Below are 144,179 nucleotides of genomic sequence, written 5' to 3'. Positions count from 1 at the left end.
AATTCCTAATTAAGATTTTATAAATATGTGTAAGAATGTCAAGAAAAATGTGTTTGTTCATTTTATATAAAATTTCTTAGCTTATCTCTAAAATTAGAATATAAATTATTAACAATTTATCTAAGGAACATTAAATTTCTATCTTTCTAATTTATTAGGTGTGTTGTTATAACCTTTCATACGTTGATATATGAGCAGAAAGTAGCATAAGGTTCAACGTAATGTAATGACAAATCTAGTTCAAGTCACTGTAAAACTGCCAATATTTCAAAACAAACTATTGTCATTTGAGTATTTTGTTAACTATTCCTTAACCTATAATATAATTACATTTTTAGTATCATGATAAACCAGCATCAACTCAAACAACAGATTCACTGACTATTCACAACCTGAATTTGATATTTTATTTCTTCCTAAAGTATAAGTACATAAAATACAGGTAGGAAAACTTCCTTAAATAGCATTCATCCAAAATATGACATATAATTCAAGGTAATTCAAAATGTTAAATATAATATGGTATCAATATCGTTAAGCCAAGTTTACTTATTAAACCATTTGTTTATTCAGTAAACACTTGTTTTGTAATTATTTTGGGCCATGAACTTATCAGATATAGCTCTTGCATTTGTGGAGACCATACCTCAGCAGAGAAAAAGGATATTGTACTAGTAATAACAAATATGATAAACGTTAACAAAGGGGATTCCTGTTCATTAATTATACATATAAATGGGCATAGTTTACCTTTTCTATTATGTTAAACATATGTTGAAGGCATTCATGGATTTCCAAAGCATTCTCAAATTCATGTTCTCAAATTTTATTAGAAATAGAATAAGAACAAAATCAGATTTCTAAAGAAAGAGTGCAAAATCAGATTTTCAAATAAAGAGTACAAGACTTAGAATAGAAGTCTTTCCAAAAAGTGACAGTAGTCAAATATAATTTATTTCCACATGAAGTTGTCAAATCCTTTTCATATATCTTTGAAAATAAGATAGGAGTTTCATCTGCTCAGGATGCTTTAATTGTCTCTACATTATGCCATAACATCTGCTAGTTCCAGTCAATAGTGAAAACTCCATATTGTCAATTCAAAGAATAAAATCAGCTCAATCATTTTCTGGCATCATGTGGCTCAAACAAACCTGTTGATTGACATTTGTATTTTTTTCTTTATTATTTATTTTTCATTTAATGGAAATCCCAAAGTCTTGTAGTTCTATCTAAAGGGGCTGTATTAATGAAGTAAACTTGCTAAATGCCTCTTCAGCAGTATTTGGATAAAACTGTTTTATTCATGATGTATGCATACAAAATATAAAATATATATAAACTTCATATACTTTGAATGAAGCATATTTTAAGTACACTTGAAAATATTAAAAATAAGAAAAGGACAATGTCCATATTTAAATTAAAATGCAATTTGCGCCAGGTGTGGTGGCTCATGCCTGTAATCCCAGCACTTTGGGAGGCCGAGGTGGGCAGATCACCTGAGGTCAGGAGTTCAGGATCAGCCTGGCCAACATGGTGAAACCCCATTTCTACAAAAATACAAAAATTAGCCGGGCGTGGTGGCACATGCCTGTAGTCCCAGCTACTTGGGAGGCTGAGGCAGGAGAATTGCTTGGACCTGGGAGGCAGAGGTTGCAGTGAGCCGAGATCGCACCATTGCACTCCAGCCTGGGCGACAGAGCGAGACTCGTCTCAAAAAAGAAAAGAAAAAAAAATGCAATTTGCTAGAACTCAAGAAGTTGTAGTAAATATTCAAAGGTGAGTATAGTTTTATATGTTTCATTTGTATGTTCATTATAAATAGTGATGTAGAAAAAATCTTTGGAAAAAATAACAGTTACACTAGAGGTAAGAGTCATGAGAAGGAAATTACTTTTTAAAAATTTCTGGTGAAAATAAAAGCTTGCTTGATGCTCAATGAATAGCTGTTGGATAGATTAATTGGTTGGATGCTTTATATATTGAGACACTGAGCTGAAGTGTGAATGGTAAGCAGTGGTACAGTTAATCTGTTATTTCAATGAGCTTAAAACAATACTTGACTACGGGATTTTCCAATGAGAATAGTAAATTGAACAATAATGGTGCATGAGGAAGAAAATAGTCACGTGTTGCATGCTCTACTTGAGTTTTTGTCTATTTTTGTTTATAAAGTGATGATTTCTAGTGAGCCAAATAAATTGGCTCCTTTTTTGTGTACCTTTATATGTGTATAAATAACCAATATTTATTTTTTGCACAATATTTATAATTTTAATAATAATAGACATTAATGAAAAGTTTTCTTGTTTCTATAACATTAGTCTAAGTGCTTTAAATTTCTTTCTTAGTAGTTACATCAGTCACATGAGGCAGGTACCCATTTTACGGATGTGGTAGTTAATGTAAGAAACGGTCAGTGGTTCTAAAACTAACTGTTTAAAAACAACTGATTCCATGATCACTAATGGTACTTATTCTTATAAAATAATAGGGTGCACAATTTTGATTATAACTGATCACTCAGTGTTACTTTGAAACATATAAATAAAGGTATCACTAGTAGCTGTAAAAAGTAAGCTTCAAAACTTAACCTTATAAAAGATCATTTGTCATTCACATAAAGTAAAAAATAGGTGTTCCAAACTTGCAAGTGGTTCTGCTTTAAGTAATATTTAAGGACCCACACTTTTTCTAGTTTATAGCACTGCCGTTTTCAAAAATGTCCCCCAAGTCAGTGTTCTTTTGCTTTTAGTCAGAGGGGGAAAATGGTGCCTGAAGGATGAGTGGAGTTTCTTACAGGCCAGAACTGGAAGTGGCACAGTTCATTTCCACTCATATTTCATTGTTAAGAACTCAGACACACCTAATTGCAAAGGAAGTTTTGAAATGTGTTATTCTAGCTGTGGGCTCAGGAAGAAAAACTGAGTTTCGTGGGTGGCTATTCAGACTGTGACAGCCCACTCTTTTGGTCATCAAATATCTTATACAGAGAATATGCCCAAAAGTGAAAACCCAAAACCTCAACCAGCCATTGTATCTAAATCAAAATCAAGCATTTCCAGGAGATGTGCAGTAATTATTGTCCAGTCTGCCTGTAGCTTCTCTTTATCTGGAGATATATGAACTAAGAAGACAAGTTGATCACTGAAGAAGGCAGACTAATACCCTGCCCCCACCCCTCCTCCAGAGATATCCATGTCCTCAGCCCCAGAACCGGTGAGTATGTTAGGTCCCATGGCAAAAATAATTAAGGTTTCAGATAGAACTAAGCTTTCTAATCAGCTGACTTTAAGGTAAGAAACTGATCGTGGATTGTCTGAGGGGCCCAAGGTAGTTATGAGAGCTCTTAAAAGTGGAAGAGAGGGCCAGAATAGTTGTCTGAGTCAGAGAAGGAGCTGTAATGATGAAAGGAGGTCAAGGGATGTAATGTGAAGATTCGACCAGCCATCAGGTGGCTTTGAAAATGGAGGAAGGGGCCATGAGTGAAGCATGTGGACAGCCTCTAGAAGCTGGAAAAGGGCAAGAAAATAGATTCTCACCAGAATCTCCAGAAAGAAGTGCCACCCTGCTAGAATTTGATTTGATCTGAGTGTTACCCAAATTGAATTTCTGCCCTCCTAAATGGTTAGATAATACATTTATGTATTGCAATTTGTTACAGCAGCAATAGGAAAGGAATACAATTCCTTCCCTCCCTAAATGTGCAGTATACAATGATAGTGCTGGAACAGGAGAACTACAAAAACATCCCCATTTAGAAAAAGAAAAAATGAGAAAGAACCAGAAGTACTGGCGCACAGTAATGACATAAGCTCAAGAGGAAGGCATTGCGAGCTGTCCCCTCACCCCCTGGTAATTAGGACAGTTCCTTGATTACAGCTGATTTTGGTTTGGGGGAGCAAATGTCTTATTTTTTAGTAGGTGACGCTCCCAGCTCTGACTTCTGCAAGGTTCCTTCTCTTTCATTATTCTTTACCCAAAATGGACTTTGGGAATTACGCTTTCTTTAGGTACTGCATAGTTGTTATAACCTGCCTCTTGCTCGTGCAAATCAAGAACCATGGTATTTTTGGTTAATTACCAGAAAAAGAAAACGCTAGCAGTTTTATTTTCTAGATTCCAGTTCTAGTGTTTTTAACCACATCAAAGCTGTTCTAATGTCTTTAACCACATAGAATTTTTTTTTTTTTGAGACAGAGCCTTGCTCTGTCGCCCAGGCCAGAGTGCAGTGGCGCCATCTGCCTCAGCCTCCTGAGTAGCTGGGACTACAGGTGGGCACCACCACACCCAGCTAATTGTTTTTGGGTTTTTAGTAGAGACAGGGTTTCGCCGTGTTGTGTTGGCCAGGGTGGTCTCCAACTCCTGGCCTCAAGCAATCTGCCCGCCTGCGCCTCCCAAAGCGTATGGATTGCAGGCATGAGCCACCGCACCCGGCAGGAGTTGTTTGCAAGACAGCTAAAATATGACGTATTCTTGGTTTCACACCTGTGGTGTGCCTTAATCAGCCAGTACTGGCTTTCAAGAACTGATTATTAAATTTTTGGAATTTTGGGAGCCAGTTGACATCACACTGGTAGCTTGAAATTGGAAGAATATTTGCAAATATTATAAATACTTTATTATTTATGTACTTTTTGAGATCCAGCACAGCAGTGTCTATGTCTTTATTTCTCAACTTAATGTAGGTTAACTTGACTCCTTCTGATAAAATAAGTGAGAATGCTGGATAACATATCTTGACTGCCAAACTGAATTATGTTGCTCAGTTGAGAAGTCTTATTGGGCTTTTCATTCAATGCCTTTTAAATTCATACCTCTTAGTCCTTGATGCTTAGAATAAGTTGGCTTTTCTAGCCCTTAAGGTCCTGAATTTCTGAACTTTCTCTACTTGCTAAACATTTCTGCTTACACACCAACCAATTATTTCCTGATCTTATCTTCTAATAATATCTTATAAAAAGCAGAACATAAATGTCAACCCATCATTATCATTGCCATTCAAGTTATTGCAGGTGACATTTTCACCAAATGTTTTCTTACTTCACCAGATGGATCTCACTGCAATATTGATTTAACTGCCCAACCACTGTCCAACAACTAAGCCACTTCTTTTATTGCAACATTTTGTTAAAATAGCACCCTGCTTCAAATGATCAATTTCTGTATTAATTAGTTCAGGTGGCATTATCCACTATAATTGATGAATCCCCAAATCTTATTGTCATAATATACTAGAGATTTATCTCACACATATATCCAAAACTAATGTCTGTGATTTGCTGGTGGCTCTTTTTCAAGTGTTGATTCAGGGATTCAGGCTCCTTCTCTCTTAAGGCTCCTCTACATTCAAGATATTGTTTCCTCAGTCACTGTACTCTTCTGCTACCAGCTGGCTGAAAGCAAAAGAGCTTGTAGAATTATGCATGGGGTGTTTCTATGGGCCTGTCCTAGAATTAGCATACTCAATTTCTGCTTACACATCTTTAGCTAGAAATCATTTACATGGACACACTTTACTGCAAAGGGGGCAGTACATGTAGTCTAGTTGTTGATAGAAGAAGAAAATAATGAATTTGATAAAAAGCCAGCTAGTGTCTTGCATAAGTACTTTTGATTATTCCACTAAGTATTCTACATTAATGGCTAATATGCCCCCATAATTTAATTATCTTATTTTACAGAACTTTACAATTTTGAATAAAACTGCAGCAACACCATCATGCACTGTTCACCCTGACTAATGACATTTTCACTTCTGAAAATCACTATCTCCAAAGAAAGTCATAAAATAGAAAGAATATAAGGTGCAATACCCTGTAACAAGTTTACAAAATAGCTTCAGAGTAAGTTTTCCTTTCTTTGAAAACAATGTTCTATAGGCATATATTTGAATCAGAGATTGTTAAGTTGTAATCATTAGGCATGTAAGCCATAGGATCAACTTCTTGTGTTTAATTACTGGTGCAGTGTGAAACATTTTTCTAGTTACTACATCTGTTTGAGTTACAATGGGTTCATCTGGAAAATAGAGATCAAAAGCATTAGTTATATAAAATTATTTTGTGCGATAAACAAGAAAATATGTGTAGCGGTTTCCCCCTCTCATTGGGGGATATGTTCCAAGACCCTCAGCAGATGCTGAACCCCATATTGTACAGATACACCCTGTACAGCATGGACCCACAAAATAAAGGTACGATACACACCCTGGGTGGAATGGAGTAGGACTGTAGGAGATTTCATTATGCTACTCAGAGTGGTGTACAATTTAAAACTTATAAATTGTTTATTTCTAGAATTTTCCATTTAATATTTTCAGACCATGGTTGACCTCAGGTAACAGAAACTATGGAAAGCAAAATCATAAATAAGTGGGGACTGCTTAGCTCAGAGCCTGATAAATAGTGAACACTAAAACATTTTAGCTATTAGTTACTGAGTGCTCTTTTCTTTTGAATTGCCAACATTGCAAATTGTCCTCACTGAGGATTCACTAAGCTCTATTATAGTCTGGATGTTGAGGCTGCTGTACCCACTTTGATCACACTCACCTAGCACTTTTAACTCTGCAGGTAAAATGAAGAACCTAATTCACGTTTTACTTCACTATCAAACATTGGTATTTTACAGATTCATTTTTAGAAAATTCATTATATTTTTATTTTCACAATTGAAGTAATTGCTTTATATTTTCCAAACGTAGGTTTCTGATTTGCAAACAAGCATCCAAAAAACAACTTGAAACCTACCCAAAACAGAAAAAGTGGCCACAACTTGGAAGAAGAGACAAAATAACATGTATACATCCATGAAGATTATTGGGCCACTGGGATTCACGTGATATAAAGATGAAATGCTAGCAATGCCTGTTTGAAGCCTATCAAGACAATAACATTTTCAGAGCACCTAATATATGCCAGGTATGTAAGGAGCATGTGAAATGTTGATGTACTGTATATTAACTCAGTGCATATTCACAAATATGCTGATAATTAGGTACTGTTATCATCCTCATTTTACAAATGAGCAAAGTGTGATATGATAAATATAGCTGGTAGTGCAAGATGTAAAAGGGCTAAAATAAATATGATCGAGGATGTTAGAGGATCTCCAGTTTTCCCTTTGCCTTCTACCTTTGTTACCTTTTCTTTCTTTTTCTACTATTTGTGAAATTTGACTGGCTGATAAGCCACAAGACTTGCAAAAACTGTTCTTGAAAAATACTGTTTTTAATGTTTATTAGAGCCTCAAAAGAAGGATGAAAATAGAAATGATCCTGAACCATAGAGTTCCCTTAAAGTATAAAACTGCTGCCTAAACCAAAACCTCAAGTATATGCACTCAATTTCTCCCTATTTTATAAAATCTTGACCTTGCTTCATTTGAGGAGTTACCTGGTCTGTAGACACTCCCTCATGTGCATCAGTTAAATAAACAGACCTTTAAACTCTATTTAAGTCACTTAAATCATTTTCTTTTGACAAAAATAGCAATGTGTGTAAGTAGCAGTGATACAGACAGGAGACAGGGAGACACTGGGTAGAAGAGGGCAGCTCCCCAGCAAAGGCCCCACCCTCAAGCTTGGAGACCAGGGTCCCTAAATGGGGACAGGCATTTCTGTTTTCATGCCCAAAAGGTTGCCTTTTGGCCTGCCAAGCCCCCTATCCTGTACCCATATAAACCCCAAACCCCAGGCTCCAGAAGCAAATGAGCAGGCAAGGAGACAAGGAGACAAGCAGACGGACAGTGTAACAATGCGGCAGAGAATGATAGAAGAGGAGGAACGTCTGAATGCCAAGAGGAGTTCGGCTGGGGGTGGTCAGAGAGGAGTTTGGCTGCTGGACAGCCAGGCTCCAGAGGAAGATCATCTTCCAACTCCATCCGCCCTTCTGGCTCCCATCCATCCCACTGAGAGCCACCTCCACCATTCAAAACTCCCGCATTCATTCTTCGAGTCCATGTGTGACCCGATTCTTCCCGGACACTGGACAAAAGCTCGGGACACAGAAAGCTGTCACACTGCCCCTCTGTTCTTGCAGAAAGGCAGAGCATCCACTGAGCTGGTTAACACTCAAGCTGTCCACAGACAGCAGGGCTAAAAGGGCACACTGTAACACACGCCCACCTGGGTTCCTACATCTGTCCATCTGCATGTTCTCCCTCCCCTCAGGGGTTGGAGCAGTGGCGGCTACTGAACAGGCAAGCCACAGCCCTGTCGCATGTCCTGCGAGGGGGATCCGGGAACTCTCCTGTTTCAGTAGGGCCAGGATTTGCAAGAACCCAGTCAGCCTGGCTCAAGCATTGATATTCTCAGGCACTACTGCTTTTTTCTTTGTAAATATTTTTATGTAAATTATCATGCATACAAAAAAGTAGAAACAATCCTGTTACAGATGAAATTCCATGAATGCCCATCACTCACTGTCAACACTTATCAAGCTGATCATTGTTTCATGTATTCTTCATCCCATACACATTTGTTTGTATTGCTGAAGTATTTTAAAGAAAATCTCAGGCATATGTAATTTCAATGAACTAAAAGTTTTTTTTTTTTTTTTTTTTTTTTTTTTTTGAGAGGGAGTCTCACTGTGTTGCCCAGGCTGGAGTGCAGTGGCGTGACCTGGGCTCACTGCAAGCTCCGCCTCCCGGGTTCATGCCATTCTCCTGCCTCAGCCTCCCAAGTAGCTGGGACTACAGGCACCCGCCACCACGCTTGGCTAATTTTTTTGTACTTTTTTAGTAGAGACGGGGTTTCACCGCGTTAGCCAGAGTGGTCTCGATCTCCTGACCTCGTGATTCGCCCGCCTCGGCCTCCCAAAGTGCTGTGATTACAGGCGTGAGCCACCACACCCAACCAATGAATTAAAACTTTATTACGCATTGATAAATAAGAGCCTTTTAACTCTACCAAAATGCTGTTGGCACACTTACTAATATTAACAATAATTACTTAATATCATGTACTATTCAATCCATGTTGCACCCATGGTCTCCAATTTCATCAAAGCTTTCAAAGTTGTCTTTTCTTTTTTTTCAAATCAATATCCAAAATGTCCATATGCTTCATTTGGTGATTTTGTTTCTTAAGTTTAATTCACATGGTAAGTCTCCCCTCCTTTTTTATGCTGTTTTTTTGATAGGAGGAACCACGATCACTTGTTTTGTGGCATGTCCCACATTCTGGATTTGGCAGGTTGCTTTTTCAAGTTGTCGTTTACCTTATTTCTGAGACAGAGCAGGGCCCGTCTTAAGGGCCTGCAGGCCCCTATCTCTAAGCACGGAAACAAAGGAAAATCTTGAGTTCCTTCAAAAGAAATTCCAGGCGCCTAGCTACCCTGAGAAGTAAATGAGCAACTTCATAAGCAGGAAGGTAACAGTAGCTTAAAACAATAGACAAAGAAGTTAGAAACACAGGATGTTTGGTTTCCTACAGAAACTAAAGATAACAACATATGTTCCTGAGTTGTTCCTCAGGAATTCAGACATTCACCAAAGTGATCTTCCCACACAATAGACGTCAGATAAGGAGGAACCTGGGACTGAATTCTGATCAGTGTTCTTTGTTCTAAAGTTCTTCCTTGAGGAACCTAGAGGAAGTCATACACATGAAACAGAGCCAACATTCATTTCTGTGGCCTACAAATTTTTTATTAAAACTTCTCCTCCTTAACCCATTGCAAATCAGAAAATCTTTGAATCTATCTATGGGTTGTAAGACCTTGCTTTGAGATATCCTGCCTCTTTAGGTCAAACCAATGAATAACCTCCATGTATTGATTTATGACTTTGCGTGTAACCTCTTCCTCCCCACCTTAAAAAAGTTTTACCTTTAAGCCATCAGGGAGTTCGAGTCTTAATCACTAGCTGCCTGATCCTCCTTGCTTAGCACCCTGCAATAAATCCCTCGCTTTCTCTCACTGCAATCCCTATGTCAGTGTTTGGCTTTGCTGCACCACACAGGTGGACCCAAGTTTGGTTTGGTAACATTTCTTTTTCTGCTATATTTTCAGTAAACTTGTAGTTAGATATAGAGGCTTGATTTTATTCAGTTTTCACTTTTAGGCAAAAGTAAATCATCATTCAAGTGCTATTTACTTCCTATTGCATCATATCATGTGACACATAAAATCTCCTTGTAAAGTTTTAGTGTATCTATTGTTGACCAGTGAGTTCATATGATATCAGCCTGACACCGCCATTATAAATTTTCCCATCAAGCTTTTACCTAAACATCTTACCACCCATCAACGATAGTTATTTGGCTCTATTATCTCACCAAAGATTGCAAAATAGTGATATTCCAATCCCATATTCTCTTGCGCTTTCATTAGCTGGATTAATTTTTTTGTCATGAGAATGTATCCCACTAAGAATGTCTGTCAAAATATTGTGTTTTAAAATCACTTAATTAATTTCTTCCTTTTTGTGTCTATCCAACCAACCATATACAATTAGTACATCTCTTTCAGTTTCCTTTTATATTTTAAGATTCTTTTCTGTTCTGATTCAACATTTGTAACTAAGGAAAATATTTTTTGCATATGATTCCATAGCCAAAATCGTATTCAAGTTATTTTCACAGAAATTTCACTATTTCACTTTCATTTTTATCCTCTCTCCTTGTTGCAGAAAGAGGGAGAGAGAGAGAGAGAGAGAGAAATAGATGGGGGGAGGAGAGAGAATTTTCCACATCTTCTATTTGTGTTTTTCTGCACTATTCTGAATCTTGCTTTCATCACTTAAATATATATTTTATTACCACTGTGTTTCAATGTAGAGAGATCATTCTTATTCCTTTTCACAGCTGCATGGTACAATCAGAGAACCTTTTAATATGCTTAAAGACATTTTTCATCGGGGAGAATATGTCTTTTTATATATTCCCATATTTCTATTGAGCTGTTGGGCTTTTTTGTCACAATTTTTTAGTAGATCTTCATATAGTAGCAGCATCGCACCTTACCTGTATTTGAATTTCTTTCCAAATTTTAGAATCAGCTCACCAATTATAACAATATCTCCCTAGGATTTTGATTGAGACTGCATTGAATTTATAGATCAATTTGAAGAGAATTCACATTGTTACAATATTGGAAATAGCAATCTATGAATTTGATATTCCTCCTTTCTTCACCATTTATTTGTTTTTTTACATTTCTGTGTATATTTCATTAGATTAATTCCAAGATGTTTTATTTTGATGTTATTATTACTATTTTAAACTGTATTGTTATGTTTGTTATTGATCTATAGTTACACAATTGTTTTTATGTATAATGGCTTGTTTCCAAAACAAGCTTTCAAAGTTTGATAATTCCAGCTTTTGCCTTCTTCATCCCCAGCCTAAGTTGCTATTTCTTCATCATCTCAGTGTTCCTTTTTCTACCTTTTGTCCCCTGTTAAACTGATTATCTTTGTAAGATTATCTATATTAATAGAGACTAACATTGAAAACAACACTGGCTTAAGAATTAAGTAAGAAGGAAAGCAAATCTAGAGAAGAACTAAATGTGATAAAATCCTTCAGTAAAATTTATTGTTCCTTAATAAAAATAGCTAGGGCAAAGAAAAAGAAAAAGAGAATATATTTATTATGATCCAGACGTAAACTCAAGGCTATGTCAATGTGAGGGGATAGGGATTAGACATATGGAGAGGTCAAATGCTAAATTATTTGCCTTTTTAAGGGGAAAATGATACTACTAAGTTTAAGAACTCAGTAGTGGTAAGCGTACATGATTATGCAGCTTAGGTTAAGAATAACCACCATAAGAACAAAAGTAGAATTAAACCTTGAAATCAGAAGAAAACTTAGTCTATTTAATGGAAAGCAAAATAGGGGAAAAGAAAATAAATAAATGTAAAACATCAATTGTGATGGCATAAATAGACTCTAAAACAACATGAATTAAAATTAATATAAACAACTTTAACTTCCCATTTTAAAACTGAATATCTGTGATTGGAAAATTGAAATAATATATGTCTTATAAGATACACATGTGAGATAAAACAGAAAGTATAGAATGGTTGGAAAAAATAATTTAAATGTATATGTTATGTTATTGTGAATAAGAAGAAACTTTAATAGCAGCATATGGCAAAATGGTATTTATAAAAACACTTTTCTTCAGGAATAAGCAGAGTATATCATAAAAGGAACAATAAAACGATAGGATAAAACCATCATAAACAAATAAGTAACACACAGTATGGCCTCAAATAGTATGTTAGCAACTTTTGATAAAAGTGCCTGGATAAAGAGTTCAATCAACAATTGCATTTTGATGTCTAACATATCAATTTCAGAAACTGATAGACCGATGAAAAAGAAAATGGTAGGGAAGACAAAACTGAGAGTCAGTATTTTGAAACGCATGTTAAGGTAGCCCTCTAGGAAGACTGATAACACAAAAAAGAAACAAATAAATAAATTATGGAAAAAAGAGGGAAAATAACTATGGAAATATGACATAACAATAAAAATGAAAAGATAACATTATCAACTACACACTTATATATCTGTTAGGCTAGATTATTTCTAGAAAAAGTATATGGGATGCCAAAACTGTCATAATAAATAGACTAATACTAAATATGCTTAAACTTTTGTTTGAAATATATAGTGCAAGATATAGAAGGATACAAACCTTAAGTGGACAACTCAGTGAATTTGCACAAAAAAACACCACCCAGATCAAAAAAAGCAGAACATTACCAGCACCCTTGATGCCTTCACCATGCTTCTCCCAGTCAACACCACCCATCTTCAAATGTAACCTTAAATCACTGACAGTAATATAGGTTACTGTATACTCACATGATTGGCTTTTCCTATTGAATATTATGTTTCTGACATTCATTCCAGTTAGAGCATTACTAATTAAATCATGTTCATTGCTGTAAAGTATCCCGTTGTATAACTGTACAGAAATTTATCCATTCTATTCCTCATGGAAATTTGTTTTGTTTACAGTTTGGGGTTATAAAAAATAGTGCTGCTTTAAAAAATTGTATATCACTTCATGATTTTCTCCTTTTAAAACTTACTTTGTAATTCTAGAATTAATTATCTGTGATTGTGATGGATTGTTTGGATAGTAAGTTTAATTGGTATGCTTTCATTTACTATTTTAATATTCTTTTTTATTAAAATTAAGAGTCAATATTTGAATTATGTTAACTTCTTATAACATACTGGAAAACTTATGTTTATTTGTTGTATATCACAGAGCACTGAAATGAACCTTATCTTTAAAGGATCACAAACTCTGTAAAGCATATGTGCCTAATTGTTTTTTTTTAGAGTGACTGAGACTGCCTTAATGATCCCCTCATCTTGATTTAGCCAGATTTCTTCCTGGCTATAGGCCCTTGATCAACCTGTTCTTAGAGCATTTACTTTAGGAAATTTGCAATTGTAAATTATTTCTCCCCCCACTTCAGATATGTATCCTCTTCCAGCCTCTTGCCTGTTTTTCCAGTGAGTACTGTCTTTCGTAAGGACCCTGGAGTTATCCATTTGAAATGTACTAATCAAGAAAGACAGCACCCTTACCTCTCAAACTCTGTGGGAGGGTAGGAGTTTAATTGGATGAGAGTCAATTAGCTAATACAAATGGACTAATCATAATGACCAAACTCCCTCTAACTTCCTCTACTACTTTACCACAAGCTCACCCCAAAGCTTAAAATTCTTCTGCTTTTTGTTTCAGGGGAGTTGAATTTAATTTCTCTTCCCTATTGTGATAGTCTTGACCCAATTTCAGTAATATTGAATAAAGTCACTCTTACCTGCTTAACTTGTCAGGACAATTTTTCTTTGACAAAGGAGGTCATTATTTGGTTAATTTTTAATCTTTTGTGGTTATTCCTTGGCTCATTATTTCCTGTGCCTTTTGGATCAGTTTTGATCACTTTGCCAGAGCAAAAAAATTACATCTTTCTCAAAAGGTCCTCAGTTCACCTGAGTAGTCTACTTCTCTTCTGTCATTTCCAAGGTTTGTTTCTTTACCTTCTAGTAGGAGAACTGGTTACTCCAACTCCTGACTTTCACGTACTAACTCTGATGTGTCCTATTGTCATAGCAAACCATGTATCTAATTTATTCCTTTACTTGGAATTTTAGTAGTTTCCATTTTCTGCTGTTGTTGCTGATGTTAATTCTTGCCCACAGCGTCCTGGAATTGGCTTCAAAGTGCACATGTCCAGTCAATCTCTTCATCATCATTAGTCAAACATGATGTGTCTGAAGACAAAAAGCAACCCCAATCTCCCCGGTTAGATCTGGCCATGCACATGGATGGAGAAGCATGACCTGGCAGCATGTCAGGCTTCTTTTTCATGCTCTACTACACTGACTTCCAGCACAAGGGCAGTCTTTTTCCTTCCCTTGCGGTTTCTCCCTATGTTTTCCCGTACAATAGATTTACCCTTTTGTCCAAGCTGCCCATTTATTATCCCCACGCCAGACCCAGGTCTGTTTAATCGTGTACATTTCCCTAACCTTACTAAAGAAAGGGGGAAGGGAGAGAAGTTCTAAGATTTTGTGCCTCCTTTGTTCAAAAGCCATTTCCTCAAGCTAAGACTTTAAAATACCTCAAGGGAAAGAAGAAAACAATTTCATGATCCTAGCCTTGATGAAGTCAAGCACGTTGCCAACTATAACCCTCCTCCTATATCTATTGGCTCTGACTCAACAGGCCATCTTCTTTACACAAAAGCTATGTCTGAAATAGAGAAATCAGCTATTTGACACTTCCAGTGATTTATTTTGAGACTATTTTAAACTAATTATTTTGGTAATTATGTATTATCTTGCAAATGAATAAAAGTAGCTCCACCCCGGGGTCTTAGAACATGGTTTGTGCATATTTACTTCATCGTTTTAAAAGAGAATTCAAAGAAAAAGTTTTAAATCTACTTTCCCAATGTTACATCATGTAGAAAATAATATTTCAACTTTCTACTTTTGAGACACCTGATCCCAGAAGAAATTTATGTCCTCTAAATGCCATTTATTTGTTCTTAAAGCTAATGAATTGGCACCAATTCAGAGCTCCACAATCAAAGCTCTATTGGAGATTGGAAGGTGGAAAAAGAAAAGGAAATCTACATATCAAAATAAAATTGCTCACACTTAAGGTAATAATTAAACTTTTTTATTTTTATTTTTTTGCTTTCAGGAAGTTTTCTGCCTCACTAGTTTTGTTGCTGTTGTTATTTTTTTTTCCCCAGAGAAACCAGAGTCAGCGAGAATGAAAGCATTCCCAACTATAAGTTTTTCTTCTCCATGCCTGAAACTTCAACACTTACCTATTTAGAAAGTGATCGAGTATCAGGCTAGCATTATCTAACCTAGTGTAATGATAAGATGCAGCCATTACATTATAGCTGAGCTGCAGTTTGAATCATGAGGGTTCCAAATCCCTCTGGAGGATCCTACATTAAATGGTTTCAAAGTGTTGTTTCAGTACAAGCAACAGTTGCTAACATCAGCTCGATGTTGTTTAGCATCAGCAACACTTGGGAATGGATTAGAAACGCAAACTCTTGGTCCTCTGCATTCTAATCAACCATCCAGGTGAGTCTATGCATGCTAAAATTCTGGAACCATTGTCCCATACACAATAGCTTTAGGAATGACAATAAAGGAATCCAGGAACTGATGCTTAGACTCTGTCAACTTTGACTCATTTGTCTATATTTGTCCACAAGGCCTGACAGTCACATGTAAGAGAAGAGTGGGCAAATCTTACTGAGACAACTTCCTTACCAAATAAACCTCCTTTTATAACTTAAAGATCTTGAATCCAGAGCTATACTTTCTCCCTCAGTCACATAAAATTCTCTGCTTCCTTTTTCAGCTCTAGTCAACCCTTCTAAAGTCTAAACATATCACTGAAGAATATTGACAACAAGTACATCTCTTTAACTGCAGAATTTCAGATGGTTTGTTGAGTGGCAGAAAGAGAGAGTAGACCCATTGTAAGTTGAGTATCTATTCAGCCAGGAAAGATAAATTCAATAGAAGTGAGGTGACTAGATAGAGCAGGATTAGATAAAGAGTATCTTGGGTTGAATTTCCCTGGCCCCTTCTTTGCTAATTATGTATGCATCTGCCAATGACACTTTCCATACTGTGTTTTTTTCCTATTAAATATAATGATTAGATAATTTCTATACCACTGCTCTTTCATACTAGAGGTTTATATCACTGTATCAGAAGAATATACCTTAGTAACCCATGTATATCTGTTTAAATGAATGCATATAGATCTTTTTTGTTTCTTGAATAAAACTCAGTGCCAACAAGGACACTCCCTCAGCAGGGGAAAGAAGCAAGACTGGTCTTTGCCCACATGTCTCTGCGTAATAATTCTGCTGCCAGATTTTCAAGGTGCAAGAGTATTTCCACTTCAATGTCATTTATCCATTTTTTAAAATGTGAATTTGTAGTTTGCAAATTTGCAAATCATACATCTGATAAGGGCTTACAATCTAAATTGTATAAGAAACTCACATAACTCAATAACAAAAAAAAAACACCAAATAATCAAATAATCCAATTAAAACATGGACAAAGAATTTGAATAATTATTTCTTCAAAGAAGACATAAAAATTACTAACAAGTGTATGGAAAGGGGGTCTATATCAATAATCATCAAGGAAATGCAAGTTCAAACCACAATGAGATATCACCTCACTCCTCTTAGGATGGCTATTATAAAAAAAAAAAGATAAAACAAGTGTTGACAAGGGTGTGAAATGTAAATTGGTACACTGTTGGCAGCCATTATGGAAAACAACATGGAGGTTCCTCAAAAATTAAAAATAGAACTACTGAAGCAGGATATTTCCCTGACCCCTATGCGGGCCTCATGACGGGTTACTCAGCCCGCAGCTATCAACCCCTCACAGGAGGGGGAGCATGCAGGTGCGCAGGTACCGGAGCCGGGACATGCCCTTTTGGGCACCGGCAGGAATGAACTTCATACTGGCCCAGCAGCACTGTCTGGTGGGGGCGGTGTTCCTGTGACTCCGGAAGCCCCAGAGAGAGTGTTACAGTCAGTGCTTTTTTAGCTTTGTTGCCTGTGGATGGCTTAAATGTTAACAGATCAGTGGAGTGTGACAGCCTTTTACACCTATACTCATGACTCCAAGCTCTTGTCCAGTGTCCAGGAAAAATGAGTTTGCATGAATGAATTGAAGATGGTAAAGGTGGGGGATTTTATTGCCGATGAAAGTGGCTCTCAGTGGGAAGAGGAGCTGAAAAGAGGACGGAGCAGGAAGGTAATCTTCCCCTGAAGTCCAGCCTTCCCTTACCAGACTTGTCTCTGAAGCTATGCTGTCAAGCTGTTCCTCTGAAGTCAAGCCACTTCTCCCTAATGTCCAACTGTAGTCTCTGACATTCAGCTGCTTCTCCTCTCTCTGCCATATGAGCCTTGGATTTTTATAGGCACAGGATTGGGAGTGGGGCAGGCCATGGGTTGTTTTAGAAAAGGCAACATTCGAATGGGAAAACAAGGATGTAAGTTCTCACTTTGGGCCATAGTTCCAGGCTTGAGGATGGGGCCCTAGCCAGGGACCTACACTCTTCTGCCCAGAATTTCGCTTCTTCCTGTCGCTATCACTGCTAAATGACCCAGCAATGCCTCTGGGTATATACACAAAGGAAATGAAATCAGAACATCAAAGAGATATCTGCACTCCCATGTTAATTGTAGCACTATTCACAATAGCCAGAATATGGAAACAAGCTTCTGTCAATTGATGAATGGATAAATTATAGTATACACACAATGGAATATTATTCAGCCTTAAAGAAGAAAGAGATCCTACCATTTATAACAACATGGATGAACCAGGAGGACATTATGCTAAGTGAAATAAGCCAGACAGAGAAAGAAAAATAGTGCATGATCTCACTTACATGTGGAATCTAAAAATAAAATGAAATACAAAGAGAATATAATCATGGTTACGAGGGGTAGGCGAGTCATAGGAAATGAGGAGATGTAAGACAAAGGGTACAAAGTTGTAGTTGTATAGAATAAACAAGTCTAGAGCTCTAAGGTACAGTGTAAGGACTACGTTTACACTATTATACACTGGAAATTTGCTAAGAGAGTAGATTTTTGGTGCTCTCAGCACACAAACAAAAGGATAACTAGGCAAGAAGATAGATATGTTCATTTGCTTGACTATTACTTATTATTTCACTATGTATATAAAAACATCATGTTGTACACCTTAAATATATATAGTAAATTATGGATATATTATGGATATATATGGATATATAAATAACTCTCTTGCCAGATTTTTAGGGTCCAATAGTGTTGCCTCTGTACGATAATTTATCCATTTTTTAAAAATAAGGCATTTTCTTGTTTTTTGGCATTTCCTGTTTGTACAAGCTTTACATGTATTAAGGATTGTAATTATTTGCCTACGATATATGTTGCATACATTTTCACAGCTCACTGTTTGTCTTTTATATATTTTTTCATATATAAACCAATTTTTTCTTATCTAAACAAATTTATTAATTTTCCCTTTATGTTTCTATATCTGTTCTATTATTTTAAAATGTACTCTCAATCCAAATAAGAGTTAATAGTCACTTACATTAAATTTTATCGTTTTCAGGTTACTTTTCATCTTTAAATTTTTAAATAAACTGTAATGTACTTTGTTGTAAGGGGGGTGCTATTATAAATTTATTTTTTTCTCAAATATATGTTTACTTCTCTGCAAATCATTTTGAAATACTTTATCCTTTCCAACACTCTTGAAAGTCCATCTTTGTAATAGTCTATATTTGTATTTATTCATACATATATCTAGACTTTCTGCTTTGTTGTATTCAGGAACTGAACTGTTGTGTTCAGTTCCTTATTGTTTGATGTTTTGATCTAGGAGAGGGCAAGTCACCACTGATTCTCTTTTGACACATATGCTTTAGTATTTCTTCTTCTTCTTCTTTCAATAGAAATTTAGTCTCTCATTGAGACATTCATTTCCATACCTCCAAATCACAAAATGAATTAACTTTAATTAATTTCAGGATAATGGAAATTATATAAAAATATCTATATTTCAAAAACAGAGTTCATGTATTGTACCATGACCCTCATTATACAGTTTTGTATTTTTCTTAATGCAGATCCTTTTAATATATTTAAAGCATGTTGAGAGTTGTATTATGTATAAGTCAGTGGCTGTATAAATGGAAAAAAGTCATTACTTTAATTAATACTATTAAATTCAAATCACACATAAAATGTGTGCATATATTAGTATATTCTCATTTAAAACAATCAATTTAAAGACAAGCCTAAAGTCTTCCTTGAACATTACTTACCATGCTCTTTCCCTTTCTCAGGTTGATATGCCAGACATGTATCATGGATTTATAGCTTTATTTGTGTTTAGCATAAATTGGATGAAGTGTTAAAACATAAATGAATGCATCATTCTGCACTTATTTTTTATTCCTCAACAAGTTATCTTGATTATATTTACAAATCGATACACATATATCAACCACAAACTTATTAATTACTGCAGAGTATTAATGGTACACTGTGATATACCCTATTGATGGACATTTAGCTTTTATCCTATTGTCATTACTAGAAATATCAGTGCAAAAATAAATAAACCAAGTCATTAAACTTTTGGACCAGGCACGGTGGCTCACGCCTGTAATCCCAGCATTTTGGGAGGCCGAGGCGGGTGGATCACGAGGTCAGGAGATCCAGGTGTGGCCTGTAGTCCCAGCTCCTCGGGAGGCTGAGACAGGAGAATTGCTTGAACCCAGAAGGCGGAGGTTGCAGTGAGCCAAGACACTGCACTCCAGCCTGGCAACGGAGCAAGAATCCATCTCAAAAAAAAAAAGAAAGAAACTTATCCTTCAATCAGACAAGTATGAAATAATTTCTTCTTCATACATCAGTCTCTGCTCAATATTAAAATTGTAAAAATGTTTGTTTCTACTTTTTTCCTTGCAATGGAAGACAATATTTTATCATAGTGGAGGTTAGAAAGTAATGTTACACCAATTCACAGTTTCAGATGACCCACTTCTCAGTTTTATTATTCATAGGATATTATCAGCTAGAAGGTGTTTCATGTACCAGCAATGTGAAATACATAGTTCATTCTGTAGCTAAAATACCATTGCCTAGTACATTCATTGTTGGTTGACACAGGAGCGGTTAATAGGTTCTCAGTAATATTCCTCAAATATGAAGTTTGTTTTAGTAGCTTGTCTGATTTAAGTAAGTGTCAAAACAAGACAAAAATTTAAGACTTCTGAAACTTCACAGCAATTCTCCTTTTAGCCAAACGAAACTGACCTCACATCGTGGGCACTACCACCATAAGCCGATGAGGAGTGCTGCCAGGCTACCACTGATATTCCTTTAAGGTCCAAGGTATCTTCAGTCAGCTTGCAGTGAGTGTTGCCCAGCCTGGGACTCATCGTTCAGGGCAGTGAATCCCTTCTGGCCCAGGGCAAGTCCAGAAATGCTGTTCAACATCTAAGGCCTAGAATCAGAGACCCCAAGAGCCTGCTTGGTGCTCTACACCCCTGTGGCCGAGGTGGTACCTAAGGTGCCATACAAAGTTCCCTTTACTTTCCCCTCCAGTTTTCTCAAGCAGATGGAGTCTCTTTCTGTAGCCATCACAGCTGAGTATGTGCTGAGTCTGACCTAAAGCCAGCAAGTCTTAGTCTCACCCAAGTCCCATGCCATACTTCCTAGGTATTGCTGCTGGTTATTCAGGGCCCCAGTGTTGTATCCTGGAACTGAGTTATTCCCTTCAAGGCAGCAGGTTCACTTCTGGCCCAGGGTGTTTCTAGAAGTGTCATCCAGAAGCTAGGGCTTAGAAAGGGGGCCTTGCATCTCTGCATGGTGCCTTATCCTGTTGTAGCTGAGATGGTCTCCAAGATGCAAGACAAAATCCTCTTTACTCTTCCCTCTCCTCTTCATAAGCAGAAGAAAAAGTCTCTTGGAGCCATGACCTGTGCATTCTGGGGTTGGGGAAGGGGTGGCATAAGCAGTCCTTTAGCTGTACCAGCTAGTGTCTCAGTAGGTTTTATATCCCCCAAGTCCAGTGGCTCTGAATGTAGCTCAGCACTAGAACTTGCCTAAGAGTTGCAGACCTTGTGACCTTGACTGCCTTTCAAGTTTATTTATTATTGGGACATCTGAAATACAATAAGAACGTTACAATTTCAAAAAATACATTTTACACTTTTTGTTATAATATATAATATTCCTGTTTTCATTTGGAAACTATTATGCTGTTGGGAGTTGTAGAATCAAAAGCAAGTGCCAATTACAAAATCAGATGCCTCTGAGAATCTAACATGCACCGATCAATGCTGATGAAATTTGGTCATCCTTAATAGTTTCATGATAGGAGACAGAATTGATGTTTATGCTTCAGACATAACCAACCCATCAAACCCAGAATATTCAAGACACTGATAAAACCATCTGGCAACTTTACGTACTTATTAGCAAAGTGCAGATTTTGCCCTTTTATTTTAAATACAATAATTTAGACATTTGTTTTAGGGAGAATGTAGAAGAACAGAAGGTGCTGTTCACACTCCAGATTTAGAAAGTAACCTAAACTAAAAGTAGAACTATGTCAAACAAAATGTATTCCACAGAAACCACAACTGGCTGACAGTGACAAGGAAGCAGACACTTGGACTGGGAGGAAGATGATTAGGTATAAAGCCAAAATACATGGTGCATACTGTGAACAAATATATTTGATTAATAGACTTCAGGTTGCAAAACCCCAAAGAGACAGACAATGAAAATGTAAACACTAATTATAATTTGTTCTTGGTTCCCTTCTATATAAAGATTAATGAAATTATATGAATCAGAACACAGGAATAACTTTCATAAAATGTTTAAGGAAAGAGATCAAGATTATTCTTTCCTTTTTTTAAATTATACTTTAAATTCTGGGATACATGTGCATCACGTGCAGGTTTGTTACATAGGTATACACATGCCATGGTGGTTTGCTGCACCCATCAACCTGTCATCTACATTAGGTATTTCTCCTAATGCTATCCCTTTCCTACCCACCCCCCACCTCCCGACAGGCCCCGGTGTGTGATGTTCCCCTCCCTGTGTCCATGTGTCCATGTGTGTCATGTATTCATTATTGAATACATGAAAGTGTTCAAGATGGAAAAATATCTTTTTACATCATCCTTAAATATGATCTGTTAGACTAGTAGTTACATGTTTGGATACAGGCTTCAGTGGTGTATGACAAAAAAGTAAAACATTATAATAAAAATGATTTTACTTTTAACAATAGGGACAAAGAAAAGCAATAATAAAAACTATTAAATAATCACTTAAAAAGACACACAAGACTGAGCAACAACAATGACAAAAATCTGGTGATGTTTTTCTTTAATACCTATCCAAGTGAAACAGAAACACAAGAACGTCTTCTGGCTTTTAGCATAACAATACTTTAAATTAATCTGTCTTATCTTTGAAGATGTTAAGGAAAATAACAAAAAGACAGGAATGATCATTTTTTAAAATGTGGACAGTTCATTTCCCTACCTGGAAGAGAGAAGATCTTGGAAATTTAGAAGCAAATTTTATATATTTATATATAGATATAAATCTAAATATATGTAAATATGTATTTACATACTTATATATAGATATATACCTAAATCCATGCCTATGTAAAAGCCATATGGAATTTGGAATAGTTTGCCTATAAGCCAAATGTAAATAAGAAAAGAAAAAATCCTTGGCATTTTCTGAAGGCTTTAGGCAAAGGTGAAAGAAAGAGTAGAATCACACGTTCTTTAACCTTTAATTACTTTTGCTTCCAATCAGAATTCTAACCTGAAGAAGAAAGTTCCATGGGGAAGTATTTATAATTGTCATCAGTGTTTTCTACAGTATTAGAGAGAGAAGGGAATAAGAGACAAGAAAGAATTATCCAATCATCAACCAAAGTGGCAGCTCCAGTGTTCCCATTGTAGATGTACAAGAAACTATTATTCATTGTCTTGACATAACAGACTGAAGAGAAAGTAGTGAGAGAGTGTAATAATGATGCTTAGTAGCAAAGGAATACCTGTCAATTCCAATTATTCAGTATAGTCATCAGAGAAAGGAAGAATTTCCATGGGAATTAATTTTGCCAATTATTTTTGTCTTTATGCAATGGACTCAAAGGCACCTAGCTATTCTCACAAAAATCTGTGACAAAATTTTTTATATCATACAATACATAACGTCTGGCCCCACAGAGTTGCTATGATGATTAAATTAGCAAAATGTCTAGAAGTGACTGGCAGAGAGTAAGTACTCATATCAGTATGCATATTGAATATATATTTTTAAAAGTCAGTAACCAATAGATGCATTTGTAACAAAATCAAACAGCCAGCTACTACTTCATTAAAGTCCCATGAATGTTTTGTATTCATATAAACCAGTATATTCAAAACTACACCAATGGTACAAACTTTTATCTTAAGAGGAAAACAGTTGGGTTTTTCTCCTTAATTTTATTAGTTATTTATCTATTTTAATGGGTTTCACACATTGAACATTGTTTTTAGTGATAGAAACAACTTTCCATTTTGAGTATTTTTTAAAAAAATGCAAACAAATTTAAAAATAAGGAAATGATGGTATGGATGGTATGTAGGTAAGACAAATGCAGGTATGACAAAAACAGTACATATAAAGCTAACATTTTGAAACATACTGATATGAACGAAATAAATAACTACATTTTTCTTTCTTTAAACCATTGTTTCAGTTTTGTATATCAACTTTTAAATCAACTAATTGTCTGGCATGAATTATGAAACCATATGGCATTCAGTAATAACTTATTTGACAAATGATATATGAGACCTTTATGGAAAAATTACAAAATGATAAATGATATGAAAGGACATAAAATTATCTAAGTGAATGTAGTGTGATGCCACGATTATTAATGAAAAACTTAATATTGTGAAGATGATGATTCTCCCCAAATCATCTATTAATTCAATGGAATTACAATGAACAAAAACTCCCATCACCTTTTACATGGAAGTAGATAAATACATCTAAACATCACAGCAAAAACAAGTAGAGGGTACTTTTTCTATCAACATTCATAGTAATTTTAACACATTTGAGCCTGAACCTTTGCCCCTCACCTCATGGGCTCCGGTGTGGAAACTATATTATCCCAGAAAAAATAGATCCCTGAAGCTCAACAAAAATTATAAACCTAGTGCTTTAGCTTCATGCAACAGGATAAAGGAGCACAATTACAAAGAAATCAAGAGAAACAAGGAGCTCAATGACTTGCCCAGAGAATCTGACAGACACAAGCATGAGTATTATCACACAATTCTAGTTTCAATTAAATCAAATGAGCAGGATAGCCTGAGAACTGAGTGGGATGAGTACAATGATTACAAGCTTTCGAAAAAATTGTACGAAAATCCAAGGATGCCATGAAAAGTTTATCATCAAGACTGAAGGAAAATGAACTAAGTAATGCTCCTTTATTGGAAAACCAACCTATGAAACATTGTTAAAAGACACAACTCAAAATGAAACAACAGTAGCAAACATTAATTAAGTGATATATTAAAGTATGTACCAGATCTAGGAGATTCAACTCTCAAAAGAATAACTAATGCTTATTAGGTTTAACCAAAAAAACTAAGTTCTTTGTCTGTTCTGTCTATTTGATGGAAAGCAGAAAAAACCCAAAACATATTTCTTTGCATAGTTTGTTTCTTTAAGATCTGTTCCATTCAATTGTGATTATATATGTGTGTGTGTGTATATATGTGTGTGTGTGTACACACATTCATATTCAAACCAAATATGGCTCAAAACATTAACAATCACTAGTAGATATGTACCATGAGAAACCTACTTTAAAAGGCAACTTGTCTCATGTTATACAAACATTTTTTAATATATTACATCTTTTCCTTCTTTTGCTTATAGAATTGTTGACTATACATACAGAAATTGAATCTAATAAATTTTTAAAATACTTTAATAAATTAACTTTGACATTGATGCAGAAAACATATATGCATATTGATATTTATAGATATACAGAAAACAATATATATGATTCAGAATGATTCAGAGAGCCATCACATAGGCGCACGATCAGATGTGCATGTACATTTTTACCTCTTCTAAAATATATATAAAATAAAATTTTCTAGTTTGACTATGTTTATATGGACAATTCAGTGGCATTAACTACATTCACATTGTTATCCAAGTACTAAGTTTTTCATAGAGGTAACCATATAAATCATTGGAAAAAGGATGGTTTACTAATGGTGCCAGGACCACTGATTTTCTAAATGAGAACAAAATAATTTCTTTCTTATATAATAAAGAAAACTAAATCCTGTGACTTAAAGATCCAAATGCAAAAAGCAAATTTTTCACATTGTTAATGAGAAGAAAATACAGAATATCTTTATGACTTCAAATTATGAAAGGATGTATTAAACAAAATACAAAAAATGCAAACTTTAAATAAAAATACACATGAATTTGGCTACCATATAAAAAAGAAAATTGTCTGTGTCAAAGATACCATCAACTAAAGAACAAACAAAATCACAGTCTAAGGAACTGTTTTAACAATATTAATAGTTGAAAAAGATTAAGTTATACTATATATCAATAACTGACAATCAAAATAAAAATGAGAAAAACCTATTTTTTAAAATGGGCAGAATAAGAAATCACCATTTTGGCTGGCTGGCATATGGGTGTTTATTTTAATATAACATTCGTGATCATTTCTGTCTTTTTTAGATGCTTTCATAAAAAAATTCACTCAAGAGATAATCATAATGACGGAATGTTGGATAATGGGCAAGAAAATAAGAGCAGTGAACAAATTGCATCCAACTAACAGGATTTTTAGAAAAAGAATATATAACTTGGTTAAAAAAGTTATTTAAAAAAGTGAATGAACAAATGAATGAATGAAATGGGGAGGAAAAAAGGAAGTAAGGAAAGAAGGAAGGAAGGAAGGAAGCAAGGAAGGAAGGTAGGTCGCTCCCAGACTGGAAGAATATGATCTCTTGATTGAAAAGGCCCAATGGCCATCTGAAAATAAATTTTAAAGCCCCATCCAAGCAACATCAATATAAGATTTTATGTAAAGTATATGAAATCTCAGAAGTTGTTTAAAAATGAAGAGTTTATGTAAAAAAAGATGAAGAGGTGGAATGGCATTAGTCTTCTCAACATCATTAATACAAACTTGAAGACAATAGAACAATGTCTTTAAAATAATAAATCTGTCTTAATTTGTGAATTCTTTACTCAAGATTAACTATAATTTAACATTTCTAGAGCTGAGTGATGGTATAAGTAATTACATTGTTATATTTTCTTTTGCTTTTTAAATGTTCAATATTTTTCTTTATGGACCAGGCTATTTTAAAAGAAAAATTAAAATGAATTGTAATTACATAACATTTGAATAAAATATTATTGAACTATTACTGACTATGAATATAGAAGACATTAAGAGTTCCAGGTACATGCTGGAGAAATATTCAGTAGCTAATAAAATACAAATATAAATTGCTGCATTATTTCCTGTTTAAGATAAGTAAACTTGAATTTGAGTATAGACTTAGTTTTCTTAGGGATTGGAATTGATTTTATATATGAAAAACACTTACTATAAAATGCTTCTTTGTAGGAGGCCATAACATATCGAATGAACAATTAGTTATAACAAATGTAAAGTGATTTTGCTGTGACAGTTTTTACCATGACCTGGAAGAAGAAAATATTTACCAATAAAATACACTCAGCATATTTTAAACAATGCACTGGGGGATGACTGGTTTAAGAAAAGTGGGCATGTGTAAATACAAGGAACTAAAAGTAGAAAGAACATATATAGAAAAATGAAGGGACTGGTTGACCTTGCTGTTTGGATTTGGAGGAACCTCCCCAACTTCTCTTAATAGCTCCTATTGCTATTAGGATGTTAAATAATCTTAATACCAGTAGGTCTCAAACTAAATTCTCCTTAACTGGTTTATGGATTTTTTTTTTTTTGCAGGGGGTAGGGTATTCAACAGGTATTTTGGAATAATGAAATATAACTTATGCTACTAATATCACACATGAAACTAGGCATTTTTCTTAGGAGAATGAGATATATTAAGTAATTGATGAACTGAAAATCAGATAAGTGCTATAGACATATAATAAGAGATTTACGAAGGAGGCATCTAAAAGAGCTTCCTAGAACCTGAAACATCAGATTTTATCTCCTTCACCTCTATTGCCTGTCACTGGGTGATAGAATTTACAGGCTACTAAGAATAAATAAAACCTAGGCTCTACTGGGGCTCAAACCAAGAAGACAAGAAAGCTGATCTAGTTTTTTACCTTCATTCCAGATCCTTTGGTTTGGATGTACATCTGGAGAACCAGGGACAAGGGTACATGATCATACATTTATATAGAAGAATAAATGTTGCAGAATAAACATGAAAACAAGGGTAAAGAACAATCATGAGGAAAAACTTGTCATTACAGATATTAGGACTTGTTGGGAACAGGCCCCCCAAAATCTGGCCATAAACTGGCCCCAAAACTGGCCATAAACAAAATCTCTGCAGCACTGTAACATGTTCATGATGGCCATAACGCCCACACTGGAAGGTTGTGGGTTTGCTGGAATGAGGGCAAGGAACACCTGGCCCACCCAGGGTGGAAAACCGCTTAAAGGCGTCCTTAAACCACAAACAATAGCATTAGCAATCTGGGCCTTAAGGACATGTTCCTGCTGCAGATAACTAGCCAAACCCATCCCTTTATTTTGGCCCATCCCTTCGTTTCCCATAAGGGATATCTTTAGTTAATCTAATATCTATAGAAACAGTGCTAATGACTGGCTTGCTGTTAATAAATATGTGGGTAAATCTCTGTTCAGGGCTCTCAGCTCTGAAGGCTGTAAGACCCCTGATTTCCCACTCCACACCTCTATATTTCTGTGTGTGTGTGTTTAATTCCTCTAGCACTGCTGGGTTAGGGTCTCCCCAACCAAGCTGATCTCAGCAAGGGCATTATATAAAGTCAATTATTTCAAGCCAGTTTGGCATCGCTTTATAGAGTCAAATATCCAAAAATACCCAGCCAGCTGAGTCTCTCTTTTTTAATCTCAGAAAAAATAGGATTTTTCCATAAGTGCCATATAGAAGACCTCTATTTAGGCTATTTGACCAGACCCAGGTTACATAGCCACCACTACACCACTGCCCAACAAATATCACTATTGTCAATTTGCATAACCTTCTACTGTATTTGGAGCAAACTTTTCTTCTTGAGCTTCAGGTCCTTCTCTGATTGTAACAGTTGAGTATCTCTTAACAGGAATGGGGTAGGTATTAAGCACTTATAAGATTATGTTTTTCACAATGTAGAAAAAGACAGCAGGAAAAGGAAATAGAGAATATAGAAATGTAGTGTTATTTAAGAACACGATATATAACAAAACTAGTAGTTCAATTCAGTGGTAAAATTGATAAGAATAGTGGGGACATAATCTAAAATATATCTGAAAGAAAATAAAAGCAGGCTTCCTTTGCAAATCATAAATTAACATTGATTCCAGATGGGTGATAAATTTAAATGTAAAAATAAAACAAGAAAAATCTTCAAACCATCTTGAAATCCTCTTACGAAAGCAATGGCAGAGAAGACTTTAATTAACTTTAATCATGACTGAAAGACAAAACTCTATAAAAGAAAAGATAAAAGTATTTTTAAAAAATCAAGTATGACAAAAGATATCATCAACCAAGCTAATTCACAAGTATTAGAACAAAAACACAATGTAACACAATTAACAACTAGTTAATTTCTATAAAATATTAAATGCTCTAACAAACGGACAAGAAAAGAAAAACGTGATCCACTAGAAAATAATGTAGATAGACATTTCACAGAGATGCAATTCCAAAAAGTCAACAGACATATGAAACAATCCTCAAATTTCCCGGTAGTTAGGAAAATGCCAATTAGAGTAACAATAAAATACCATTCTACCTATTAGAATGGCTAAAATTAAAAAGGGCTAAAATTTCTACTGTTGATGGTGACTGAGGAAAGAGGTACTTTCATAATTAGTAAAACTGTGATGCATTAAAGCCTTTTTGAAAGCCAACGTATATTAAAACTGAAAATATGTGTGCCCCCTCCTAGAAATCCATCCCATAGAAATAAAAGCACATAAGGACAAATGCATGGAATTATTTACTGCTGCAATTCTTTTGGCAAAAAAAAAAAACTAGAAAAAAGTAAATCTGTTGTCATTAGGAAAATATTAAGATTAATCATGGCACATCCATATCATCAGTCATTATATTGCTACTTAAAATAATGAATTAGAACTTAATGGGGTTGGATGCTTTCCGTGAGTTATTATTGAGTGAGAAAAGCAAGTTATTGACACATGTGTACAGTGTGATATCATTGTTATAAAATCAGCAGTACCAAAAATGAATCATTCTTATATACATAGCTATGTATATCTGTTTATACAAGACATACTTATATTCCTCTATATATTAATCATATTGAAGGCAAAGAAGGGGTTATATACTGATTTAAGGGGAGAGAGAAGTAAAAAGGAAAAGGAGGGCCAAACAAAAGAGGAAATGTAAAAAAAAAGCTGCACTAAAAATAAAGCATCTATAATTTTAAAAAATATTTATTTAAAATTTTGTATCTACCTCCACATAATATATATATAATAAAATAAAAATACAAAAGTCCAGGGGTATTTGAATATCAGTAACAACAAGCTAATAAGTTTTCAACTTATTCTAGTTTGTTATTAGATACATAATAACCTTCAAAGTATCAACTTGTGTATTTTAATGTTGTATTCCCTTTTTGGTTGCTTAAAACCACTCATTGAGAAAATGAACTAGTTGTTCAGCTATGTGAGACACTTTTGTACCTGGCTTAGGTTGGCATTTTATAATGTTCTCTTTTATCATTCATATCCTCAGTGTTCCTTTTTTGTGCTTCTTGAGCTTTCTATTGGGTACATAATAAATTGCATCTTCTTTTCTGTGATGGTTTCATTTACTCTACTGATACTTTTCTCAGTTCTGCTATCTTCACTATTTCATACTGTCATCAGGTCACCTCTTCCCTGAGTTCTTGTATTTCTGCCTTGGGTCTTCTGTCAGAAAGCAGAATTTTCTTAAACATTCACTACAAAATATTCGATCACACTTAATTTCTGCTCTATGGCAACACATGTCTAGTGAGTTCTTTTATAAGTTAATGAATGTTGATACTCCTGATTCTATTGTTTGTTTGTTTATTTATTTATTTTGAGACACAGTCTTGCTCTGTCACCCAGGCTGGAGTGCAGTGGCGCTATCTCAGCTCACTGCAATCTCTGCCTCCCAGCTTCAAGCGATTCTCATGCCTCAGCCTCCTGAGTAGGTGGGATTACAGGCATCCACAACCACCCCCAGCTAATTTTTTATATTTTTAGTAGAGACGAGGTTTCCCCATGTTGCCCAGGCTGGTCTCGAACTCCTGAGCTCAGGCAATCCCCCTGCCTCGGCCTCGCAAAGTGCTGGGATTACAGGCGTGAGCCACTGTGCCCAGCCTTGATTTTATAGTTTAATTGTGTCTTTATACATCTGTTGTATTTGTTTTCTTTTAATGGTAACTTTTTGAAAAATGCGATTTTCATGAACTGGGTATTTGCAAGAGGTTTCTGTATTTTGGAATGCCAAGGTAGAGAGGTTCCTTAGTAACTGTTTTACAACAGAAAGGCCTTCTTCTTTCTAGTTTCTATCAAGACTTCTCTGAACACTCCTCATAGACTCCATTGCATCTGTTGCTCTAAAGCAGACTGGATTGACTATGTGTGTGTTGGAAGGGAGGTGCGGTAATAGGTGTGTGTGTGTTGTTGAGGGTGAGCATGCACACACATGTGCATTATTATGCTGCCACCCAGCTCATACACAGACAACACATGTACATACTGCCTTCCCCTTGCCCTCAAACACGTATTTCCACACACTGTTTTTCAAATAGATAATATTGATTTTGCCCCCCAGGGAATGTTCCATGCCTTCAGGGAGTATACTTAAGGATGTATGAGTTTGTTGGCACCTTCTGAGATGTGTTGCAGCTGGGGTTTTAATACTTAGATCTATCCTTGACTTCTCTCCTTTTCTTCTCCCCTGATTTCCAGTTTTAGCATCTCACAAAAATATCTTGAAGTTTGCTTCCGAGTTTTGTAGAAAATAGAATTTATGTTTTCTGTTTTGCTTTTCTCCTGCTGGATGGTTTCCCAAAGGAGAATGGGAGTGCTGTCTTAATCAAACATATTCATACCAAAAATCAATGTTTATTTTTAACGTATGTGTTATTCACTATATTATTCTTTATATATTCTTGCATATTTTAGTTATGTAATAATAGCATTTTTAAAAGGGAGCCTGATATGGTTTAGCTCCGAGTTCCCATTCAAATCTCATGTTGAATTGTAATCCTCAATGTTGGAAGAGGGACCTGGTGGGGGTTGATTTGCTCATGGGTGTAGGCTTCCTTTTTGCTGTTTTCATGATAGTGAGTGAGTTCTCATGAGATCTGGTTGTTTAAAAGCATGTATCGCTTCTCCCTTCACTCTCTTCCTCCCGCTCCACCATGTGAAGAAGGTGCTTGCTTCCCCTTTGCCCTTTTGCCATGATTGTAAGTTTCCTGAGACCTCCTCAACTATGCTTTCTGTACAACCGGTGGAACTGTGAGTTGATTAAACCTCGTTTTTCCACAAATTACCCAGTCTCACATAGTTTGTTATAACAGTATGAGAATGAACTAATACAGAAAATTGGTACAAGAGAAATGGGGCATTGCTATAAAAGATACCTGAAAATGTGGAAGTAGCTTTGGAACTGGGTACCAGGCAGAGGTTGGAATAGTCTGGAGGGCTCAGAAGAAGACAAGAAGATGTGGGCAACTTTGGATCTTTCTAGAGACCTATTGAATGGTTGTGACCAAAAGACAGATAGTGATATGGACAATGAAGTCTAGGCTTAGGTGCTCTCAGATGGAAATGAGGAATTTATTGGGAACTGGAGCAAAAGGTCACTCTTACTATGCTTTATCAAAGAGACTGGTGGCATTGTGCCCCTGCTCTAGAGATCTGTGAAACTTTGAACTTGAAAGAAATGAGTTAGGGTAGCTGGCAGAAGAAATTTCAAAGAGTAAAGCCCTGAAGAGGTAACCTGGCTGCTTCTAAAAAGCCTATACTAATTTGCATAAACAAAAAATGACCTGAAACTAGAACTTATATTTAAAAGGGAAGCAGAGCATAAAAGTTTGGAAAATTTGCTGCCAGACCATGCAGTAGAAAAGAAAAATCTATTTTCTGAGGAAGAATTCAAGGCTGCAGAAATTTGCATAAGTAAAGAGAAGCCAAATGTTAATAGCCAAGACAATGGGGAAAATGCCTCTGGGGCTTTTCAGAGACATTTGCAGCAGCCCCTCCTGTCACAGGCCTGGAGGCCTAAGGGAGAAAAATGTTTTTGTGGACCAGCACCAGGGTCCTGCTGCTCTGTGCAGTCTCAGGACATGGCACCTGCATCCCAGCCACTCAAGCCCCAGCTGTAGCTAAAGGGGGCCAAGGTACAGCTTGGGCTGTTGCTTCAGAGGTGCAAGCCCCAAGCCTTAGCAACTCCTATATGGTGTTGGGCCTGCAGATTCACAGAAGACAAGACTTGAGGCTTGGGAGCCTCTGGCTAGATTTCGGAGGATGTATGGAAATTCCTGGATATCCACTCAGAAGTCTGCTGCAGAAGCAGAGCTCTCATGGAGAACCTCCCCTAGGGCAATGTGGAGGGAAAATGTGTGGTTGGAGCCCCCATACAGAGTCCCCATTGGGGTACTGCCTAGTGGAGCTGTGAGAAGAGGGCTACCATCCTCCAAAACCCAGAATGGTAGATCCACTGACAGCTTGCACTGCGCACCTGGAAAAGCTGCAGGCTCTCTATCCCGGCCCTTGAAAGCAGCTGTGGGGGCTATACCCTGCAAAGCCACAGAAGTGGAGCTGCCCAAGGCCTTGGGAGCCCACCCCTTGCATCAGCGTGCCCTGGATATGAGACATGGAGTCAAAAGAGATCACTTAGGAGCTTTATGATTTAATGACTGCCCTGCTGGGTTTTGGCCTTGCGTGGGGCCTGTAGCTCCTTGGTTTTGGCCAATTTCTCCCTTTTGGAATGGGAGCTTTTACCAACAAAAAACTTGTTTTTTATTTTATAGGCTCATAGGCAGAAGGTACTTGCCTTCTCTGAGATGACACTTTGGACTTGGACTTTTGTGTTAATGCTGGAATGAGTTAAGACTTTGGGGGACTGTTGGAAAGGCATGGTTGGTTTTTGAATTGTGAGAAGGACATGAGATTTAAGAGGGGCCGGGGTGGAATGATACGGTTAGACTATGTGTCTCCACTCAAATCTCATTTTGAATTGTAATCCCCAATATTGTGGGAGGGACCTGGTGGGAGGTAATTGGATCATAGGGGTGGATTTCCCCCTTGTTGTTCCCATGATAGTGAGTTTTCATGAGATCTGGTTGTTTAAAAGTATGTAGCACTTCCCCCTTCACTCTCTTCCTCCTGCTCCACCATTTGAAGGTGATTGCTTCCTCTTTGCCCTTCTGCCATGATTGTAAGTTTCCTGAGGCTTTCCCAACCATGTTTCCTGTACAGCCGGTGGAACTGTGAGTCGATTAAACCTCTTTTCTTCATAAATTACTCAGTCTCAGGTAGTTCTTTATAGTAATGCAAGAATGAACTAATACAGTGCCTATGTTAAAGGAATACTTATAACCTAATTAAAATATTAGGTTTAAATGTCCTCATCCAAGAAAAGAGGAAATGAAGGGAAATAATATTTGAATATTGTCCACTGTATTAGTCAGGATATGATAAGCCATCCTACAATATTTTAAAAAACTCAAGACCTTATCGTATCAGAATTAAAAATGTTTACTTTTGCACACATTTTATGACCAAAACTGCTCCAAAAAGTGTCTGAAAGAACCAGGCTGATGAAGGGTCTGCTAACTTGCAGCTGCACTAAAGGTAATGCTGGCCATTCATTGTTACCATGGGAGGGGAAAATGAACTGGGTATTTGCATGTGGTGTTTGAACAGGCTTGGAAGTGGCAAATATGACTTTTACACTTCTGCCTGCATTCCTCTGTCCATAACACAGTATTGTGGAATGCTGAGAGATGTAGTTCTCCTGTGTACTCAGGAAAAGAAAATGAACACGGATTGGATGAACATATGGCATGATCTCAGCCATAGCCATCATGATAGTAGTATCTTTGCTACATTATTGCATTCAGTCATCATAAAAGCAGTATGATAGTAATTATGATCCATGGATGAGGAAACCGAGACTCAGAGACGTAGCTTAATTTACTTGAAGTTAAACAGCAAGTAGATGGCAATATAGAGTTCGTTATTTAATAAACACACTAACACATACACACACAAATACACAGACCTGTGATTTAGACAGAGAGTTTTGAAACACTGACTTGATGTGAGTGATTTGAAATCATAGACCCTCCATTGAGTATATTAACTGTTAACTCAAAACAGTTATTCTGAAAAAAAATCCTAAAATGAATATAACCTGAAATTAAAACTCCAGCATCAATTTTTAGAATTATGACAAATGGAAATCTCTGATTAGCATTGTTACCCTAGATATCAGCAATAATATGAAGAGTCATAGTTTTTAGTTATTCTTATCTGTTCTTTCCACTTTGGTAGTCAAAAAAATCTTGGAATTTTGACAGCTTTCATCACAAAGCAATATACATGCCTATTTCTTGCACCTTTTGAACTTTAATGTCTTAACTTATTATTTAGTGTTTTAGATGTCACAGAGGTCCATTTAACTGCCTGAACAATTTAGAGAATAATTAGTAATTAAACACTATTTCTTATGACAATAATAACTCTTGCAAAGCAGTAAAACAAAATGAGGTATCTGATGAAATTTATGACTTAACAAATATACTTTAAAATAGTAACATAAAATAATATTCATCAGCAAAAATCTCTGGGAATTTCAGGACTACATAAACCAAAACAAAAAGTGGAATTTATGTACATAGCCATCACATTTGCTCCACATTGAAAGATTATTCAACATCAATTTTTTAACCCAACCACTGACCTCACAGTCCAGAAGTATAATTTCTAAATGCTTGTCCTGAGTTTTTTGACTGGATTGTTGCCATTACCTGAAACTCCTTATTTTAGATAATACAACAAGGCAAGGAGGGGATTTAAAGTGTGTCTTCTTGTTAGTACCTTTATGGTCCCTCTTCACTTCTCACATTCTATGGACCTTTATTGTTCTTAAAGGTTAAAGGTATTCATTTGTTCTACATAGTAGTATTTTTTTCTATTATCTGGCTTGGAAGGATAATGCAGTGAGCTGATTAAGTTAATATTCTGTTTGAAGAATTGATAGAAAGTTCATGCAAAAATAACCAGTTTCCAAGAGCATGTGATTCAACACAAAATAGCAACTATAATTCAACATATAATGCTGTTAATCTGTTGATTTGCCTATCTTATACATTCACTGAGTATTGATAATATGCCTTATGCTGTCCTGCACACTGGGAATAGAGATATTTTCAAAAGATAATGTATGTTATTTAATCTTATTTGATTGTTCAAATTAAGTATCACTATATTAAAGTATATTAGGAGCATTGTTAATTACTGTGCAAGATAATTTAATGGAATTCTAATTTGTGGTATTTTTGTTATTTTCACAATATCCTAGCAAAGACTACAAAATAGAAGACATTGATTCATTATTTTCTTTATTACCTCAGCCATTTAATGATTTTTACTTCCAGCTAAATAATCAGATAAAAAATTTAACTCAATGACAGGTAAGTACAATTATTTTCTTCTACATAAATACATTTTGGATTATACGTGTGGGATGATCTGACTTAAATTATATATATATACATTATATTCAGCACAATACTTTCATTTTATAAAGAACAGTGTGCTATATCATTTTAAAGATTTTTGTTAAGAAATTTACTTACCCTTAGTTTTCTGCAATTAATTACAGAAAGTTCTCCCAGCTATATAGAATTATGCTATGTAAAATGAAATTCAAAAGACAAGTAACTCTTATTTGCAAAATGAATAACTCCCCATCTGCAAAGGCTAAAAACAAATTAGTAATTTGAGGGTTGGAAGAATTTTAATCAGTATGGTCACATGAATGGAAGTCAAAAGAAGAAATTTTAGCTTCTGTTTTATGCATTGGTCCAAAGAAATTGTTTCTCTAAAATAAATTTTATACACCACTGGACCACATCATGAACTAGTCACATTTGATTCAAAAATAATCTTACTATAATGGGAACTACCCCTACAATTCTCATATGCCAAACTCTTAAATTTCCAAACATTGCTTTAAGAATAGTATCATATACATGGATAGCAGGTGGCTTAGATCCATGCAGTATTTCAGCTTTGTGGCCTAAATTTCAGTTTTCACAAGCAGCTTTTCATGCAATGAAAGTAATTTTACATGTTAATTCTAATGGGACTCCCATTACTACTCACAATATGCACTCTTTGTAAGAATGGGCATTATTATTTTGCTATCTAGTGTACACACAGAAGGCTAAATGCCATCATAAATTATATATTACTATTTCTGAAATCAATATTTTAAAAGATTTTATTTTTTTAAATAATTACATAGAAGTGGTATTCTAGACAAATTACTTGATTTATGTAAATTGGCTCTGGTCTCCTGGTAGGTATATCATAGATTTCCAAGGAAAACTAAGAAGTTCACCATTCCATAAGCTATGTGATTATGGATGCAAATTAAAATATGAATGCCATTACTAATTTTGTGTGACATTTTGCAAACCACATAGCACTATATTTATTGGGTCGAATTTTAAAATGACTTATTAATCCAAGACTAGTAACACTGATGGAAAAATAACTCGAAGAAAATAATGTATGATTGTATGAAAAAATGTATTTAAATGCTCTATTATTTAAATATTATTGTAGAAGGGAATGCACATTTCTTAAACAACTTTTATCTTTTAAAGTGTGAATTCAATGAGACCAGAAAGAATCCTGAAAAAACTAAAAATCAATCATAAAAGCCTTCACTTTTGTTTACAATCCTATTATGTACATAGTGATATTCAGCCACTTTTTGTTTCTTGAGCCAGCAATACACAAGCCTTTTGCCATTGCCATTTCAAACATGTGGTGAAAAATAAAATATACATTGTGAAACACTTCACAATCATAAAAGTTAAGGCTGTTTCTCGTCAAAAATAGGGGATTGAAGTGAAGTCAGTGAAAATGGTGGAGTAGAGAACTCCAAAAGTCTATTCCTAAACAACACTTCTAATACATTGGCAGAAATCATCAGAATCAGTTTTATTAGAACTCTGGAAATTAATCACAGGTTTACAACAATGAGGGAGAATGGTTAATCAAGAAAAGGTGGCACAATCTTGGTAGAAGACGTTTGTGGAATTTTAACTATCGCTGGCTTTTATAGTCGGTGGTGGCCTTGAGGGTGGGAGTCTGCATTCCACATCTGGATTCCTTATGCCAGAGAGAGCAAAACAGATGTTGTTCTCAGGAAATTGTAGTTGTTTTTGCCTGTCTGCTGACTCCCTGAAGGATGGGCTCAAAGGACTCTTTATTTTTCCTAAATCACAGCTCTTCTAGGGTGGGAACAGTTCTGGAGCAGGTGTCAAAAATCACTTAAAGGCAAATATATTAGTCACTGCCACCCTAGGCAAGGGATAACAGTTGGGGCAAAGAATAGGCAAACAAAAAGCATGGGAAGAAAAGAGTGATTTGCTTTTTGGAATAAAGGCTTTGAAAAACTACCACATACTTCTGGGAATCTAAAAGGCCATATGCATGCCTAGGGCCGAGAACTGCTCAAAAAATTACCCAAGAGCCCCTAATCTCTCACCTCAGGTTCACCTCTATGCTCTGTACAAGCAGGACGGAAAGTATAGGCAAAGTTGTAAATTGCCAGACTGAGTGTAGAAGGCATGCTCCAACTCACACACACACAAATACACACACACACACACACACACACGCACAGAGAGAGAGAGAGAGAGATCATCACTTTGGGATTAGTTATCAACATAAGAATTTGGGGAGGACACAAACATTCAGTCCATGGCAGGCACCAAACCATAGATCCTGAAAGCTTAGAGAACACCAAACAAAATAAATTAAAAAAAAGAAAGAAAGAAGAACAACTGGGCATATCATATTCAAATTGCAGAAAATCAAAGATGAAGAAAAAATCTTAAAAGAGAAAAAAAATCACCATACCTATAGAGGAGCAAAGATGTGAGTTACATTTGACATTTCCTCAGAAACCATACAAAATATATGAGTGGTGTGAAATATTTAGTGTTGAGAGAAAAAAAATCCATCAACCTAGAATCTTACTGATATGGTTTGGCTCTGTGTTACCACCCAAATCTCACCTTGAATTGTAATCCCTGCAATCCCCACATGTCAAGGGTGGGACCAGGTGGAGGTAATTGGATCATGGGGGTAGTTTTCCCCATGTTGTTTTCATGATAATGAGTGAGTCTCCTGAGATCTGAAGGTCTAAGCATCTGATATTTTCCCTGCACGCTCTCTTCTCCTTCCTGTTGCCTTGTGAAGACGTGCCTTGCTTCCCCATTAGCCTTCCACCATAACTGTAAGTTTCCTGAGGCCTCTCCAGCTATGCTGAACTTTGAGTCAATTACACTTTTTTCCTTTGTAAATTACTCAGTCTTCAGTATTTCTTCATACCTGCATGAGAACAGATGAATACAATAAACTGGTACCACAGAGAGTGGGGTGCTGTTATAAAGATACCAAAAAATGTGGAAGTGACTTTGGAACTGGGTAACAGGCAGAAGTTTGAAAAATTTGGAGGGCTCAGAAGAAGACAGGAAGATGTGGGAAAGTTTGAAACTTCCTAGAGACTTGTTCAATGGTTTTGACCGAAATGCTGATGGTGATATAGACAATGAAGTCCACACTGAGGTGGTCTCGGACGGAGATGAGGAACTTATTGGGAACTGGAGCAAAGGTCACTCTTGCTGTGCTTTAACAAGGAGACTGGAGGCATTTTGCTCCTGCCCTAGAGCTCTCTGGAATTTTGAACGTGTGGGAGATGATCCAAAACTGGAACTTACATTTAAAAGGGAAACAGAGCATAAAAGTTTGGAAAATTTGCAACCTGATGATGCAACAGAAAAGAAAAACCCATTTTTGGCAGATAAATTCAAGCCAGCTATAGAAATTTGTGTAAGTAACAAGGAACCAAATGTTAACCACAAAGACAATGGGGAATATGTCTCTAGGCATGTCAGAGGTCTTCATGGAAGCCCCTCCCATCACAGATCTGGAGGCCTAGGAGGAGAAAATTGTTTTGTGGGCCAGGCCCAGTGCCTTACTGCTTTGTGCAGTCTTGCGACTTGGCACCCTGCGTCCCAGCCATGGCTAAAAGGGGCTAATTTACAGCTCAGGCTGTTCCTTCAGAGGGTGCAAGCCCCAAGCCTTGATGGCTTACATGTGCCCTTTGGCCTGCAGGCACATAGAAGTCAAGAACTGAGGTTTGAGAAACTCTGCCTAGATTTCAGAGGATGTATGGAAACGCCTGGATGTCCAGACAAGAATTTGCTGCAGGGGTGGAGCCCTCATGGAGAGCCACTTCTAGGGCAGTGCAGAAGGGAGATGTGAGGTCAGAGTCTCCACACAGAGTCACCACTGGGGCACTACCTAGTGGAGCTGTGAGAAGAGGGCCACTGTTCTCCAGACCTCAGAATGGTAGATTCACTGACAGCTTGCACTGTGTGCCAGGAAAAGCCACAGACACTAAACACCAGCCTGTGAAAACAGCCAAGAGGGGAGCTATACCCTGCAAAGCCACAGGGACAGAGATGCCCTAGGCTGTGTGTGACCACCTCTTGCATCAGCATGACCTGGATGTCAGACATGGAGTCAAAGAAGATTATTTTGGAACTTTAAGGTTTAATGACTGCTCTATTGGACTTTGGATTTGCATGGGGCCTGTAGTCCCTTTGTTTTGGCCAATTTCTCCCATTTGGAATGGGTGTATTTACCAAATGCCTGTACCCCCATTTTATCTAGGAAGTAACGAATTTGCTTTTGATTTCACAGGCTCATAGGCAGAAGGGACTTGCCTTGTCTCAGATGAGACTTTGGACTTAGACTTTTGAGTTAATGCCAGAATGAGTTAAGACTTTGGGGGACTGTTGGGAAGGCATGATTGGTTTTGAAATGTGAGGACATGAGATTTGAGAAGGGCCAGGGGCAGAATGGTATAGTTTGGCTCTGTCCCCACCCAAATCTCATCTTAAATTGTATATCTCATAATTCCCATTGTTGTGGGAGGGACCTGGTGGGAGATAATTGAATCATGGGGGCTGTTGCTCCCATACTATTCTCGTGGTAGTGAATAAGTCTCATGAGATCGGATGGTTTTATAAGGAGAAACTCCTTTTGCTTGGCTCTCACTCTCTCTTTGCCTGCTGCTGTCCATGTAAGACGTGAGTTGCTTCTCCTTGCCTTTTGTCATGATTATGAGGCTTCCTCAGCCACGTGGAAATGTAAACCTCTTTCTTTTGTAAATTGCCCAGTCTCAGGTATGTCTTTATCAGCAGCATGAAAATGGACTAATATGCCAGCTATGCTGAGCTGTGTGTAAATTAAACCTTTTTCCTTTATAAATTACCCAGTCTTGGGCAGTTCTTTATAGCAGTATGAAAACAGACTAATACACTTACCCTGTGAAATTATCCTTCAGAAGAGAAGGAGAAATAAATACTTTCCCTGACAAACAAAAATTGAGGGAATTTCTTGCCAGTAGATCTACCTTGCAAGAAATCTTAAAAGAAGGTTTGAAAAGAAGGAAAATGATAGGTCAGAAACTTGGATCCACATAATGGAAGAGAAGTCATAAGTGAAGGTAAAATAAGAACTTTTTATTTTTCTTATTTTTGATTTGTCTAATAGATATCAATTCATTCAAAATAACAACTCAGTATTCAATGATAATAGCTTATATATAAGTGAAATGAATGGCAGAAATGATAACAACAGACAGGAGGGAGAAATTAGAAATATTTTGTTATTTTAAGGTACTTGCAATATCTTTGAGGTGATATAGAATTACTTGAAAGTATACTTGGATTGGTTGTAAAACTATATCTCTACTGATTTCCTGTTTCAAGGTTTCAGGATATAAGGTCAAACATTGATCACTTTTCTAAATAAAAGAAATGAACAAGTAGAATTTGAAATTTAAAACACATTACCATTGACATAATACCTCAACAATGAAATCTGTAGGTATAAATCTAACAAAATATGTATAAGATCTATATGAGAAAAACTATGAAATTCTGATGAAAGAAATCATAAAGAACACAAAATTTGAGAAATATTCTATTTTCATGGATAGAAATTATTGTCAAGATGTCAGAGTTTCCCATTTTTATAAATTCAGTGTAATCCCAGTCATATTCTCAGAAAGTTATTTTGTGGATATCAACAAACTAGTTCTACATTTCATATGTAGAGAGAAATGACCTTGAGTAGCCAACACAATATTGAAGGAGAAGAACAGCTTCAGAGGATAGACAGTACCTGACTTTGAGACTTACTATAAAGCTATAGTAATCAAGACAGTGTGAAATTGGCAAAAAGAATAAACATATAGATCAACAAAGGATAATAGCCCACAAATAGGAAAAGAAGAGCTAACTACACCCAAAGCTGACAGAAGGAAGAAAACAATAAAGGTTTATTGTGAAGATAAATGATAGAGCTTTAGTTTCTAATTTCTAAACAGGGCATAATAATAGTATAGACCTCATAGGTCTATTGTAAGAAATACATGACATGAATCAGATAAACTATGTCTGCCACATGGTAACTACCCTGTAGGTATGAATTGTTTTTTCTAAAAGAGAATAAAATGCAAATATCAGTGAGGTTTCAAAAAACCTCTTCTCTAATTTTATTAATACATCCAACTAACAAGGGTTGCACTGAGGAAATACAGAGTACGCACATCTAACACAGGCTGGCAAGAGGTGGTGGTGAGGATAGCAAGGGAAGGCTTCCTGAGTATCCTGCTGTCACACCTCAGCTCCATCACTAGGCATGGCTTATGAGCAAGGTTAAAAAAACAAGACCAGGGAGATTAAACGATAAGGAAATTTACACAAATGGACCTGGGGAGAAGATATGATCAGGTATATAAACCTCACTCTCCAAAGTAAACTTTTACATTGAATGGGGTTGTTATGGGGTGGAGATGGGGCACGGTTGGGATGGGACAAATAAGGGTCATCTTCAGAGACTAGGAAACCTCTGAGTTAGAGAGAAGACCGGTGATTCTGATTTATTTTTTCCATTGGGAGCAGTGGAAGAGGCTGCGAAGAAGAGCTGGTTAGCACGTCAAGACACATAATTTGACAGAAAAACACACTGGGAAGGCTGAGGTGGAGGGTCCTGTAATGTGGTATTGTGCTACATTTGGATAAAATACAGCTGCCGGAACAGCATCAGCTTTCAAGGAACCCTCGTGTGAAGACAGAAAGAGCCTGAGTAAATGAATCCAATTGGCAATCCCAAAATTGTGTTTTATTTCTATTTACATTTATTTTACCCTCGTTAGGCCTGGTTTTAGAACGTTGGCTACAGAGTTATTTTTATCTTACATGAGATATTATGAATAGTGGGAAGAGCACTTAAAGAGGAGACACAGAGACTACTTCAGGCCGGGAAGAGTGGAGACAGTTTGAGATCTACACAGATTACAACAGTCCAACCTTTGTCACTTACTAGCTATGCAATATTGGGGAAATTTCCAAAACTTTGATTCTTGAGTTCTGCATCTGAAAAATTAGCTTCATTTTGCAAGGCTGTTGGAAAGGTCAGAGATAATAAATGCAAAGAACCTAGCCAACCTCTCCACATGTATTAAACCTTTAGTAAATGAAAGTTGTTACCATTACTGGTGCTGATTGCTACCTTACCTTCTAGAATTTTAAAGAAACTATTGAGCAGTTCTCAGGGAATCTGAGGTACTTAGGACCCAGAATACCAAGAGTCAAAATTACTACTTAATAAATAGAACTAAACAATGGAGAGAAAGTTATTTAGTATGAATATGGGCCAATTGTTTCAATCTGAATGCCATTCAAATGACCTAGTAGTTGTGTAAGGGGCCATATACTATTACGTTATTCTCCTTTGTTTTGCTCCCAGCTGTATCTTCAATCAACATCCCAATTGCCACTCATTTCACAGCCATGAAACACTCAGCCCTTGCCAAATTATATTCAAGATATTACAATTTTATTGCAATGTACTTGAATTGGACTCCCTCAAGCCAAAGGAAAGCGTGCCAGCCAACTGGTTTCCAAAGATCAGCTCAAAAGAATATAACACTTATTTTTCAGTAAATCTTTTGAGAAGATATAGGTAAAACAACTACTTTGCAAACTGTGTTCAAATGCAATGGGAAAGGGCCCAGAACATCTACCTTGGACTCTACCAATGGGAAGTTTCTTTACTGTTTATCCAGGATTCGAGGGCCACTTTGCATTCCAAGATTTAGTCTCTGACACACACTATCTAAAGGGCTGACTCTTGTTCCCCATTCCCAAAGTTCTAACTCCTCATGACATAGCAAAATTTAAACTTCAGTCACTCTCATGAATTTGCAGTTTCCCTCAACAGACTTGCCTTGAGGCATTTACACTTAACTGCCAATTTACTACACTCATGTGGACCACAACCCTCTTCATTCTTTCTTTTTATTTGTCCTTCTGGTATAGCGTATCTCACAATCTTCCTTGTGATACTATTGCTCCTAGACATGAAAATCCTGACATCTTCAGCAACAGCACAGTGTATTCCAAAGAGCAGATGTCCAATTAATGTTAAGGGAATAAATGAGCCAATGAGCACAGTATCTAAGTTAATAAGATTTAATTTCTCCTAAATTCTTAAATAAGGTAAGCAAATCCAGATCTAAGTCATTTAATTTTACAGACCAACAGACTAAAAATAATAGGGAAGACAAGAATTGACAATCTTTTACTTTATTTTGCTCTATTTCTTTGTTGTTGTTGTTTGGACATGAGTTTATTTACATCAAAGTCCTTATAAAGGCCTAAAAATCTGATTTTGTGGCACATATTTTGCTCTATTTCTTGAACCCAACGGTTTTATTGCTGAGTAATCTCACATTTCCAGAGAAACACCTATTTCAATGCCATATTATCCTGTTCTGGATCACAAAATGAGATGGAAAGTTTCTCCAACTTGTTTCACAAAATATAAAAACTCCTACTTTTAAACTCGATACACAGCAATAAATGTGTAAACCACGTGATCTATAAACTCATACTCAGAAACGATTTAAACTAATTTTTAAAGAAACATTTGAAAAATAAGAAAGAGAAGGAAAGGAAGGAAGGAGGAAGATCTTCAAGTTATCATATAAATAGGAATACAAAGTTGATATGCATCCAAAGTGAAGGAAGTGACCACTACAGAGTTTGAATGCTCTAAATCATGAGGAGAGCAAGTAATAGTCTTCAGAGGAGGATGCAGAGTGAAGAGCTGGCCAGCAGGTCAGGTTCCAGAGTTAGGGGTGCACACTGGAGAAATTCCAGGAGAAAGGTGTTGTAATGATGGAAACAGCAAGAGCTGGATGAAATAGCTCCTGGACAGAGTTAGTTCTCAGGGATACCATGGGCCTCAAAGCAGCAGGATCCTAGGTTAATGAAGTTTAAAGACAATCTCCAAATTTTGATTTATTCTCACACTTAACTTCCTTTTATAGGCCTGCTTTTAGTACTTTGACTACAAGTGTCTCCTTTTTTTTTGCCTGAAATACATTTTGGAATAGTGAGATTAAAAGGTTCATTAAGAGACAACATGTCTACCTCAGGTGGGAAGAGTGGAATGGTTTAGACTCTAGACAAATTCAGACCAGGACTCTTGTCCTAGCTCTGCCATTTACCAGTCTTGTGAACTTGAGAAAATTGGAAGTCTATTATCTGCCAAATGAATTTGGTAAGCCTTATCTTGTAAGACCATTAGAATGTATGTACTACATATAAACCACATGGCAAGATGACTGGAATATATTACCCAATATTTAAAGAATGGCAGTTTTTAATATTATTATTTTGATTCAAGAGGATAGAATCCACCACACTTGGAAGTTTTTGTTTGTTTGTTTGTTTGTTTGTTTTGGTCCAGATGTTAGAGAATATGGAATACTCTTGTACAAAAATATTGAATCATCCAAAAATTATCCCTAGCAAGTAAAGTTATGTAAATATTGTCCATGAGGGCACCTGTTGTTTAATTCAGTTGTGGGGTTGTCTTCCCCAGCTAGATGTAACTCAAGCTCCTAAAATTGGTGTCAAGGCACAAGTTCTCGTATCCTTCTCAGGTGCCTTTCCATCCCAAACCATCTTTGTTTACATTCCTTATACCCTTAACAAAATCTAGCCCTCTTTTAAGAGTTTGCCAAATTATCCTCAATATAACTAAATCAAAATGTCCTTTTAATGCACCGGGATCTAATTCTCCCATTTCAAGGCAAAAACTGCCAACATAGTGGCTTCTGTGCATTTCCTCTCAAAGGATTATCATTCTTATTCTTCAGAAACTCCTTGTAGAACATGTGTTTAGAACACCTAATTTGCAAACTATGTTTACCTGCACTGGAACTAGAGCACAATACACCTTCCCACCCTGCCCACGTGGAGATTTGTCTCTGGTTTACCCACAATCCCAATAGAAGCAATTTTCCATTATAGAGTGAACGTTGTATTTCCCCAAAAATTCATGTAATGAAGGCCTAGCTCCCAACATTATGATATTTGGAGTGGGCCTTTGAGAGATAATTACTTTTAGGTGATGTTATAAGGGTAGGGACCCCACATTAGGATTTGTGTCTCTATAAGAGGAAGAGAGACTAGAACTCACTCTCTCCCCTCCTTGTAAGGAGACACAGAAAATGTGACTTTATGCAATCCAGGAAGAGTACCCTCATTAGGAACTGAATATGTTGGCTCCTTGATCTTGGACTTCCCAGCTTCCAGAACTGTGAGGAATCAGTTTATGTTGTTTAGGCCACCCAGATTATGGTATTTTGTTTATAGAAGCCCAAGTACAGTAACTCTTGGGATTTTATCTCTCAACTGAAGCACACCCATCGAGGGTATGGCTGCTACTCATCAATTCCAGAACCTCAGCTAGCCCACCAACTTAAATGAAAGTTACATTCCACCGAGGACTTGCAGTTTTCCAAAGCCCCAAACTGCCTGGCTTAGGAAATTCCCTCTTGGTTGCTCTCATAAGGAACACCCTCATCCTCACTCATTATTTTTAATTTAACTATAGGTCATAAAGGGCAGTTAAATGATCGTAGCTCATAGGCTCAAAACTTCTATAAGCAGGGAGTGGGTATTTATCTGAGCATCTCCAGTATTAGCACAGAGCCTTCTGGAGAGCAGATGCTCAATTAATGTTTGGTCACTAGAAGAGCCAGTGAACACAAGGTCTAATTCCTAATTTATTAAGATTTTTTGTTCCACTTTATTGAATAAGCTAAGAGAAGCAAAGTACAAATGAGTTAATTTTACAGAACTAAAGATTAAGAAAAATCAGAGAAAACAAGGATTAATCGTGTTTTATTTTTTTCTCCATTGTATTACCCTACTTATTTTACTGTGTGATTATTTCAAATTTTCAAGAAAATCTTTCCTGTGGTGTCGTATCTTCTTATCTGAATGATCAAAAGTCCTCAGTCCTCAGTAGAGGTAGGAAGATATGCTGGACATATGGCTCTGGAAACTGCACTAGCTTTGGCAGTAGCGCCAGGCATGGCTGCATCTATGGCTTGGGCTCTCTCTTCCTCATCTCACAAAGCCTCTTCATAATGGGATGTGGAGACACTAGGGACAGTATCACTGACCTTTGCCAAAACTTCAGGACTTTCATCTTACTGGTTTCAAGATGTGCTCTTAAATCCCAAAGGAATTCATAGCGTGCAGGATCACTGTTGAGCAGTACTCCAGGTACTTTTTAGCCTCATCAAATCCTGAGTGATGAGCTTCTTGAGCTCTCCATAGTGTAGTGCTTCCTCCCAGCATATGTTCACATCATATCTAGGAATTTCCAGATGTCTTCCCCAATGGCACAGTTGCTCTTTATGAAGATCACACTCAGAAGATTTATCAGGAGACCAGTCTTGGGTAACCCCCTGCCACCAAACACCCTCCCATTGTTGGGAACTTTTAGCTTTACAAGGTCATAACAAGGTCATATGAGTGATGGGTTGAATTGACTTCCTTCATATTAACGTAAAGGCAACCTTAATGCACTCAGAAGTTCTTCTGAGGATCTCAGCATACTGATTTCGGTATTTTTAGTTGACAACCTTCAGCATATCTTCCTTTGTAATGGGCTGTTTCATTTTATACTTGTAGAGCAGGAACTGCTCCAACAACCCAGCTTTCCTGGTTTGAGGGTCTCTGCATGAGTTCTTACTGGAAGGTGGGGCCTCAGCCGTGCTTTTCTTTTCCTTATCTTGGCCATTGGGAAATTTATCAGATCTAGTGCAAAAAATGCCTATTTAAGTAGTGGTGGATGAGGCTTTCTGAGGCTCCTTCAAAGTGCTACATGACCCAGCAGTAGGTAGGCTCTCAGTAACACCTCCACAAAGAAGAGGTGAGGAGGGAGGAGACTCTTCTGCTGCCACTACTATTGCCTGAGTACCCCCATTACCCCGAGTCTTACTTTGAGTCTGGTGACATTTCTTATGGACATGGAACTTACTTTTCTGATACCAAGACATGATGACTCTGGTTAGGCAGAGTAGGAAAAAGTGTGGACAGGATGGCTGGCAATGTGGGCACCTGAAGGAGGGAGAATGAGATGGTGTGAGCACCAGCAGCAGGGAGAGACTACCATGGCTTTAACAAAGGCCACAGCCACAGGTTTCCAAGAGCACTGCTTTAGGAACCCATGGAGCTCCTGTTCTCCTGGTCAGCCTCTCCACTGAGAACCCTGTGGATAAAGTTAGAGTGAGTTTTAGGCTGCAGCCTGCCAACCCTGCCTTAGGTGTACTGAGATGGTGGCAGGGGCTGGTAATGGGGGTTCTCTGTTATGGAGTGTGGGGGTCTAAGTTCATAATCGTAATCATCATATCAATTGTTGGCAGGCCCTGGTTCCCCTCCCTTCTGCTGCTCTGAAGTTGACACCTCAAACCAAAGCCAGCACCTCCCTGAGACCCCAGACGATAAAGTGAAGGAGGATCTCAGTCCACCATCTCTGTCAGAGGGCACCCAACTGGGAGCTATATGGAGGTCTCTCTGTCATGAGATGCTTGGGTCTTCAGTTCTCATTCTAGGAATCCACCTGATCTCTAGGTAGTTCCTGGAAGACTTCCCTTTTGCTGACTGGTGGCTACAATCATACACCAAAGATTTCATCTGCCTTAGATTTTATATATATAAAGAAGTGGGGAGGAGCCTCAGCCTGATAGTCCTGCCCTGGTCCTTTAAGTACTGAGTGCAAGGGTGGGGCACAGATGCTTTGTTATCTATTCAATGGTGGGTGGTCCTCCCAACCCTTCCTTTGTCTCTTGGCATGGCCCAGGGCTTCTCTATTCCCACCAGATTCTCCTGAGACTCTCTAGTAAGATATGGGTACCACCTCACCTGCCTGTGGTCTTCCAAGGCTGAGAATAGGGGATGAATTTGGTGTTCCCCTCCGACACCATGTCTTCACCTTAATTCCTAGTAATACCTGGAAATCCTCCTACTGCAGACCTCAGGCCATCTACTTTAGACAAAATCCCTCACCATCATTACCAATAAACGCCCCCATACCACAGCAGGAAATGAGTGCAAGTCATGTAATCAGTGCACAGGCATCCCAGGGTGCCAGTAGAGCAGGGGTTCCTTCAGTCCTCATGTAGGGCACTTACTTTGATTCCTGGCTGCACCTTGGCTGCTTTTCTTTGCTGACTTGAGTACTCTTCCCTTAGACCAAGGCCCTCACATCTCTGAGACCCCCTTGAAGAAGTCAGCCTGGCCCAGGGCTTCCTAAGTTTGATGGCAGGAGCAGGCTTTGTGCTACGGTACTCTTCTGAGATCAGTGGTCCCTCAGAAATCACGCAGGCTTCTGCTGTTGATTCCCTGAAAGGCATGGTACTCCTTCCTTTGCTGACCTTAGCCCTCTGTCCCCTGCCCACTCCAGGCCAAGGACCTCAGCTCCCGGTATCATCAAGTAGGAAAGGAGAGCTCACATATACTTGACATCCATGTTCGGGCACTCAGGGAGCTGCAAACAAGAGCTTGATGGGATTCTCCACCTAACCTTCCTCACCTTGACTGCTGCTAGGGTTTGCTCCTTCTCCCTCAGCTGCTCTGGGTTCACGTACTTTTACTAAGACCCTCACCTCCCCGAGGCCCTAGAGGCAGAAGTGAGCACACATCTCATCCTGTCTACTCTGTTCAGTGCCTCCCAAGACTGAGAACAGGGGTCAGGCTTTTTGGGGGAGAAGGCCCGGGGCATGCTTCTGAGGTGGGTGGTTCTCTTACTCTCATTAGGTATTCTCACCTTGACTTCTGCCTGAGCCTAAGACCCCTCGCTAGCTTGCACGTGTGCTAAGGTGGCCTGCCTTAGGCCACGTCCCTCACCTTTCTGTGACCCTCGGGTGGAAGTGAGTCCTACCCATATTCCCAGTGAAAGTGTTCTCAAGGCTGACTGCAGGGGTGACATCTGTGGTGCCTTCTCTGTTCTGGAGTGGGTAGTTCCCTCAGTCTCACAGAGGATTCCCAATTTGACTTCTCTTAGAGCCTTACTTCAATGAGAGCCCTTTGCAGCAAGGCCCTGACATCCTTGGCTCCTGTCTCTTTAATGAAAAGCTTCCTGGGAAATGCCACACTCCTGAAAAATCTTGAGCAGAATAGGTCTGTGTCCAAGTGGAGTGATGTGAAATGGGGAAGCTGAAGAACGAGGCAGAGGTCCTGGGATAGGAGGTGGCTGTCAGAAAACACACACTAATCTAATTCTCTTCATCACTAAGACTTAATCTTTCACAGTCACTGGCAAATGTTAGGTGTTTAATAAATGACATTTATTTATGATTATTTATGATTATCTTCTTATCTGAGATTTTTTAAAAATCCAGGATATGTCAGAGAAAATGCAATGCTCTCAAACAACACCAAATCATCCAAAAATTTGCTGTAGCAAGTAAAATTAGATTTTCCCCACTAGGGAATCCATTATTTAATTTGGATGTTGGGGGTTCTTCCCCATCTGGATACAATTCAAATCTTCTAGAATTTTGTTAAGGACTAACTCCTTCAGTGCATCCCAGCTACACTTCCATCCAAACCCCGTATATTTTCATTCATTTCTTCCCCACCAAAATCTAGCCCTCCCTTAGAATCTGCCAAATTACACTCAGGATAATCTCATTAGAATGTCTTTTCCTAGTAGGATCTAGTTCTTTCTTCCAATTCTAGGTAAAAAGAAAAAAAAAAGCCAACACAGTGGCTTTCGTGCATCTCACTCTTAATTTAGGGAAACTCCCTGGAGACAATTTGCATAGAAAACGTAGCTTGTGCATTGTGTTCTACTGTACTGAGATAAGAGCAAATGTATCTCTAATTCCTGTCTATTATGAAATTAATTTTGCCCCCAACCTCAAATTCACAGGCTCAAGTCCTAACCCCCAGTACCTCAGAATGTGACTCTATTTGGAGATAAGGTCTTTAAACAGGTGATTAGTTAAAATGAGGCCATTAGAGTACTTTTATAAAATCTGACTGGAGTCCTGAAAAGAAGAGGTTAGGACACACTAGGAAACACCGGGGATGCACACACACAAAAGGACAACAATGTGAAGAGGCTGCAAGAGGGCAGCCTTCTGCAAGCTGAGAGAGGCCTCAGAGGAAACCAACCCTGCTGGCACCTTGATCTTGGACTTACAGCCTCCAGAACTGTGAGAAAATAAACTTCTGTTGTGTAAGCCACTAGTCTAAATGTAAAGATTTCTTTCTGGATTATCTATGATCTCAAAGTAATTCATAAAAGCATGCTTTAGTGGTGTCCTGTTTATTGGTGAGGAAGGAATTTCCATATTATGGTTATGTGGTATTCAAACACATGATACTGGGCACTGTACAGATGAGGTCAACAGCAGTTTATTAATCACATATACTCACAGCCCAGGGTAGCAGTATACCACATACCACACAGGGTCACACAAGGGTTGTACTCAGGAACAGAGTGAATGAATAAGGTCTCTGGGAGGCATGATTTGTAGATCAAGAGGGAGAGGTGACCTCTAGTTCTCATGGGAAGACGTGATTGGCTTGTGTGAATAATTCTGAAGGCTGTCAGGGAAAGAAAACAAGATCTGTGCCTGGTTCTCTTAGTAAAGACAGTTGTTTGGCTAAGGGACTTAATCTGCAAGTGCATAGTGTAGAGAGGAATTTCTAGTTAGGTCATTTGAAAAATCGAAGGCAATATATTGTAGGAGATCAGTCAGGGTGGTGGGAAAAATTGTAGAAAGATGCAAACCTTCTTGGAAAGCCAGGGGTTTGCAAAGCTTCCAAAGAAAATTTGGCTGAAGGCAGCTGAGTTCTCTTAAGAGCTTAGGTTAGATAACAAGGGGATGTAAAGAAACTGATCTAGATAAGTTAATTTACTTAGGCCTCGGAACCTGGCCTTTAATCATCCATGTGCAGGACTGCTCTCTCCAGAGGGGCCACCATGTTAATTATCCACAAGTGTGTTGTCTCAAAGCCTTTCTCATTAAATCTGTGCTGAATAAATGCCTGCAGCACCAGCAGCTGCAGCTGCTGACTCTTTACAGCACCCTCCGTGGGGTCTGTGCGTGGCCGGTCCCCTAGCCCACTCTTTCACTGGATGTCTGTGTCTGAGTGCATTCTTTCATCCATCATTTGGCCATGGTCTGCGGGTCAGACCCCGGCAGGTGGTGCCCTGTGAGAGGAATGCTGCAACAAATCATGAAGGAACCCTCCAAAACAAAGGTAAGGAGACTGTGCAGTCAGTAAGTCAGTAAATCAGTAAGTCATCGGTGCCTGCTCAGGATTTCCAAGTTCGAGGGAATTGTTCAGGCTAGGGTTTCATCATGGGACAACAGTTATCAGCTCAAAAGAAACAGTATATAAAAGTATTGAAACAGCTGCTTAAAGCTAGTGGAGGCTTGGTTTCACAGGCTCAATTAAGGGACCTAATGCAAACTGTTGTATCTCATAACCCATGGTTCCCAGAAGAAGGTATGCTAGATGTAGAGCTCTGGGAACAAGTGGGAGAAATCTTAAACAGCATCATGTGCAAGGGCAACGGGTCCCAGTAACATCTTTAACATTATGGGCTTTAGTTAGGGTGGCTTTGGTCCCGTTATACACAGAAGAGCCTAAAAAGGGGAGGGAAGAGGAACCATCACCTACCTTACTGCCTCCTTATCCCTCAGCCCCACTATCATCGGGCCAAAATAACAAAGAGGAGACAGAGGTTTTGCCTGAGCCCCCTCTTCCAATAGATAGGAAAAAAGATAAGGGATACACTACAGCTATGGGACCCTGTCTTAGGCAAGCAGCATTAGAAGGGGAGCTCTTAGCCTGCCTGGCAGTATATAGTATTAGGCCTTAATTTTGGGCTTTACACTATAGTTCAGTTTTCCATTAAAGGGTTTTCTCTCTCAACTTTGAAATGCATCATCTGAGGGTTCTGACCTCTGTTTACCAATTTCATAGCCTCATCTAGCACCCCCATGCAATTAATTTAAAAATTACAACACATTGACTTTCAGTTTCCTAAAACTCAAACTGTCTTGCCTCATGAAATTTATGCTTTACTGCTCTCAACTGGAATGCCCCCTTCTCATCGATCCTTTCTACTTTCCTGTAAGTCATAGAGGGTGGCTCAACATTTACTTTATATGACTGCAGCTTTTAGCCTCAAAGATTCTATGGGCAGAAGCTGGGCCTTTATCTGAGCAGCTCCGGTACTGTTACAGAGCCTTCCAAAAAGCAGGTACTCAAATGATGTTTGGGGAATATGAGAGAGAGTGAGCAAGAGATCTAACTTATTAAATTTAATTTATCCTACATTGTTAAGCTAAACATATCAAGGTATAAATTTTAATTTAATTTTATAAAACAAAAGACTGAAAGGAATGAAGAAAACCAAGATCATGTTTTATTATTTTTTTCTATTTCATTATCTCAATTATTTTACTGGGGGTTCTTTTGTATTTCCAAAAAAAATCCCTTTTGGTGATGTTATATTTGCTTGACTGGATGAAAAAAGCTTCAGACTTCAATAGGGTTGAGAGAAGCTGCTGAACTTCGCCCTGAGACAGTCTTGGCCACTGCAGTAGTGCCAGTTTCGGCTGCATCTCTGGCTTGGGCTCTCTTCCTCATCTTGCAAAGCCTCTTCATATTGTGATGAGAAGGCACCTGGAGCAATATCATTGACCTTGGCCAAATATTCCAGGACTTTCATCTTGCTGGTTTCAGTATAGGCTCTTGGACCCCAAAGGAATTGATAGTGTGCAGGATAACTGCAGGGCACCTGGTGGTACTCCAGGTACGTTAGCCTCACGAAATCCTGAGTGATGAGCTTCCTGGGCTCTCCATAGATGTAGTACTTCTTCCCATCATATATTTGCATCATATCCAGAAATTTCCAGGTATCTTCCTTGTTGGCACAGTTGCCTTTCAGGAAGATCACAACCAGGAAAGTCATGAGGAGACCAGTCTTGGGTAACACTTTGCCAACATGAATCCTCCCATTGTTGGGGAGTTTCAGCTTGCTGACAAGGTCATATAAGTGACAAGTTGGGTTGACTTCCTTCAAGTCAACTGCAAAGACAACCTCAATGTGCTCAGAAGCTCTTCTGTGAATCTCAGCAAACTGGTTTTGGTATCTTGGGTTGACAATCTTCAGCATATCTTCCTTCAAAATACGCTGTTTCATTTTGAACTTGTAGAGCAGGAACTGCTCCAACAAACCCACCTTAATATTTATGAAATTGCTGCATGAACTCTCAGTGGAGGGTGAGACCTCTGAGGAACATGGGTACTCCTCATCTCTACTGTTAGCCCTTTCGTCAGATCCTGCATTAAAAACACCTGCAGAAGTCATGGTGCTGGATTCGCAAGGCTCCTGGGAAGTGCCACTTGACTCAGCAGCAGATGAGCTCTGGGGAATATCCCCAAGAATAGGAGAGGAAGTGGGGAGGGGATCATCTTCCACTTATTCACTGGCCTGAGCTCCACTCTGAAGCAGAGAGTCATCTTGGATCTGGTAGTGTTTCTCACAAGTGTGGAGCTTACTGTTCTGATCCTGAGACATGTTGACTCTGATAAAGGACAGCAGGCAGGAGAATGAGTAGGAGAACGGGTCAAGAGAGCCCACTGGAGGAGGAAGATTGAGAGGGTCTGTGCACCTTCAACGTGGAAATTCTACCATGGTTATAATAAAAACAACATTTGCAGTTTTCCATGACGGAACTGCTCTAGGAACCCACTGGGATTCTGTTCTCCTGATCAATGTGCCCCTTGGGAAACCTTTGGAGGAAGTTAGACGGAACCATAGGCTTTAGCCTGGCAGCCCTGCCTCAGGCATATTAAGGTGACATAGTGGCTGCCAGTCTTCTGAGTTGAGGGGTCCTTTTACTTCACATTCAAGACAATCATGCCAACTGGTGGCAGGTCATGAGAACCATTTCCTCTGAAGTTATATTACAAACCTCCCTGGGACCCATAAGAAGGATGTGAAGGGGGTCCTCAGCTTATCACTGCTGTCTGAGTGCCCACGGTGCTGACTGCTGAGTAGATTATTTTCTGTCCTGGCCTTTCTGGGATCCTCAGTCCTCACTTGGGGTCCTTACATTGGCATATAGGGCCTAGGAGCCCAACTCCCTTCATTTGAATGGTGACTACTGCACCTTCAGACTAAGGATCTCACCTCCCATAGACCTGACATAAAGAGGTGGTGGAGAGCTTCAACTTCACAACCCTGCCCTGGCCCTTCAAGTACTGAAACCAGGGTAGGGCCAGATTCTTTTTTAACTCTTCTATTTAGTGGTAGATTGTTCCTTTAGCACTTGCTTTGACCTCTGGTAGGGTGTGGAACTTCTCCTTCCCTTCCTAATGCTTATCCCCTCATACTAAAGACAAAACAACCCTGAAACATGCCCTATGGGGAACGTGAGGGTCTTCTCACCTGTTCTCATTTGTTCTTACCTGTCCTCGTTGTCCCAAGGCTGAGAGTAACAGTTGAATTCTGTGGTGTTCCCACTCATAGTGTATGTGGTCCCCTCAGTTATTAACGTACTTACTGTGGCCTCTGGAGAAACCTGGAAATCCTCTAGCTGCTGACCTTAACTCACAATCAGACCAACTTCCTTACTTCCTTGTGACATCATACGAGGAAGTATGTCACATCATGTCAACAATGCCCATGTATTCCAGGGCTGCCAGTAAGGGTGGGGCTCCGTGTGGTTCTCTTAGTTCTGAGGGTAGAGGGTTTCCTAAGTCCTAACTAGGGACCATCACCTTAACTCATGGCAGGGCCTTGGACTTTTTGTTGACTTGAGGACCCTCCCCTCAGACTAAGCCCTCATATCTCTGAAACCCTTCTTGCAGAAGTCAGCCTGACAGCCCTGCCCAAGGCCTCTCAGGGTTGATGGCAGGGGGAGGTCCTGTGCCACCTCCCTACTATAGGGTCTGTGGTCCCCTCAGTCATCACTCATGCATTTGATTCCTGGCAGGGCATGGAACATTTCCCTCTACTGTCTAAGTCTCAAAACCTTAGAACGAGGTTCCCACTCCTTGAGGTCCCAGAATGAAAACAGGAAATGCCACCTGTCTGTGCCCTCCCAGGGATGACATCAAGATTCAGGCTCCTTGGGGCTATCTCTGTGGAGGGTAGAGGTCTGCCCTCAGTCCTTACTCAGGGTCCTCACCTTGACTCTTTACAGGACTTGAGTTTCTTCTTTCAACTTTAGGTCACTCATGTAGACTAAGGCTCTTATGTTCCTGAGAACACTGAACAATAAGTGAGAAATAGCCTAACAGTCCTGCTTCAGTCTTCCAGGTCTAAAAGCAGACACAGTCTGATCTCTGTTACTCCATTTACTATGGGGTGCTTGTTTCTTTACTTCTCATTCGTCAGAGTCTTCATTTTGGTTTCTACACTTTCTATGAGAGGCTTCTGGAGAAATGCCACATCATTCCAAACTCTTCATTAGTTTTCCCTCTGCAAACGTTGCAGAGAATAGGATGTGTCCTAAGAATGATGTGAGATGGGAAATCTGAAGCACAAAGCAGAAAGCTCTGGACAGGTGTGCTTTCAGAGAGAAAAAAAAAAAAAAAGAAAACCATTGCTGATACATACCTTCTTGTCACTAGGCAGACTTAGCTTCTTATGTAACTTCTGTTCAAATATATCTACTTGCTACAGCGAAGAGGCTGAGCCAAATGATTTTGTGAGTCCCTAGTCTTTTGAGGTTTCTGACATTGACTTTGCAGATAATGATATTGCCAACACATATCTCTTTCTTTATTCACAACTTGCATTTATTTTGGTATTTTCGTTGCTTATTCCTTGGGCTGTGTATTCCAAAACAGTATTTGGGGTTTGAAGTCTTGCTTTGTATCACCTGAGATATATTTTGAAGTAGTGAGTAGAAAATAAGTAACACAAGGTCTGCCTGAGGCTGGAAGAAGTGGGACAGCTGTGGACTCTAGATAAATTCAGAGCCAGGGTCTAGTCTAATTCTGTCACTTGCCAGTCTTGTGAACTTGAGAAAATTGCAAGTTTTTAACCTGCAAAGTCAATTTGATAAACCCCATCTTATCAAATATATATATATATATTCTATGTAAATCACCTGACACAGTGTTAGGTAAACTTTGGGTCTTTAATGAATGGTAATTATTACTAAACTTAGTTTGACCCAAGATGATGACAATCTTCCCTTACAGAATTTTATTTGCAGAATATGTTAGAGAATACTCCAAATAACATAGAAATCCACATCTGCTGAAATGCTGCCCAGCCAGTAAAATTGAGTAGTGTTTCCTCATTAAAGCATCTGTTATTTGGCTGTGGAGTTGTCTCCTTTAGCTGGAGGCAACTCAAAGTTCTTGTTTCGTGTTAGGGACCGAAAACTTCCCCGGTCACTTTTCCATCCAAACCGCCCCTATTTTCATTCACTTCATCACCACCAAAAACCAAACCCTCCCTTAGAGTTTGACAAATTATACTCAAAGTAACCTAATTCAAATGTCTTTTTAATGGAGCAGACTCTCGCTCTCCCAGCCTATGATAGGGGTGATGGTTCAGTGGCTTCTTGGCATTTTGTGTAAAGAAAGTATCACTCATATTGCTCAGATACTCCCTGGATATCATGTGCCCAGAAGACACAGTTTGTGAAGTGGGGCAACTGCACAGGTCTCTTTGCCTTCCTATCCCAGTTGGGGATTTCTTTCTTGTATATATACTATGTCAAAATAACTTTTAAGACTTGCTTCCGGGCCGGGCGCGGTGGCTCACGCCTGTAATCCCAGCACTTTGGGAGGCCAAGGTGGGCGGATCATGAGGTCAGGAGATTGAGACCATCCTGGCTAACACGGTGAAACCCCGTCTCTACTAAAAATACAAAAAATTAGCCAGGTGTGGTGGCGGGCGCCTGTAGTCCCAGCTACTCGGGAGGCTGAGGCAGGAGAATGGCGTGAACTGGGGAGGTGGAGCTTGCAGTGAGCCGAGATTGCACCACTGCACTCCAGCCTGGGCAACAGAGCCAGACTCCGTCTCAAAAAAAAAAAAAAAAAAAAAAAAAGACTTGCTTCCCATTTCAGGGACAGCGTCTCAACTCTGAGAGGCACCATCTGAAGGCCTGGCCCATGCTCACCACTCCCACAGCCTCATCAAGCCCAACCTGCAGCTTCATTTAAATTAACTCCCATGGAGAGACTTGCAGTTTTCTAAGACTCTGAACTGCCTTCATCAGATAATTTACATTTGACTACATTAATGTGAAATCTTCTCTTCCTTATCCCCTCTTTTTACTTGTCATTTGTGTCTTAGAGATGGTACCTCATCATCTTCCTTATATGTTAGTTGCTGCTTGACTCTCAAATTCGACAGGCAGAAGTTGGATCTCCTTTTGCTTACCATCACCAGTACTATCAGGGAGCCTTCCAAACAGCAGGTACTCGATTACGGGTTGGGAAATAATAATTAAAAAATAATGAAAACAATAAGCAGGAAATCTAATTTGTTATTTATTTTCTCATGCAGTTTGAATAAGCAAAGCAAATACAGGTTTATATAATTTAATATTACAAGCAATAAGCAAAAAGATTAGGAAAAAAAACAAATTAACTACTCTACTTTTGTTTCACTATTTTGTGATCTCAACTATTTTGCTGTGGGGTTCTTTCACATTTCCATGAAAATCCCTATTCCAATGCCAGGTTACCTTATTCTGTACTAAAAATAAAATGTTGAAGATCTTTCCCTGTCTATTGATATATCTACATCTATATTACCTATATCTGTGTCATCTCTATATATGTTTTCCATATATATATATTTATATTTATTTTAATAAATTTTGGCGGCTATAACAGAATACCATAGGTATACCATAGGGTGGTTTTAAACAATAGATAATTATTTACCACAGTTCTGGAGGCTGGGAAGTACAAAATGGAGGCACTGGCAGATTTGGTTTCTGGTGAAGGCGTGCTTCCTTGTTCATAGATGGCCATCTTCTCACTGTCTCCTCACATGAAAGAAGGGATAAAGAAGCGCTCTGGGATTGCTTTTATAAGAGCACCAATTCCAATCACGAAGGTTCTGCCCTCATGACCTAATCACCTCAAATACCCAACCAGCAAATAGAATATCTGTCTATCCATTTATCTATCTATCTATCTATCTATCTATCTATCTATCTATCTATCTACCTCCTATTGGTTCTGTTTCTCTGGATAACTCTTACTAGTACAGGTATCTATATCATATTTTGAATATTTATAGCATTTTATAATAAAGTCTATGTTTCATCTCTTTTGGAAAATCTTGAAAGCTTAAATAATTAATCACAAATTTACATGATCAGAAAAGGAACATTGTTGATATTCCTTTATAACAGTTATTCCAGAGTATAAACTAGTTTATAGCAGTTTATACTCTGGAACCAAAAATCAGGTGAGCAATCACAATACCTGGTTTTAAATTCCTATCACTGAAAGGGGCATTGAGGAAAGCAGAAGAGAGAGTCTTGAAACACTGTTACCCCTCACCCAGCCTCTTCCACCCCCCACCCTTCCCCACAGTAGCCATGCAGTGCAGAGAGAGAATCTGTGCACTGTGGGGAGAGAACGCAGTGACTGGAGGATTTTACATTAAATTTGGTGCTGCCCTGTCACAGTGAAGTATAAACTGCTGGTTTATACTCTCCTACTTATATGTTAATCCATCTATATAAACATATAGGTACACACACAAACATACATACTTATTACGTGTATGTAGGTATGAGTGTGTGTGGCCCACAATCTCTGTACTCAAGTTTTTGCTCTAATGTTCTTCAACTGTTGATTAGCTTGCAGTTTGGGGACATTCACGTGCCATAATAATTTAGGTTTTAAATTTGGGTTATACTACTTATACTTCTGGAAAAGAATAATTAAAAGGGATAGATTTAACAACATACCTAAAACAACTTTAAAAAATAGATAAAAATGACAACATATCTATGTCAATTTTTAATATAGTGGACATCCGGCAACAAAAGACAGTGATTCCTGTGAGACTGAAAAGAAGGTGAGCCTGTAACTTCCCCAGCTTGCTGCCTTGAGCCTGCAGTGCAGGGAGGGGTAGCTCATTTGAAACCTGGCCATCTTCTGTTGTTGAGGAGATGAAGCTGACGGTGAGAGGAGGATCCGATGTCTAGAGTTCCTAGCACAAAGTATCTGTGAGGAAAAAGTTTCACAGAGAGAGAATTCCAGCCTACCTAGGGGGTTCCTGTTCTCGCAGCCAATGTAAAATCATGTCATGCCCAGAACATGAGAGAGACAGACTAGAGAGAGAGAGGGAGAGTACTCAGAAGGGGTTAATCTCTGTAGTGATGCGAGATTAGTCCTAGATTTATGAAGCTCTGGTCACACCTAAGAAACTTTAAAAGCAAGAATTATCAGGATCATAGCATTTTGAACAAACTTAACTGAGTCACAGAACAAAGTATAAGAATATGAATCTATTTAAAAAATAAATATCCAGCACACTTATGCTGTACAAATGTGAGCGAGGCCAAATTCACAATACTTGGCATACAATCTAATTGCCCGACACGCAAAGAAAATGGAGAATATGTCCACTAGGGAGAATATATAGATCAAAACATCATATTGTATCCCATAAATATGCACAATTATTATCTGTCAATAAAAAATAGATTTTAAAAATCAATGGATTAAAATTCATTGAGAAATGACATAGATAACATAAGCAGACAATGACATTAAAAGTTCATGTCTCTTCAATAGATGGTTGTGGGTAAACTAGATATCTATGCAAAAGAACGAAACTAGAACACTACCTCTCATCATATACAAAAGTCAAATTTAAATGGATGAAAGACTTAAATGAAAGACCTCCAACTATGAATCTACTACAAGTAAACATGGGGAAAACTCTCCGGGACATTGGTCTGGGCACAAATTTCTTGCATAATTCCCCATTAGCACAGGTAAGCAAAGCAAAAAAAAAAAAAAAATGGAAAAATAGGATTACATCAAGTTGAAAAGCTTCTGCACAGAAAATGAAATATTTAAAAGTGAAGAGACAATCCACAGAATTGGAGAAAGTATACTCAAACTACCCATCTGACAAGCAAATAATAAACAGAATATATAAGGAGCTCAAACATCTCTGTAGGAAAAAATCTAATAATCCCATTTAAAAAAATGGGTAAAAGATTTGAACAGACATTTCTCAAAGGAAGACAGGCTAATTGCAAGCAGGCATATGAGAAGGTGCTCAGCATCACTGATAAACAGAGAAATGCAAATCAAAACTAGAATGAGATATCATCTCACCCCAGTTAAAATGGCTTATATATAAAAGACAGGTATTAAATGCTGGGGAGGATGTGGGGAAAAGGGAAGGCTCGCACACTCTTGGTAGCAATGTAAATTAGTACAACCACCATGGAGAACAGTTTGGAGTTTCCTCACAAATACTAAAAATTCAGCTACCATATGAGCCAACAATCCCACTGCTGGGTGTACACCTAAAAGAAAGGAAATCAATTTATTGAAGATGTAGCTGAACTCCTACCTTTGTTGCAGCACTGTTTACGATATCTAAGATTAGGAAGCAACCTAAGTTTCCATCAACAGATGAATGAACAAAGAAAATGTGTTACATATACACAGTGGTGCACTATTCAGACATTAAGAAAGAATGAGATCCTGTCATTTACAACCACATGGATGGAACTGGAGATCATTATGTTAAGTGAAATAAAGCAGGCACAGAAAGAGAAACATGGCGTGTTCTCACTTATTTGTGGGATCTAAAAATTAAAACAGGCCAGGTGAGTGGCTCATGGCTGTAATCCTGGGACTTGGAGATGCCAAAATGGGTGGATCACCTGAGGTCAGGAGTTCAAGACCAGCCTGGTGAACATGGTGAAACTGTGTCTCTACTAAAAATACAAAAAATTAGCTGGGCGTGGTGGTGCACGCCTGTAATTCCAGCTACTCGGGAGGCTGAGGCAGGAAAATCGCTTGAACATGGGAGGCGGAGGTTGCAGTGAGCCAAGATTGTGCCACTGTACTCCAGCCTGGGTGAGAGTGAGACTCTGTCTCAAAAAACTAAAAACAAAAATAAATAAAAATGAAAACAATTGAACTTATGGAGATAGAGAGTAGAAGCATGGTTACCACGGACAGGAAAGGGGAGTGGGAGGAAGGTTGGGATGCTTAATGGGAACAAAATTAGTTAAAAATAATGAATAAGCCATATTTGCTAGTGCAACAAGGTGAATATGGTCAATAGTACCTTAATTGTACATTTAAGAAAAACTAAAAGAGTATAATTGGGTTGTTTATAACAATTAGACGTAAAGAATGAGATTCTGTCATTTGCAACCACATGGATGGAACTGAAGATCATTATGTTAAGTGAAATAAAGCAGGCATAGAAAGAGAAACATGGCATGTTCTCACTTATTTGTGGGATCTAAAAATGAAAACAGGCTTGGTGCGGTGACTGATACCTGTAATCCTGGCACTTTGGGAGGCCGAGGTGGGAGAATCACCTGAGGTCAGGAGTTCAGGACCAGTCTGGCTAACATGGTGAAATCCTGTCTCTACTAAAAATACAAAAAATTAGCCGAGTGTGGCAGCACACACCTCTAGTCCCAGCTACTTGGGAAGTCGAAGCTGCAGTCAGCCATGATCAAGCCATTGCAATCCAGCCTAGGTGACAGAAGGACACCATTTCCATGATAAAGAGCCCACTGGAACCTACTCCTGCAATAACAGCATTTATCCACTCATGAGAGCAAAAGCCTCATGGCCTAGTTACTTCCCCCTAAGCTCCATCTCCCAACACTGTTGCATTGGGGATTAAGTTTCCAACACATGCTTTTTGAGGAACACATTAAAACCATATTAGTCAGGAATGACCCTCATAATGCAGGATCCTCTGAATACTGCTTATTATGATTAATACAATGAAGTATAGAAGTGACTGATGCTTGAGATTCTTTGAAGGCAGCTAGGCAAATAGGTTATTTATTTCCCCTCTTTTTAAACTGGGTGAGGTGCTTGAGGCTAAGCAACGGGTTATACTCTAGTTTCTCACATTTGCTTGAAGGGCTCTTTGGAAAACTTTAACTTAATATGCTTTGTTAACCTTTTGTGCAAAAAGTCACTTTCTCTCTATCCAATCCTTCTCCCATAGGCCTTTGGATCATCTTAAATGAAAATCTTACACAGAATGCAAAATCTTATGCATGTACAATATCTCTCTTTCCCCTTTGTGCACATTAGCATTTTCACAGCTGGTCTCTTGGTATGTCTGTCTTGTTTTCCTCCCCAGCAGATACCCTTCTTCATGGTTCTTTGTTTAAGGAACTAGAGGCCGTTGGCCTGTGAAATTCTAAGGTGAGCCCTCAAAAATCAATATTGTGGAGAATTAGTGCCAACAGAAATTCTGGTAAAAGAGAAACCTCGTGGTATTTGGAATGCTGGGAATTTTGAGTGAAGCTGACCTGACAGCTTCAGGTTTCCCAGGACTCAGGAAAAGAACAATGAACTGAGAATATTTTTCTGGAGGACAAACCAAGACATATACCTTCGGAAAAATGAGTGTTCCTTTGTGCATCTGGGGAAGTGAGGCTGACTTAGGGTATTGGTAAGGAGTGAGAATAGAAGTAGGCATAAGTCTGAGGTTCTAAACCTAAGAGGCTGAGCAAGAGATTTGGGAAAAATCCTTAGTCTGATTTCTTTAAAGTAGTCTTTGGCTACTCCTACCTGGTGCTGAAAACTGCCTTGTTGATATATCCTTTTAAAATTTTCAGGCCAGGCTCAGAGGCTTATACCTGTAATCTCAGTACTTTGGTAGGCTGAGGTGGGAGGATTGTTTGAGACCAGAAGTTCAAGACCAGACGGGGCTACAAAGACCCCATCTCTATAGAAAATAAAAAATAAAAATTAGGTGGTCATGGTGGCATCCACCTGTAGTCCTAGCTACTCGAAAGGCCAAGGCAGGAGGGTTACATGAGCCCAGGAGTCCGATGCTGCAGTGAGCCATAATCCTGTCACAGTGCTCCAGCCTGGGCCACAGAGACCGTTTCTAAAACACATAAATAAATAAAATTTTCATCATGATGTCCCGAGATTGCTCTGGAAGCTTAGAATAATTTCAAAAGTAGAAATATGGCTGGGCAGTGTGGCTTATACCTGTAATTCCAGCACATTGGAAGGCGGAGTTGGGAGGATCCCTTGAGCCCAGGAGTTCAAGACTAGCCTGGGGAATATGGCAAAACCCCGTCTCTATTAAAAATATTTTTTAGAGATACAAGGATAAACCACCATTTTGGTTCCCAAGTTTTATTCAAGAACTCTGCAGTGTGGATTGAACAGAAAATTGGAAATCATAGTCAAAGGGCTTCCCTTGGTTCGCCACTCATTTATTTGTAACTTGACTTCTTTTTTTTTCTGCTTAAAAATTTCAATTCTCGTGGTAATACCAGAGTAGAAGGAGAGGGTGACTTTACCGAACTGACAGCCATTGGGGAGGCAGATGCGGGTGTGGAGGTGTGGGCTGAAGGTAGTGACTGTTTGATTTTAAAAAGTGTGACTGTCAGTTGTATCTGTTGCTTTTCTCAATGATTCAGGGATACAAGTGGGCTTCTCTCATTTATTAAAAGAAAACGCGACATCTTTCTAAGATTCTCTGTGGGAAAATGACTGTCAATAAAATGCGGGTTTCTGGGCAAAAATATATATATATATATTTTTTAAAATTATCTAGGCATGGTGGTGTGCATCTGTAGTCCCAGCTGCTTGGGAGTCTGAGGTGGGAGGATCACTTGAGCCCAGGAAATTGAAGCTGCAGTGAGCCATGATCAAGCCACTGCACTCCAGCCTAGGTGACAGAAGAGAGAACCTGTCTTCAACAACAACAACAACAAAGTAAAAATCCACAGATATACGGTTGGTTCACCTCCCAAACCAAATACTTCTTAAAGGTGACTCAGGCCTGTGTGGAAGACTGTCCCACCCTGGAAGAGGGCTATCACATAAATCTATTCCTTACTGGTTTCTTCATGTCCCACTGGATTTCTGCATGTCCCACTGGATTTCTGCAGTCCCAGCCACCCAGCCTTGTTCTTTAAAACAGGAAGCCAGATTAGTTGTTGTCTTTGTGTGAACTGGCATTTCAGGGTGAACTTTCAGGAGAGTTGGAAAGTAAAAGAAAGGCTCTATCCACTGGGAAATTACCTTCTGCCACAATTTCTATGTTGAAATCATGACAAATCTTGACAGTGATAGAGAGACATCCTATAGCCTCTGAACGTGCCTTTCCCCTCTGCCCAATCTAAAACATTAAATTAGAAGTCCTATGGCACCATGATTCCATGGGTAAAAGGAATAGTACTGAGGTGGAGGAAGCCACCTGAAACAAGCAGAACCCACTCTACATCAGGAAGGGGCTCTGCCTTGGGCCAGATGCCCTTAGGGAGTAGGGGACCTCTGCTGCGTTCTCAGAAACTGCTAAGAATCCTGTTGCAATTCTGGGCCAGCCAAGCCTCTGGTAGCTTAAAGCCAGATAGAAAGGCAGTAGGTATTGTGTCCGGAATTGGTGGGTTCTTGGTCTCACTGACTTCAAGAATGAAGCCACGGACCCTCACAGTGAGTGTTACAGTTCTTAAAGGCGGCGTGTCCGGAGTTTGTTCCTTCTGATGTTCGGATGTGTTTGGAGTTTCTTCCTTCTGGTGGGTTCGTGATCTCGCTGGCTCAGGAGTGAAGCTGCAGACCTTCGCGGTGAGTGTTACAGCTCATAAAGGCAGTGTGGACCCAAAGAGTGAGCAACAGCAGGATTTATTGCAAAGAGCGAAAGAACAAAGCTTCCACACTGTGGAAGGGGACCCAAGTGGGTTCCCACTGCTGGCTCGGGCAGCCTGCTTTTATTCTCTTGTCTGGCCCCACCCACATCCTGCTGATTGGTAGAGCCGAGTGGTCTGTTTTGACAGGGCACTGATTGGTGCATTTACAATCCCTGAGCTAGACACAAAGGTTCTCCATGTCCCCACCGGATTAGCTAGATACAGATTGTGGACACAAAGCTTCTCCAAGTCCCCACCAGAGTAGCTAGATACAGAGTGTTGATTGGTGCATTCACAAACCCTGAGCTAGACACAGGGTGCTGATTGGTGTCTTTACAAACCTTGAGCTAGATACAGAGTGCCGATTGGTGTATTTACAATCCCTGAGTTAGACATAAAGGTTCTCCAAGGCTCCACCAGAGTAGCTAGATACAGAGTGTTGATTGGTGCATTCACAAACCCTGAGCTAGACACAGGGTGCTGATTGGTATGTTCACAAACCTTGAGCTAGACATAGAATGCCGATTGGTGCATTCACAATCCCTGAGCTAGACATAAAGGTTCTCCACATCCCCACCAGACTCAGGAGCTCAGGTGGCTTTACCCAGTGGATCTCCCACTGGGGCTGCAGGTGGAGCTGCCTGCCAGTCCTGTGCCGTGCACCCACACTCCTCAGCCCTTGGGTGGTCGATGGGACTGCCTGCCGTGGAGCAGGGGGCGGCGCTCGTCGGGGAGACTCGGGCTGCACAGGAGCACACGGAGGCGGGGGAGGCTCAGGCATGGCGGGCTGCAGGTCCCGAGCCCTGCCCCTGGGGAAGGGAGCTAAGGCCCCGCGAGAAATTGAGCACAGCAGCTGCTGGCCCAGGTGCTAAACCCCTCACTGCCCGGGGCCAGTGGGGCCAGCTGGCTGCTCCGAGTGCAGGGTCCGCCCAGCCCACGCCCACCCGGAACTCGCGCTAGCCCGCAAGCACCGCGGACAGCCCTGGTTCCCGCCGGCGCCTCTCCCTCCACACCTCCCTGCAAGCTGAGGGAGCCAGCTCTGGCCTTGGCCAGCCCAGAAAGGGGCTCCCACAGTGCAGCGGCGGGCAGAAGGGCTCCTCAAGTGCTGCCAAAGTGGGAGCCCAGGCAGAGGAGGCACCGAGAGTGAGCGAGGGCTGTGAGTACTGCCAGCACGCTGTCACCTCTCAGTATGCTTGTTCTGGGTCTTAGCCAGTCTATGTTTCCTATTGTCCCCACCAGTCTTTAGAATTTTCTCTTTTGTCTAGGTGAGTTCCTGCAGGGAGGAGGACAGAAAATCAGTCTCTTTGCTCTGGGAAGTCAGCCAGAGATTTCTGGCAAGATAATCCTTAAAATTAACACTTCTCAGTCTCTCCCCTTTGCCCTTCCAGAGTCTCCTTACGCAGTTACTGTTGCACTTGATGCTGTAACATCTTCCATGACTCCTACTGGCACTTTCTGGACAACCCTGGTGGCATCCCGCCTACTAAAAGTTATGCTGGTTTCGAAGGAATTTGAGCTTTTAAATTATCTCATTCTACATAACCTTATAGATCCTGTAAATAGGGGGATCACGAAGATAATATATTGTGTCATGGCAGATATTTCATACAGTGTTGTTTCCTAAATCATACTAGTATCTTAGAAGTCATGCACTTCCCAGTTTATTATGATCTTCAAAATGCTTTGTAAGATGGGGTGAGGGGAGTGGAAATATATATGTATAATATATATATATAATATATATGTAAATATTTTTAAAATTTATCAAGGCATGGTGATATTTTATATATATATATAATATTTATGTGTGTGTATATATATATATACACACACACACACACACAGGCATGCACTTCCCAGATTATTATGATCTTCAAAATGCTTTGTAAGATGGGGTGAGGGGAGTAGAAATTTTATATATATGTGTAATATATATAATATTTATGTATACACACACACACAGAGTATACATTTTTCTAACCTTTCTTGTGAATTCCTTCCTGAGCTTCCTGTTTGAGTCATGATAGAAAAGGAACTGAATTTCTGTGTGTAGGAAATTTAAGCTTCCTGCCTGCTGGTGTTCTGGAAATTGCCTTGTGTATTCACAAGCTCTAGGAGTTTTGAGAATAAGCAAGAGGCACTTTATCCAGTCCCACTCATCTACAAAAACCTATATTTTTAATGTTTAAAAAATGAGGCTTTATGGACCCACACATTATTGTATGTCTATAAGTGTTTTTTATAATTTGTAACTGTAAAGAGTTAAAACGCACAGTTGGAAAATCAAAAGAGCAATTGGAAATCAAGTTAACTGCAATAAAACAAGATGACTTTTGCATGTACAAGGATACTGCATGCAGACTGTGAAAATAGCAAATAAAGCTTTGATATAAGTTAAAAAATTTTTTTAACTGATAAATACATGCATAAAAGAGCATTTTTCCCATATATTTATTGGCCACTTGTATGTCTTCTTTTAAGAAGTGTCTGTTTAGGTCCTTCACCCATTTTTTATTAGGGTTGTTTGTTTTGTGCTTATTGATTTCTTTACATTCCTTTTAGATTCTGGATATTAGACATTTGTCAGATGCATAGTTTGAAAACATTTTCCCTCATTCTTTAGGTTGTGTGTTTGTTCTGTTGATAGCTTCCTTGGCTGTGCAGAAGGTCTTTAGTTTAATTAGGCCCCACTTGTTTATTTTTGTTTTTGTTTTTTTTTTTTTGGTCTATTTTTGGTATTTTGTCTATTTTTTATTTATTTTTGCCTAATTTTTGCCTATTTTTTGTTTTTGTCTATTTTTCTGTTTTTGTTTTTTTTTTGGTCTATTTTTTGTTGTTGTTATTTTTGTTACAATTGCTTACGGTGTCTTCATCATGAAATGTTTGCCGGGAACTCTGTCCAGAATGGTATTTCCTAGATTTTCTTCAAGGGTTTTATAGTTTTAGGTTTTACATTTAAGCCTTTAATCCATCTTGAATTGAGTTTTGTATATGGTGTAAGGAAGGAGTTCAGTTTCACTCTTCTGCATGTGGCCAGCCAGTAATCCCAGTACCATTTATTGAATAAAGAGTCCTTTCCCCATTGCTTGTTATTGTAGAATTTGCAGAAGATCAGATGGTTGTAGGTGTGCGACTTGATTTCTGGGCTCCTTAACCTGTTCCATTGGTCTATGTGTCTATTTTGCTGCCAGCAACTTGCTGTTTTAGTTACTGTAGACTTGTAGTATAATTTGACGTCATGTAGTGGGAGAGCTCTGGCTTTGCTCCTTTTGCTTAGAATTGCTTTGGCTATTCGGGCCCTTTTCTGGTTTCATATGAATGTTGGATAGTTTTTTCTACTTCTGTGAAAACCGTTGTTGGTATATCATTGAATTGGTGAATTGGTTTGGGCAGTATGGCCATCTTAACAATATTAATTCCTCCTGTCTATGAATATGGAATGTTTTTCCATTTGTTTGTGTTGTCTCTGATTTCTTTGAGCAGTGTTTTATAATTCTCTTTGCAGTGATCATTCCCCTCCCTGGCTAGATGTATAGCTAGGTGTTTTATTCTTTTTGTGGCTATGTGAATGGGATTGCATTTTTGATTTGACCTCAGCTTGGACATTATTGATATATAGAAATGCTACTGATTTTTCTACATTAACTTTGTATCCTAAACTTGACTAAAGTTGTTTATCTGATGTAAGAGCCTTTGGAAGAGACTATGGGTTTTTCTAGGTATAGTATCATGTCATCTGCAAAGAGTGATAGTTTGACTTCCTCTCTTCCTATTTGGTTGCCTTTTTCTTTCTTTCTTTTTTCCTGATTGCTCTGGCTAGGACTTCCAGAACAATATTGAATAGGACTGGCGAGAGTGGGCATCCTTGTCTTGTTCCAGTTCTCGAGGGAATGCTTTTAGCTTTTGCCCATTCAGTATGATGTTGACTGTGGGTTTGTCATAGATGGCTCTTATTATTTTGAGGTATCTTCCTTTAATGCCTAGTCTGATGAGAGCTTTTAACATGAAGGGATGTGGAATATTATCAACATCTTTTTCTGTATCTATTAAAATGATCATGTAGTTTTTGCTTTTACTTCTGGTTATATGATGAATCACATTTATTGATTTGTGTATGTTCAACATCACCAATCATTCGAGAAATGTTATCATGACCACAATGAGATACCATCTGATGCCATTTAGAATGACTATGATTTGAAAGTGAAAAAAATAAATGTTGGTGAGGTTGTGGTGAAAAGGCAACACTTATACACTGCTAGTGGGCATGTAAATTAGTTCAGCCACTGTGAAGAGGAGTATGGACGTTTCTCAAAGAACTTAAGACAGAATTTACCATTTCATCCAGCAATCCCATTACTGGGTATACACACAAAGAAATATAAAACTTTCTACCATAAAGAGACATGCACACATATGTTCATCACAGCACTATTCACAATAGCCAAGACAAATTCACCTAGATGCCCATCAACAGTGAGTGGGATAAAAAAAAAATATGGCACATATACATCACAGAATACTACACAGCCATAAAAAAGAACAAAAGCATGCCTTTTGCAGCAACAGGGATGCAGCTGAAGGACATTATCCTAAGCAAATTAACACAGGAACAGGAAACTACATACCACACGTTCTCACTCACATGTGGAAGCTAAATATTGAGTATACACAGACATAACGAATGGAAAAATAAACACTAGATTCTACTTGAGGGTGGAAGGTGGGACTAGGGTGAGGATCAAAAACTACCTGTTGGGTACGATACTTACTACTTGGGTGATGAAATAATTTGTATACCAAACCCCAGCAAGTTGCAGTTTACCCATGTAAAAATTCTGGACATGCACCCCCTGAACCTAAAATAAAAGTTGGAAGGAAAAAAATAAATAAAACAATATTTGAAAACCAAAAAAAAAAAAAAAATCAAGTTATTCACATAGAACAGAAACACGAAGAAGATATAAACTATATTTCTTCTAGTCCTGCTTAGGTCCTCTACTAAGTTGAACATTAACTGCATTATTTTTCAAAAGGGTAAAGAATCTCCCTCAACCTTCACTTGACATGGGAGAAACTGCTGTTTGTAGCCCCAGAATGTGCACTGGCCATGGGATTAGCCTCAGTCCTGGCTGCAGCTATACCTCAGGCTCTCTCTTCCTCATGTCTCAGTGCCTTGTATAAAGGGATAGGAAGACACCTTGGGATGGTATCATTGACTTTGACCAAAAGTCACCAGTTTTTCATCTTGCTGATTTCAGCATGGACTCTTGGATTCCACAGGAATTCATGGTGTAGAGGATCTCTGTTGGACACCTGCTGGTACTCTAGCTACTTTCCTGTACCAAACTTTTTTCTGGACTCTTCATATATGAAATCACTCTCCCAGTGTAGATCCAAATCTTACTCAGAAATGTTCGGATCTCCTCTTCTGCAGTGCAGTTACCTTTCATGAAGCTTATACCCAGGAGCATCATCAAGATACCACTTTTAGGCAATGCTTTATCACCACTCAGACTCCTGTTGCTGGGGACATCCAGTTCACTGAAAAGAGCATTGACATGACTGCTGGGGTCAACTTCTTCAATTCAAGGCCAAAGACCAGCTCCATGCACTCAGAGATTCTCCTGAGGATCTCAGGGAAATGGTCCTTGCACTTTTTGTTAATAACGTTCAGCAATGCTGCTTTTGTCATGGGATCTTTAATTTTACACTTCTCCAGCAGAAATTGTATTACCAAACTTCCCTTCCTGAATAGAAGGTCTCTGTGTGAGCTCCAGTGGTGGCTCTTGCTGGAGAGGTTCTTGGCTTTTCCTCATTTTGGTTCTTGGCATGTTCATCAGATCTTGTGCATGAAACATCTACAGAATAAGTGATGATGAAGGGGGCTCTCTGAGACTCCTGGGGAATGTCAGTAGCAAGAGAGCTCTGAAGAGCACTCTCCAAAACAGGAGAAAAGGAGGAGAGGGACTCTTCCTCTCCTGCAGTGATGTGAGCACCCTAGTGGCATTTCTCATGAGTGTGGAACTTCCTCTTCTGACCCCAAGGCATGACTGTGGGCAGAGACAGCAGACAGAAGCGTGAATAGGGTCGCAGGTGACATGGTCACTTGGTGGAAGGAGAATGAAATGCTGTGAGCACCGTCAGCAAGGAGAGACCACCTTGGCTTTAACCAAGGCTGCCAATGCAGGTTTCTGTGAAATCACTGCTCTAGGAACCTATTGGGCAATTGTTCTCCCAGTGAGTCTGTCCCCTGAGAACCTGGTAAAGCAACTTAGAGTGAGTCTTAGGCTGCAGCTTGCAACCCAGCTTGGGGCCTACTGGAGTGACAGCAGAGATTAACTGTGGAGATCCCTGTGTTCTGGGGTTGGGGAGAACACTCAGATGATATTTCAGATCATTATGCTAACTGTTGACAGAGCCTGGTACCTCTTTCCTGTTCTGCTCTGAAGTTGACACTTTGAAGCCCCCTGGAACCCACAAAAAGTGAGACAGTGGCTCAGCCTACCACCCTTGTCAGGGGTGACAACCTTGGGGGATCCTTTCTGTCTTGGGATCACTGGACCCTCAGTCCTTATTCAGAGTTCTCATATTGGCTCTGTGTAGGGCTTGGGACCCCCTCTTCTGTTCTATCGTGGCTTCACTTTCTTACTAAGGAGCTCACCTCCCTTAGACCCAGTATAAAACATGGGCGAAGCCTCTCCCTGACAGTCCTGCTATGGGTTTTCAAATGCTGAAAGCCAGGGTGGGGGTTGGACATTATGTTGCCCCTTCTACTGGGGGAAGGAGTATGATCATCTTAGTCTTCACCAAGGGTCCTCAATTTGACTCCTAGAAGGACTTGCAGCTCCTCTGTTCTTTGACTTGAAGGCATCTCCTCATAGCAAGGCCCAGAACTCTCTGAGACCTAGTAGAGGGAAGGGAGGGCAGCCTTATTTGGCCATACCTGCCTGGAGTCTCCCCAGGCAGAAAGCTGTGGCAGGCGCTTTTGGGCCTCATGAGGGTTGGCCTCACCAGTCCTCGCTCAGATTCTTCATTTTGACTCGTGACAGTGCCCACAATTTCTCCCTTTCGTGGCCTGATACCATCCCCCTCAGAATAAGGCCCTCATTTCTCTGTCACCCTGAGGGGGAATTGAGGGGTGCCTCTGCTCTGCCTGACATTTATCCCTGAATCTGCCAGGACTAACAGTAGGGGAGATATTATGTGCTGCCTCCATTGTTATAGGAGGTTTCATGTTCTGCTCCTTCCTCATGGTCCTCGCCCTGACTCCTGGCTCGACCTGGTAATGTTCTCTATGATGAGATGGCCAGCCTCAGACCAAGTTCCTCACCACCTGGAGTCCCCAGACGTGGAAGTCAAAGTGATCTTGCTGGAGCTATTAGGGGATTCTGAGAACTAATAGCAGGAGAAAGACTCTGTGGGACTCCACTGTTCAAGGGTTTGTGACTCCTTGAGTTCTCACTCAGCCAGGATCTCTGACTCCTCCCTCTAGTGACATGAGTCCTCCAGGGAGAGGAATGAGTGGCTGACATACTCGGGTTATTCGTGCCTGGGGATTTCCAGGGCTGAAAGGGGCAGGACTATGTGGGTTCCTGTCTCTTCTAGGTTGGTTGCTCCCCTCAGTCCTTGCTCAGGGTCCTCACAATGAACATTCCTAAGACCTAGAGGCCTGTCTGCTTATGTACAGCCTTTAATTCCCTATGACTACCAAGAAGGAAATACGAGTTTCCTTGACTACCAAGAAGGATGTAAGAGTTTCCTTATCTGAGCATGAAAGCCTTATGGTCACCTACAGCTGACAGTACCTGAGGGATTCTGCGTTGTCTGTACTGTTATGATTTGGGTGGTTCCTTCCATCCTCACGGTCCTCAGCTTGACTGTTTGCATGACCTGGAATTTATCCCTGTGGTAACCTGAGGCTGGCCCCTTAGACCAGATGCCTTACCTCCTTGAGATGCCTTGAAAGGAAATGAGTGGGACTCATCATCTCAGAATTCCCGGGTTTGCCAGGGAGAGACATCAATGGCAGGGCTTTGTGTGGCTCCACCTGTTCTGGGAGGAGTACCGTCATCCCTGTTTAGGGTCAGCAGTGTGACTCCTATTAAACATCCTCTGCTGACTAGGGTTGCTCCCATTAGACTAAGACTCTCACTTCCTTGAGACCACTCCCAGAGGAACTGAGGGGGCACTTCAGCCTGAGAGTTCTGCCCTGGGCCTCCTAGGGCTGACATTAGGGTCAGGACACTGTGCATTCCCACTGTTCTGTGGTGAGTGGTCTCCTCTATCCTTCCTCAGCATCTTTACCTTGACTCCTACCTAACGAAATCTGAAACTCTACCCTCCACTGACTCAAGGCCTCACTCCTCAGACCAAGGCCATATCTTCCTGGAATCTCCCAGTTGGAAGTTAGGAACAGGCACATCTGGCCACAGTTATTGAGGATCCTCTGAAGAATAATAGCAGGGTCAGAATCCTACAAGATTCCACTGTTTTGGAGTCAGTGGCTCCCTCAGTTCTCACTCAGGTTTCTAACATTGATTTGGGGATGTGGAACTCCTTCCTCTGCTAATCTGAGTCTGCCAGCCTGAAGCCAAAGCTTTTCCTTTACTGAGAAACCAGAGGGGGAAGTCAGGGTGCTTCTCCTTGGCTACCCCAGTGTCCTCACCTTAAATCCAATCCAGGCTTGAGAGGACCTCCTTCGTGGGCAGAATTGGAGCTACTGCCATGAGATCAAAGCTTTATCTCCCTGGGGCACCAGTAGAAGCCTTAATGAGGGGGAACCTCAACCAGATAGCCCTGCCTATGGCCACCCAAGGCAGAAAGCAAGATATAACTTTAAGAGCCCCTACTGTTCTGGGTGGATAATTCCTCATTTCTCATTCAGAGTCCTCATCTTGATCATTTTCAGAGGCTGAGATCCTCCTCCCAGTAACCAGAGCATATTACCCTTAGACCGGGACTCTTATGTACCTGAGAACTTTGAGTAAATAGAGAAATTTTAGCTTACTGCTATAGCTTGGGCCTTCTAGATCTGAGAGTAGGCAGGGCCTGGTCTTTCTGTGACCCCGATATTCTGAGGCAGTGATCTCCAGAATCCTCATTTATGGGGGTTCTCATCATGCCTCCTTTCTCTTTAAGACTGCTGGGAAATGTCACACACCTGCAAACAATTGAGCAGATTCCCTACTGCAAACCTTGCAGACAATGGCTCACTGTCCCAGGTTCTGTATGAGATAGGGAAGCTGTACCACAAGGCAGGAGGCCCAGGACAGGTGGTGGGCTGTCAGTGAAAAAAGCACCCTGATCTATTCCTTTGCTTCACCAGCCAGACTTAGCCTATTATGTACTTTGCTTTGAGGAGATTTAATTTCTATGGGGAAAGGGCAGAGCAGGATGATTTTGGGAGCTCCTGATCTTATTGGGTTATCTAATGTTGCATATGTAGATGATCATATTGTCACTGTGTATTATTTTTTTCTTTTCGTAATTCATACTACTCATTTTTTCAGCATTATGATTACTCTAGTTGTAGAATCCAAAGAAGTGCTTTGGGTACAGTGTCCTTTTAATGCTCTGGTAAGCATTTTGGGCAGTGAGAGGAAAAATGGATTAAAAGACACAAAGTCTGGCTCAGGCTGAGAGGATTGGAAAAATGTGGGCTCTGGATGAATCCAGACCAGAGATCTAATCCCAGCTCTGTCAATTACAAGCTTGTGAGCTTTTAGAAATTTGCAATTTCTTCATTTTGAAGTGAGTCTGCTAAATCCTATCTTGTAGGAATTTTGGGGTATAAGTACTGTCCATAAAACATATGGCATACTAAGTAGGAAATACTGAGTCTTTCATAAATGACAGATATCATAATATGTGTTTTTACACAAATTATTTTTAATTTTCCTAACTATATATTAAGAAACAAAATTACCACATCTTGAAAATATTTGAGACAGTTTAAGCCTATGGAAGTTCTTTGAATTTAGCAGCCTTGTTTCAAAAAGGTTTTTAGTGAACTCATTCTGGCTTATATTGATCACTGCATTTCATGTGATTATTTTAAACCCAGAAAATACCACCCTCCAATCAGAGGGGTTTTTTGATGCAGTAGATAACATGGAATATGAAGTGCACTAGAACAAAACAAACTAACGGCAGTCTTAATAACCTAAATAAATCCAGGTATCCTTTATTTGTATGAAAAGAAATAGGAAAACGAATTAGGCAAACCAAGAATTAAACAACTTTTACATTTCTGTTTTTCCTTTTCTTTCTCTTCATATTATGATGTCAACTATTTTACTGTGGAGTTAAGATTCATATGAAAATCAATTCTCTGTTACCATGTTATCTAGTTCTCAATTACAAAGAAAATGTGTTGTATGACTTTGTTTTATTAATTCCCAAACCGTAACTTTCAGATTGGTTAAACAGCCATGAATGTGAGAGCTATGTTATTGATAATTGTATAATCTGAAGCAAAATAAACCTTCACTTAACAGGAACAATGTTGATAACTGACAGAGATAAAACATAAATCTGCAAGTTACTCATGTGTAACAAAAGAAAGATACATATCTTGTTCCCTCCAGCCTCTACTATACTGCACTACTTAGAAAGCTCACTACTCTCTTCTAACATAAAGTGAAAATTCTACTTCAGACCTCCCTAGAAATGGGAGGATCTGTAGGATATGGCCCCATAAGGTACCCTGGCCAAGGAAATAGTGCCAGCCCTGCCTTAAGCTCTCAGTCTCAATGCTCTCTCTACCTCATCTATCAAAGCGTCTTCATACAGATGTGGGTATAAACCGGGACTGGTGTTACTGCTGTCGGCCAAAACACGCAGGACTCTCATCTTGGTGGTTTCAGCATAGGCTCGTGGACCCCACAGGAACTCATAGCATGGAGGATCACTGTTGCACACCTGCCGGTAAACCACGTACTTATCTTGCACCAAATCTTCAGTAATGATCTTCCGAGCATCCCCATAGATTGAATGCAGGATCCCATCATATATCCCCAACAGACCCAGGAACTCCCAGACCTCCTCTTCAGTGGCACAGTTGCCGTTCATGAAGATCACAACCAGGAGCGACATCAGGAGACCCGACTTCGGCAGCGCATTATCACCACTCAGAATTCCTTCACTGGGGAGGCCTAGCTTGCTGACAAGGGTGTAGGACTCGCCGCTGGAATCCATTTCTTTCAATTCAACGCCAAAGGCCACCACCAAATGTTGGGAGGTTCTGTTGAGGATCTGAGGGAAGTAGGGCTTGTACTCTCTGCGGACACACTTCAGCATGTCTGCCTTCAAAATGGACTCTTTCTTCTCAAACTTCTTCTGCAGGAATTGCGCCAACGTGCACGCCTTCTTCTTTACAGCATCTTTGCTTAAGCGCTTAAAAATGATGGCTTTCTGTGAGGCGCTTACACTTTCCTCATCTTCACCCTCGGCAGCCACATCATATTTTGAGCCTGAAACACCTGCATCAGGCGAGCCAGTGGGTGAAGCTCCCTGAGACTCCTGAGGAACGGAGACATCATGGGAAGTGCTTGGACTTTTCTCATCTTGGCCGTTGGCAGCCACATCATATTTTGAGCCTGAAACACCTGCATCAGGAGAGCCAGTGGGTGAAGCTCCCTGAGACTCCTGAGGAACGGAGGCATCACGGGAGGTGCTTGGACTTTTCTCATCTTGGCCGTTGGCAGCCACATCGGATTTTGAATATGAAACAACTGCATCAGGAGACCCAGTGGGTGACACTCCCTGAGACTCCTGAGGAATGGAGGCATCAGAAGACCTACGACAATCACCCAGACAAGCGCGAGAAGAGGATGAGGAAGAGTGGGACTCTTCCTGCTTCTCTGCAGTGGCCTGGGGACCCGTGAGACCCTGTGGCTGACCATTGGTCTCTTGGCGTTTCTCACAGGTACGGAGCTTACTCTTGTGACCCCGAGGCATGATGGCTGTGGCCTGTGACAGCAGGTAGGAGTGTGGGTAGGAAGACTAGGAAGGCTGGCACCTGGATGGGAGAGAGTGACGTCACGTCAATATCTTCAGCAGAGAGCGACCATCTTGGCTTTAACTAGGGCCCCTTCTGCAGGTTTCCGCAGAACAGCTGCTCTAGGAACCCACAGGACTCCTTTTCTCCTGGTCAGTTTGTCTCCTTCAAACTCAGGAGGAAGTTAGAGTATTAGACTATAGCATGACAGCCCATTTTGGGGCTTACTGAGGTGACAGCAGGGGCTGGCAGTGGGGGCCCCTCTGTTCAGGGGTTGGATCCTCTCTGTTTACATTCAGGATCATCATTAAAACTGGAAACCATCATTCTCAGCAAACTATCGCAAGGACAAAAAACCAAACACCGCATGTTCTCACTCATAGGTGGGAAGTTAACAGTGAGAACACATGGACACAGGAAGGGGAACATCACACTCCGAGGACTGTTGTGGGGTGGGGGGAGGGGGGAGGGATAGCATTAGGAGATATACCTAGTGCTAAATGACGAGTTAATGGGTGCAGCACACCAGCATGGCACATGTATACATATGTAACAAACCTGCACATTGTGCACATGTACCCTAAAACTTAAAGTATAATAAAAAAAAAATTGTTGACAAGACCCAGAGGCCCATTTCCTTGTGCCACTCTGAAATTGACAGTAGGAATTTTAACCCGGAGGAAATAAGGAAGCACTTCTGCCCAACACTTCATTCCGGGGACACCCAGACCACCTAGGGCTGACAACAGCGGAGGCATTTGAGTGCTCTTCCAGTTATAGTGAGAATGCTCCTCACAGTAATTAGACTCCTCACCCTGACTCTTCCCACAACCTGGAAATCACCCTCACTGACCTGCTGCCATCTCCTTACAACCAGGGGCCTACCTCTCTGACTCTCACAGGGACAAAGTGAGAATGCACCTCAGTCTCTAGAGACCTGCCCGGACCCCCAGGCTAACGTCAAGGGCAGAGTTCGGTGCAACCCGTTACGGGACATGGAATCCCCTCCCTCAATTCTAAGGAGGGTCCTCTTAACTATGTAGGGCCTGAGATTTCTCCCTCTACTGACCTGGGTCCACAAGCCTTGGACCGAGGCCTTCATGTTCTTCAACACGACGGAAAAAAATGAATGGACTTTGGGCCTAACAGCCATGTTTGGGGACTCCTCAGGGACCAGGTCGGGGCAGGTTGGGGCAGGGCTCTGTGGAGCCGCCTTTCTTCGGGGGAAGGGGGTTGAAGTTGTCGGGGAATGCCCCCCGTTCTAGGTCAGGATACCCACCAAGACAGCTGAGAAGATCTGGGACGCCTCCTTCCGCTGACGTGACAGCACTTTTCAGGCTCAGGCGACCGGCTCAGACCCCTTTATTAGGTGGAAGTCAAGAGGAACCACTTCCGGCCACGCCCACCTGGCGCTCCCTGCGTAACAGTAGCTGCAGGGCTCTGTTACTCCCCCTTGTGTTCTGTGGGTGCAGCAGATTCCAGGGAACTCACGTAAAGTTCTTTCAGGGGCTCTTCGCGGACCCTTGGACTTCTCTATCTGTTGAGCTGAATCAGTCAACCGGAGATAGAGGCTCTCATTCCCTGAGAGTCCAGAGTTGGAAGTAAGGTGCAGCCTGAGCTCGGGAGCCATGCCGGGACCTTCCAAGACTGACAGTAGGGGTGGAGCTCTGTGAGACCCCCTTTTTGGAATGGACTTTGCCCTCAGCCCTCACTCAGTGTCGTCGCTTCATTCTTGCCATGTCCCCTCTACTGACTTGAGGACACCCTCTCAGACTAGACTTCAACTTCCTGAGACTCCTCATGTGCAATTCAGTTACACCTCACCTGGCCACTACTGCCTGGGGCCTCCTAAACCTGGCTGCTGCTATTAAGTTGTGATGCAAGATCGGGGAATGAAGGGAGATTTGGGGGGCACTCTTGTCTCTTCTGATATGTGGAGCCCCTCAGTCCTCACTCAGGGTCCTCACATTGACTGCTGGCAGGGTCTCAGTTTTCTCCATTTTCTGATGTAAATTCATCCCCTTCCTCTGACTAGATCCTGTAAAATTCATAAGGAGAAAGTGAGAAGACTTCTTAGCCTGATAGCTATGTCTGGGACTTCTCTCTTGGCTGACATCAGTGTCTGTATTCAACACCTTCATGAATGAATTTCTACCATTATCTTGTGTGACTCACTGCAATATTTGCTATCCTAATTTAGTCCATTCTTTATATTATATTAAAATAATACGAATTTAAAGGCCAGTCCACTTCCACTAAAGAAGTTTCAGGTAGTTATTAGCACAGTGTCTGGATTCATACTTCTTCAGCCTACCCAGATGTTTTTGCTGTGGCAATATTACCCCATGGAACTGGCACATAGGGTCCAAGTTTCTGACTGAATTTCCTTTAGTGAAGCAGAAAAAAAAATGCATTGTCCAATGGCACAGTGAAAGAAGCAAAGACCAAAGTTTTAAAGCTTTTCCTCTAGCCAATTCCGTTATCTGCGTCTGTTGTAGGCCACAGACCTGTCTCTACTTCAGCTCATGCCCCTACCTGCCCACACACCCATTCTTGTTCAATACAAACTGACCATCTCTCAAGGTTCGCATTTTTGTTGTTTTGCTGTTGTTAATACTGCTTTTTTTTTAAAAAAAAATTCTTCCTTTAACTTTTCTATGGTTGAGTTTGGTCATGGGAAAGAACCACCCGGGTTTGGTTGTCATCTTCACAGCTATGGCTAAGGCAATGAATCTGTAAAAAATTTAAGGAGAATCAATAACTTTACAATATCTCCTCCACAGTAAATAAACATAGTACACTGCTTTATTGGAGATTTATTTTTCCTAAGTCTTTCAGTAAATTTTTATAGCTGTCTCCTTAATGAACATGTACATTTCTATTTGGTTTTCTGTTAGATATATTTTGGATATTGTTGCTGTTGTGAAAGGCATATTTCACATTACATATTATAATTAGTTATTGATTTTGTGTGACTATACTCCTGACTTACCTATGGTGATCTTTTGTACACACGTTTTCTTTATTTCCTTATACATTTAAATATTTTTGCACCAATTACGTTGTTTTATTTTTAAATTAGGAGATTATATTATCACAATTATCTCCTTTTGTTATTGTTACCTCTAATTTACTCGGTATTATTATTATAGTTGTGAACTATAGATGTATTTTCATCCAGTTGTCAGCAGTAGGGTTTATACTATACAGGTGTATATTCTTCTGGACTCTATTCGGGATGTTTGTAATGTTTCACATTTAGTATGTCAATTATAGATTTTACAAGATGGAAATTCTCTCCTAATGTAAGTTTGCTAAAAGTTACTATCATACACTGGTATTGAGGGTTTTTTAAGGCTTCTCCTTTACCCCTGCACATGATCACATGCTTTTTCACCATTTTTGGTAACATAGTGATTTCCAATTGATGGTATTTTCTAATATGGTATCATCTTTGCATTTCTTGGATGCAGGCTATTTATTCATTAATTCACTGCTATATTGGATATGCCTATATTGGATATACTATGAATTTATTGAGAATATTTTGTCTCTATGTGAATGAACTGATCTCAAATGTTGTTTTATTGGACTATCTTCATCTGGTCTTTGTGTCAAAGAAAGCAAGCTTGTTAAAATGATGGAGTAATTCTCCCAATCTTTTCGTGTTGTTTGGAAGAGTTTACATGAAGTGGTGATTAGTTTCTTCTTCACCATTTGATGTAATGGGTCTCTAAACCTGGCTGGTCCTAAAACAGTTTGAAGGTACTTTGGGTTTGGACTATAGTTTCATTTTCTACTGTGCATTCAAAGAGTTCTGTATTTTTATGAGTCATTTTCATTTTGCTAAAAATTGTTCCATTTTACTTAGGTTTTCATATTTAAAAGCATGATATTCATAATAAAATCCTGTTATGGAAATTCTCAAATATATGCAGTAGTACAGAGAATAGAATAATAAACTCAATTAGCTAAGATTTGTCACTAATAATCTTCAATTTTTATGAGTAGAATATTGTTCATATTAAAGTTTATTGGCAAGTGCACTCCAGAGGTGATATGGTGCAGTTTCATTAAGAGATATATAATTTCTGTTGTTTCTTTTGTGATGATGTTGGCAGCCATCACTTTTATCCATTAATCTATCATGGGTTGCAAGATGGTAATTCTCTGATTCTAAAATTCTTTTGAGTTTATTACCCGAAATTTTTCAGATAGAACCTTCTCCTTGTCCATCATTTGTTATCTTGAGATACAGATAATACTTGATAACACTTACGGTGTTCTCTATTAGTATTACATCTTTTCTACACCTAAGTTTTGTATAATTTTACTTATCTAATATCATTTATTTCTGCTTTTTTCATTTGTAATTGATGGTACTCATACACATTGTTATATAAATCCTTTCAAAGAACTGGCTTTTACTAGTTGGTTTGACTATTTTCTCATTTATCACTTTTGAATTTATCTTCATTATTCCTACCTTCTTCTTTGTGTTTAATATGCTATTCATTCTCTAGCTTCTTGAATTGTTACAATGTTTCAAACTTTTTTATAGTAAATCTATTTAATGCAATAAATATCCCCATAAGTACTGCTTGGGCTACTTTTCAACAATTATGCTAATAGAACTTTATGTGTAGAGCTCAATTTTTTTACAAGCTGAACATATATCTCTTAATGCTCTATAATATTTTCAATATCTAAATATAAATATATGTATATATTTTGTGTGTGTGTTTATGCATACAAAAACTAGGGAGTGTAAAATTTATTTAGGACAGAAACAGAGAATTATTTAAAGGAGGTTTAAAGAGCCATGGTATGTTGTGTTGTGTTATATTTTACTTAATGATAGAAGACACTTGAGCAAATTTAATTACTAATGACAGAATGGATGTTTTTTTAAGCAGCCATTCTTAAAATGGCTGCTTAAAATTGTTAATGGCTGAAAGAGCTTCAGATGAGAAAATCAATACAAATAATTAGCTAACTGCAAATATTCATGGGTTATTCCAGGAAAACAAACTACTCTAAATATATAACACAGGGATGGAGTTTTAATGGGCATACTTTATTTTGTAGAGCAGTTTCCAAGTTTACAGAAAAATTCGGTGGTAAATACAAAGAATTCTCTTATACCCTCTCATCGGTTCACACACAGTTTCTCCTATTATTATCACACATTAATGTGGTATACTTGTTAAAATTGATGAGCTAATATTGATACATTTTTATTAATTAAAGTTAACCATTTATATTAGAGTTTAATCTTTCTATTATATATCTTATGGGTTTTTTAAAATGAATGACACGTACACACTATAACAGTATCATACAGAACAGTTTCACTATACTAAAAAAAATCCACTGTGTTCCCCTTATTCCCCCATCCCCCCAGAACCCCCCTTTTTTTAACTGTCTCCATAATTTTGCCTTTTCCAGAATGTCATATAGTTAGAATCCTACAGCATGTAACCTTTTCAAATAGGCTACTTTCACTTAGCAATATGCATTTAGGCTCCTGCATGTCTTTTCATAGCTTAATAACACATTGTTTAATCACTAAACAATATTTCATTGTATGCTTGTGGGACACTTAATTCTTGTTGGTTTCTGCTAAGTTTTGACAATTAGGAATAAAGCTGCTTTGAACATTTGTATTCAAGTTTTGGTGTGGACATCAGTTTTCAACCCATTTGACTAAATACCAAGGAGAGTAACTGCTGAATCATATGACGAGAGTATTTTAATTTTGTAAGATATTGACAAACTGTCTTCCAACGAGGCTGTACCATCTTTGCACTGCCATCATTACTGAATGAGAGATTCTATGCCCTACATCCTCTCCAGTATGTGTCTTGTCAGTGTTTTGGATTTTATCCACTCTAATACATGTGTAGTGATATCTGATTGTTGTTTTAATTTGCAGTTCCCTAATGATCCATGATATAAAGCATCTTTTCATCTTTGTGCTTGTTTGTAGAGAATTGATATCATTCCTTCCTAAAGATTTGACAGCATTCACCAGTGAGCTCATTTGGGACTGTTGTTTACTCTTTTGGAAGCTTATCAGTCATTGATTCAATTTCTTTAATAGATATAGGCCTATTAAGATGATCTCAGTCTCCTTGTGTGAGTTTTGGTAGATTGTGTCTTTCAAGGAATTGGTCTGTCTCATCTAGGTTACCAAGTTGGTGGGCATAGAATTTTTCATAACATTCCTTTACTATCTGTTTAATGTCAATAGAATAATCAGTGATGGCCTTTCTTTCATTTTTGACATTAGCAATTTGTGTCTTCTCTCTTCTTTTCTTAGTTAATGTGACTGGAGGTTTATTAATTTTATTAATCTTATCAAAGGACTGCCTTTTAGTTTTGCTGATTTTCTCTATTGATGTGTTCAGTTTTATTGATTTCTTCTCTAATATTTATTTTTAATTTTATTAGGATTTAATTCACTCTTCTTTTTGTACTTTTCTAAGGTGGAAGGTTAGATTAATATATTAGTTGTCCCTTTTGCTAGTATATGCAGTCAATGACATAAATTTCCCTCCGAGTTCTACTTTTGCTGCACCTCACACATTTTGATAAGTTGTAGTTTTAAAATTTCTCTTGAGATGCCTTCTTTGACCCATGTGATATTTAGAAGCATGTTGTTCAATCTACGTATGTTTGGGGATTTTCCAGCTATCATTCTGTTTTCAATTTCTAGTTAAATTCAACTGTAAATTTAGAGCATACTTTGTATGCTTTCTATCCCTTTAAATTTGATGGTGTGTTTTTATGGGACAGAATGTGTTCTATCTTGGTGTATGTGAGCCTGAAAAAGTGCATTTTATCATTTGGTTAAGTATTATATAAAAGTCGTTTAGATGTGGTTGATTGATGGTGCTGTTCAGTTTAACTATACCCTTACTGATTTTCTCCTGCTGTATCTATCAATTACTGATAGAGGTGTGTTGAAGTCTTCAACTTTAAGAGTGGATGTGTCTCATCAGTATTTGCCTTATGTGACTCATTTTAACACCCTAGTTTTGGTGCATACACAATAAGGACTGGTATATATTCTTGGAGAATTGACCCCTTTATCATTATGAAATGCCCCTCTTTATACCTCATAATTTTCCTTAACCTGAATTCTGCTTGGATTGAAATAAACATGGCTACTCCAGCTTTCTTTACATTTGTGATGTAATCACATATCTTTTTCCAGTTCCTTTACTTTTAACCTGTCTGAATCTTTATGTTTAAGGTGGATTTCTTGTAGGCAACATAAAAGTTTTTTTTTTAATCTCCTCTGATAATTTCTGGTTTTGTCTTTTTATTGGTGTATTTAAATCATTGTATTTAAAAGTTATTATTGGTATAGTTGGGTTAATATCTACCAATTTGTTCGGTTTTAACTTTGTGGTCATTGTGTGTTTTTTATTTTTATTTTTATTTTTTATTTATTTTTTGTTATACTTTAAGTTCTAGGGTACATGTGCACAACATGCAGGTTTGTTACATATGTATACATGCGCCATGTTGCTTTGCTGCATCAATTAACTCATCATTTACATTAGATATCTCTCCTAATGCTATCCCTCCCCCCTCCCCTTACCCCACAACAGGCCCCAGTGTGTGATATTGCCCACCCTGTGACCAAGTGTTCTCATAGTTCAATTCCCAACTATGAGTGAGAACATGCGGTGCTTGGTTTTCTGTCCTCGTGATAGTTTGCTCAGAATGATGGTTTCCAGCTTCGTCCATGTCCCTACAAAGGACATGAACTCATCCTTTTTTATGGCTGCATAGTATTCCATGGTGTATATGTGCCACATTTTCTTAATCCAGTATATCATTGAAGGACATTTGAGTTGGTTCCAAGTCTTTGCTATTGTGAATAGTGCCGCAATAAACATACGTGTGCATGTGTCTTTATAGCAGCATGATTTATAATCCTTTGGGTATATATCCAGTAATGGGATGGCTGGGTCAAATGGTGTTTCTAGTTCTAGATCCCTGAGGAATCGCCACACTGACTTCCACAATGGTTAAACTAGTTTACACTCCCACTAACAATGTAAAAGTGTTCCTATTTCTCCACATCCTCTCCAGCACCTGTTGTTTCCTGACTTTTTAATGATCGCCATTCTAACTGGTGTGAGATGGTATCTCATTGTGGTTTTGATTTGCATTTATCTGATGACCAGTGATGATGAGCATTTTTTCATATGTCTGTTGGCGGCATAAATGTCTTCTTTTGAGAATTGTCTGTTCATATCCTTCGCCCACTTTTTGATGGAGTTGTTTGATTTTTTCTTATAAATTTGTTTAAGTTCTTTGTAGATTCTGGATATTAGCCCTTTGTCAGATGGGTAGATTGCAAAACTTTTCTCGCATTCTGTATGGTGCCTGTTCCCTCTGATGGTAATTTCTTTTGCTCTGCAGAGGCTCTTTAGTTTAATTAGATAACATTTGTCTATTTTGGTTTTTGTTGCCATTGCTTTTGGTGTTTTAGTCATGCAGTCCTTGCCCATGCCTATGTCCTGAATGGTATTGCCTAGGTTTTCTTCTAGGGTTTTTATGGTTTTAGGTCTAACGTTTAAGTCTTTAATCCATCTTGAATTAATTTTTGTGTAAGGTGTAAGGAAGGGAGCCAGTTTCAGCTTTCTACATATCGCTAGCCAGTTTTCCCAACACCATTTATTAAATAGGGAATCCTTTCTCCATTGCTTTTCTCAGGTTTGTCAAAGATCAGATAGTTGTAGATATGCGGCGTTATTTCTGAGGGCTCTGTTCTGTTCCATTGATCTATATCTCTGTTTTGGTACCAGTACCATGCTGTTTTGGTTACTGTAGCCTTGTAGTATAGTTTGAAGTCAGGTAGCATGATGCCTCCGGCTTTGTTCTTTTGGCTTAGAATTGACTTGGCGATGCGGGCTCTTTTTTGGTTCCATATGAACTTTAAAGTAGCTTTTTCCAATTCTGTGAAGAAAGTCATTGGTAGCTTGATGGGGATGGCATTGAATCTATAAATTACCTTGGGCACTATGGCCATTTTCACGGTATTGATTCTTCCTACCCATGAGCATGGAATGTTCTTCCATTTGTTTGTGTCCTCTTTTATTTCGTTGAGCAGTGGTTTGTAGTTGTCCTGGAAGAGGTCCTTCACATCCCTTGTAAGTTGGATTCCTAGGTATTTCATTCTCTTTGAAGCAATTGTGAATGGGAGTTCACTCATGATTTGGCTCTCTGTCTGTTATTGGTGTACAGGAATTGTTGTGATTTTTGCACATTGATTTTGTATCCTGAGACTTTGCTGAAGTTGCTTATCAGCTTAAGGATATTTTGGGCTGAGACAATGTGGTTTTCTAAACATGCAATCATGTCATCTGCAAACAGGGACAATTTGGCTTCCTATTTTCCCAACTGAATACCCTTTATTTCTTTCTCTTGCCTGTTTGCCCTGGCCAGAACTTCCAACACTATGTTGAATAGGAGTGGTGAGAGAGGGCATCCCTGTCTTGTGCCAGCTCTCAAAGGGAATGTTTCCAGTTTTTGCCCATTCAGTATGATATTGGCTGTGGGTTTGTCATAAATAGCTCTTATTATTTTGAGATATGTTCCATCAATACCTAGTTTACTGAGAGTTTTTAGCATGAAGGGCTGTTGAATTTTGTCAAAGGCCTTTTCTGCATCTATTGAGATAATCATGTGGTTTTTGTCTTTGGTTCTGTTTATGTGATGGATTACATTTATTGATTTGCATATGTTGAACCAGCCTTGCATCCCAGGGATGAAGCCAACTTGTTCTTAGTGGATGAGCTTTTTGATGTGCTGCTGGATTCGGTTTGCCAGTATTTTATTGAGGATTTTTGCATCGATTTTCATCAGGAATATTGGGCTAAAATTCTCTTTTTTTGTTGTGTCTCTGCCAGGCTTTGGTATCAGGATGATGCTGGCCTCATAAAATGAGCTAGGGAGGATTCCCTCTTTTTCTATTGATTGGAATAGTTGCAGAACAAATGGTACCATCTCCTCCTTGTACCTCTGGTAGAATTCAGCTGAGAATCTGTCTGGTCCTGGACTTGTTTTGGTTGGTAGGCTATGAATTACTGTCTCAATTTCAAAGCTTGTTATTGGTCTATTCAGGGATTCAAGTTCTTCCTGGTTTAGTTTTGGGAAGGTGTATGTGTCCAGGAATGTATCCATTTCTTCTAGATTTTCTAGTTTATTTGCATAGAGGTGTTTGTAGTATTCTCTGATGGTAGTTTGTGTTTCTGTGGGATCGGTGGTGATATCCCCTTTATCATTTGTTATTGCATCAATTTGATTCTTCTCTCTTTTCTTCTTTATTAGTCTTGCTAGCAGTCTATCAATTTTGTTGACCTTTTCACAAAACCAGATCCTGGATTCATTGATTTCTTGAAGGGATTTTTGTGTCTCTATCTCCTTCAGTTCTGCTCTGATCTTAGTTATTCCTTACCTTCTGCTAGCTTTTGAATTTGTTTGCTCTTGCTTCTCTAGTTCTTTTAATTGTGATGTTAGGGTGTCGATTTTAGATCTTTCCTGCTTTCTCTTGTGGGCATTTAGTGCTATAAATTTCCCTCTACACACTGCTTTAAATTTGTCCTAGAGATTCTGGTATGTTGTGTCTTTGTTCTCATTGGTTTCAGAGAACATCTTTATTTCTGCCTTCATTTCGTTATTTACCCAGTAGTCATTCAGGAGTAAGCTGTTCAGTTTCCATGTAGTTGTGTGGTTTTCAGTGAGTTTCTTAGTCCTGAGTTCTAATTTGATTGCATTGTGGTCTGAGAGACAGTTTGTTGTGATTTCTGTTCTTTTACATTTGCTGAGGAGTGCTTTACTTCCAACTATGTGGTTAATTTTGGAAGAAGTGTGATGTGGTGCTGAGAAGAATGTGTATTCTGTTGATTTGGGGTGGAGAGTTCTGTAGATGTCTATTAGGTCTGCTTGGTGCAGAGCTGAGTTCAAGTCCTGGATATCCTTGTTAACCTTCTGTCACATTGATCTGTCTAATATTGACAGTGGGGTGTTAAAGTCTCCCATTATTATTGTGTGGGAGTCTAAATCTCTTTGTATGTCTCTAAGGACTTGATTTATGAATCTGGGTGCTCCTGTATTGGGTGCATATATATTTAGGATAGTTAGCTCTTCTTGTTGAATTGATTCCTTTACCATTATGTAATGATCTTCTTTGTCTCTTTTGGTCTTTGTTGGTTTAAAGTCTGTTTTATCAGAGACCAGGATTGCAACCCCTGCTTTTTTTTTTTTTTTTTTTTTGCTTTCCATTTGCTTGGTAGATCTTCCTTCAACCCTTTATTTTGAGCCTATGTGTGTCGCTGCAAATGAGATGGGTCTCCTGAATACAGCACACTGGTAGGTCTTGACTCTGTCCAATTTGCCAGTCTGGTTCTTTTAATTGGGGCATTTAGTCCATTTACATTTAAGGTTAATATTGTTATGTGTGAATTTCATCCTGTCATAATGATATTAGCTGGTTATTTTGGCTGTTAGTTGATGCAGTTTCTTCCTAGCATCCGTGGTCTTTACAATTTGGCATGTTTTGTAAACAAAGAAGCTGGGAAGCTCGAACTGGGTGGAGCCCACCACAGCTCAAGGAGGCCTGCCTGCCTCTATAGGCTCCACCTCTGGGGGCAGGGCACAGACAAACAAAAAGACCACAGTAACCTCTGCAGACTTAAATGTCCCTGTCTGACAGCTTTGAAGAGAGCAGTGGTTCTCCCAGCACGCAGCTGGAAATCTGAGAACGGGCAGACTGCCTCCTCAAGTGGGTCCCTGACCCCTGACCACCGAGCAGCGTAACTGGGAGGCACCCCCCAGTACGGGCAGACTGACACCTCACACGGCCGGGTACTCCTCTGAGACAAAAATTCCAGAGGAACAATCAGACAGCAGCATTCGCGGTTCAAGAAAATCTGCTGTTCTGCAGCCACCACTGCTGATACCCAGGCAAACAGGGTCCGGAGTGGACCTCTAGCAAACTCCAACAGACCCGCAGCTGAGGGTCCTGTCTGTTAGAAGGAAAACTAACAAACAGAAAGGACATCCACACCAAAAACCCATCTGTACATCACCATCATCAAAGACCAAAAGTAGATAAAACCACAAAGATAGGGAAAAAACAGAGCAGAAAAACTGGAAACTCTAAAAAGCAGAGCACCTCTCCTCCTCCAAAGGAATGCAGTTCCTCACCAGCAACAGAACAAAGCTGGACGGAGAATGACTTTGACGAGTTGAGAGAAGAAGGCTTCAGATGATCAAACTACTCTGAGCTACAGGAGGAAATTCAAACCAAAGGCAAAGAAGTTAAAAACTTGGAAAAAAATTTAGGCGAATGTATAACTAGAATAACCAATACAGAGAAGTGCTTAAAGGAGCTGATGGAACTGAAAGCCAAGGCTCGAGAACTACATGAAGAATGCAGAAGCCTCAGGAGCCGATGTGATCAACTGGAAGAAAGGGTATCAGTGATGGAAGATCAAATTAATGAAATGAAGCAAGAAGGGAAGTTTAGAGAAAAAAGAATAAAAAGAAACGAACAAAGCCTCCAAGAAATATGGGACTATGTGAAAAGACCAAATCTACGTCTGATTGGTGTACCTGAAAGTGACGGGGAGAATGGAACCAAGTTGGAAAACACTCTGTAGGATATTATCCAGGAGAACTTCCCCAATCTAGCAAGGCAGGCCAACATTCAGATTCAGGAAATACAGAGAACGCCACAAAGGTACTCCTCGAGAAGAGCAACTCCAAAACACATAATTGTCAGATTCACCAAAGTTGAAATGAAGGAAAAAATGTTAAGGGCAGCCAGAGAGAAAGGTCGGGTTACCCACAAAGGGAAGCCCATCAGACTAACAGCTGATCTCTCGGCAGAAACTCTACAAGCCAGAAGAGAGCGGGGGCCAATATTCAACATTCTTAAAGAAAAGAATTTTCAACCCAGAATTTCATATCCAGCCAAACTAAGCTTCATAAGTGAAGGAGAAATAAAATCCTTTACAGACAAGCAAATGCTGAGAGATTTTGTCACCACCAGGCCTGCCCTAAAAGAGCTCCTGAAGGAAGCACTAAACATGGAAAGGAACAACCAGTACCAGCCACTGCAAAATCATGCCAAATTGTAAAGACCATCAAGGCTAGGAAGAAACTGCATCAACTAACGAGCAAAATCACCAGCTAACATCATAATGACAGGATCAAATTCACACATAACAATATTAACTTTAAATGTAAATGGACTAAATGCCCCAATTAAAAGACACAGACTGGCAAATTGGATAAAGAGTCAAGACCCATCAGTGTGCTGTATTCAGGAAACCCATCTCACGTGCACAGACACACATAGGCTCAAAATAAAAGGATGGAGGAAGATCTACCAAGCAAACGGAAAACAAAAAAAGGCAGGGGTTGCAATCCTAGTCTCTGATAAAACAGACTTTAAACCAACAATGATCAAAAGAGACAAAGAAAGCCATTACATAATGGTAAAGGGATCAATTCAACAAGAAGAGCTAACTATCCTAAATATATATGCACCCAATACAGGAGCACCCAGATTCATAAAGTAAGTCCTGAGTGACCTACAAAGAGACTTAGACTCCCACACAATAATAATGGGAGACTTTAACACCCCACTGTCAACATTAGACAGATCAACGAGACAGAAAGTCAACAAGGATACCCAGGAATTGAACTCAGCTCTGCACCAAGCGGACCTAATAGACATCTACAGAACTCTCCACCCCAAATCAACAGAATATACATTTTTTTCAGCACCACACCACACCTATTCCAAAATTGACCACATAGTTGGAAGTAAAGCTCTCCTCAGCAAATGTAAAAGAAAAGAAATTATAACAAACTGTCTCTCAGACCACAGTGCAATCAAACTAGAACTCAGGATTAAGAAACTCACTCAAAACCGCTCAACTACATGGAAACTGAACAACCTGCTCCTGAATGACTACTGGGTACATAATGAGATGAAGCCAGAAATAAAGATGTTCTTTGAAACCAACGAGAACAAAGACACAACATACCAGAATCTCTGGGACAAATTTAAAGCAGTGTGTAGAGGGAAATTTATAGCACTAAATGCCCACAAGAGAAAGCAGGAAGGATCCAAAATTGACACCCTAACATCACAATTAAAAGAACTAGAAAAGCAAGAGCAAACACATTCAAAAGCTAGCAGAAGGCAAGAAATAACTAAAATCAGAGCAGAACTGAAGGAAATAGAGACACAAAAAACCCTTCAAAAAATTAATGAATCCAGGAGCTGGTTTTTTGAAAGGATCAACAAAATTGATAGACCACTAGCAAGACTAATAAAGAAGAAAAGAGAGAAGAATCAAATAGACGCAATAAAAAATGATAAAGGGGATATCACCACCAATCCCACAGAAACACAAACTACCATCAGAGAATACTACAAACACCTCTATGCAAATAAATTAGAAAATCTAGAAGAAATGGATAAATTCCTCGACACATACACCCTCCCAAGACTAAACCAGGAAGAAGTTGAATCTCTGAATAGACCAATAACAGGCTCTGAAATTGTGGCAATAATCAATAGCTTACCAACCAAAAAGAGTCCAGGACCAGATGGATTCACAGCCGAATTCTACCAGAGGTACAAGGAAGAACTGGTACCATTCCTTCTGAAATTATTCCAATCAACAGAAAAAGAGGGAATCCTCCCTAACTCATTTTATGAGGCCAGCATCATCCTGATACCAAAGCCTGGCAGAGACACAACAAAAAAAGAGAATTTTAGACCAATAGCCTTGATGAACATTGATGCAAAAATCCTCAATAAAATACTGGCAAACTGAATCCAGCAGCACATAAAAAAGCTTATCCACCATGATCAAGTGGGCTTCATCCCTGGGATGCAAGGCTGGTTCAATATATGCAAATCAATAAGTGTAATCCAGCATATAAACAGAACCAAAGACAAAAACCACATGATTATCTCTATAGATGCAGAAAAGGCCTTTGACAAAATTCAACAACGCTTCATGCTGAAAACTCTCAATAAATTAGGTATTGATGGGAAATATCTCAAAATAATAAGAGCTATCTATGACAAACCCACAGCCAATATCATACTGAATGGGCAAAAACTGGAAACATTCCCTTTGAAAGCTGGCACAAGACAGGGATGCCCTCTCTCACCACTCCTATTCAACATAGTGTTGGAAGTTCTGGCCAGGGCAATCAGGCAAGAGAAAGAAATAAAGGGTATTCAGCTGGGGAAATAGGAAGCCAAATTGTCCCTGTTTGCAGATGACATGATTGCATGTTTAGAAAACCACATTGTCTCAGCCCAAAATATCCTTAAGCTGATAAGCAACTTCAGCAAAGTCTCAGGATACAAAATCAATGTGCAAAAATCACAACAATTCCTATACACCAATAACAGACAGAGAGCCAAATCATGAGTGAACTCCCATTCACAATTGCTTCAAAGAGAATGAAATACCTAGGAATCCAACTTACAAGGGACGTGAAGGACCTCTTCAAGGAGAACTACAAACCACTGCTCAACGAAGTAAAAGAAGATACAAACAAATGGAAGAACATTCCATGCTCATGGGTAGGAAGAATCAATATCGTGAAAATGGCCATACTGCCCAAGGTAATTTATAGATTCAATGCCATCCCCATCAAGCTACCAATGACTTTCTTCACAGAATTGGAAAAAGCTACTTTAAAGTTCATATGGAACCAAAAAAGAGCCCGCATCGCCAAGTCAATTCTAAGCCAAAAGAACAAAGCCGGAGGATTCATGCTACCTGACTTCAAACTATACTACAAGGCTACAGTAACCAAAACAGCATGGTACTGGTACCAAAACAGAGATATAGATCAATGGAACAGAACAGAGCCCTCAGAAATAACGCCGCATATCTACAACTATCTGATCTTTGACAAACCTGAGAAAAGCAATGGAGAAAGGATTCCCTATTTAATAAATGGTGTTGGGAAAACTGGCTAGCGATATGTAGAAAGCTGAAACTGGCTCCCTTCCTTACACCTTATACAAAAATTAATTCAAGATGGATTAAAGACTTAAACGTTAGACCTAAAACCATAAAAACCCTAGAAGAAAACCTAGGCATTACCATTCAGGACATAGGCATGGGCAAGGACTTCATGACTAAAACACCAAAAGCAATGGCAACAACAGCCAAAATTGACAAATGGGATCTAATTAAACTAAAGAGCTTCTGCACAGCAAAAGAAACTACCATCAGAGGGAACAGGCAACCTACAGAATGGGAGAAAATTTTTGCAACCTACTCATCTGACAAAGGGCTAATATCCAGAATCTACAATGAACTCAAACAAATTTACAAGAAAAAAACAAACAACCCCACCAAAAAGTGGGCAAAGGATATGAACAGACACTTCTCAAAAGAAGACATTTATGCAGCCAAAAAACACAGGAAAAAATGCTCACCATCACTGGCCATCAGAGAAATGCAAATCAAAACCACAATGAGATACCATCTCACACCAGTTAGAATGGCGATCATTAAAAAGTCAGGAAACAACAGGTGCTGGAGAGGATGTGGAGAAATAGGAACACTTTTACACTGTTGGTGGGGGTGTAAACTAGTTCAACCATTGTGGAAGTCAGTGTGGCAATTCCTCAGGGATCTAGAACTAGAAATACCATTTGACCCAGCCATCCCATTACTGGGTATATACCCAAAGGACTATAAATCATGCTACTATAAAGACACATGCACACGTATGTTTATTGCGGCACTATTCACAATAGCAAAGACTTGGAACCAACCCAAATGTCCAACAATGATAGACTGGATTAAGAAAATGTGGCACATATACACCATGGAATACTATGCAGCCACAAAAAATGATGAGTTCATGTCCTTTGTAGGGACATGGATGAAATTGGAAATCATCATTCTCAGTAAACTATCGCAAGGAAAAAAAACCAAACACCGCATGTTCTCACTCATAGGTGGGAATTGAACAATGAGAACACATGGACACAGGAAGGGGAACATCACACTCTGGGGACTGTTGTGGGGTGGGGGGAGGGTGGAGGGATAGCATTAGGAGATATACCTAATGCTAAATGACGAGTTAATGGGTGCAGCACACCAGCATGGCACAGGTATACATATGTAACAAACCTGCACATTGTGCACATGTACCCTAAAACTTAAAAGTATAATAATAAAATAAAAAAAAAAACAAAAAACAATTTGGCATGTTTTTGCAGTGGGTGGTACCGGTTATTCCTTTCCATGTTTAGTGCTTCCTTCAGGAGCTCTCATAAGGCAGGCTTGGTGGTGACAAAATCTCTCAGCATTTGCTTGTCTGTAAAGGATTTTATTTCTCCTTCACTTTTGAAGCTTAGGTTGGCCGGATATAAAATTCTGGGTTGAAACTTCTTTTCTTTAAGAATGTTGAATATTGGCCCCCACTCTCTCCTGGCTTGTAGGGTTTCTGCCGAGAGATCCGCTGTTAGTCTGGTGGGCTTCCCTTTGTGGGTAACTGGACCTTTCTCTCTGGCTACCCATAACATTTTTCCTTCATTTCAACCTTGGTGAATCTGACAATTATGTGTCTTGTGGTTGCTCTTCTTGAGGAGTATCTTTGTGACGTTCTTTGTATTTCCTGAATTTGAATGTTGGCCTGCCTTGCTAGGTTGGGGAAGTTCTCCTGGAGAATATCCTGCAGAGTGCTTTCCAGCTTGGTTCCCTTCTCCCTGTCAGTTTCAGGTACAACAATCAAAGGTAGATTTGGTCTTTTCACATAGTCCCATATTTCTTGGAGACTTTCTTCCTTTCTTTTTACTCCTTTTTTCTCTAAACTTCTCTTCTCGCTTCATTTCATTAATTTGATCTTCAATCACTGATACCCTTTCTTTCACTTGATCGAATAGGCTACTGAAGCTTATGCATGTCATGTAGTTCTTGTGCCATGGTTTTCAGCTCCATCGGGTCATTTAAGGTCTTGTCTACACTGTTTATTCTAGTTAGGCATTTGTCTAATCTTTTTTCAAGGTTTTTAGCTTTCTTATGCTGGGTTAGAACATCCTCCTTTAGCTTGGAGAAGTTACTTATTACCGACCTTCTGAAGCCTACTTCTGTCAACTCATCAAAGTAATTCTCTGTCCAGCTTTGTTCTGTTGCTGGCGAGGAGCTGTGATCCTTTGGAGGAGAAGAGATGCTCTGGTTTTTAGAATTTTCAGCTTTTCTGCTCTGGTTTCTCCCTTTGTGGTTTTATCTACCTTTGGTCTTTGATGATGGTGACCTACAGGTGGGGTTTTGGTATGGATGTCCTTTTTGTTGATGTTGATGCTATTCCTTTCTGTTTGTTAGTTTTCCTTCTAACAGTCAGGTCCCTCAGCTGCAGGTCTGTTGGAGTTTGCTGGAGGTCCACTCCAGACCCTGTTTGCCTGGGTATCACCAGCGGAGGCTTCGGAACAGCAAACATTGCAGAACAGCAAATATTGTTTCCTGATCCTTCCTCTGGAAGCTTTGTGTCAGAGGGGCACCCGGCTGTATGAAGTGTCAGTCGGCCCCTACTGGGAGGTGTCTCCCAGTTAGGCTACGTGGGGGTCAGAGACCCACTTGAGGAGGCAGTCTGTCCGTTCTCAGAGCTCAAACACCGTGCTGGGAGAACCACTGCTCTTTTATTTTTATTTTTATTTTTATTTTATTTTATGTTATTTTTCATCTTCCACTCTTTTGCTGCATTCTCTGGTTTTGAGTATTTTGTGCAATTCCATTTTCTCTACTCTTTAGCACATCAATTATACTTCTGTGTTTTTAGTTCTTTCAGTAGTTGCCGTAGAGTTTGAAATATGATCACAACTAATCCAAGTCCACATTCAAAACATACCCCACCACTTCACAAGTAGCACAAGTACCTTATAGAAGAATATTCCCAATACCTACTTCCTATCTCTTATAACACTGCTGTCATTTATTTTACTTGTTCATAAGGTATAATCATTGAATACATTATTGCTATTATTATTTTGAACAAACTGTTGTCACTTTGATCAACCAAGAATAAGAAAATGCTTTCTTTTACCATCATTTATTTTGTAACACTCTTCCTGCCTGCATGTAGATCTGAGTTTCTGATATATATAATTTTCCTTCTCTCTGACAAACTTCTTTTAACCTTTCTTGCAAGGCATGTCTACTGGTGATAATGTCCCTCAGGTTTTGATTTTTATTTGAGAGAGTTTTTTCTCCCCCTTCATTTTGAAGATTATTTTTACTGAATATAAAATTCTAGGCTTTTTTATTTTAAAAGTTTATGTCTTTAACTCAACTCTCTTCTGTCTCATTTTTCTGTTTACCCACCATTCTTGCATGTTGTGCACTTTTTCCATTATAGTCCTTAGCATATTAATCATAATTATTTTAAATTCCTGGTCTGATAATTCCAAAATGTCTGCCATATCTAAGTCTGGTTCTGATGATTGATCTATCTCTTCAAACTGTGTATTTTGTCTTTTACTTGTAATTTTTTTGTCAAAAACCAAACATAATATACTGGGTGAAAGGAGCAAAGGTCAGTAGGCCTTTAGTGTGAGTTTTCATATTTTTCTGGCCAGGAATGAGTCTGTGTTTACTGCTTGCTATAGCTGTAGGTGTTAGATTCCATCATTTCCTTGGATGCCCTTGTTTTTGTCTCCCCTGTTCTTCTTAAATAAGTCTTAGCGATGTGCAGTTCTTTCAGTTATAATCCTTGGTTCTTATATAGGAGCCTTGGTGATGTAGTGGTAATGTATGCAGTGAGGGGAAGCATTCTATGACCCTGTAGTTAAGTCTCAATCTTTTGATGAGACTGCCAGTTCACTAAGCTATGACTTCACAAGTACTTCAGGTTTTTTACCCCTTAGGGGAAACAGGAAGTCAAGAGGACCTGTAAATGAGTATTTCTCGTCCTCCACTTACAAGGATATAGAGGGGGCTGGAATGGAGACTTTTCCTCTTTTGAAGTTGTTTAGGCCCTAGTGAAACCCTTGTCAGTTAGACTCTGGTAAATAGGTTTATCTTTAAGCAGGCCTTGTTATAAGGAACAGGTTGCTCTGGGCACATTTCAAAATGGCTTTTTTCCTCCCCCTGCTGAAAGGACAAGGGCATTTTTATCTGATCTCCACTCTTCACTGTGAGAACCTATTAGGACCACTGGAGGAAAAACTCAAAAGAGTAAGAAGGCCCCCTAATATACTGGGCCCCAGTAGAGTTTTTAACTGTGAAGCTAGTCTACACTGAAGATTCAGTAACTTGTCAAACATAACTTACATTTTCCTATCCTGGTACCAGCTCTAGCAGTGGTTTCTGCTCCTGGGGTTCTGTTCCAGTGAGCTGTGGATTCTCTGTATCTTCTAGTCTGTCTTCCTTTTGTGGGGACAGCCATTTGCTCTGTGACCTCAGTTAACTGATTGGTCTAAGAAAGGTGGTTGATTTTCAGTTTGTTCAACTTTTTTCTGATTGGTAGGTTGGAAGTGACACATGTCTAAGCTCCTTACATGTTGGACTGGAAACTGAAAGTGGACAAGAAAATATCCACTGTCAAACTCGCTTTTTTTTTTTTTTTTTGCATAATTCATTTCCTCTTGTCTATAGGACTAAGAGTGTTTTTTAAGCTCTTGCTTAGAGACCAACCTCAGTCCTAACCAAAGCCTGCAATGTCATGCCACATTTCCCTCTTTACAGGCCATTCAAAACATGGCAGGTTTCTTCTTCAAGACAAGCAGGATAGCAAGAGCCTATCTGACAGCAAAATAGTGTCTTACATCGTATCTGTTATTAGATGAGTGTCATCTCTACTCTGACTTCTAATGTAATTGCTTGAGTGATATCCCATCACCTTTGTCATAATCTATTTTTTAGCATAAAATCATATGCCCCACCTACATTAAAGTTAGGAGTACACAAGTCATGACCACCAGAAGGTGGGACTTTCTGGGGACCCATAAGGTTTTTTTTCTGTTGCAGTCTGCCCTGTAGAACCCATTGTTTCCTGTCTCTACCTTATGCAAAATACATACATCCCTTCCAAAGATCCCCAAAACTCTGTTCTCATTACAGCATCAGCTCCAAATTCAAATTGCACTATCTAAATCAGGTCCATCTGTAGATGAAGAGGCTCTGGGGTAGTTGTTAAGTACAGCAGTTGGGCAAGATACACCTTTATATGTAGATTTCTGTAACAAAAGAAACAAGTTGTCTGTCAACACACCCAATGTACAATGATGAGATATGCATAGGATAACAGCTATCAACATGCTTATGTAAAAACAGGCAGAATTGGAGGTACAAAAAGTATCTAGAAAATAGCAGTTCTGAAATCCCAATGAACAAAGGTTGTCTGTTCCTTGATTAGATTTCAAAGCCTAAGAATAATTTTCTTGGATAGTGGCTCCATCCTGTGGGTTCTTGGTTGTACCTTCTGTTTCACCTTTCTTTTTTAATGGAAGGTAGCATATGTTTGCAGTTTAGTATGCAGAACAATTATTTACCAAACTGCGATCAAATACACTGAGTCAAGTACAGGGAACGCCTATCTTACTTCTGTCTGGAAAATTTTGCTTTAGTTTATCCAGGATTCAAGAATAATTGCTAGAGCCATTTTGCATTCTAAGTTTTAATCTCTTGACCCTGAGACACACCATTTGAGGCCCTGGTGCCAGTTCGTCACTCCCAGAGCCTTACCTCACTAACCACAGGGAGAAACCTAAACATCAGTACCACTGAAGAAATACTGTTTCTCAAGTACCCAAACAGACTTATCTCAAGACGCTTACACTTAATTGTTCTTGCCTTGATTCCCACCTTCTCATTCCTTCTTTTAAATCATCCCACCTGACTACCATTAGATGCCACCAACTTCTACTGCTCCTATAACAGAAATCCTAGGATCTCCAACAATAACATGGTGTTTTCCAAAAAGTGGATATTCAATTAATATTTAGAGAATAAATGAGCCAATTAGCATTGTTATATACTGAATGTTTGCGTCAGTCTAAAATCTGTGTGTTGAAATCCTAACTTCCAATATGATGGTATTAAGAGTCAAGGTCTTTGAATAGTAATTAGGCCATGAGGGTGGAGCCCTTGTGAATGGAATTAGTGCACTTATAAAAATACATGAGGAAGCTTGCTTTCTCTCTCTCTGCCATGTGAGGATACCACGAGAAGACAGCCATCTGCAAACCAGGGGCCTTGATCTGTCTATATTTATTAATATTTAATTTCTCCTGCATTCTTGAATAAGCTAAGTAAATTTATGTATGTATGTATGTATATGTAAATTTTAAAGAACAATACACTGAAAATTTAGAGAATCTAAAAGTTGAACATCTTCCACTTCATTTGTCTCCATTTCTTGATTCAAACAATTTTACTGTTATTTCATATTTCCAATGAAACACTTAATTGATTGCCACATTATCTTGTTTCAGATCATGAAGTAAAATAGAAGATTTTCCTTTTTTCTCAAAATAGCTTAGTTCCTACCCTTAGACCTAATACACAGCAATAAATGTATAATCCAAGTGACAATTCATAAACTTATATTCTGAAGCAATTTAAACCTTTGATTTAAAAAATAACATTTAGAAATTAACTGAAAAGAAAGAGAATTAAGAAAAAAGGAAAGAGTTAAGAAAGAACAAGATAATGGAAGGAAGGAAGGAAGGAAAATCTTTGTTATTTGGTAAAACAAAATACAAAAATGATGCATGTACAGTGTGTTTCCTCCTGCCCCAAAATGGCCTCTACTACTTGAAAGTTGTTTGCTCTATTCAATTGGAAATAGAAGAACCTACCTCAGACTTTACTAGGGGTGTAAAAGGCTGTTGTACATGGCCCTGGAACATGCCCTGGCCATAATGATAGTGCCAATCCTGGCTGCAACACTGGCTTGGGCTCTCTTTTACTCATCTCAGAATGACTTTTCACACAGGAATAGAAAGAAACAGTGACATATCATTGGCCTTAGACAAAAATTTTAGGACCTTTATTCTTGCTGATTTAACCGTGAGCTCCTGGATACCACAGGAATTTATAGCATGTAGGATCACTACTGGGAACTTGCTGGTACTCCAGGTACCTTTCCTATGTAAAATTTCTGGTGATGAGCTTTCTGAAGTACCTACCGATGAAATGCTTTGTCCCAGCATATATATTTATCATATTTAGAAACTCTCAGACCTTCTCTTTAGTGGTGCAGGTGCTCTTCATGAAGGTCACACTAAGAAGAATCATCAACAATCTGCTCTTTGGCAACCCCTACCAGCACTCCAACTCCCATCATTGATGAGTTCCAATTTGCTGACAAGGGTATAGAGATGCTTCATAGAGTTAAAATCCGTTGAGTCAAAGCCAATGAGCAACTCCACATGTCAGAGGCTCTCCATTGGATTATGGAGATGTGGTCCTTATAATTTTTGCTGACATTTTTTAGAATGTGTGCTTTCATGATAAAAGTCTAATTTTATATTTGAACAAAGTAAACATATGCAGTTGTGCATAAACAAAGCCACCTCTTTGGTTAGAAGGTATTTGCATGAGTTTTCAGGGGCAGGTGGTGCTTGTGAAATGCTTGGATTTTCATCCTCGTGGCTGTTCACCCCTTCATCAGTCTTTGTACACAAAACATTTACAGCACTATTCATGGTGAATGGGGTGATCCGAGGGGCCTAGGGAGAGCTGTGTGTCCTAACAGCCAGCAAAGTCTGAAGAATACTCAGAAAAATAATCCTTCTACTGCAGTGGCCTATGGTTTTCCCCACCTTCCCTAGATTCTGGGTACCACCTCAGGCAAATATGTGAGACACAGCTGCCTGGTGTCTCTCAGGGCTGAAAGCAGAGGTAAGAATGTGTTAATCTTTATGTTCTGAAATTTGTGGTCACCTCAGTCTTCTCTCACGCAGGTCTTCATGTGGGATCCTTGTTTTTTGATCAAAGGCTCTCTGGTAATAACACCTTCCTGCAAGCTCTGAGCTTTTGCCCAACTGCATACCTTATAAAGAATAAGTCAGGGTCTCACTGTAGATGTGAAATAGGGAAGCTGCACCAAAGGCATAAAGCACAGGATAGGAGGACTGTCAGAGAAAAAAAACACACTGACCTATTCTTTCTCTTGACCAGTCAGACTTCTCTATGAATCCTGTGTTCAAAAAATATATATTTCTACAGGGAAGAGGCAGAACTGGAAGATTTTGTAAGCCCCTGATCTTTCCAAGTTGTATGTAACATTGCATACTCCAGTGCAGGGACCTTTATTTTTAACCTCAAATATAGTATAATAGTAAGAAATATCTACCAAATGTGTTAGTGATTTGGAGTTTATATGTACATACATATAATCTCAAAAGTTCCACACAAAATTACCTAGCTTATCTATGTGTGATTCATTCTGATATTTACTATTCTATTTTTAGTCCATTAGCTATACTTTATAAGATAATAAAGAATTCCAAGACTTACCTCTAAAGGAGTTTCATGTGTTAATTAGTATATCCTCTGGAGTCACAGTGCCTCAACAATGCAAACTTCTGTGCTCCATTATATAAACGCATGGTACTGTAACCTGTAGTCTAAAGTGTTGTCTCAGATTCCTATAGGAAAGCAGTAGAAATGAATGTTCCAAGACACACTGGGGAGAAACAAGGGCAGAATTTTTGAAAACCTTTTGTCCAACTGATCTTGTCATACATCTTCTATTGCAGACTGTAGAACAACCTCGACTTCAGGATACGCTCCTTCCCTCCACCACAAAGCATTTTTTGACCTAAAATTGGATCCTTAAAAAAGCATACATAAGTTGTCCCTTATCAAAACTAAAAATTGAGGGAGAGGTAGAGCAAGGTGGTGGAATAGAAAGCTTCACCAATTGTACCCCCTTCCCACAAGGACACAAAGTTAACAACAGTCTACACAGAAAAAACACGTTGTTAAGGACCAAAAATCAGGTGAGCACTCATAGTACCTGATTTTAACTTCACATCGCTGAAAGAGGCACTGAAGAGATAGCAAAAATAGTCCTGAATCATTGACACACCAGCTCTCGCCTACCCCTGGGCAGCAGTGGCATGGTGCAGAGAGCATCTCTCGGTGCTGGGGGAGGGGGAACACAGCAATTGCGAGGCATTGAACTCAGCTGTTCTGTTAGAGCAGAAAGGAAAACCAGGCCAAACTCAACTGACGCCCTCCCACAGAGGGAGCATTTAAACCAGCCCTAGCCAGAAGGGAATCACCATTCCCAGTGGTCCAAACTTGCGTGGAAACCTCGCCACAGAGGACTATAGCACTCTGGGTCTCCAGGTAAATTTGAAAGGCAGTCTAGGCCATAATGACTGCAAATCTTAGGTGAGTACTAGGGCTGAACTAGGCCCATAGACAGCGGATGGGGGGCACAAAACATACTCAGACATCAGCTGGGGCAGCCAAGGGAGTGCTGCCATTGCCCCTCACTTAAACCCAGGATGCATAGCTCACAGCTCCAAAAGAAACCCCTTCCCTCCACTTGAGGAGAGGAGAAGGAAGAGTGGGGAAGGCTTTGTCTTGCATCTTGGATACCAGCTCAGCCAAAGCCGAACAGGGCACTGGTGAGAGTTGTGAGGCCCCCGTTTCAAGCTTTAGCTCCCAGGTGACATTTCTAGACACACCCTGGGCCAGAAGGGAACCCGCTGCCTTGAAGGAAAGGACTCAGTCCTGGCAGCAATCGTCGCCTGATAACTGAAGAGCCCTGAAGCCCTGAATAACCAGTAGTAATACCCAGGTACTACATGGAGGGTCATGGTGAGCTTCTGACACTTGTGGGCTTCATGTTAGACTTGGAACCTTACCAGCTGTGCTGGGGAAAAGCTCCTTCTGCTTGAGAAAAGCAGAGGGAGAAGTAAAGGGAACTTTGTCTTGCACCTTAGGTACCAGCACCATCACAAGAGCGTGGAGCCCCAAGCAGGTTCTTGGGGTCCCCAGTTCCAGGACTTGGTTCTTGTACAGCATTTCTAGACCTGCCCTTGGCCAGACGGGAGACCACTGCTCTGAAGAGTCCCAGCTCAGGCAACGTTCACCACAAACTGACTTAAGAGTCTTTAGGCCTTAAGAGAACATCAGTGTTAGTCTGGTAGTACAGCTCATGGCCAGGGGTGGTGGTGGCTATGGGGTAAGGTTAATCTGCCTTTGTGAAGGGGACTGCTGAGTGGGAAGAACTGTGTCTTGTGGTTTGAATGCCAGCTCAGCCACAATACAATGGAATATGAAGTAGACTTCTAAGTTTTTGGCTCTAATCCCTGACTCCCAGAAAGCACTGCTGTACCCACATGGAGCCTGAGGCACCTTGCTGCCCTGAAAGGAAGGACACAGGCCTGGTTGGCTTTGTCACAGGCTGAATGTAGAACCCCAAGGCTTTGAGCAAACATGGGCAGTAGCCAGGGAATGGTTACACAGGCCTTGGGTGAGACCCAGCACTGTGCTGGCTTCAGGTCTGACCCAGTGAAATCATAGTGGTGGTGGCCACAGGGGCGCTTGTGTCACTCAACATGCAGCATTAGGTGGCTCAGAACAGAGAGAGAGAGAGACTCTGTATGTCTGTGACAAATTAAGGGAAGAGAACAAGAGTCTCTGCCTGGTAATCCAGAGAATTCTCTTGGATTGGGTCCAAGACCATCAAGGCGGTACCTCTATGAGTCTGCAACAATCACAAGGTTACTGGGCTTGGGATGCTCCATAAAGCAGAAACAGCTTATAAGAAACAGCTTGTAAGGAGACATTACAACTGATGCTGCAGAAATGGAAAGGATCGTTAGTGGCAGCTGTAAGCAACTATATGCCGATATATTACAAAATCTAGGAGAAATGGACAAATTTCTAGATACATACAACCTACCAAGTTTGATTCAGGAAGAAATTCAAAACCTGAACAGATAAATAACAAGTGACGAGATTAAAGACACAATAAAAAGTTTAGTTGCATGCAGTCCTTCATATAAATATTGAATCCAGTCATGTCAAGGAACATGTGTTTTAGACACAGAGATGTTGTTCTTTGACTTATGATGGGACTACATTCCAAAAAAATCCTAAGTGAAAAATATCAATTGAAAATGAATTTAATACCACTTACAATGGGGTTACATCCTGATAAACCCATTGTAAAACCAAAAAAGTCATAACTTGAACCTCATAAGTTGGAGACGATCTGTAAATATAATTTCTGCTCTTAAAATATACTTTGAAACTTTTTCTGGAGGGAGTATTTCAAGTTGGTTGAATAGACATAGCCTATACTTAACTTTTAATGTTTTCACCTAGTTATAAAAACAGCAAGTAAATCAGAGGCTAAATAGAGTCAGGCAAGAGGTTGAATAATATTAAAAAAACAACAACAGCAACAATAAAAACCTAGAGGATGTGTGTTCATTATTAGTATTGTGATGGTTAATTTTACATGTCAACTTGCCTGAGCCATGGAGTGCCCAAATATTTACTCAAACACATTATTCTGGGTGTTTCTGTAGGGCTATTTTTGGATGAAATTAACATTTGAATCAGTAGACTGGGTAAAGCATATTTCCTTCCCCAATATGTATGGGCCTCATTCAATCAGTTGAAGGCCTGAATGACAAAAACAATAACTTTTCCTTGAATATGAGAAAATTTCTCCCTCATTACTTCATTCAAGCTGGGTCATCAGTTGTTTCCTGACTTCCCACTTGAACAGGGGTGACAACTTTGGGGGATCCTTTCTGTCTTGGGATCACTGACCCTCAGTCCTTATTCAGAGTTCTCATATTGACTCCGTGTAGGGCCTGGGACCCCCTCTTCTGTTCTATCGTGGCTTCACTTTCTTACTAAGGAGCTCATCTCCCTTAGACCCAATGTAAAACATTGGCGAAGCCTCTCCCTGACAGTCCTGCTATGGGTTTTCAAATGCTGAAAGCCAGGGTGGGGGTTGGACATTATGTTGCCCCTTCTATTGGGGGAAGGAGTATGATCATCTTAGTCTTCACCAAGGGTCCTCAATTTGACTCCTAGAAGGACCTGCAGCTCCTCTGTTCTTTGACTTGAAGGCATCTCCTCATAGCAAGGCCCAGAACTCTCTGAGACCTAGTAGAGGGAAGGGAGGGCAGCCTTATTTGGCCATACCTGCCTGGAGTCTCCCAAGGCAGAAAGCTGTGGCAGGCGCTTTTGGGCCTCATGAGGGTTGGCCTCACCAGTCCTCGCTCAGATTCTTCATTTTGACTCGTGACAGTGCCCACAATTTCTCCCTTTCGTGGCCTGATACCATCCCCCTCAGAATAAGGCCCTCATTTCTCTGTCACCCTGAGGGGGAATTGAGGGGTGCCTCTGCTCTGCCTGACATTTATCCCTGAATCTGCCAGGCCTAACAGTAGGGGAGAGATTATGTGCTGCCTCCATTGTTATAGGAGGTTTCATGTTCTGCTCCTTCCTCATTGTCCTTGCCCTGACTCCTGGCTCGACCTGGTAATGTTCTCTATGATGAGATGGCCAGCCTCAGACCAAGTTCCTCACCACCTGGAGTCCCCAGACGTGGAAGTCAAAGTGACCTCGCTGGAGCTATTAGGGGATTCTGAGAACTAATAGCAGGAGAAAGACTCTATGGGACCCAACTGTTCAGGGGTTTGTGACTCCTTGACTTCTCAGCCAGGATCTCTGACTCCTCCCTCTAGTGACATGAGTCCTCCAGGGAGAGGAGTGAGTGGCTGACATATTCGGGTTATTCGTGCTGGGGATTTCGAGGGCTGAAATGGGTGGGGCTATGTGGGTTCCTGTCTCTTCTAGGTTGGTTGCTCCCCTCAGTCCTTGCTCAGGGTCCTCACAATGAACATTCCCAAGACCTAGAGGCCTGTCTGCTTATGTACAGCCTTTAATTCCCTAATACTACCAAGAAGGATGTAAGAGTTTCCTCATCTGAGCACGAAAGCCTTATGATCACCTACAGCTGACAGTACCTAAGGGATTCTGCGTTGTCTGTACTGTTATGATTTGAGTGGTTCCTTCCATCTTCATGGTCCTCAGCTTGACTGTTTGCATGACCTGGAATTTATCCCTGTGGTAATCTCAGGCTGACCCCTTACACCAGATGCCTTACCTCCTTGAGATGCCTTGAAAGGAAATGAGTGGGACTCATCATCTCAGAATTCCTGGGTTTGCCAGGGAGAGACATCAATGGCAGGGCTTCGTGTGGCTCCACCTGTTCTGGGAGGAGTACCGTCATCCCTGTTTAGGGTCAGCAGTGTGACTCCTATTAAACATCCTCTGCTGACTAGGGTTGCTCCCATTAGACTAAGACTCTCACTTCCTTGAGACCACTCCCAGAGGAACTGAGGGGGCACTTCAGCCTGAGAGTTCTGCCCTGGGCCTCCTAGGGCTGACATTAGGGTCAGGACACTGTGCATTCCCACTGTTCTGTGGTGAGTGGTCTCCTCTATCCTCCCTCAGCATCTTTACCTTGACTCCTACCTAATGAAATCTGAAACTCTACCCTCCACTGACTCAAGGCCTCACTCCTCAGACCAAGGCCATATCTTCCTGGAATCTCCCAGTTGGAAGTGAGGAACAGGCACATCTGGCCACAGTTATTGAGGATCCTCTGAAGAATAATAGCAGGGTCAGAATCCTACAAGATTCCACTGTTTTGGAGTCAGTGGCTCCCTCAGTTCTCACTCAGGTTTCTAACATTGATTTGGGGATGTGGAACTCCTTCCTCTGCTAATCTGAGTCTGCCAGCCTGAAGCCAAAGCTTTTCCTTTACTGAGAAACCAGAGGGGGAAGTCAGGGTGCTTCTCCTTGGCTACCCCAGTGTCCTCACCTTAAATCCAATCCAGGCTTGAGAGGACCTCCTTCGTGGGCAGAATCGGAGCTACTGCCATGAGATCAAAGCCTTTATCTCCCTGGGGCACCAGTAGAAGCCCTAAAGAAAATGAGGGGAAACCTCAACCAGATAGCCCTGCCTATGGCCACCCAAGGCAGAAAGCAAGATATAGCTTTAAGAGCCCCTGCTGTTCTGGGTGGATAATTCCTCATTTCTCATTCAGAGTCCTCATCTTGATCATTTTCAGAGGCTGAGATCCTCCTCCCAATAACCAGAGCACACCACCCTTAGACCAGGACTCTTATGTACCTGAGAACCTTGAGTAAATAGAGAAATTTTAGCTTACTGCTATAGCTTGGGCCTTCTAGATCTGAGAGTAGGCAGGGCCTGGTCTTTCTGTGACCCCGATATTCTGAGGCAGTGATCTCCAGAATCTTCATTTATGGGGGTTCTCATCATGCCTCCTTACTCTTTAACACTGCTGGGAAATGCCATACACCTGCAAACACTTGAGCAGGTTCCCTACTGCAAACCTTGCAGACAATGGCTCACTGTCCCAGGTTCTGTATGAGATAGGGAAGCTGTACCACAAGGCAGGAGGCCCAGGACAGGTGGTGGGCTGTCAGTGAAAAAAGCACCCTGATCTATTCCTTTGCTTCACCAGCCAGACTTAGCCTATTATGTACTTTGCTTTGAGGAGATTTAATTTCTATGGGGAAAGGGCAGAGCAGGATGATTTTGGGAGCTCCTGATCTTATTGGGTTATCTAATGTTGCATATGTAGATGATCATATTGTCACTGTGTATTATTTTTTTCTTTTCGTAATTCATACTACTCATTTTTTCAGCATTATGATTACTCTAGTTGTAGAATCCAAAGAAGTGCTTTGGGTACAGTGTCCTTTTAATGCTCTGGTAAGCATTTTGGGCAGTGAGAGGAAAAGTGGATTAAAAGACACAAAGTCTGGCTCAGGCTGAGAGGATTGGAAAAATATGGGCTCTAGATGAATCCAGACCAGAGATCTAATCCCAGCTCTGTCAATTACAAGCTTGTGAGCTTTTAGAAATTTGCAATTTCTTCATTTTGAAGTGAGTCTGCTAAACCCTATCTTGTAGGAATTTTGGGGTATAAGTACTGTCCATAAAACATATGGCATACTAAGTAGGAAATACTGAGTCTTTCATAAATGACAGTTACCATAATATATGTTTTTACACAAATTATTAATTTTTAATTTTCCTAACTATATATTAAGAAACAAAATTACCACATCTTGAAAATATTTGAGACAGTTTAAGCCTATGGAAGTTCTTTGAATTTAGCAGCCTTGTTTCAAAAAGGTTTTTAGTGAACTCATTCTGGCTTATATTGATCACTGCATTTCATGTGATTATTTTAAACCCAGAAAATACCACCCTCCAATCAGAGGGGTTTTTTGATGCAGTAGATAACATGGAATATGAAGTGCACTAGAACAAAACAAACTAACGGCAGTCTTAATAACCTAAATAAATCCAGGTATCCTTTATTTATATGAAAAGAAATAGGAAAACGAATTAGGCAAACCAAGAATTAAACAATTTTTACATTTCTGTTTTTCCTTTTCTTTCTCTTCATATTATGATGTCAACTATTTTACTGTGGAGTTCTTTAAGATTCATATCAAAGTCCCTTCTCTATTATCATGTTATCTAGTTCTGAATTATAAAGAAAATATGAATGGTGTATGATTTTGTTTTACTAATACCCAAACCGTAACTTTCAAATTGATTAAACGGCCATGAATGTGAGAGCTATGTTATTGATAAATGTATAATCTGAAGCAAAATAAACCTTCACTTAACAGGAACAATGTTGAAAATTGACAAGGAGGTAAAACATAAATCTACAAGTTACTCATGTATAACAAGACAAAAGAAATACATATCTTGTTCCCTCCAGCCTCTACTATACTGCACTACTTAGAAGGCTCACTACTCTCTTCTAACATAAAGCGAAAATTCTACTTCAGACCTCCCTAGAAATGGGAGGATCTGTAGGATATGGCCCCATAAGGTGCCCTGGCCAAGGGAACAGTGCCAGCCCTGCCTTAAGCTCTCAGTCTCAATGCTCTCTCTACCTCATCTGTCAAAGCGTCTTCATACAGATGTGGGTATAAACCGGGACTGGTGTTATTGATCTCGGCCAAAACACGCAGGACTCTCATCTTGGTGGTTTCAGCATAGGCTCGTGGACCCCACAGGAACTCATAGCATGGAGGATCACTGTTGCACACCTGCCGGTAAACCACGTACTTATCTTGCACCAAATCTTCAGTAATGATCTTCCGAGCATCCCCATAGATTGAATGCAGGATCCCATCATATATCCCCAACAGACCCAGGAACTTCCAGACCTCCTCTTCAGTGGCACGGTTGCCTCTCATGAAGATCAAACCCAGGATCGACATCAGGAGACCCGACTTCGGCAGCGCATTATCACCACTCAGACTTCCTTCATTGGAGAGACCCAGCTTGCTGACAAGGGTGTAGGACTCGCCGCTGGAATCCGTTTCTTTCAATTCAACGCCAAAGAACACCGTCAAATGTTCGGAGGTTCTCTTGAGGATCTCAGGGAAGCATGGCTTGTACTGTCTGCGGAGACGCTTCAGCATGTCTGCCTTCAAAATGGGCTCTTTCTTCTCAAACTTCTTCTGCAGGAATTGCACCATCTTGTTTGCCTTCCTTTTTATAGGATCTCCGTCTGTGGTTGTAAAGAACGCAGCTCTCTTGGAGGAGCTTAAACTTTCCTCATCTTGACCCTTGGCAGCCACATCAGATTTTGAGCCTGAAACATCTGCATCAGGCGAGCCAGTGGGTGAAGCTCCCTGAGACTCCTGAGGAACAGAGGCATCACGGGAGGTGCTTGGACTTTTCTCATTTTGACCCTTGGCAGCCTCATCAGATTTTGAGCATGAAATACCTGCATCAGGAGGGCCAATGGGTGAAGCTCCCTGAGACTCTTGAGAAACGGAGGCATCACGGGAGGTACTAGGACTTTTCTCATCTTGACCCATGGCAGCCACATCATATTTTGAGCATGAAGCACCTGCATCAGGATAGCCAGTGGGTGAAGCTCCCTGAGACTCCTGAGGAACGGAGGAACCAGAAGACCTACGACGAGCACCCTGACAAACAGCAGAAGAGGATGACGAAGAGCGAGACTCTTCTTGTTTCTCTGCAGTGGCCTGGGGACCTGTGAGACCTTGCGGCTGATCATGGGTCTCTCGGCGTTTCCCACGGGCACGGAGCTTACTCTTCTGACCCCGAGGCATGGTGGCTGTGGCCTATGACAGCAGGTAGGAGTGTGGGCATAAAGGTTGGCAAGGCTGGCACCTGGACGGGAGAGAGTGACATCATGTCAACACCTTCAGCAGAGAGCAACCATCTTGGCTTTAACCAGGGGCCCTTCTGGAGGTTTCATGAAGCAATTGCTCCAGGAACTCGCAGGACTCCTGTTCGCTTGGTCTGTTTGTCTCCTTCGAACTTAGGAGGAAGTTAAGAGTCAGTGTTAGACTATAGCATGACAGCCCATTTTGGGGCTTACTGAGGTGATAGCAGGGACTGGCAGTGGGGGCCCCTTTGTTCAGAGGTGGGGTCCTCTCCGTTTTTATTCTGGATCATCATAAAAATTGTTGTCAAGTCCCAGAGGCCCATTCCCCTCTGCCGCTCTGAAATTGACACTAGGAATTTTTACAGTACCAATGAGGAGGAAATAAAGAAGCGCTCCTGCCCAGCACTTCTTTCCGGGGACACCCAGACCGCCTAGGGCTGACAGCAGCGGAGGCATTTGAATGCACTTGCTGTTATATTGAGAATGACCCCCACGGTAATCAGACTCCTCACCCTGACTCTTCCCACCACTTGGAAATCACCCTCGCTGACCTGCTGCCATCTTCTTACAACCAGGGACCTACCTCTCTGACTCTCACGGGGACAAAGTGAGAACACACCTCTCTCTAGAGACCTGCCCGGACCCCCAGGCTGACATCAGGGGCGTAGTTTGGTGCAACCCGTGCTGCGGCATGGGCATGGAGTCCCCTCAGTCTTAAGCAGAGTCTTCTTTTTAGCTATGTAGTGCCTGAGATTTCTCTGTCTACTGACCTGAGTCCACCAGCCTTGGACCGAGGACTTCATGCTCTTCAACCCCACAGAAAAAGTGAACGGACTTTGGGCCTAACGGCCATGCTTGGGGACTCCTCAGTTACCATCTTAGGGGCAGGATGGGGCAGGGCTCTCTGGAGCTGCCTATTTTAGGAGGTAGGGGGTTGCAGTTGTTGGGGAATGTCCCCCGAGTTCTAGGTCAAGATACCCATAAGATACCTGAGAAGATCTGGGATGCCCTCTTCCGCTCACCTGACGCAGCACTTTTCAGACCAAGGCCTCCGGTGTGGACGCTTTTCTACGCGGAAGTCAGGAGGAACTACTTCCGGCCATGCCCACCTGGCCTTCCCAACATAACAGCAGGGGTGGGGCTCTGTCACTCTCCATGTGTTCTGTGGACTGGGTGGCCGCCGAAAAGCTCACATAAAATTCTTTCAGGGGCTCTTTGTGGACCCTTGGACTTCTCTGTCTGCTGAGCTGAGTCAGTCAACAGGAGACGGAGGATCTTATTCCCTGAGAGTCCTGAGTAGGAAGTACTGAGCTGGGAAGTAGTAGGAGCTGGGAAGCCATGCCAGGACCTTCCAAGACTGACAGTAGGGGTGGGGCTCTGTGGAACCCCCTCTCCCAGAATGGACTTTGCCCTCAGCTCTCATTCAGTGTCGTGGCTTCATTCTTGCGCCATGTTCCTTCCCTCTACTGACTTGAGGACACCCTCTCAGACTAGACTTCAACTTCCTGAGACTCCTCATGTGCAATTCACCTGGCCACTACTGTCTGGGGCCTCCTAGACCTAGCTGCAGCCAGTTAGTTATGCTGTGGAGTTAGGGAAAGGAGGAGACATGCTGAGCCCTCCTCTCTTCTGAAATGTGCAGCCTTTCAGCAGTCAATTAAGGTCCACCCACTGACTGCTGTCAGGCCTTGTGATTTTTCCCTTTTCTGATATGAATTCATCCCCTTCTCCCAACCATAGCCTTCAAAAATCAACAAGGAGAAAATAAGGGGACTCCTTATCATGGCAGTTGGTCTGTGCTTTCTTTTGGCTGACATCAGCATCATCAAATATTTCAGGAGTATATTAATGTTCTTATTACATGTGCTTCACTGTGACCCTTCTATTTTAGTATATGTTTCATATTCTATTACAGTGATCATTTAAAAAGTCAGCCCTCATTCGCTATAGAGGTTTTAGGTGGTTATTACTACAATGTCTGAACTCATATTGCTTTAACAAACTCAATTGTTTGTGTTGTTCTAATGGTTATTACCCCATGATTCCAGCATGTGGCGCCTGAGATGTTGCCTCAGATTCTTTAAATGAAGCTGTAGAAAATAATTGTCCCAGGCACGCATAAAGAAGCAAAGGCAGAACTTTAAAATAATTCCTGCAACTAATGCTGTCATCTGTTTCTTACTGCAGGCTATGGACTTGTTTTCACTTCAGGGCATGCCGCCATATAAGCACTGGTTCAACAGAGACTTAATGTCTCTCAGGGGGTTCTCATTCTGTTATTTTACTGATGTTTATGACATTGTTCTTTATTTTTTCTTTAGATTTCCCATGGTTAATTTTAGGCATGGGAAAGAAGCACTAGCTTGTTTGTCATCTTGGAAGCTGTAGATAAAAACTATATCTGTAAATAACCTAAGGAGAATGGATATCTTTGCAATATAGGCATACCTTATTTTATTACAATCTGATATATTACACTTTGCAGTTATTGTGTTTCCTTACAGATTGAAGCTTTGCGTCAACCTTGATTCAAGCAAGTCATTCAGTGCCATCTTTCCAACAGTATGTGCATATCAAAATATCAACATAATAGGAGCTTGGAAGAAATGGACTCTAACCCGTATGGATGATTTTGAGGGGTTCAGGACTTCAGTGGAGGAAGTAACTGCAGATGTGGTAGAATAGCAAGAGAATTAGAATTAGAAATGGTGCTTGTAGATGTGACTGAATTGCTGTAATCTCATGATAAAACTTGAATGGATGAGGAGTTGTTTCTTATGTATGAACTAATAAAGTAGTTTCTTGAGATTGAATCTACTCTTTGTGACAATGCTGTGAGCATTGTTGAAATGAAAACAAAATATTTTAAATATTACAAAAACTTAGTTGATAAAGCAGGTGCAGGTTTCAAGAGGATTGACTGTAGTTTTGAAAGATGTTCTACTGCGGGTAAAATGTTATCAAACAGCATGGCATGCTACAGGGAATATTTTGTGAAAGGAAGAGTCAATCGATGTGGCAGACTTCATTTAATATGGTTTGGCTCTGTGTCCCCACCCAAATCTCATCTTGAATTGTAATATCCAAGTGTTGAGGGAGGAAAGTGATTGGATCATGGGGGCAGTTGCCCCCATGGTGTTCTTATGATAGTGAGTGAGTTCTCATGACACCTGATGGTTCTATAAGTGTCTGACATTTACCCTAAGTGCTCTTCTCTCTCCTGCCACCATCTGAAGAAGGTCCTTGCTTCCCCTTCACCTTCCACCATGATCATAAGTTTCTTGAGGCCTCCCCAGCCATGTGGAACTGTGAGTCAATTAAACCTCTTTTCTTTATAAATTACCCAGTCCCAGGTAGTATTTTACAGCCATGTGAGAAAAGACTAATACAATAAATTAGTACCAGGAGTTTGGGGCACTGCTATAAAGATACTTGAAAATGTGGAAGCAACATTGGAACTGGGTAACAGGCAGAGGTTGGAACAGTTTGGAGAGCTCAGAAGAAGACAGGAAGATGTGGGAACGTTTGGAACTTCCTAGAGACTTGTCGAATGGTTTTAACCAAAATGCTGATAGTCATGTGAACAATGAAGTCCAGGCTGAGGTGGTCTCAGAAGGAGATGAGGAACTTATTGGGAACTGGAACAAAGATCACTCTTGCTATGCTTTAGCAAAGCAACTGGCAGCATTTTGCCTCTGTGCTAGAGATCTGTGAAACTTTGAACCTGAGAGAGACGATTAGGGCATCTGGCTGAAGAAATTTCTAAGCAGCAAAGTGTTCAAGATGGGATAGAGCATAAAAGCTTGAAAAATTTGTAGCCTGATGATGCAATAGAAAAGAAAAACCCACTTTCTGGGAAGAAATTCAAGCCGGCTGCAGAAATTTGCACAAGTAATAAGAAGCCAAATGTTAATTGCCAAGACAATGGGGAAAATTTTTCCAGGGCATTTAGGAGACCTTTGTGGCAGCCCCTCCTATCACAGGCCCAGAGGGCTAAAAGGTAAAAATTGGTTTCATGGGCGGGCCCCAGGACCCCTCTATGCAGCCTCCGGACTCATTTTCCTGTCTCCCAGCTGCCCCTGCTCCAGTCATGGCTAAAAGGGGCCAAGGTACAGCTCGGGCCATTGCTTCAGAGGGTGCAAGCCCCAGGCCTTGGCAGCTTCCATGTGGTGTTGGCCCTGTGGGTGCACTGAAGGCAAGAAATGAGGTTTGGGAACCTCCACCTAGATTTCAGAAGATGCATGGAAATGCCTGGGTGTCCAGGCAGAAGTTTGCTACAGGAGTGGAACCCTCATGTAGAACCATTGCTAGGGCAATGCGGAAGGGAAATGTGGGGTTGGGTCCCCCACACAGAGTCCCTACTGGGCACTGCCTAATGGAGCAGTGAGAAGAGGGCACCATCCACCAGACTCCAAAATGGTCGATCCACCAACAGCTTGCAGCATGTGCCTGGAAAAGCAGCAGGCCAAGGCCATGGGAGCCCAACCTTCCATCAGTGTGCCCCAGATGTGAGACGTGGAGTCAAAGGAGATCATTTTGAAACTTTAAGATTTAATGGCTGCCTCACTGGATTTCACACTTGCATGGAGCCTGTAGCCCCTTTGTTTTGGCCATTTGGAATGGAAGCATTTATCCAATGCCTGTACCCCTGTTGTATCTTGGAAGTAACTAACTTGCTTTTGATTTTACAGGCTCATACGTGGAAGGGACCTGCCTTGTATCAGATGAGACTTTGGACTTGGACTTTCAGGTTAATGCTGGAATTAGTTAAGGCTTTGGGGGACTGTTGGGAAGGCATGATTGCTTTTGAAATGTGAAAAGACATGAGATTTGGGAGGGGCTGGGGTGGAATGATATGGTTTGGCTCTGTGTCCCTACCCAAATCTCATCTTGAATTGTAATTCCTGTGTGTTGAGGGAAGGACCTGTAATCCCCATGTGTGGAGGGCAGGAGGTGATTGGATCATGGGGGTGGTTTCCCCCATGCTGTTCTCTTGATAATGAGTGAGTTCTCATGAGATCTGACGGTTTTATCAGCATCTGGCATTTCCCCTGCTTGCTCTTCTGTTTCCTGCCACCATGTGATGAAGGTCCTTGCTTCCCCTTCACCTTCCACCATGATTGTAAGTTTCCCGAGGCCTCCCCAGCCATGTGGAACTGTGAGTCAATTAAACCTCTTTCCTTTACAAATTATCCAGTCTCGGTTAGTATCTGTATAGCAGTGTGAGAATGGACTAAGAAAACATTGTTGCCTTATTTTGAGAAATTACCACAGCCACCTCAACCCTTGGCAATCATTACTCTTATTAATAGGCAGCCATCAACATTAAGGCATGATCCTCCACCAGCAAAAAAGGTTACAATTCACTGAAGGCTCAGATGATCATTAGCATTTTTTAGCAATAAAGTATTTTTAAAATTAAGGTATGTACACTTTTAAAAAATCATGTAATTGCAAACTTAATAGGCTACAGTATAGTGTGGACATAACTTTTTTATGGACCAGGAAACCAAAAAATTGTGACTCATTTATTGCAACATTCACTTCATTGTGGTGTCTGGATCTGAACCCACAATATTTCTGAGGTGTGCCTATATTCTGTTTTCCTGAATAAACATAGAATACTGCTGTATTTGGTACTTTTTCCCAACTGTATCAGTAAATTTTTATAATTGCCTCCATAAAGATCTTGTACATTTCAGTAAGGTTTCAACTTAAGTATGTTTTAGGTATTGTTGGTGTTGTGAATGGTATTTTTTTTCCATTTCATACCTCTTATTTATTTTGGTATTTTTATGTATGGCTTTTTATTGGCTACACATGCCAATCCAGATTTGTGGTATCATACCTCTGTGTGTTTTTCCAGACTTTATTGGGAATGCTTCTAATTTCAAAGTTACAAAGGTTTGGCAACAATTTACCATATGGAAATTTCATTCATATGTAAGTGTGCTAAAAGTTATTGCCATGTACTTGTCTTGAATTTGTATTAGTCATTGTTTAATGTTTGTGTGGACATAGTGGGTGTATATATTTATGGAGTACATGAGATGTTTTGATGGAGGCATGCAATGTGAAATAAGCATGTCATGGAGAATGGGGTATCAGTCCCCTCAAGCATATATCCTTTGTGTTACAAACAATCCAATTACAGTCTTTTAGTTATTTTAAAATACACAAATAAGTTATTATTGACTATAGTCACCTTGATGTGTGATAAAATAATATGTATTATTCATTTTTTCTAACTATGTTTTTGTGCCCATTAAACATCCCCACATCCCCACATCCCCACATCCCCACATCCCCACATCCCCACATCCCCTTCAACTCCCACTACCCTACCCAGACTCTGGTAATCATCCTTCTACTCCCCATGTCCATGAGTTCAATTGTTTCGATTGTGTTGAATTTTTATCAAAGGCTTCAACTCTGCTCCTGCACGTGATCAAATGATATAGGAAAAAAATGCCAAATATATAGGCCAATATATAGGGGAATGCCAATTAAAACCAGTATGAGATATCACCCCACACCTGTTAGAACTGGTTTTATAAAAAAGACAAGTGATAGCAAGTGTTGACAATGATGTGGAGAAAAGGGAATCCTTTTACACTGCTGGTGGGAATGTAAATTAGTGCAGTCATTTTGGAAAATGGTATAGAAGTTCCTCCGAAACTAAAATTAGAATTACCATATGATCTAGCAATCCTACTTCTGGGTATATATTCAAAGAAATTGAAATCAGTCATTTCAGCATTACTCCCAATAACCAAGATATGGATGTGATGTAAGTGCCCTTCAAAGGATGAATGGATAAAGAAAATGTTTATATATTTATATGTATATATACGTATATATATATACACACACATATATATGTGTATGTGTATATATATATATATGCACAGTGGAATACTATACAGCCTTAAATAAGAAGGGGATCCCGTCATTCATGACAACATGGATAGACTTGGAGGACATTATGCTAACTGAAATAAGCTAGGAACAGAAAGAAAAATACTATATGATCTTACTTATATGTGCAATCTAAAAAAGTAGATCTCATGGAAACAGAGAGTAAAAGGTTACCAGAAACTGGGGTGTAGGGGATAGGGAATAGAGAGATGTTGATCAAAGAATATAAAGTTTCAGTTAGACTGGAGGGGTAAGTTTTTGTAATCAATTGCACTACATGGTGACCACAATTAATCATAATTATCGCACATTTCAAAATTGCTAAAATAATGGATTTTTAAAGTCTTTACCACAAAAAACATAAGTTGATGAGATGATGGCTATGTTAGTTTGATTAAATCTTTCTACAATGTATACACAGACAAAACATTACATTGTATCTCATAAATATGCACAATTACTTTTACCAAGTAAAATAAATTTCAAAATACTATAGTAATTTAAAATTTATGGTATACTTACAGAGATAAGCAAATAGACTAGGAGAACTGAATAGAATGTCCTAAAATAGACTGGATTCTCGATTATTAAAAATGTCATTTCAGGGAAGTGGATAAAGAAGAGTATTTTTACCAAAATAAGACAGTGGAACAACTGGATATACAAATATGAAAAAAAGTGTCTGGAACACTTCTTCACACTATACAAAAATCCATTCTAGGAGGGATTAAGTCCTTACTTTAAATATTTTATGATGAAAATGTTTAAACTTACAAAATAGTAGAGAAGAATAAAAATAATTTTACATATATGTTTTTCTCAACTAGGGAGACAACAGCACTGGGCAAGCAGGACGTATGGAAGTTATGTACTGAAAGACTGGTGACACTAGTCAAGTGAATAACAGTAGGGCTGGCTGGGTAACATGTGAGCTGGAGAGGAAGAGATGAAATGGTAAGTCTTTCTAATAAATGGTAACTCCATTATTCCCCTTTTCCCCCCTCAATACCATTTGTTGTCCCTGATACCATTATGGACCTTTACTTTCAAAGAGTAGTGGTTGAGACTTGTTGCTGGCTTGGGAGAAAGCTTACCTGGGCCAAAAGATCTGTTCATTCCATCTACCTGCACACCAGCACCATTCTCCCCACTGACCTGTGGATCTCTGCTTTCCCAATAAGTATAAATTTGACAGTAGTGTTATAAAAAGTAGTGACTAAGGGATATAGGAATGATTACAAACACACTGAAGAGAACCAAAATGTTACTGACCTAGAGGCAGTGCCAACTTATCCACATGTGACAGGAGCAGTATCCTACCTCATTCCTCAACAGGATGAATATTTCTGATGTAAGGTTAAAAAAAAAATTTGGAGCATGGCCCTCTCCCTCTTTTGTCCAAGTGGAGGCATCCTACACATTCTTGTGTTTAGCTGGGAAACCCTCTTGTAGAAGCTCATAATTGAGGTTTAGAGTACTTAATGGAGCAAGGGAGGAGTCTCTCTCTTTGTTGCTTTCAGGACTACTCTGAATGAAAAGAGGCCAGAAAGCAGGGAGTAACATTGAGTTAATTCCACAGTGGGCAGGCAGCTTAGAATGATCCCATTGTGAGGGCCTCTTCCTCTAGCTAGTGAACTATTAGTTTGGTGCAAAAGTAATCGTGGCTTTTGCCATTAAAAGTAATGGCAAAACAATACAACCACACAGGGCAGGTTGTCCTTGGAAGTGTGCCTAAATGAGGACTCTCTACCATGTAAATGGTATTTGGGGCTCCAGAGGGAAGTAATTTAGGCTGATAGCCTATGCTTAAATGTGGAGAAGTCACCCAGAAATTGATCCAAAGGATCATAATCTGAGGGGAACTGGAGGAGGATGGGTGCTGTCTTGCTTGCCTCCTCAATCATGGGTACTTCCTAGCCCAGAGCAAGGTTGGTTTCCACCTCTATTCTACATACTTCCTTCCGGCTATCCTCAACTTTGACAATAAGAACAACTCCTCCTTACTCAAATATTTCATGAACTTATTTGTACCTGTTACAGGTAACACTTTTGGCTTAGAAACTTGGAACATAAAGAATGAAGAAAAACCAGAAGGAAGAGTTACTATCTGGGTAAATATAATAGACTATTTTTCTTATATTCATTTTCTATTGCTGCATAACAAAGTATCGCCAATTTAGCAAGGTAAGAAAAACAAATTTATTATCTCACAGTTTCTGTGTATAAAGCGTCCAGGCAAAACTCAACTGAGGTTTCTGCTTTAGAGTTTTACCTGTCTGCATTCAAGGTATCAGCTGAGCTGTGTTCTCATCTGAATGCTAAATGGAGAAAAATCTAAACTCACTCACTGTGTCACTGTGTTGGCAATAGAGCTAAGAAACCTGCTGTGCAAATGTAAAGTTACTGTGTTTTATACACTGGATGAAGTGTCTGTGGAGCTCCTTGGAAAAAGAAAAGACACCTGATTTTAAGATGTGCCTTCTGAAAGACAAAGGGTATGGCAGAATACGGCAGTATCACTCCATGCTGGAAAAGCACTCTAAGCTGAAATAAATCTATGCATCACTTTGGGCTATGGAGAATAATGAAATTTGTTTAACTAAACATATAGAACCAGTGAAAAATAGCTTACCAAAAGAATAAGCCATGGCCATATGTAAAACCAGATCTTTTGTTAAGAGCTCATTTAGAAGTAATAAAACTAATTTTAAAAGAATGACACAGAAGGGGGAGAATCAAAAAGAAAAAAGTCACTCTCCACATAATACCACCATATTTCCAGTAAAGAAGGAAAGTAAAATGTTATAAAGAGTATTGACTGCAATATATATTTGTATAAGATCTTAGAGAAATAAATGTATCATTCTATTAACCCACAATCATGCAACTATTCTGACTTGTTACTTTGGTACAATTATTTGCAATGTTTATTTTTCTCTATAGTTGATCTATGATCTGATTTTATTCTCCCTCTTTTTCTGTTCTTCTAGCACACGAGTCTATAGTCTTGTGTTTGCTTATACAGAAGTCCAGTATTTATGGCAAAGGATTCCTCAAGAACTTTAGGACTCTCCTACAATTTTCTCTAGCCATTTACAGGAAAACTTAGAGTAATTTGTCCCATTAGGGGACTCTCTAATTGTTTAATACTTCGATGATTTGCTGGTAGCCTCAGAAACTAAAGAGCAATACAAAACTGATACTTTGACTTTGTTTTAATTCCTCTCTCCTGGTGTAGAAAAAGGAGTGAGGATTTTCCCTACCCTTTTTTCTTAGAGCATTTACTTCAGAGAAACTATAAATATAAAATATTTTCTTTTATAAGCTAAATAAGCCACTTGCCAGTTTTATAGCTCAGGATTGTTTTCCCTTTTGATGAAAACAATTAGCCAACACAGAAGGCCACCTTAATTTTTAAGTGAATTTAGAAAGGACTCTGTGTGACAAATGGTGCCATCAAGTTCTCTTCCTTGAGGACTAATTATCTTTATATGAAGAATATGTATTTAACAGATTGTATCGGCTTGGCTATATAAAAGGTGGATATTGCTTTCTGTCTTTGGTATCTCTTTAGTGGATTGCCTATGATGTGCATCACATTCCAGTTTAATGATTACTCAAGAAAACTTGTTTTTCTTTCTTATATGATAATGTTGATGTTTACCTAAGCCCTGTGATCTTGGGAAACAGTGAAGGTTAAGAAGCTTTCTTTTCCCCCTTGAGCCCCCAACTTTGTATTCTAGCAGAAAAAGGTTTATTGGAAAGAACCACTCTTCACCACGTGACTTAGACAAGACTCATGGAAGCCTCTCTGGTTTACCGATGACAAGGCCAAAGATCCTCAATATTCCCTTTCTTTTCCTTGTACATGATAAATAAACTCCTTGTTTCTACTAATCAATCGAAACAAAATACTTGTTGGCCAAACTTTGGTTAGGATTTTCTTTTTCCTCAACGCTCCTGAACTTTGGCCCACTCTCGGCTAAGCCAGTATGCAACCCCTCTTGAGCATGGATTGGCCTCGGTAAAAATTCTCTAATCAACTATCAAGTCACAACAGCCTTTCATCCCACTTCCTCACACACCTGGTTCTTTCTAGCTTTGTTTATTTCTCTCTATAAAAGAAAAACTGCCTAACTCTTGAGATACTTGCAGATCTTATAGTCACAGTGTTCTTCCTATTGCAGTAGTCTCCACCTACTTCAAAAGTCTCTCTTGCAATAATTATTTTTGAGAAAAATCCGTTCTTACTAAGTCTGAATTGTTTTTTATTTGCCATATATTTTGTGGAGAGGTATTTTTGCGTTAGCAGGATATTTTGTTTCTGTTTCCTCAACACATATAATCATGAGGATGTCATTTCATCATCTTTACAATAACTGATTACATAGAAGCAAGTCACAGGCCTACTAATGCTCAAGGATAGTCACACACAAAGGCATGACTGTCAGGAGGTGGAGCTCATGGGATACCCATGAGATTCTGTCAGCCACAGTCCATTCTCTAGGTCCCAATGTTTAATGTCCCTACCTTATTCGAAATACATTTACCTTCCTCCAAGGTCCCCAAAAATCTGACACAATTACAACATCAGCTCAAAGTTCAAGTCTCATCATCTAAATCAGGTCTAACTGCACATGATGAGGCTGTGTGGAGAGTAGTTCATTAAGCATACCAGCTGGGGACAATATATCTCTATTTGTGGACCTGTGAAATGAAAGAGACTAGTCATCAGTCCTAACACATCCAGTGCACAGTGGTGGGATAGGCATAGGATAACATCCATACACATTTCACTTGATCTCCGTTTTTTGAGCCTCAAAACTTTACAACTGAGTTATTTCATATTTCCAAAGAAACACCCACTTGATGCTCTGTTATCCTGTTCCAAATAATAAAATGAGATGGAAAATTCCCACATTTGTTTTATAAAATAGAAAGCTTCTACTCTTAAACCTGATACACAGCAACAAATGTATTGAATAATTGAAGTGGTGATTCATATATTTGTATTGTAAGGCTATTCACATTTTCTATTAAAATAAGCAACATTTAGAAAGGAACTAGAAAGAAAGAAACTATAAAAGAATGAATGAAAGTAAGAAAAAGAAGTAAAGGAAAAGAAAGGAAAGGAAGAAGAAGAAGAAAGAAAGAAAAGTAACTCTGTGTTGACACATAAAACAGGAAGACAAAATGTTACACATTGTGTTTCCTCCAGTCCGATACCAGTCCCTCACTACTTAGACTGTTGACTGCTTTCTTCAACCACAAAGTGGAGAAACTAACTCAGATTTATTCATTACAGATGGGAGAAGCAGTGGGACAGTAGCCCCAGAACATGCACCGTTCATAGATAGGAGTGCTAGTCTCACTCCTGCTCTTTCTCATCTCTCGAAAACTCTTCATACAGATTCAGGAAGATACTACAGATGGTATCATTGATCTTAGCCAAAACTTCCAGGATTTTAATCTTTTTGGTTTCAGCATGGGCTCTTTGACCCTGCTGGAACTCATAGAGTGAAGGATAATTATTGGACACGTGCCAGTATTCCAGGTACTTTTCCTGTACCAAATTTCTGGTAATGAGCTTTCTGGCTGTCCATAGATGAAGTGTTAGCTTCTATCCTGCACCTTCATTGTATTCAGGAATTTCCAGATTTTCTCTTCAGTGTGACAGTTGCCCTTCAAGAAGATCACACCCAGGAGAGTCATTAGGAAACCAACGGTCTTAGATAATCACTTATCACCACTCAGACTTCTCTCATTGGGGGGAATCCAGCTTCCTAATAAAGGCATAAGAAGAATGACTATAAGGTTGACTTCTTTCAATTCAAGGCCAAAGACCTGTTCCATGGGCTTCGAATAACAATGAGACAATATTTTTCACCACAAAGATTGAATAAAATGTAAAAGAATGATGATAAAAGTAAATGTCTCTGAGAATATAAGGCACTCATATACATTAAGAGACTAGGAACTGTAGTATAGCATTTTGGAAACAGAACTTCAGCAGTACAGCATTTGTAAAACATTTCAATCTTCACACCTTTCCCACTTTAATCCAATTTGCACTTCTCTATGTCTTTCTTATGAGAAGGTGTGCACATTTTCCTCAAGATTTCATGTTCAAAAATGTTCATTTTAGTTTCATTAATCATAGCAACAAATGGTAAACAATTTATGTGTCCATCAGGAGACAAATCAATTAATTATTGTACAAGCATAATAATTCTAGAGAGTAGTTAAAAAGTGAGGTGGGTCTACATGTGCTGTCATGGAAATATCCTGCACTCATTTTATTAAATCATCAGGTCAAGAGGCAGAACAATATGGACATTGTTACCTATGCATATTAAGAATTCAATATATTTTTATAGCACACCTATATATGAAAAAAAAGCCTAGTATCAACTTTAAAATGATACATACAAGATTAATTGTGTTTACCTCCAGAGAGGGGGCTGAATTTTGAGGAAAGGGGGAGATTGTGATTTATTCCATACTGTTAGAATTTTTGGTAACAAGAATATATGTACTATTACCTTTGTAATTAAAATATTTTAATACAACCACAAAAGTAGTAGCTGTGCATTAATCATATAAAGTAACTGCTAGCTGATACAACATACAAAATCAGCAACTGAACGGCTTAAAACAACAAAAGTTCATATCTCATACACATAAAATCTGATGTAAGTGGGCAGGGGTCTCCACTAACAGGTGATCCAGAGATACAGGCTGCCTCCAACATGTTGCTTTACATCTCAGCATGAGCTCTTGATAGCTTATGTTTCAGGGGCAAGGGAAGTCACATAATTCTTCCTAACTACAGGTGAACTGGGTAATACAGTCTTCCCATGAGTCCAGAAAGGAGAGTAAGACACCATGTGGATGAGCACTTGCAGTCTCTCTCATTAACTGTTACATAATAAGTGCATGGTAAAGGAATAATTATTAGAATTTGTTATGAAAACAACCCTCTTCATTTCTTGGTGGAGTTTCTAAGGAGGCAAATTTGCCTTGCAATTCTTCAACAATTTCTGTCAGCCTCCTACATGACAGTTGCTTTCAAATACAGGATCACATTTCATTTTCAAAAGGACCCTGTAAAATCTCAGCATGGGGAATTCTCCTTTTTCATTCAGTAGCACCTTTCTGCACTGATCTCACTGCACTGAGTGTCAATAGGATAAGAATGTGCACCTTTCTATTTCTGCATGGTAAGAATCTTGACTTATGAATTCTGCAAACCTCAACATGACTGAACGTGCAGGACACTTACAAGTGCCATTTGGCACAAGGAAAAAATCAGGATTTTCCTCTGGGACCAGTAGTGAGATAAGAGGCAGCACAACAATGGTGAATTATTTTTATCTTTGCTGTTCAAACACAGCATGTCTGCCAAAAAGCCATTTTTTTCTTCTTAGACAGACTCTGATGGGAGGAGGGCTGAGGAATTTGGCCTCAGTAGATGTTTGCTTCACAGTGATTTCCATGGCCTTTCCTCACCTCCAACTTACGAAGGTGGCTTTGTTTTGGACCATCTAGGTAGTCTCACCCATCAGTGCATTTGTTCAGGGACTGGTCTCAAATAGCACACCCTTTAAAAATCCTACTGAAAATCTGGGTTATTAAAAAAAACCTTCTTTCACACTTCAGTTACATCCCAAGAACCAGTACATCATCTGTGAAAAATCATAACCAGACTCTAATAATTGGTTCATTTGAAATACACTTTAAGACTACTTAAAGATGTGGGGTGGAAGGGGCGGTTGTGGTAATCAGATGTCTAAACATCACTGTCAGAGGTTCCACTGAAAGGGATGGGACCTCCAAGGGGCATCTGCAGAGAGCAGGATGCTCTAAGTCTAGAGTCAGACAAGTGATTCTGGTCTGTCCGTATCACGGAAAACAGGGGTGCAATCTTCAGAGAAGGCAGTGAAGAGCTCGGTAGAAGACAAGGTGCCAGTTTATATATGAAGGCACACTGGGGAATACTTAGGGGAAAGGTGCTGTAATGTAAGAAAGTGCTGAATCAGGACTCATGTCCCAGCACTTGGGCAGAATTCTACTCTCAAGGAAACCTTGGGCTAGGGACAGGAGGATCCTCAGAAAATGAATCCCACAAATAATCCCAAATGTATGCTTTATTCTCATCTTTACCTTCCTTATTTAGGCCTTGTTATGGTTTGGATCTATGTCCTCCCACAAATCTCATGTTGAAATACAATCCCAAGGGCTGGAGGTGGGGCACTGTGGAAGGTGATTGAATTATGGGGGCAGATTTCCCCCTTGGTACTGTCCTGAGTTTTCATGAGATCTTGTTTTTTAAAAGTGTGTAGTACTTCTCCATTCTCTCTCTTCCTCCTGCTTCAGCCATGTAAGATGTGCCTGCTTCCCCCTCACCTTCTGCCATGATCGCAAGTTTTCTGAGGCCTCCCCAGAAGCAGAAACATCCTGTACAGCCTACAGAACTGTGAGCCAATTAAACCTCTTTTCTTTATAAATTACCCAGTCTCAGGTATTTCTTTAGAACAATGTGAGAATGGCTTTGCTATAAAGAAATATCTGAGACTGGATAATTTATAAAGAAAAGAAGGGCTGCCCAAGGTATCCAGGAGTGGGGCACTGCTACAAAGATACCTGAAAATGCGGAAGCAGCTTTGGAACTGGGTAATGGGAAGAGATTGGAAGGTTTTGGAGGGCTCAGAAGACAGGAAGGTGAGGGAAAATTTGGGACTTCCTAGTGACTTGTGGAATGGTTGTGACCAAAATGCTGATAGTGATTTGGACAATGAAGTTCAGGTTGAGGAGGTGAGGAGGTCTCAGATGGAAATAAGAAACGTACTGGGAACTGGAGCAAAGGTCACTTTTGTTATGTGTTAGCCAAGAACCTGGTGGCATTGTGCCCCTGCCCTAGGGATCTGTGGAACTTTGAACTTGAGAGTGATGATTTAGGTTACCTGGTAGAAGAAATTTCTAAGCAGCAAAGCATTCAAGATGTGAGCTGGCTGCCTCTAACAATATATGCTCATATATGTGATCAAACAAATGATGTAAAACTGGAGCTTTATATTCAAAAGGGAAGCAGAGCATAAAAGTTTGGAAAATTTGCAGCCTGGCCATGTGGTAGAAAACAAATGCCTATTTTCAGGGGAGGAATTCAAGCAGGCTGCAGAAATTTGCATAAGTGAAAAGGAGCCAAGTGCTAATAGCCAAGACCCTGGGAAAAAGGCCTTGAAGGCATTGCAGAGACTTCACAGCAGTCTCTACCGTCACAGGCCCAGTGGTCTAGGAGAAATGAATGGTTGGTTTTGTGGGCCATGCCCAGCCCTCCCCACCCGCTCTTGCTTTCTGTGTAGCCTCAGGATACTGCTCCCTGCATCCTGACCACTCCAGCACCAGCTGTGGCTCAAAGGGGCCCAGGTACAGCTCAGGCTGCTGCTTCAGAGGGTGCAAGTTGTAAGCCTTGGCAGCTTCCACATTATGTTAAGTCTATCGTTACACAGTGTGCAAGACTTGAGGCTTGGGAGCCTCCACCTAGATTTCAGAGGATGTATGGAAACACCTGGATGTCCAGACAGAAGCCTGCTGCAGGGCCCAAGCCCTCATGGAGAGCCTCTACTAAGGCAGTGTTGAGGGGAAATGTGGGGTTGGAGCCCCCAGACGTAATCCCCACTGGGACACTGTCTAGTGTAGTTATGATAAAAGGGCCATCGTCCTCCAGACTCTGTGATGTTAGATCTACTGGAAGCTTGCACTATGCACCTGGAAAAGCTGCAGGCACTCAGTGCCAGCCCATGAGAGCAACCACAGGGGTTAAAGCCTGCAAAGCCACAAGGGTGGAGCTTGGGAGTATCAGAGTGCTTTGGATATGGAATACGGAGTCAAAAAAGATTACTTTGGGCCAGGCGCGGGGGCTCACACCTGTAATCCCAGCACTTTGGGAGGCCGAGGCAGGTGGATCACTTGAGGTCAGGAGTTCGAGACCAGCCTGACCAACATGGTGAAACCCCCTCTCTACTAAAAAAAAAATACAAAATTAGCCAGGCGTGGTGGCACACACCTGTAATCCCAGCTATTTTGGAGGCTGAGGCAGGAGAATCACTTGAAGGCAGAAGGCATGCACTCCAGCCTGGGCAGCAAGAGTGAAACTCCGTCTCAAAAAAAAAAAAAGATTATTTTGGAGCTTTAATATTTACTGACTGCCCTGCTAGGTTTCTGACTTGCATGGGGCCTGTATTCCCCTTCTTTGGGCTGATTTCTCCCTTTTGGAATGGGAGTATTTAACCAATGCTTTTACTGCCATTGTATCTTTGTATCTTGGAAGTAACTTTTTTTCTTTCCCATAAGTGAAAGGGACTAGCCTTGTCTCAGATGAGACTTTGGACTTTTGAGTTAATGCTGGAATGAGTTAAGACTTTGGGGCACTGTTGGGAAGGGATGATTGGATTTTGCAATGTGAGAAGGACATGAGATTCGAGAGGGGCCAGGGATGAAATGATACAGTTTGGCTATGTGTCCCCACCCAAATCTCATGGTGAAATGTAATCCCCAAGGCTAGAGATGATGTCTGGTGGGAGGTGATTGTATTACGGGGGTAGATTTCCCCCTTCATACTGTCCTGAGTTCTCATGAGATCTGGTTGTTTAAAAGTGTGTGGCACCTACCCCTTCTTTCTCTTCCTCCTGTTCCAGCCATGTGAGTCATGCCCGCTTTCCCTTCACCTTCCACCATGATTGTAAGTTTTCCGAGGCCTCCCCAGAAGCACATACCGCTATGCTTCCTGTATAGCCTACAGAACCATGAGCCAATTAAATCTATTTTCTTTATAAATTACCCAGTCTCAGATATTTCTTTATAGCAATGTGAGAACAACCTAATACAGGCCTGCTTTTAGTACTTTGGCCAGAGTCCTTTATTTTTAATTGTAATAGATTTTGCAGTAGTGAAAAGACTAGTGAATTAGACAAAAGATCTGCCTCAGATTGGGAGGAGTAGAAAAATGTGAGCATAGAATAATTCTGGCCACATTAGACCAGGGGTCTAGTCTCAGCTCTGTCACCTATTAGCCATGTAAACTTCAAATTACAAGTTTGGCAAATAATGTCTGATAAGCCCTAACTTGTAGCACTGTTGGAATCTATGTAATGGATATGAAGCACTTAGCAGAATTATGGAAAATATTGGGTCTTTAAAGAATGGTAGTTATATAATTATAATTATTTTTACCACAGATGATATCACCCTCCCCTCTTGGGAGATTTATTTTTATTAATTGAGGAAAATATGCAGCTTTCTAGGACAATTAATATCAAATTAGCCCATTATGTATTTAGCATATAAAAGCAAATAAAATTTCCCCATTTGAAGATAAGTTGTTTAATTTGCATGTAGGGAGTCTTCCCCAGTTGAATGAAACACAAAGTCCTAGAATTTGTGTCAAGGACCAACAACTTCCCTCCCAGGTGCCATTCCATCCAAACCACCCCTATTTTCATTCATTTCATCATCATCAAATATGTTCTCCCTTAGAGTTTGCCAAATTATACTGAAGATAACTTAATTAAAATATCCTTTTAAGATGAGTGTGGTGGTTCACACCTGTATTCCCAGTACTTTGGGAGGCTGAAGTGGGTGGATCACTTGATGTCAGGAGTTCAAGACCAGCCTTGGTGACACAGTGAAACCCTGTCTGTACAAAAATACAAAAAATTTGCTGGGTAGGGTGATGTGTGATTCTAGTCCCAGCTACTTGAGAGGCTAATGTGGGAGGATTGCTTGAGCCTGGGAAGTCAAGGCTATAGTGAGCCATGATTGCACCACTGTGTTCCAGCCTGGGGAAAAGAACCAGACCCTGTCTCAAAAATATGTCCTTTTAAATACTAGGATTTGGCTCTCTCAGTTCAGAGCAAAGGAGCCAACACAGTAGCTTTTCAGCATCCCACATCAAGGCAGTTTCACCATTATTTCTCAAAAATTTCCTGGAGAGGCTGTGCATAAAATAAGTAGATTGTGCTATGTGTTCAACTGAATGTGAACAAGAGCACAGGACACTATCCACTTCTCACTTCTGCCCCAAGAGATTTTTTTTTTTTTTTTTTTTTTTTTTTTAAGACAGAGTCTCGCTCTGTCACCCAGGCTGGAGCACAGTGGCAAGATCTCGGCTCACTGCAAGCTTCGCCTCCTAGGTTCAAGCAATTCTCTGCCTCAGCCTCCAAAGTAGCTGGGACTACAGGCGCCCTCCACCATGCCCAGCTAATTTTTTTGTATTTTTAGTAGAGATGGGGTTTCACCATGTTAGCCAGGATGGTCTCAATCTCCTGACCTCGTGATCTGCCCGCCTCGGCCTCCCAAAGTGCTGGGATTACAGGCGTGAGCCACTGCGCCCGGCCGAGGTTTTCTTCTGGTTTATTGATGTCACCAAGGTAACTCTTAAGTGGAGCTTTCCACTCCAGGGTTTTGTCCTTCAACAATGAGACACACCATCTGAGTGCCTGGCCTCTGCTCTCCAGTCCCAAAGCTTCATCTAGCCCACCACCCAGCTTAAATTAAAAGTATATCCCACTGAGAGACTCAAAGTTTCCAAAAGTCTAAAAGGGCCTTTCTTCAGAGAATTTGCACCTTACCATTTTCAGCCAGATACACTTCAGCACTTTTCCCAAACCCCTCTCTAACTCCTTACCTCCTTACTCCCTCTTGTTACTTGTCCTTTAGGTCTTAGAAGTATTTCACCATCTTCCATACATTATTACTGTTCATTAATTGTAAAAGTCTAAGCAGAGGTGGGTGTTTTGTATCCTGGTTTTCCCATTTCTAACAAAATTACTTTCAAAAATCAGATGTTGGATTAATATTGGAGGAATGAATGAGCCGGTAAGCATAGATGCTGGTTCATAAACATTTTATTTCTTCCTACCTTCTTCAGTAAGCTAAGCCAATCCAGGTATGACTTTTATTTTTATATAACAGACTAAAATGGAAAAAGAAAACCAAGAACTGAAAAGTTTACTTTTTCTCACCTATGTTTTGATCTCCAAAATTTTACTGCTAAATCATCTCACATTTTTTAAGGAAATACCTATTCCAATACTGTGTTTCCTTGTTCTGGCTCATTAAATATGAAAGAAGGTTTCCCAATTTGTTTTACAGAACAATAAAACTCCTACTCTTAAATAGCAATACGTGTGTAACCAAAGTCATTAATAAATATAGATTCTGAAGTTATCTAAAACTTCTATTATAAGCAACAACATTTGAAATATAACACCAAAAAAAAAAGAAAGAAAAAGATACAACTCCGAGTTACTATAGACTATTAACACAAAATGATATATGCTGTGTTCCCTCCAGACGCACTCTGGCCATTCACTACTTAGAATGTTGACTGCTCTTCTCTTCCACAAAGAAAACAATCTTCAGACTTGAACATTTGAAATGTAACCTAGGGGAAACAAAAAGATGGAAAAGTAAAACTCGAGTTATCAATATACAATAGGAATGCAAAGATGATATACACTTATTTCTTCCAGCCCCACCATGGCCCTCCACTATTAGAATGTTGACAGACCTTTTCGACCAAAAAGTGAAGAACAAGCCTCAGATTTCACTTAGCATGGGAGAAGCTGCTAGACGTGGTTCTGGAACGTGCATTTGCCATGGCAGCAGTATGAGCCCTGGCTGCAGCTCTGGCTTGGGTTCTCTGTTCCTCATCCCTCAAAGCCTCTTCATAGCAGGATGGGAAGGCACTAGGGACGGTATCATGTATCTTGGCTACAAACTCCAGGACTTTCATCTTGCTAGTTTCAGCGTGAGCTCTTGGACCCCACAGGAATTCATAGCGTGGAGGATCACTGTTGGGCACTTGCTGGTACTCCAGGTACTTTAGCTGCACCAAATCTTTGGTCATGACCTTCCTGGGATCCCCATAGAGGAAGTGCTTCCTATCGGCATATACACCCATCATATTCATAATTTCCCAGACTGCCTCTTCTGGGGCACGGTTGCCATTCAGAAAGATCACACCCAGTGCAATCATCAGGAGGCCAGTCTTGGGAATTTTTTCTTCATCACTGGTTGTTTCATCATAGGTGAGGTCTAATTTGCTGAAAAAGGCATAGTAGTGCCTGATGGGATCCACTTCCTTCAAATCAACACCAAGTGCCAGCTCCATGTGCTCAGAGGCTCTCTTGAGGATCTCATTGAAGTGACACTTATCCTTCCTGATAACAAACTTTATCATATCTCCCTTTGTAATTGGCTCTTTCGTTTCATACTTCTGAAGCAAGAAATGCACCAGCGACACTACTTTCTTGTTTAAAGGATCTTCTTTCCAGCCCTCAGCTTCCCTTGAGGAACCTAGACTTTTCTCATCTTGGCTGCTGGCACCTTCATTTGAACTGCATGAAACAGGTGCAATAGCATTGGTGGTGGATGGGGCTCCCTGAAGCGCTTCAGGGATGCTAGGTGTCTCAGCAGCAGGCAAATTCTGGGGTCTGTCACCAAAGAGAAGATAGGCAGGGGAGGGTGACTCTCCTTCTGCCACAGTGGCCTGCGTAGCTCCCAGATCCTGATTCTCACAACGAGCCTGGTGGCGTTTCTCACGGGCACGGAGCTTACTCTTCTGACCTCGAGGCATAATTACTCTTGTCAGGGACTACAGACAATAGTGCAGGCAGTTGAATTGATGAAGAGGGCACCCTAGAAGACGGAGGATGAGATAGTGTTCACAGCCTTGGTAGGGAGATTCTACCTTGGTCTAAGAATGGCCACCTCTCCTGGTTCTCTTGAGGGTATTGCTTTAGGAACCCATAAGGCAGGAGCGGGGTGGGACTGTTCTGTGGGGGGTTGTCACATCAGTTCTAACTCAGGATATTAATTTTACTCCTGACTACATCAGTTCTAACTTAGGATATTAATTTTACTTTAGTCTTTTGAGTCCTCCGTCTGTTGACTTGAGGCTGCCTCGCTTTAGACCATGGCTTCCCATCCCACAGATTCCCAACAGGAAGTAAGGGTGTTAGGCCTAACAGCTGCGCTTTGGGACACAGAGAGTTGAAAGTGGGAGCAGGACAGAGCAGAGAAGGATGGGTCTCTGTGAGGCAGCCTCTGTTCTGGGAAGAGTGTGTCTTGAAGGTCATAACAAATGATACTCACTTTGACACCTGCCGGATCCTGAGATTTATTTCTCTGGCCGCATGTTTCAGACCAAGGTTTCGCCCGTAACAGCTTGATGATGTGGAAGATAGGTCAAGAGAAACATGTCCGGCCACGCCCACTTTGCTCTCCCAGCTTAACGGCAAATGGTTCTGCGTTCGGGGGAGGGGCAGTTCTTAAAGAAATACATATATTTCTTTCATTGACTTTGCAGGCACTGGGACTTCTCTCTTTGCTAAGCTGAATCAGTCAGCCTCAGAAAAAGGATCATTTCCCTGAGTCCAGAGTAGGAAGTAAGGTGGAACCTGAGCCCAGCAGCCACGCCTGGGGACTCCCAAGATTGACAGTAGGGGCGGGGCTCTGTGGGGGTCCCTCTTCTTGGGTAGGTAATGCCCTCAGTCCTCACTCAGTGTCTTATCTTGACTTTTTGTAGGTGCTGGGCCACTTCTCTGCTGACTTGAGGCCATCAAATAAGGCACTAAATCTGTAAATAAAGATAATTGACATCTGTACAATATTATGTTCACCATATATAAACATATTGTATTGCTGTACTTAGGCATCCACCTAAGTCTATCAACACATTTTTATATTTGCTTTGATAGAGTGTGTATGTTTTTGTGAATGTTCTTTTTAGGTATATTTTGAATGTTGCTGCTCTTTTGAATGGTATATTTTTCATTCCATTTTTTTTTATTTTTAAAGCCCTCTCAAATTTATTGAAATAGATTTTCAGGATGGTACATTAGGAGAAAAATGAGGATGACAGAAACATCAAAGGATCTTTCATTCAGGCACTAAAAGTAATCCAGAAAAGAACTTCTCAGAGAAAATCTTAAGTAGCTAGGATCTTTCCTTATTTGGAACCATTACTTTCAATTTAATGCTTTGTATATTATGTTTGTTTTGTTTCTACTACACTGGCTGAGTCAGCTTTGAATTTCTGAAAAGCTTTACTTATGCCCCTCGCGTAAGATCCTAATCCAGTTCACAGTGAATTTCATGACTTAAAGTCTTGAGGTAGCACAAATGTTTTTACAAGATTCCTTGAGGCTTCTTTTTCTTTAACCTTTATTTTAAGTACAGGAGTATATGTGTAGGTTTGTTATATAGGTAAACTCGTGTCATGGGGGTTTGTTGTACAGATTATTTTATCAGCCTTGTATTAAGTCTAGCACCTATTAGTTATTTTTCCTGACCCTCTCCTTCCTCCCACCCTCCACCTTCTAAAAGGCCCCAGTATCCATTGTTCCGCTATATGTGTCCATGTGTTCCCATCATTTAGCTCCCACTTATAAGTGAGAACATGTGGTATTTGGTTTTCTGTTTTTATTTTAGTTTGCTAAGAATAATGGCCTCCAGTTCCATCCATGTTCTTGAAAAGGGCATGATCTTCTTTTATGGCTGCATAGTATTCCATGATGTATATGTGTCACGTTTTTGTTAGCCAGTCTACCATTGATGGACATTTTGGTTGAGTCTATGCCTTTGCTCTCTTGAATAGTAATACAATGAACACATGTGTGAATGTACCTTTATGATAGAATAATTTATATTCCTTTGGGTATCTACCCAGTCATAGGATTGCTGGGTGGAATGGTAGTTTTGTTTTCAGCTCTTTGAGGAATCACCACACTGCTTTCCACACTGGTTAAACTAATTCATACTCCCACCAACAGTGTGTAAGCATTCCTTTTTCTCCACAACCTCTCCAGCATCTGTTATTTTCTTGACTTTTTGGTAATAGTCATTCTATTTTTTACATTGTTACATTTTCTAATTAGTTATTTGTTGTGAGATGGTATTTCACTGTGGTTTTGATTTGCGTTTCTCATCAATGATCAATGATGTTGAGCTTTTTTTCATATGCTTGTGGCCATATGTATATCTTCTTTTGAAAAGTGTTTGTTCATGTCCTTTGCCCACATAATGGGATTGTTATTACATTTTCTCTTTTTTTCTTCAACTTTTAAGTTCTGGGGTACGTGTGCAGGTTTGTCACATATGTAAACATGTGCCATGGTGGTTTGTGTCACATAGGTAAACACGTGTCACATAGGTAAACATATGCCATGGTGGTTTGCTTCCCAGATCATCCCATCACATAGGTATTAAGCCCAGCATCCATTAGCCAGCATTCATCTTCTTGATGCCCTGCCTCCCCCAACCCCCACCCCATTGTTACATTTTCTAATTAGTTGTTTGTTTCATGTGGCTAGATTCCTGATTTCACTATAGTGATTTTCTACACAAGTTTACTGAATTTCCTTATACATTTGAATATTTTGTGAGCTGATTTCTTTAGAATTTTTAATTAGAGAATCATATTCTCTTTCTTTTCATTTTTCATAAATTTTATCTTAGTATTCTTCTGTGTGCCTGTATACTGGCTCCGCAATCCAGTCCGAGTTTGACCAGCAGAATTGGCACCACACCTCTGTATCTGGTTCTGAACTATTGAGAATGCTGCCAACATTTCAAATAGTATGATTGCTGTTTATTTTATGATATGGAAATTCCATTCTAATGTAAATATACTAAAGGTTATTACCATGAATTGGTGTTCAGTTATTACCAGTGGCTTTTCCTTTACTGCTGCATGTGATCAAATGCGTTCTCCTTCTCTGTTAACATAGTGAATTCCAATTCACATTTTTCCTAATATGATATCATCTTTGCATTTCTTAGACACAGCCTATTTCCCTATTTCTTCACTGCTGTATTATTCACTGCTGTATTAGATATTCTATACATTTATTTAGAATGTGTCTCTATGTGAGTAAATTTGGCTGAAGTGTTCTTTCCTTGGGATATGATCATCTAGTTTTTGTATCAAGTATAGCTAGCCTGCTAAAGTGGTTGAATAGCTTCCCATCTTCTTGTATGGTTTGTAAGAGTTTATTTAATGTGGTGATAAACTTTTCCTTCATGATTTGATGTAATGGGCTTCCAAACATGGCTGATCCTGGAAGATTTTGCGGGTGCCCAGGGCTAGACTACGTTTTGCTTGTACTATCTGATTAAAGTTTTCTATTTCTTTATGAACCTAGTTATCAACTTATATTTCATTAAAAATTGTTTCATTTTACTTGAGTTTTCCAATTTAAAGTCATGATATTTATAATAAATCATGAATTATATAAATTCTCAATTGTATACAGCATTACAGAAAATAGAATAATAACCCAATATACCTGACATTCAGCATCATAATCTTCAATAGTTATAGGGAGAAGCTTGTTCAGATTAAGGTTTATTTATTTATTAATCTGTGGGTAAGACCACTCCAGAGATGATGCTGTACACTTCCATTAGGAGATACATAGCGGCTGGGCATGGTGGCTCACGCCTGTAATCCCAGCACTTTGAGAGGCCAAGCCAGGCGGATCACTTGTGATCAGGAGTTCGAGACCAGCCTGGCCAACATGGTGAAACCCCATCTCTACCAAAAATATAAAAAATTAGCCCCATGTGGTGGCACGCACCTGTAATCCCAGCTACTTGGGAGGCTGAGGCAGGAGAATCCCTTGAACCCAGGAGGTGGAGGTTGCAGTGAGCTGAGATCGTGCCACTGCACTCCAGCCTGGGTAACAGAGCAAGACTCTGTCTCAAAAAAAAAAAAAAAAAAAGGAGATATATAGCATGTGTTCATTTTTTGTGGTGATGGTACAGTCACTAAGGATCATCGCTCTCATTCATCAATTTGTTACTGGTTGCAGAATTATAATACTCTAATTCTATTATTCCTTTTGAGATTATTAGCTGAAATAGATCTAGAGGTAGAATATTTTATTAACCTTCATTTGCTATTCTTAAGGTGTGCCTTTTTATTGCCCAGAGGAATAAATAAAACAAAATCTTTGTCTAATTGATATGAGAAAACTCTTTAGTCCAAAAATTTTTAATACATATTTATAATTTTGAGTTACAAAAATATTTTTCTGGAGAATGAATCTGGTTCATAACCCATTGAATAATTAATCTCTTATTAAGGATTATTAGTTAGAAGTGTTGGAATAAATAATGTTCAGGCCCTAGTGTTTGTCACATGACATTACTTGTGCCTACAAATAGTTATAATTTTGGAAAACAGAAAATGTTGCTATGATTTCTTCAAAGCTACCTTTCTTTGAAGGTTTCTGTGTTGTTCCTATATAGCTAGCCAGTCAGTAGGCCAACTGGGTTTTATTTTTATCTTTACAAATCGTAATGTGGATATGGTAAGTGATACAAGTTTTGTTATTATCTTAGCTTGCATGTGTGTAGACCTAAAAAACAATTGTGGCACTCTTCCCTCTGGGTTCACAAACTGATTCAATATATGGCTATTCAAATGAACTTTATATCAAGACTCTTTTCATTAATGTGGTAAATGCAGAAATATTCATGTATTTGAATAAATATACTAATATGTTGTCACAATTTATTAAAAGAAATTTTCCAACTTCTCAATTCACCTGTTACTAAATGAAATATTTAGATTGTTCAATGAATATTTACTTCTTGAGCTTGTAACTTTTATGACATGTTTCTGGGTTAATAAGCCTAGAAATGTAGAATGTTATGGAGCAAAGATATTAAACTATGAGTAAGGAGTCTCAGGTTATTGTTATGGCTTGAGTGTGTTCCCCAAAGTTCACGTGTTAGAAACTTAGTCCCCTAAGCAATAGTGTTGAGATGTGGGACCTTTGAGAGGCGACTAGGTCATGAGGGCTCTGCTCCTATGAATGGATTACTGCTATTATCGCAGGTTAGTTATTATGAAAGTGAGTTCCTAATAAAAGGATGAGTTCACTACCCTTTCCTCTCTCTTTTGTTTGTGCTTTCTTGCCCTTCTGCCTTCCACTGTGGGATGATATAGCAAGAAGGCCCTCACCAGATGCAAGCCCCTTGAACTTGGTCTTCCTGGCCTCCAAAATTGTAAGAAATACATTTCTTATAAACTACCCAGTCTGTATTTTACTATTATAGGAACATAAAATAGGCTAAGACAAATACAAACCTAGGTTTATCACCATTCAGCTGTTAGAATTGATTTTAGAGCTTTTTATCTACCATAACTTCCCTCTCTCCCTGTTACCTTACCCATCCTGTAACTCCCTGAATGATATAACTACAACTTCTCAAACAAAAGAAGGTCTCCAGAGTGATCTGGCAAAAACTTTAGCCGTTCAGTGGTTGAAGACTTCATTCACCGTTACCTTGATTCTGCTCCAGTCTGACTTGGACTAATTGCTCATCCTTAAACCTTCTGTTTTCAATAACATTTTAACCATTTCAGTGGACATGCTGCCAATAAATGACTGAAGTTCTAATGACTTCCTCTTCCCTAAACCTTACTCTTTTGATTACTGAGAATTTTTGGTCTTCCCTTACTTTAAATTTTGAACTCAAAGCAAATGCCTCATTTGCCTCATCCTAGCCCCAGCCCTGGTGAGTGTTAAATCTTTAATGCTAATTCTGGCCACACATTTTAAAAAGCATCATTAATTATATTATTTTTAATTTGTTTTATTCATTTGTTGTTTACTTTTATTTCCATTTGTTTTAGATTTTAGCCATAATTTTATTATCTGCCTTTGTGATATTGAGCAATAACATTACTCTATATATGTCTTATAAAAATTTTAGAGTGGAAAGTAAGGATATTATTCTTACTGAGTTGATGGGAGGATTAAATTAAAATATATATGAAAAAACACTTTGTAAACTTTACAGACGTCTAGTTACTTATAAATATTTATTGGAATGAAACTTTGAGAAAGTACTAAAAAAGTATTTACCCAATCTTTGAGATTCTCAATATATTAAGTGTTCTGTGAATGCATAACAAGTTATCACAAACTTCCTGGCTTAAAATAACACCCATTTGTTATCTCACAGTTCTGTAGGTCAGTAATTCTGATACAGTTCATCTGTATTCTCTGCTCAGGTCCTCAGTCTCAGAGTGTCTTGTTGACTGGGCAGCATGCTTATCAGGAGGCAGCAGGCACAGATTTACTTGAAAGATTCAGGCTGATGGCAGAATCAAGTTCCTTGTGGTTATAGGACTGAGGTCCCCATTTTTTTTTTTTTTTTTTGCTGGATGCCAGGCGGGGCCATTCTTAGTTCCTGGAAGTTGCCTACATTCCTTGCCATATGGACCTCTCCATTTTCAAAGTCAGCAATGGAGAATCTCCTTCATGTAGAATCCACAATAATTTTAATCCCTTTCATCAGGAAGAGTCTTGCCACTTTTAAGGGCTCACTTCATTAGGTCAGGTCCATCAAGGATAATTTCACTTCTTAAAGTCAACTATGTCATGTAACATAACCTAATCATGCAAGTGATATCCTATCATATTCATAGGTACTTCCTGCACTTAATGGGAGGGGATTATACAGGGTTGCGGGTCATTGGGGAAAATCTTAAAATTCTGCCTATCATGCCTAGAAAAAATAAATTATTGCAGAATTTCTGACCATAACAGTAGCTAGAACTCCCAAGTTGCACACATATATTATGAAATAAAAGGACAGGAAGATAAAATCATGGGGTATAAAAGAATTTAAAATCTCTACTGCTGTAGATTTTTTAAAAATTATTCTCTTTGAAGCAATTGTGCTTAGTGGCTGCTGGCATCCATAAAGCAACGATTTCAATGGAATATTTGCCTCAGTAGGCAAAATTCAGGCCCCTAATTCCCTAACTGGAAGGCTGCATTCAAATATTCAACTTTACAGTGTCTGTTGTTTCATCATTAATGTCTTCATGTTGTTTCTTCAATTCAGGGATTACTTTCTGCTTATCGTTTATTTAACAAACGCATATACCAAGCACTATGCCAAGAGTGGGTATGCAGTATGAATGGGCCCGCCTATATGTCTTCAGTGTACTAAGTCAAAATCAACAGAGTTTACAGCTCATTCATTCTTTCTATTACAGTAACTTTAAATATAAAAAGCAATACATTACTCTTACATTCCAGTATTTTCAAAGGCATAGCAATGGTAATGTAACACAATAGGAGTGATACATGGAATACTAAATTGGAACCAGGACAACTGGGTTTCAGTGTTAGCTCAGCTTCAGCATGCCTCTGAACTTGACCATACCTTTACCTGCCTAGGCCTCAGTTTCCATTGGACTAGCCTGTTATGAGTATTTATTTTTTGTCACTAGTGTTTACAAAAAGCAAACAATAAATTTAGATGCTGTAGGATATATATACATAATATAAAAGAAATTTCAAGAGAAGTGGCATTAATTCATTTGGAAAGGAATAATCTGCCAAATACATATAATAATAACATGTAAATAATAATAATATGGTAAGTTGTGACTAGCTAGTGGCTAGAATTTTCCTGTGCTAAGAAAAGGGGAAATCGTAGGAATTTAAGGAAGAAATAAAAAAGGATAACAATCAAATAAAGAAACAAGTTTAATTAATTTAAACACTAGGGGATTTTATAGATGTAAAAGACATATTGTTAGAAAATGCTAAAAGAAATTAAGAAAAAAAATTAAAGGGCTACTACCAAGCAAAGGTAAAAGTTTGGTTAATTCAGAAAGCATTATGTGAAAACTGAATTGATACTGCAGCATTTTGAGCATTTTAAATCTGATGATCTAAGAGGTTTTGAATGGTTTGTTCATTGGTTTTCTTTTGTTTTCACTTAGGGGAACTAATCCTCTCAGTGTACATGTGTGCACTCATAGGGCAGGTAAGAAGGAATGGGAGGGCAAGTTAGCAACTGCTACAAAGCAAGTGAGGTGTATCCTAAGAAAGAAAAAAAAGTTAATTAGCCTGGCTTTTCAGACTTCTTTATAGATCTAAAGTGTGACTGAATTATGGAATGAGACCCACAGATATCCTCACCCAATTCTCTAAAACATCTTTCTGTTATTGGACGACAATAATATGAGGGAATAGTGTTAAGGCAGTAGGACAAATATTTTAAAATACAGATAATAATAACTATTTATTAAGGACCGTAATGTTCAAGGAAGTGGATTGTGTGCATTGCCCTACTTAGCCTGTGGTTTGGGTTTTATTAACTGGACTGTACATTCAAAGAAACTGAGGCTCATAAAGATTAGGAAGGTTTTATTCATCCATATAATTTATATTTACTATATCCAGGAAGTTGAACAAAGTCATGAAAATAGCAAAGGCTTAGACTGAACAAGAGGTAGAGAAGAGGATTGTCAGAAGTCTTTTTCTGGTCAAATGTGGAAAACATTCCTTGGCAATGTATATGCAACTTTATTTAGTTTCACGTATCACACTCAACCTCATGCATCACTTTGTTTTAGCCTTTTCTGGTTATTTTTTGTAATATTACTCATTATTTTAATAACCAAAATGATTGTTTTGGATTAGTCCAGCTATAAACTTGGTATTAAAATCATTATAAAGAAAAATTAGTATGATATTTATTGTAAGAATGTTATTCATGGTAGTATAATCTTAAATATTCAGCTGTAAAAACTTAGGAAATACGACTTTAGCTTAGCTCTTTTACTGAAAAGAAACTATGTTGTCTTTAATTGATGGACAGTCAGTTGTCTTTTTTAGTAAAGTCAAATGGGAATCTCAGTCAGATTTATGCATTCTTGTAGTAAGCGAACATGATGTAATTCTATGTACTTTGATTACCACCTCAATAAATTTCTTTCCCATTTTAATATTTTTCTGGGTACAAAATAAATAAGCAATCCTTAATTTGACAGCTATTTATTGGTAATATAATTTGGTCAGGTACTGGGCAAGGAGTGGAGGATAAAATGATGAGTAAAATGTGGGTATACTCTGCCTTCGTGGAGCTTGTCAACTTATGATCTAGTGAGAAAGATATAAATCCAATAGACACACACACATACATACTACAAATTGTTAAAGATTATTAAAGAAAAGGACAGAAAAATAGAATCATGGGATATTATCTAATTCAACAAGTTTGAGAAGACTGTCCTGAAATATTAGTACTTGAACCTAGACAAAAGGATGAATGTGAGTTAGATTCACAAGGGTGGGGTGAGGTTTAAGGACTATTTCTTTAAGGAACTGCCTGTTCAAAGGGTTGAGTGAAGAATAAGCCTGGTACACTCAACTGACTGAAAGAGGACCACTTTGACATGAATGTAAAAGTCAATGAGGAGAGTGTAGTAAGGGGTTGGGTTTCTCAGATGCAAATTAAAACTGCTAAATGTTTTAAAGCAGAGGAATGACCTGATTAGATATAAATTTTGTAAATGCCACTGTGACTGCAATGTAGGAAACATATTTAAACATATTTAAGGGAAGCAAGCAAACATGCATACACACGTGCATGGACACACACACACATGCACAAATATATAAAAAAAGAATATGGATACTGAGTATTCTAGGATGGTGACATTGGAGATGGAGAAATTTGGATACATTAAGAAGTCATGTGTGAGTAGAATTTGCGGGACTTATAGGCTAATTTGGATATGGATGGTGTGAGAGAGGACAGTGTGAAGACACCTGTTTATATCCCAGCATTCACCATTGTACCACCTATTAAAACTGGGAATTCTGCAAGTGTGCAATTTACTGGGCTTCAGCAAAGTCTGGGCTTCAGGTACACAGCTGAAGTTGTAAGTAGGTATTTGAAAATGGATGGAATGGATATAAATGAGATTGGCAAGGAAGAAAGTACAGAATGAGATCAGAAATTTGTAGGAAATCCAACATTTAAAGAGTAAATAGAGAGGTGTGCTCACCGTAGTTGACTTAGAACACATAGAAAAGAATTGTATAACCTGCAATACTACTGCACGTACATAGAAATTAACATTATGTTCCAGGGCTTGCAGTTCTTAAACATTTTTACTTTTAATGATCAGATATAGTAAGTGCTCATTCAATGTTTTTTTTGTTTTGTTTTGTTTTTGTTTTTTGTTTTTTTTTTTTTGAGACGGAGTCTTGCTCTGTCGCCAAGGCTGGAGTGCAATGGCGCGATCTCTGCTCGCTGCAAGCTCCGCCTCCAGGCCTCAGCCTCCTGGGTAGCTGGGACTACCGGCGCCTGCCCCAACACCCGGCTAATTTTTTGTATTCTTAGTAGAGACGTGGTTTCACCATGTTAGCCAGGATGTTCTCCATCTCCTGACCTCGTGATCCGCCTACCTCTGCCTCCCAAAGTGCTGGGATTACAGGCGTGAGCCACCATGCCCGGCCCATTCAATGTTAATGAGTGAATTAATCCACTTAGAATATTGTTAAATTAGAAGCATAATGAGGCGATAATAAGTACATTCTATAAAGAGGTAAGCCTATATAACTAATAATTCTAGTTTTAGGGCATGTGGAGAATTTGGTTAAATACAGATAAATATGTGGAATTCCATACTGTCTTTGCTTCAGGAAAAAAACTAATTATCACCATTTGTGAAACAGCAGAAAGCATATGTTCTGTCGATAGTGGTATCATGTTGCTATGTGAAAGACCACAAATTAAATGCACATTATGATGGCAAAGTAGAATAACTCATTGTTAGCTTTTACTAGACTGTCATTTGTCTTCCTATTCAAACAAATATTGACTAGTTTGTTCTAATTCGATTTCAACTTGAACAGCATTTAAAAATATCAATGTCTACAAGCATAGGGTGTTTTTTAAGTGCACCTAAAATCCATTTTTAAGGAAGGAAAATGGTTGTGTGCGTTGTACTTATACATAAATGTGAAATTCATGGCAAAGCTTATTGATAGTAATGTGTAATATTTCACATTTACATTAGAGAGTTCCTTTCAACTTTCAGTGGTACATAGTCTATGGAGTCTGTGGCAATTATATTATTTATGATATAAGACACCAGCTGAGCCCTGAGATGAGCATGATATGTAAAAATTTATTTTCTCAGAACGAATAAGTAATTTTTGAAGTAATTAACTTC

At 39.5% G+C, this 144,179-nt stretch overlaps 4 protein-coding genes and 2 pseudogenes across 4 annotated transcripts, besides 1 other annotated feature; all 6 read right to left on the bottom strand.

Annotated features, from left to right (window-relative positions):
• LOC100130052 (MAGE family member B3 pseudogene) lies at positions 47,133-48,089 on the bottom strand (annotated as a pseudogene).
• MAGEB5 (MAGE family member B5) lies at positions 53,471-55,572 on the bottom strand. Its single transcript, NM_001271752.1, has 2 exons — positions 55,543-55,572; positions 53,471-54,656 (listed from the first exon to the last, which is right to left on the bottom strand). Exon 2 carries the CDS (start codon positions 54,437-54,439, stop codon positions 53,612-53,614), a length of 828 nt encoding a protein of 275 aa, NP_001258681.1. The 5' UTR covers positions 54,440-54,656; positions 55,543-55,572; the 3' UTR covers positions 53,471-53,611.
• On the bottom strand, positions 76,095-79,301 carry MAGEB6 (MAGE family member B6). Its single transcript, NM_173523.2, has 2 exons — positions 79,214-79,301; positions 76,095-77,955 (listed from the first exon to the last, which is right to left on the bottom strand). The coding sequence occupies exon 2, from the start codon at positions 77,892-77,894 to the stop codon at positions 76,671-76,673; it is 1,224 nt and encodes a 407-aa protein (NP_775794.2). The 5' UTR covers positions 77,895-77,955; positions 79,214-79,301; the 3' UTR covers positions 76,095-76,670.
• Positions 100,837-101,483, bottom strand: LOC100420245 (MAGE family member B3 pseudogene; annotated as a pseudogene).
• MAGEB6B (MAGE family member B6B) lies at positions 109,331-111,140 on the bottom strand. Its single transcript, NM_001396029.1, has one exon. It carries the CDS (start codon positions 111,138-111,140, stop codon positions 109,917-109,919), a length of 1,224 nt encoding a protein of 407 aa, NP_001382958.1. The 3' UTR covers positions 109,331-109,916.
• Positions 111,063-112,262: an enhancer, noted in NCBI's record as "MED14-independent group 3 enhancer chrX:26177596-26178795 (GRCh37/hg19 assembly coordinates)". NCBI's record gives its function as "activates an origin of replication core promoter dependent on BRD2, BRD4, P300/CBP and CDK7 cofactors, and independent of MED14, by STARR-seq in HCT116 cells {active_cell/tissue: HCT116}" and the evidence as "EXISTENCE:reporter gene assay evidence [ECO:0000049][PMID:35650434]".
• Positions 131,005-133,398, bottom strand: MAGEB18 (MAGE family member B18). The gene is made up of 3 exons (NM_173699.4): positions 133,274-133,398; positions 131,688-132,817; positions 131,005-131,561 (listed from the first exon to the last, which is right to left on the bottom strand). Exon 2 carries the CDS (start codon positions 132,753-132,755, stop codon positions 131,724-131,726), a length of 1,032 nt encoding a protein of 343 aa, NP_775970.2. The 5' UTR covers positions 132,756-132,817; positions 133,274-133,398; the 3' UTR covers positions 131,005-131,561; positions 131,688-131,723.

Source organism: Homo sapiens, chromosome X (assembly GCF_000001405.40).
Source record: "Homo sapiens chromosome X, GRCh38.p14 Primary Assembly".
In the NCBI taxonomy this organism is placed as follows: Eukaryota; Metazoa; Chordata; class Mammalia; order Primates; family Hominidae; genus Homo; species Homo sapiens.
This window is presented reverse-complemented; position numbering and strand designations above follow the sequence as displayed.

What these genes read in the sequence shown, in the direction of transcription:
- MAGEB5 (NM_001271752.1), bottom strand. Translation starts at nt 54,439, where the DNA reads ATGACTTCTGCAGGTGTTTTTAATGCAGGATCTGACGAAAGGGCTAAC.
- MAGEB6 (NM_173523.2), bottom strand. Translation starts at nt 77,894, where the DNA reads ATGCCTCGGGGTCACAAGAGTAAGCTCCGTACCTGTGAGAAACGCCAA.
- MAGEB6B (NM_001396029.1), bottom strand. Translation starts at nt 111,140, where the DNA reads ATGCCTCGGGGTCAGAAGAGTAAGCTCCGTGCCCGTGGGAAACGCCGA.
- MAGEB18 (NM_173699.4), bottom strand. Translation starts at nt 132,755, where the DNA reads ATGCCTCGAGGTCAGAAGAGTAAGCTCCGTGCCCGTGAGAAACGCCAC.